At 39.6% G+C, this 144179-nt stretch overlaps 6 protein-coding genes across 11 annotated transcripts; 4 read left to right on the top strand and 2 right to left on the bottom strand.

Moving 5' to 3' along the window:
- Positions 1–41424: 41424 nt before the first annotated feature.
- LOC109991791 (potassium voltage-gated channel subfamily H member 7) lies at positions 41425–83174 on the top strand. Its single transcript, XM_065962391.1, has 15 exons — positions 41425–41839; positions 42159–42389; positions 53913–54068; positions 58699–59139; positions 61148–61359; positions 63863–64288; positions 67764–68163; positions 68372–68572; positions 70024–70278; positions 72949–73154; positions 73245–73332; positions 73479–73640; positions 74897–75053; positions 77617–77797; positions 80622–83174. Exons 1-15 carry the CDS (start codon positions 41764–41766, stop codon positions 80931–80933), a joined length of 3504 nt encoding a protein of 1167 aa, XP_065818463.1. The 5' UTR covers positions 41425–41763; the 3' UTR covers positions 80934–83174.
- A 707-nt stretch (positions 83175–83881) lies between these two features.
- ifih1 (interferon induced with helicase C domain 1) lies at positions 83882–96336 on the top strand. 3 transcript variants are annotated; one of them, XM_020644152.3, is made up of 16 exons: positions 83882–84384; positions 84608–84779; positions 84896–85036; positions 85998–86063; positions 87971–88197; positions 88883–89093; positions 90028–90245; positions 91241–91342; positions 91467–91590; positions 91707–91925; positions 93131–93387; positions 93494–93643; positions 93738–93899; positions 93999–94189; positions 94294–94387; positions 95446–96336. In XM_020644152.3, exons 1-16 carry the CDS (start codon positions 83953–83955, stop codon positions 95638–95640), a joined length of 2961 nt encoding a protein of 986 aa, XP_020499808.1. In that variant the 5' UTR covers positions 83882–83952; the 3' UTR covers positions 95641–96336. The 3 variants fall into 3 exon arrangements, with proteins under 3 accessions (XP_020499808.1, XP_020499807.1, XP_020499810.1); XM_020644151.3 differs by having other exon boundaries at positions 84608–84791; XM_020644154.3 differs by lacking the exon at positions 84608–84779 and having other exon boundaries at positions 84247–84384.
- Positions 96337–96490: 154 nt separating this feature from the next.
- On the top strand, positions 96491–105662 carry fap (fibroblast activation protein, alpha). Of its 2 annotated transcripts, none has more exons than XM_065962130.1 (26): positions 96491–96794; positions 96989–97070; positions 97443–97568; positions 97676–97770; positions 97869–97943; positions 98088–98140; positions 98336–98408; positions 98672–98792; positions 98885–99039; positions 99760–99857; positions 99970–100099; positions 100189–100227; positions 100323–100421; positions 100520–100590; positions 100695–100748; positions 100873–100997; positions 101145–101195; positions 101632–101730; positions 102254–102323; positions 102412–102606; positions 102758–102812; positions 102909–103008; positions 104613–104671; positions 104769–104841; positions 105015–105088; positions 105295–105662. In XM_065962130.1, the coding sequence occupies exons 1-26, from the start codon at positions 96792–96794 to the stop codon at positions 105394–105396; spliced, it is 2277 nt and encodes a 758-aa protein (XP_065818202.1). In that variant the 5' UTR covers positions 96491–96791; the 3' UTR covers positions 105397–105662. The 2 variants fall into 2 exon arrangements, with proteins under 2 accessions (XP_065818202.1, XP_020499832.1); XM_020644176.3 differs by having other exon boundaries at positions 96492–96794; positions 97479–97568.
- A 139-nt stretch (positions 105663–105801) lies between these two features.
- gcgb (glucagon b) lies at positions 105802–107620 on the top strand. Its single transcript, XM_020644181.3, has 4 exons — positions 105802–106201; positions 106302–106407; positions 107005–107160; positions 107381–107620. The coding sequence occupies exons 2-4, from the start codon at positions 106313–106315 to the stop codon at positions 107499–107501; spliced, it is 372 nt and encodes a 123-aa protein (XP_020499837.1). The 5' UTR covers positions 105802–106201; positions 106302–106312; the 3' UTR covers positions 107502–107620.
- Positions 107621–111560: 3940 nt separating this feature from the next.
- On the bottom strand, positions 111561–137474 carry slc4a10b (solute carrier family 4 member 10b). 3 transcript variants are annotated; one of them, XM_020644150.3, is made up of 26 exons: positions 137073–137474; positions 136021–136062; positions 128803–128884; positions 126622–126774; positions 126353–126491; positions 125717–125877; positions 124363–124548; positions 123149–123228; positions 121158–121315; positions 120971–121058; positions 120224–120370; positions 120011–120114; positions 118920–119094; positions 118630–118763; positions 118108–118353; positions 117852–117957; positions 117241–117402; positions 116877–116990; positions 116621–116782; positions 116260–116511; positions 115239–115307; positions 113858–114031; positions 113602–113721; positions 113447–113511; positions 113237–113337; positions 111561–112798 (listed from the first exon to the last, which is right to left on the bottom strand). In XM_020644150.3, exons 1-25 carry the CDS (start codon positions 137160–137162, stop codon positions 113262–113264), a joined length of 3285 nt encoding a protein of 1094 aa, XP_020499806.1. In that variant the 5' UTR covers positions 137163–137474; the 3' UTR covers positions 111561–112798; positions 113237–113261. The 3 variants fall into 3 exon arrangements, with proteins under 3 accessions (XP_020499806.1, XP_020499805.1, XP_065818363.1); XM_020644149.3 differs by having other exon boundaries at positions 137112–137474; XM_065962291.1 differs by lacking the exons at positions 136021–136062; positions 137073–137474 and adding an exon at positions 135488–135624.
- Positions 137475–139513: 2039 nt separating this feature from the next.
- Positions 139514–143845, bottom strand: tbr1b (T-box brain transcription factor 1b). The gene is made up of 6 exons (XM_020644160.3): positions 143047–143845; positions 142751–142905; positions 142430–142551; positions 141953–142111; positions 141598–141659; positions 139514–141013 (listed from the first exon to the last, which is right to left on the bottom strand). The coding sequence occupies exons 1-6, from the start codon at positions 143730–143732 to the stop codon at positions 140170–140172; spliced, it is 2028 nt and encodes a 675-aa protein (XP_020499816.1). The 5' UTR covers positions 143733–143845; the 3' UTR covers positions 139514–140169.
- Between the last annotated feature and the right edge of the window lie 334 nt (positions 143846–144179).

Raw genomic sequence — 144179 nt, 5'->3', positions numbered from 1 at the left:
ACTAAACACTAAAGTTAAGTACACATACCTCAATGATGTAATGTATTTGAACTTCTAGACGTTCCACCATCGTGTAATTTGACTGGTGGGCTTAAAAGGTTCTCCTGCTGTTCTTCTGATAAATGTTCATCCCCTGCTCTTAAAGGTTTTACATTTATTTTAAGTTTATTTTCACATTGGTAGAACTAACTGTGGACTCCAGTGAATTCTTTACTGCCCATGCTATTTGAAAGCGGACCCACACGGGGTACTGAGTTCAATTTTTTCACATTCAACGGCCTGAAATGAGCAAATAAGGAAGAAAAGTCAGCCTGAATCACCTGGGGTTTACAGCCGGGTGTATAAGTGTTGGTGCAACAGCAAGTGAGATGTCTCTCTCTGTTTCTCTCTCTATCTCTCTCACACACACACACACACACACACACACACACACACACACACACACACACACACACACACACACACACACACACACACACACACACACACACACACACACACACACACACACACACACACACACACACACACACACACACACACAGAGCTGGATAACAAGCTGGCCTCCTGCACTGGTGTGATCACATCTAAATGTCCTCAGGTCAGCCCAGTCAACCGTCCACTTCCTATGTTTAGAACTAATTCTGGGTTGTTGCACTGTAATACCACTTTACACATGTAGCACGCTCCTGTGTGTGTGTGTGTGTGTGTGTGCGTGCGTGCGATCTGCCACCATTCAGATAATTCCATTTCGTAGATTACCAAAGTGGCCAAAGTAGCATGTAGTTACTATCACTGTGTGGTCTTCTTTGGAAATGTAATGATGGGATTAGCATTCCTGTAACATGAGGCCAGTGCTGCAGTGTAAAGTCAATCGAAAAAAGAGCCGGTATGGAGGCAGGTTTTCTTTTTCTTTTTCCCTTTGTTTTATCTGAAACAGTATTAACATCCAATTCTGATCGTCTCTGTCTCTTGAGCTGCAAATCACTGAATAATTAATGTGTGAAAAATAAGACATAACGCCAAAAAATTGACCTAAAAGACTAAAAATTGGGTCTTAATTACCATGAAATCCCTAATTAAATGTAATGTTTAGAGCCTTTTGGACTGTATGTCATGCATAAATTAAAAAGTTTTGCACACATATGGTGGCACTAAAATGCTTTGTAACTGTTTAACTGTCTTGAACTAAATATATAAACTGTTAAAATATCACGCTGACACACAGAGGCTTTGACTGGTGCCACTGGTGGATCTCTTTAGTCTGTCTTAACCCCTGCCTGGGAACAAGTGGAGCTAATGGGGAGCAAAGACAGGGGAGTGCATGTCCGATAGCCACACGTCCCCTAGTCAAGGCAATCATGGGAAACACAGAACGTCACTCTTTCAATTTCATCCCTTTCCCACTCGGCAAGCCGCCCTCCATAACGTCATTATCTCCAGCAGATCTGCAGGGTCCTCTGACAGGGCCGTGTTATCCAGGCACCGGGGGAAATGCAAATTGATTTCATATCAGCCGTGGCATTTTTAAGGCCTCCACATGTTACATAGACTGTCATTTTCAGGCAGAGATATGAAAATCAGAGGGAAATGTCAAACTGTGGAGGACTACATTATACACAGCGTGTTGTTTACTCTGATCACCGGCTCAGGGAACACGATACTTCTTAATGCCACGTTGTCAGTAGGCTGTTTGAGAGGTCTCTATTATGCTTTTGACCTGTGTTGGTATTTCTCTCACACGTGAATAACACCACTGAGACTGACAAAGATACACATCATTATTGTATTGAAACAGGTGCTAAAAAGAGGGCAGATGAGGAAAAGTGATTTGTCTGATGGACAGCATTAAAGTGGACCTACCAGGGAAGCTGCTGTAAGTTGACCTTTTTTAAAGCGGTTTCTCATTGTGACAAAACCACAAGCATTTATAACCTGAACTTATTGTTTTGCACAGCTCTTTATAGCTCTTAAATGTCTTCTTAGTCATTGTTTTGATTCTGGCCCACAACTCCCCTGTTTTTCTTTTGTTGGTTCTGGCACTCAAATAGTGGCAATATTGGCCACAAAAAATCAGTAGGAGAATTTAGCTAATGGTCCTTTTTAATTCTCTCGGGGGTTGACTTAGACAAAAACAGACATGAGAGAAATGGGAAATTACTGCAAAGGGTTGTTTCTTGCCACTCCGGACATTTCATTTAGCTGTCTGGTGAACAATGTATTATAAAGAGCAAGAAAAGTCTGCTCCCAGTGGTTGAATGAGGGACCTTCACCCAGGAGACAGGGGTTTGTAACAGAACATCGACGTCTAGAAGTTGTCTTCTACTTATGTTAAAAACAAGCAGCGACCTCAGGTGTTGAAAAAGGAAGCCAAAGTGGAGGTGGAAAAAAGCTGCAGTTCCACTTAAGGCATGCTTCAAAAAAGCCAAATAATCTCCATCAGACTCCATGTTAAAATGGACATTTCTACATCAGAAATAGACATGTTTATATCCTGTTTATAAAAACTATAATGCTCACAAAAGGTAATTATTTTATCTCTACTTGGGGTGCAGATGGTCTAGAGGTTAGGTCTTGCCCAATGTATGGAGGTCCTCCAAGCGGGCAGCCCAGGTTCAAGTCCGTCTGTGTCTCCTTTCCCGAATGTCATTCCTGATTGTCTCTCCCAGATTTCCTACTCTTTTCACTGTCCTATCAAATACAAGCATAAAGGCATAAAACTTTCCGATATGTGAATAATTGGGAATTAGACAGTGTTTAAACTTCACTCAAAATGTTTTATTTGAAGCTTGTTTTTGCTGCCCTCTATAATTCTGCATTGCTAATAGCCTTAAAAACTATAAATCTGTGAGGTAACTAATAATTTGTTTACGTGTCTCCAAGTATTGGAAGTATATGAGTATAGTGAGGTGAAAACTTAGACTGAAGGGGAGATAAGAAAGAGAAAGCAGATGGCTAAATATGAAGGTCACAACGGATTGAGAAGTTTGTCAAAATTTGATGACATAAGCAATCTGTAAGCAGTTATTGCACCCAAGCTTGAGGTACAGAGAAACATATTGAAATTCCAAAAAAAACACTGCAGCTGCCAGCACACTGCCAGGAATGATTGCCCCCAGTGCTTTTTCTTGCTTTGCTCTCTCTCTCTCTCTCTCTCTCTCTTTCCACCCCCCCCCTTTCACACGCATGGCTGCCTGCCAGATGTGAAGAGAGGCATATTTGGATTTAATGATATTACAAATGCCTTTCTCTATACTCAATAATAACTCAGTTGTGATTGATACACAGCTCTCAGCGCCGTATCTTGATACAAATAGAGTTGTCTGTCATCCTGCATTGAGTCATCAATTTGCGGCGCTGATGAGGCTCGTTTGCCATACCTAATCATGTGTCTCGTCGGGAAGCCTCTGAGGCCCATCAGATAGCACTTGTAAATACTCACAGCAACACAAGCTCTCGGGGAGTGGGTCTCATTATTGCCAGCACCCTTTCGCAATGTCCAACTTTTCTTTGTACATAAAGGCGAAAGCCTGGAATAAATCATGCAGTACACCCACATTTCTATTGATTAAAGCCATTCCCATGCCTGCTCCCGCTGAATTGTCCGCAGAATAAAGAGCAGCTTTATATTTTTTTTCCCTGTCAAAATGTTAGGTCATTCTATCAAGGCCAGCAGGCTCCATACAATTGCATAGTAAGTCTTCTGTTGAAAATGGACCAAAAGGCAGACAATAAAGTCTTGTATTTCCACCAATAGGAACCTGCAAAGAAAAAAGTGTCTTTTATGTTGTCCACTAGATATTATGGCTTAATACATGAAGGTAATACAACTTCTCTTTTCCCATAAACTGGGGCAAGTACAGAATATTTGTTTTCAGGCAACACTGTCAGGCTGTCTAGCATATATCTGATGTATATTATTTTATTTATACAATACACTATCATTTAGTCTAAGATTGCAGATATAAAACAACCAGAATGAAACGTGAAATGCTGTTTTTTCTTCATAGATAAAGTGGTAGTAGTTTATATTATGGCACGATAACAATGTGACAATAAAGAGGAAATACAATGTAATAATATGTAACAACATGTAATAACCAAAGTAATAACTACGTGATAACTAGATAATGGCTGATTGATAACTGTGTATATCTCTACCCTGTTACATCATCATTTTTAGTGTATTATTACCGCGCTCTACACATTATCAAGTCATTACCTAGTTATTACTTAGTGTATTATCTCATTATTACCTCACTGTTACCATCTTATTACTGTGTTGTGAAATAAAGTGCTACTGAAAAAGCCATTCCTACTCACTCATATTTTACACTTTGTATCAGTACATACATACATTTACATAATGCTCATTAACCATTCATCATGTTTATACGCTTCTTTAAAATTAGAAGTTTAATACAATGTCACTTCTGTTTGGAACATTTTGAAGTGATTTTCTTTCATCCCTCCATACACAATAATTATCTGGATTCACATAGTACGTGGTATTACTTCATTTCACTATAAAAAGTGTATATGTTATCACAATAATGAACATATCTTAATGAGACCAGGCTCCTCTAAAACACTGTCTCCCATCTTTCTGCATCCTATACAATTATCCTGATGAGAACTTGAAAGAGCTGTGTTAATGTGGGAGTGTGAGAAGGCCCGTAGCCTATAGACCCTGCTTTCATTCATCTCACTAACATCAGGGAGCTCAAGCTTGGCGTCACTCAAAGCTTTTCTCCTTTGAAATTCCCCAGGCAGACCCACAAATTAAGCTCACTTCTGTTTGACCAAAGATGAGACCAGCCCTGAAGTAAGGCAGCTTTTCGCTCCCTCTTTCTCACCACAGTTTGCAATCTATCCCTCAGAACTCCACAGACATATAAATCTCAGCAAAATCTCTCTATTCACTGTCAGCTTGCTATACAGAGGCACATGGAGAATTCTCTCAGTGCGTTTTTTTCCCCCTCATGATCAAATACAGTTTTCTTGTGAATGTCAAGAGTGCAGCAGCTAGAATATTGTGTGCAAACGTTAAAGGAGCTGTAAACAAATCTCAATGCTGAATGCGACCAAAAAGTAAATAAATAATGTGGACAAGTTTTTCGACAAGAAGAATCTCTCGCCTTTAAGATGTAAACATGTACATGTAGGTCTACTAGCTTGTGTTTGGTATTGAAAAAGTGGCATTTAAATCCATAAATGTAAATTACCTGCTGCCTCGTTTGTAATGATAATATATTGTTTGGATGAAGCCTGATTTCCAAGGAGGAAAAAAACAGTTTTTTATAAGCTGGTGGGTAGAAATTATTGATTGAGGATTCATGCATCTGGTGAATAAATATTCATTATAAAGTATGATTTTGAAATCGAAAAAACTTGAACCTATTCATTTATTCAGGGAAACATCCATACAGCAGTTTGTGTTATGGGTTATGTCTGGAGATGGCAGCATATGTATGTGTGTAGGTGTGTGTGTGTGTGTGTGTGTGTGTGTGTGTGTGTGTGTGTGTGTGTGTGTGTGTGTGTGTGTGTGAGTAACTACAAGTTTAACCTCCCTATCTTAGTTGACATCTCATGACAAGCCATCACTCCTAATAGGATTCTTCTCCTGCAGACAGATTCACAAGGAAAGATTATCAGAGTCTATTCTGAGCACATTCAAAGGCAAGGGACCATGCAACTCCCCCTTGCGAGTTCATTATCATTCTCAGGTTATCCCGGGCCCACTGAATCTGGAACACAAATGAATTAGTGAGAATTAAGAAGTCTCTGTGGTCTGAAACCTCTCCAAATCTCCTCCAAGATGAAAGGTACACAGCCACAACTTATGCACCGTCGCTCTCCTTCACCTGAGCCCCCCCCCCAACCCCAAACACACACATACACACACACATCCTCGACTCCCAAAATGAACAAAAAAAAAATGCTACGAGCACTTAATGTTGCCTAACATCTCCTGACCGCAGGTTTTGTCGTGAGGGAGACCAAGTTGCAGGACCGCAGCGGCCATCGCTGGCGATTAATTACAACACTGTGGTGCTGGCACTCACGACACTGGTTGATCCCTCTGCAGGCAGGGGCTCCCTCTCATCTCAGCCTCTCTGTAGCCTTCAAAGGGCTCTCCACTGCCTGTAAGACTGAACCCAGGCCAGGTAAGAAAGATGCCATGGCTCCATTGTGACTGCACTTCACAGATTTCAATGAGACTTCAGTTGTAGAAGGTGTCGTTATCACTCCGACATTCTCCAGTATGAAGGACAGAAAGCTGACGAAAAAGATACATCTCCTAGGGAAAAATAACATCTATAAGAGGAGTGATTTTAGTGATTAATTTAATATACAGTAATATTTTAGATTTGTCTTCTGCTTTAAGAAAAAACAAAAATCTCCTTATTGCCCCACACCAAATTCCTACATGTGCTTCCCCCACCGTTTTCCCTCTGACAAAAGAGATGAAATACAGTAATGGTCTGTCTGTGCTCAGTATTTTTCCCTTCCTTCCCTCCCCGTCATGTAGGCCCGGGGTCTTTGTAACAGACTGCAGAGGCTGCCTCTCTCCCTCAGCTCATTCAGCATCACACCCTGCCCTTGTGCTGGACATCAAATGACCAGCTCGCCCCCCGAGGAGCTCTCAAGTTTCTTCATTTTCAGCAGCCGCCTGGCTCTCCCCTGGTCAGCAGCCGGCCACGCAGGGAAAGATGGGGGGGGGACATCTGCCTGTCTGAGGATAAGGGACAGGCTGGCTCACTATCCGTCTGTCAGCCCCCCTCAGACTGGACCCCGCACGTCACTGCTCTGCCTCCCTCCTTGTTATTCTGGAGAGGAGGCAGGGATCTGATATGTGGCATTGTTTGTGCTAGGGATGGTCAGAGACACAGAGGAGGCTAATGCTCATGCACAAAAAAGAACGCTGCAAGCACATTTAACAGCAAAATCATCATTCATTATATGTGTCAAGAGTACTAAATCTATCTGCAAATGTGTAGTTACTGTTGAGATGATTGTCTTCTCTCCGCTAATGTAAACATCTTCCTTTAACGATTATTCTCTAATGATTATCTCTATCTAATTACATGCGGTTTACTCCATCCTGCTCCATCAAAGAAAGCTGCAGCGATCAATGGAGACATATTTGCATAAAAATCTATTTCAGCAGTAAGTGAAGGATCAGGCCTGAGCTCGCTGGATAAAGATGCCCTCTTGCAAATATAACCTGTAAAGTAATTGTTTGCTTCCTCAACTTCATATTTGTTCTCTTCCTCCACTGATGCAGAAATGGGGTTAGAGTGCAGAAAGCATGTGGATACAGGAAGTGAGGAAACATATACAGATGTTAATTAGCACTCAAGCTGGCAACCTGCTGCTCGAGATTCCCTTTAATTGGATTGTATGGGAACTGTTTTAACACATTTATATAGTATTCTCGCACGTTTTTGTATTCGCAAGGAAAATGGTTGTGCTCCGGCTCCATCAGACTCATTTGTGTCCTGGCAAAACAGAACAATGGGCCGAATCTGACACCCCGGTGCACAGAGAGAAGCAGCGTACTGTAAATGATCCTGAGCGGTCGACTGCTGGCCGGCAGCCACATCTATATGAGCAGAGGAGGAGCACGCTCTGAAGAGCCCGGCACCTCCTGGACCGAGCCGGAGGTGAAGGAGAGAGTATCACACTCTCCTTGTCAGCTGCAAGGGTAATTACTGCTGGCTGAAATTACTCAACATTTGTTTATTAGCTCCCCAGAGCACACTGTAAATAGATTGTCTGTTATAGTCCGATCACATTAAACCCCCCCCACACCCCCCCCCCCCACCCCTCCAGCCCCTGCCTCCTGTTTGCTGTGAGCCAGCCTGCTGCTCACTTATTGAACAGCTCGAACCAAGGAGCCATGTTAAATGTGATTGTTTTCCATTAGCTACATCCTGTCTAATACCTCACTTGTTCAGTGCAATTACTGAATTCTGCCATGCAACATAACCTTCATTAGCTGACTGTAGAGTCCTGCAGCTCCAAAACCCCCCCTGCACCATTTTTCATTTTTTTTTTTATTCATGAATGGGGAGTGTTTTAATTCAATATTGATCTCTTCATAGACACCCTGTGCCTGCGCTTTGTGTGCTGCACAGTTACCAAGCTTTAAGTGTATGCAGTGATCGAACAAAATATATTTTTTTTTTTAAACTCAACAGGCCGCTTCTTTCCCTGTGTTCATGGTGCTGGTTTGGTTCCTGCCAAAGATGACATTCTGAAACATTTGACCTGCTAAAAATGAATTCTTGGCCAGAGCCCGGTGACAGTGGAGAGCAATTCATTCCCCCGAAAATGTGAGCAGATAAAAAGCAGAGGCAAGCAATAGTGCTGTCAAAAGAATAGAGGGAAAGAGCATGCACGAGATGGGGGGGGGGGGGAATTGAGTATATTAATGTGAATAAAAATGTGAATGAGATTTGTATTCACTGCCACAGGAATCCTTTCACACAGTTTGAAACATTACACCAAATAACTCACCCGCAGAATCCACTGCAACACCGTGGTGATAATAGCCCAAATGTTGTTCCACAGACAGAGACATTTGTAGCGGAGATATTTAGCTGTAAAATGGACTAAAGCAGCATGCTTTGTGTCCCTGTGACAGGTAGAGCACGGCTCCCTGGGAACCAGAGTAATAAAACCCCTATTTTTCTGTGGCATCTTCCCTTTTCCTCTAATGTCGCCCTAATAAAAGAAACCGCTGAGGTGACTGTGCGCAAATAAGGGCCTAAAGCTGCTGGACATCTATCCCAGCCCCCTGGAGCCACATTACACACACCTAATGGCCACTCCAAGCTTCATTAGGATATTAATTCTCCCCTTTTCTGAAGTGATTCCATCCGTAATGTGACAGTATCTGGCTGCTTGCGAGACAACTTGTTGTTATTGTTTTTACCACTCTCTCTGTTCCACTCATTTTATCCTCTGCCCCCTCTCCACCCCCTTCCTTTCTAAGCATATTGTTATTCTTATAGCGCCACAGTATCAGTTTTTCTAGCTGAGAGAAATCTGATGATGCTGGGTGTCCTTTGAGATGGAGGCCAATGGAACGGCTCTGAGTGCTGCCAAAAAGCAGAGCTCCATCTGACCAGGGGAGCAGATGGTCAGGTCCAGCCCAGGTCTAGGAAACTATGCTAAACATTAGATGTCAGTTTTGCATTTTTAAATACGCATTAACTCCTTCTACCTGCAGGATGTCAGACTGCAGGATTTACAGCCAGCAGTCATGCAGAGGGAATGAGACAACAATGGAATTGTTTTCACCCTAAAATCTTTTGGAGAAATTTATCAAAAAGGTACAGTGAGGACAGGAAGGAGTCAAAGCAACTTTAGAGACTTCATATTCACTGTTAAGTTAAGCATTGATCAAAATATATAGATGCACAAAAATAAAGGTTGATATGTTTGGTTACACACTGTGTTGTTATAGTGTACAGTAAAGCAAATAAAGAGTATGTCAAGACTTTTTTAAGAAACAATTTAACCCCTACCCCTATAAATTGGGGCGCTGGTTTAGCTCAGTTGGTAGAACAGGCGCTGCATGAACCGAGGATACAGTGCATATATATATATGTAAGTCAATATATGTCCAAAAAAATAGATGATCCAGTAACGGATCGGTCATAAAAGGAGTGAATTACTGACCAAAAAATGCAAATACTAAATGAAACCTTTGTATCTGTTCAAAATCAATACAGAGCAGAGACGAGAGGATGATAGTAGCTTTGGAGGATGTCAAACAAATAGAAAGTAGAATAAAGTTTATAAATCAAAACTAACAAAATGTGTAGTTGCTGTGTTTTGCAGTTAGCCTGTAGCACAGTAGAGCTAGTGTAGGGATGTGTTCTGACCCATGTATTAATGGATTATTAAACTGCTTATCAATGCTTTTAGTCTAGACTAAACAAAGTGCTACTTTCTTGTCATTGTTGTACATCATGTGGGTCATATTAAATAAAAATAAATAACCTTGAATACATTTCTATTCATTATAGTATTAACATAACTTTCTTTCTATAAGGAATTGTGTTCTTATTTGTGATGGATTTTGTGATGACGGCTTCATCTATCAATCAACTGATTGGCGGGAAATTATTAATCAACAACTAGTGGAGTTAAATTCCTCAAAGAAAGATACTGGAGCATTAAATGCCTCTCTCCATTTGTAGGCTCTGTATTAAATATCTAAAACAAGACAAACCTCTTGTGAACATGTGTTTTGACAATTTTCTGACATCTTTGACTAAATTGTTAAACAGTTGGCAATAAAAAAAACACAAAAAACACATTAAGAAAGGTTGCTTTCTTTGTGCTTTTGTAAGTCCATTTTATACTATGCACTCAAACACAGTTGAGCTAACTCAAAGACCAAATAAATTCTATACCATAGATTTTTTTTTCCCATCACTGCCTTCACACCAATTAAACCTGAAACCTAAAACCTCTACAGCAGTGTGAACCTATCCCTTCAATTCTCACATCCTCTATCTCGAAATAACACAGCTGTTTCTCTGAGAATATCAAAGTAGGAGGAAATGAATTAGGAATATTTAAAATGCAAAGAAATTCTTCTCTTGTTTAAAAGGCAGAGATATCAGAGGGTTTCGGGGGCGTGTGGTGGGGGGAGGTGGGGGGGGGGGACACACTCATCTCTGTCGGTGAAGAATTCCATTCATCCCAACATCGCTGTTTGAGATACAAGTGAAGTGTAGGATACTGACATTTGTGAAGTGAAATGATAATTGCCTTTAAAGACCAAGGAGGGAAAAGCGAGAGGAGATGAAAGATAAAAGGTTGGAACTAAAGAGAACATTAGGGTGGTGAGAGCGAACGCAAGCCGCAGAGAGCAGCCACATAAATAGTCATGAAATGAGAACTTTCTGCTTTGTATTGAAGTTAAGAAAGAAACATTCAGCGAGAGGCCAGCAGGCCAGACTAAATAATCCTTGACTGAGTCTCCCATTTGGAATCCCTTATTAGCTGCCCAGATTTTAATGTAAATATGCCATTACGCTGTCATTACAGTGATCAGACTGCATGGCTTACAGGTCAGCCCAGCCACTGTTAATTTTGCAGGCAAAAGCTTTTTTTTTTCTGTCTTTTGAAATGTTAATAACTTTCTATTAGTTAATGTAGCGTGACTAAAATTTAAATTAGACATAATTTATTTTAATATCTGTGACTAGCTGTCTGACCGTTCAGCAATGGTCTCCCGCTGAATACAACACTCTAAATTGTGCTCATTTGCATCGGATGGTGGAGGTGCACCATGTCTCACTGTTGCTGTGCCGTTGTGAAGTCAAGGATGAGTCAGTTTTGATCCCTGAGGTGCAAGTTTCCAGAATTTTGAAAAAGCCATCCGTCACAGTCAATGCATGGGCTTTAAGCAAATGTTTCTGCAATTGTTTGAAGAAATGGGACCTAATTAAGGCTCATTTTATGTTTCAGAGCCGCTGTTTATTGAATGTAAGAGGAATAGTTGTCTATATTTGGTACAACTTTGATGCAGCATGGCTGTATTAACCTTTTAGACGGCCCAGGGGCAAAAAGTCAGCATGAGGCCTGCCCCCCCCCCCCCCCCCCCCGTATTAACACCTTCTGCATTAAGTCTGCACCCTGTACTTCCTCATCCCCGTTAAGAATACAGCCGCTTTCTTTACATGCCACTAAATCAAAAAAAGACCCAAACCAGTTGCAGATTTTTAATTGTTTTTTTAGTCCTCCTGCAATCACCTGTGGGACATTTATTTTGGAATATGCACCGGCCAAATGAGGACAGGCCAGTGACTTTAGGCAACGGATTTCACCCAAGCTTCTGATCAGAGCTGTATTGACAACAAACATTTCAATGAGTCAAATATAACTAGCTTGTTGATACAGCTGGTACAAAAAAAGTCAACATAAAAACTGCTTTTTCAGAGGATTTGTAACAGATTGATGACATTCTAACTACAATACTTCCCACTCAACTCCATGTAATTTATCAAAAATGTTTCCATGTTACATTAAGGTGTAGTTAAGTGCACAATGAAAGCTTTTAAAATCTATATATTGTGTATTATTGTTACTGATTACATATGTTTAACAAAGAGGGTACAATCTCACTAAAGTACGCACATCATTTGCTTTTAAATGGAAGTTCATCTGTTGTTTATATTCAGGGCCCCAGGTAGCTATCGTAATGTACAAGGTAGAAGTCAATCTAATGTTTGGAAGAAATGAAAGAGCCCCATGACACCTTTAGTAAACCAACCCTGTTGCACAATTCATGGTCTTCTTCTCAGCATAAAGTATGTTGTAAAGACGTAAAACAGTAATTATTCCTACAGTAAGGTTGATTTGATCTTGCAAAGTGAAGTAATGTAGTTTCTTGACAAAAAAAAGTAATATTTAAATCTGGACATATGTCTTCTTCTTGCAAATGTTACAAACAACTCCAAACTCTTGAGTATTCATTTCAACCACAATATATTTATATATGGGATTAATGAAACACATCACTTTTCAACTTGTGAAAAAAAGACAAGTGGAGGTAGTAGATGTTATATATATATATATATATATATATATATACTTGTATATATATATATCTTATGGGTGAGGAGGTAAGGTGAAGAAATGAATGGGGGAAATGTAAATTATCATTAAAAATGTCAACACAGGTTTGTCTGAATCTGATTTCCTCATCCACTTTCATCAAATGTTGCCAGTGTTTTATGGTGGCTCTCCAGATTCACACAGTGCCGAGAGTGTTCGAGGAGGAGAGGAGAAGCCCAGCTGATTGGAAACATCTGGGTGATTGTAGGGAGCACTCCCACATCATCCAGCGCTGGCTGAGATTTGACAGTGCCCTCTGAAGTGACAGCTTTGACCTCGGCCAGTGTGTATGCGTGCAGCTGCCAGAGACCGGTCTGGCCTGAAAAAGAGGACAGAGCCTGGCGCTCTAGGCGCTGGATGGTACTGCTGCTTTTGATGGGAGCTCTGTTGACAGCCAACATATCAGTGGGGGTAAAATACAACCAGCTTGTTGATTCATTTGGTACCAAAAAAAGTGACCATGCAACAGCTTTTCAGAATATTTAGGGCACATTGTTGAGATATGTGCCGTGACGTGTTGTTTGTACGAGGAAGTTCCTTTTTCAATTGAAATGTGAAGTTTGACCATGGCGTGCAGATTCCTTTTCTAAAAAGTAGTTCCATGAGAAAAATATTTTTTTAATGTAACTCCACAAATTAAGCTGCATTTTGTTTGGTCATAGACTTTTTCTGTGCAGAGAAAAAAAAAAAGCATCTGCCTTTAATCCAGTGATTTGTAGCAGCTGAACATAATCATTCAAACAGATGTTTCTGATAAAGAAATGTTTTTACAACAGACCTGCCTGCAAATCAATGACACTTTTTATGCATATGTGTTAACTGTTGTTTCATGTATTGCATTAAAATTAAGAATTGCAAAGAATATTTTCATTTTCAAGTGTTTCCATTTTCTTTTTGCAAACACTTGCAGTCATTCGTCATCAGATATTTAAGCTCAGCATTGCCACATAATGACATTAATATTAATGTTTATGGTAATGGACCTTTTTCTGAAGAGGACCACTTATTCATATTCGATTCATTAATATAATGAATGCAAGGAATGATCAGATAATATGTTCTTGTGTCCTTGATATGCAATGAGGAGTATTAGACAGACTTAAATTCCAGATAGGTGTGCCTAAGCTGTATTAATCTACGCTGGAATATAGAAGCTATAAACTCTGGGAGAAAAAAAGACCGCAGAAAACCTACAATGTTATAGATTAAACAAAACAGAGTGAAATGGAGTTCATTTGCATCGGCCACCTCTTTTCAGAGGAGCTAAACTGCTTACCATTATTCAGAGATATCTTTTAAATAAGGCCCAAATATGCGGGTGAAACCAATTTAACGAGCGGCCACCAAAGACGTTTGTCGAATGATCTATATTGAGATTTTGACTGTGTAAGCCTCTTATCATAACTGCTATAAAACACACATCATTCTGTTTCAGCACTGAATTTCAGAGATATGAAAATACAATAAATGTGACATTTTAAAGCTTGGCTTACTTGTTAATTACAAAAAACCATTTCAAATTGAACTTGGGGAACTTAATAAGTGCATATTTGTGTTGAGGAATGAATTCACTCTGAAAAGGGGAGACAGTCCTGGCTGGTTTGTACCACAGGAGATCAACCAGAGGTCTGCTATTGCAGGTCATTTGATTTAACTGCTAATCAAGTTGTATTGCAGGTGCTTTCCTTATTTAAGTGACTTCCCACCTCTGTGCTCCTAAAGAAATTTCATCTAAGAGTGGGAAAGAAAACAATTTCACTTTGGGTTGTGTGTGTATTCTCTCTGCATTTAAAGGAATGTGCTTGATAGGCGCATGAGGAAACGCAACAAAAGGATTGAAAGAAAATCACATCGCATGAAGCAGGGGACAATAAGGACAACATCGCTCATGTGGAAGAACTTAATTACCTCAAAGGGAAACAAATTAATGCATCCTCTTTAATTGTCTGCTGATAGCGGAGGGAGGGGGATCAGTGTACATCTTGTTCGACAGCAACAGCATGATACAGCATGTGTAGGAGGACTGAGACATTATGCACAGAGCACACAGTGCTGTGTATCTTTAGCGTGCTTTCATTAAAAGCTCAACATCCCACCTATGAGCAGACATATTCTGACATTCACTCACAATGCAGGCACCTTCACCTATAAAAGCTGCTGCAGCTAGCTTTTGTGCCCTTATTATATATTTAACATCACCAGTTATTCTAGTGTCAAGTGAAGATCTTTCAGTAGAAGCATCCTCATCAGCTGGGGCATTATGTGCAGTATTCTCTGGGGGGAGGGGCAAATTCTCATAGATGGACCAGGATGTACATCTTCCTTCACTTTGTTAGCTTGATGCTAATGTATAATGGTAATTGCCTTTAACCGGTCAAACAGAATTGGCATTATGATTGCGTTAACTTTAACTTGAGAAGCTCTGCCTTACTAAAGTAAAATAGTTTCTTAGCATCTTTAAACGGTCTATAACGCTACATTTGTGTCATTTCTCATTCAGTTGGCTAAACGGCGGGAGTGTTGTGCATCTGTAGTCATGGTAACGGCAGTGTTAATAGAGTTAAAAGTTTATTGGAAAAAAAAATGTGAATATGACAGACAGCCTCAGTTGTCCAATCACATTAGAGGAAAAAACAAAAAACATAAGAATGCCAATTCGCTGCCAATGAACGCGAGAGTGTCAGGGGCGCCCTTTGAGAGATTTGAGACTAACCAATAAGAGAGCAGCCTCAGGTCACCTGCTTGGTAAAAGTTGAAGTATACCTACGCCTCTATTTGGCCAGTGACTCTTAACCAGGAAGTAAATATTCACACAGAGATTAACCAGTATGATTTCTAACCTATTTTATTAATGAATGCTGACAGGAGCCGACAGACTACCAGGTGCAGGTACGCATTACATATTTTATTTATTTTGAAGATGTTTAGGTAGATGTTTGGAGGGGGGCGGGCCCCCTTATTAACAACAAACCACCCCTCATTTACTGCCTGGTATAGATTGTGATACCTAACCTTCAGCTGACCGAGTACCTCTAGATACAAGAAAAAAGAAAAACAAATATTGTTGGAGGAAAAAATATTGATTCCGAACATGTTATGTTTGATCCAACTCTAAAAGTAACTACATGATACTATGAGGTTTTTTATTATTAAAAGTTTAATCAAGTATAAATAAAAATATGTCACCGACAGTAAGAAACAAAGATGTTTTCTTAAACAATTAGGGGAAGAGCCAGCTGTCATTGAATCTAATACATGACGTTACATTATCCTCTGTGTGTCTTTACACTGACTGTGTGGCTTATTAGGCTCTCTAGTTCAGCAAACAGTGCACACTCCGCACAGCAGCGTGGCGAAGATGGATGAGCAACACTCCTCGGTTACTACAGACACATTTATTTAGAAAACAGTGGGGAGAGTTTTTGGAGGTGAGGAATAATTCCAGCCAGCGGTTGGTGCCCAGTTTGAGAAAGAGGAGGAGGACCACCACGGGGCACCTGACAGTGATGAAGAGCACGGGCACATGCTGGCAGATTCATCTTGAGCCACAGAGAGAGAGAGAGAGAGAGAGAGAGAGAGGGAGAGAGAGAGAGAGAGAGAGACAGCTCAGGAGGAGGGAGGGCAGACAATGGCAGAACACAGGTTTAACAATAAAAACAGCACAGTGTTGTTTTTATGGTTTTTCCTGCTGCAGCAACTCTTTTTTCAAAACTGAAAAAAAAAGTAGAAAAAAATAAAAAGATTTAATGTGACTTTAAAATTACACAGCGTATTCAGAACATTACCTGCGACTTTGGCTTGCTGTTGTCAATTACCTGTCACTCCAGTATTCTTTTATTCCCCATACTTCCTGCACCGTGCCCCCTGGGTTTTATTGTGAAAGGGATGATGTTGATCACACACAGTCCCTGGCTCTCTGTGGTCCAGCCGGCTGTCAGACAGGATCTGAGTGCTGAGCCGGGTGGGAGACACGGAGATGTAAAACGAGTGGCGGGGCCTTTGATGACAGAGAAATGCAAACCCCGTCTGGTTTGTATTTATGCATTCAAGCTGCCCTCTGCTGTTCGCACTCCCAATGACAGGACACTCAAGTTTAACATCAAATCAAAACCACTGCACCCCAAAGTCCAATTTATTCATTCATGTTCGTTTTTCTTTAGAAATCCTTGTTGGAATCCAATTCTGCTGTTAAGCTTCTTTCTTTATGTTTTCATGGTAACCTGGGTATTTATCGAGCCATCAAAGAACACAAGTGAAAGGTTATTATCACTTCTTTTTCTTACACACAAGCGACACCAAGGATGAAGATACAGTAGGAGTAATAATGGGGGTGGGCGGAGAGTTGAAGATAGTAGTATATATTCAGATTGATTAGAAACATGTGGATAAAGCAGATGGATGTGTAACTAGATACTAGCTTCTTCTTTGACACATGCAGAGGTGTTTAAAAACATAAAGACTTTGATGCGTTTATTGCACATTCAAGCAAAATATGATTCAGAAGTTTGTATTTCAAGTCTGTCTTTTTCTCCTCATTCACATGTTTTCAATGTACAAATAATTCCATCTTCCATTATTTCTTTTTTGACCAAATTGTCTTTGACCTCAATCTCTATAAATGTGTTTTTTTTAACCAATTTGAGAATTAGATTATCACTGTAATTTTCATAAACGTGCAGGATGAGTGATAATGCAGTGGGAAATGCAAGTGGCCCATATGCTAACTAGGGCAACATATTTCCCCTCCACATTAACATATCATCTGAATTCAGTTACCTGACACAATTGCAAAGATCAACGTAGTTGATGTGTCAGCTGCATGTATGTGTTGGCTTGTAAAATCAGGCTGCACTCAAAGTCAAGTGGATGTTAATGCCCCACGGACCCGTCTGCCTGATTTCCCTCATAAAGCTGCAGCGCATTTGTGCAATAGCTCTCCTTACATCTTTTAAGAGAAAATTGTGGAGTTTAACCTCCCAATATTATCTCTCCTTTTCTCTTTGTGCAGGGAACAGGCGGATATCCACAAGGAATTTGGCACAGTCCACACAGTCAAGACGCTGATAATCCCAAGTCTTTGACTGCTGATAAGACGGCCAATTTAACATAATTATAAACCAGTAGTATGAATAGTGACGATTCATTAATTCAGCACATAGAGGGAGATGATAATTCCAAATCGAGCATTTACTCACAATTATCACACATAATAATGATTTCATTAAATCCTGCTCGGTTTTCTGACATTATAAACATAATTGTCACACAGTAAAAAACAGTTTAACATAATAAAATTGTGGTGTGTAAATTCAAGGATGTGTGTGCTGTATTAGAGGGGTGAGCCTGACAACCCCCCCTCTCTCAAATCAAACGCTGTTGACCAACACTATTATTACCTCCACACTTAATTACTTTTTGCTTTTTGGTTTAATTGCCTCAATAAAAATAATCTATAACGCTTTTTTAATTACACTTTCCAAGTGACCTATGTAAAGAGAATTTTATTATGTTTGTGCAGTAATTACCCTGTCACAGTCCAGTTAGGGGCTATTGTCTGACTCTCCTTTGCTTTGTTGCTACTGGCATGACCAGCATGCCTAACTACCTCTTCACTGAGAACACAACTTTTCTAAACAATATGAACAATGTGCAATACAACTAACACAGCCAAAGACATGTATGAATGGATTATAAGAATAAAACCAATAATGTGATTGTATATGTTAGTGTGGGGGAGGTGTATCTGAAATATAAAGCTGCTTTAATTAAAAGGCAGAGACTATTGTGCAAACGTATGTTGCTAATGAGTTGCTAACACATACACAATCATTGAGATGCTTCGTCAATCTAAGAAATGGCATGCTTACCTAAATGTTATTGTGGTTCATAATTGCTTTTAGTTCCATGTGGTTGATCATGCAGCGAGAAAGCAGCACACACGCTGGAACAGATCTCCAACATCTTTTGACTACTGCCTCGTCAGGTTCAGCGCCACACAATGCTCAGCTCCGTGGTGAAAATATTAATACATAATGTATTTAGTGCATGATGCACTAAGATGAACACCTCATGAGAACCTGCATAGATCATGTTAAATTAAAAGTAACAAGGTCACATACATTTAGATAATATAAAAGGAAACATATTGACAGAATTAAAAAAACAAGCGGCGAGTATTAAGTGTTATTATTGTTTTGGCTGTACTTGTTCAATTGCCTTCCCTCCCCCCATTGATGCTCACCCTTTCTTTGTATGGGTGGCCTTGTCAGTCCTCATCCAGCTCCCAGCAGCCAAGGCCTCACTAATATACCTCAAGCTCTCGCTCAACAGCCACTCCTCTTGAAAATAATTCCAACAAGTAACTAAAAGACATTTATGAAATATTCACTGTCTGTCTTTTCCACTTCTGTGCATCGTTTAAAGAAGGATTGCTAACTAATATGATGCAACAACAAGACAACTTATAGATTCATCATCTTCTGAACAAGGATCTGTCTCCTGCCTGTTACACTGTACACTTAGAGGCCACTATGGGAAAATGTCTTATACTACAATCCAGGTCAGCCGTAGTTTCATCCTTGATTAGTTGGTTGTAATTTGTTAAAGATCAGTTGTGTCTTACTCATCTTGTGACACATCTTTTTTCTGCTCTTTAATGATGATTTATTTATTGGAAATCAAAGATCACACAGGCTAAAATATCTTTGTGAAACAATTAAAATAGACATCTATTTGTATCTGTTAAAAAAAACAAGATTAGTATCAGGTTGACTTATCTTTTAAACCATAATGTACATTTAGCTGAGGCCTGTGAACCCACAGGTTAACAGCAAGAGGTATAATACTGTTAAACTGGAGGCAGAAAGACTGAACTAAACTCAGAACACATTCAACCTTTTATCATATGAGCAGTTCAGAGTATGACCCTGCAACACAAGCACTGACCATGTTGAAAGGAATTTTTTATTTCCAGCTTCACTATAGAATACGTGGAGCCTCAAAGCAGATATATATCGTCCTCAGTATCTGTGAGTGAGGGGCTGAGTGGGGAGCAGTGGGACAGCAGCCTTGGGACCGGGGGCCTTCTTCATGCTGGCTTGCCAGAGAGCCGCCCAAAGCATGGACAATTAGAGGGGGTCCCTGGTGCCTCTTTGCTCTCTGTGCGCCTGGTGGGCTGCTCTGTAAGGCACCGGGGGGGGCTTGAGGAGAAACTGACTGGGCCGGCCTGAGCTGCCTGGGCCAGAGGCATAGAGCTGGGGGAGGCCTGATCTCAATAATCCCTTTGCCCCCAAGAGGCTGTCACAGCACTCACACTGCTGGAAGCTAGAATGGAAATGGACCGAGGGCTTTCTGAAGCTTTTACCTGCTGGAGGAGCTCATCATTGAGAGACAGAGACAGACTGGGGTCTCACTGGGGTTCAAACACAGAGACAAGTTCTCTTTATACAACTGAACTTCAGACTTTGATCTGACAGACACTATAAAAACACTAGTTTCTTTGTATGTTATGTAAATAGATTTCCTGCTTAAGTAGTAGTAACTGAATACCAAAGGAGAATAAGACATCAGTAGTATATTACACTCTCATAAATCTTCACCTCTCATGAGATCTGAGGCTTTTTTAGTTAAAAGGCGAAAAAGGAAAAGAGCAATAACCCTGTCGCATTTCTCCTCCGCAGCCATTCTCTGTTTTTTATTAATGCACAATTTTGTGTAGAAATTCCCCAGACTGTGGCATAATCTATTGGCCTGGTGGAGTATATAGGATGTAGAATCACCCTGTTGTACGACTTAAAGTGAGCCGTCCCATATGAATACGGCCACAGTCAAAACCATTGGCCCTAATTAGACCGACATGCCTCCGAATGTGAGGGGAAACTTAGCGCAAATGGATAAAGGTCTTCCAGCAGTCTGTCTCAGTCCCTTAATGTATTACCACCTGCACCCAGCAAATCAGCGCAGGAACATTTAAATGACCGCGATTCAGAGGAGACCGAGCAGCAAACTGGCAGCAAAACGCATGAGAGGTGATTTAAGATATTGGCTGTAATGAAGCTGACCGTTGGCAGGTCTGCTCTGAATGTGATGGTGGAAATTAGGGGCGGGGAACAGGTCAGAGACGGACGTATACCGGGGGGGGGGGGGGGGACGGGCGGGCGAAATGAAATGCAGAGTAGAAGTCTTCAGACGGAAAACACTGTTGACTTTGGTGTCAGGTAAACATGAAACGGCGGTGAGCTTTGGGTTGTCTGAAAAGATGATATAATCAATGTTTTGTGTTTGTTTTCCAGATGCTAGAGTATATTGCGGTGCTCTTTCCTTCACCTCCGACTGCGCACTTCCACGACATCAGCCTTCTTTTTCTACAGACAATCAGACACAAACAGCCTCCCTTGAGGTAAAAAAAACAAACACATTTTCTTTAAAGTTTTTGGAGCTGAGGGAATATATCTTAAAGCATTTAATTAGGAGAGAATAAAACAATAAAAAGCTTGTGAACTTTGGAGTGTAAAAAGGTAGAAATCGCCGACACAAAGTGATAGATAGAAAGAAAAAAAAAAGGTAGCCTATGGGGGTAAAAGATGAGGATTGGAAGACAGGCAACATCTGGGTATGGCTCCTCCGACTGATGGCTGCTAACTGATCCTTGTGATTGTGATTGACAGGTGCTGACCACCACTCCACTGGCCCCGGCTTCTCCACACTGCTGAGCACAGCAGGTAGTGTGAAGGCTCGCTGAGATTCCCAATAAAATGGACATTACAGGGAAAAACAACAGCCGGCTTTCTCTGAGGTGAATGTTGGGCACGTAGCACTCCTCCATCACACAATGTACCAGGGTTCACTGCCTCTGCACCGTTTCCACAATTGCAGATATATAGAGGTACACTCAGGCAAACATCTTATTGAAAAAGCTCAAATAACCGGCAGTTTCTCGAGATGTACTCTCAGGTCGAACAAGAGGAGTTTGACTAAGAGACTGCAGCAGAAGTGGTTAATAATGCTAAAGATGATGGAGAAATAAGGCTAAATAAAGCAGAGAAGGCCTACCTGTTTCTCTTTTTTTGACAGAATCAGCCATTAAAAGCACACTTTAAATAAGTCTTTAGTGTTTGTCCTTGAAAATACTCGAGCATTATTCATGCTAAAATGAAAGTGTACATATAATGTAGGTTACATAAGTGTCATCTTTATCCACTAAATATTCCCACGAGCAATGAAAATAACGGCTCAAATCCATTTACATTCCTAATTTTCACATCCATTAAAGAGATGGATGCTTTGATAACGCTGCAGTGTTTATCTGCGCTCTCTGGGGATTCATTAAAGTGAACACTCCTTTTCAAAATATAATCTATTGCTTAATTAAACTTCCCAAATATGAGATTTGAACCCACATATCAGCAGTGAGAAGTTACTGCTTTTGTTGTGTCCCTCATTTACTCTGTATTTTAATGAACAAGTTGCTAAGATGTATCGCCATTTGCATGTAAATAAAGCTTTTTTTTCTCAAGCACTTAACAGCTTTGATTTGTGTAATATGTGTGCGGTGTATTTTTTTTATTTTTGCGCTCCCAAGAATAAGGATTCAAGCCTGCTCACTGCTTAGTAAATTTCACAGCTTCTGACTCTGAAGCACATCATTACAATGTGTGAAATTTTAATCAGAGATGTTGTGAAGAAACAGCGATCGGCCGACGAACATAATTAATGTCCTCTGTCATAGAGATTATGATGGCAAATTTGAATGTGCAAGTGTTTTAAAGAGCAAGAGGGAAATGCATTAACCAAATTACATAGCATGACGTGAATGAGCCATCATTGCCTTTCTGTCACTTGATGTATGCACAGATCTCCTTTTATTATATAGGATGCCATTACTTCCCTCTTAATTGAACAGCGTTTTGTTTAGCACGGGCCTACTGAACTTTGCATCAGCCATGCATAAATTTCATGCATGACTTCCTCATATGTGTCAGAATCAAAGCAGATTTGTAAAGTGTGGGATGCGACACATGACTTGGCATGTATTGAATACACAGTAAACAAGATGAAACAGCCCCCTTTTTATCCACTATCTAGAATCATTTTAAATAAACCTTAAATGCATCCTTAGTGTTAACAATGGAGTTGTTATGATAACTACGCTACAAATGTGTTTATTCAATATTTAATTGCTGTATCCAACCCGCAGCTTTATTTTTAAAGAGGCTAGTTTTGCCGGGACAATTTGTTTTATAACACTCACTCGCTCATTAAAATGCAAATTGTGCATATGCTTTCATTTTCCACTACAGTAATCCACACTCTCAGACTGTTTATCCAATCATCAACTTCACTATAAAGACAAGCCGAGGGTTTACAGGGTGCTGCTGCTGCTGAGACCAGGCGTATGCACGGACACATGCACCCACTTACCCTTACACACACGCACAAACTCAGTCAATATAACCATGCTCACACATATAGAGAGATTAATATGGTTTGAACATTGAGGCCAAAAGAACTCAAAGTACTTCAGAACTATGCTTGACTGAAGTGTAATTCACGCCTCATTGTCAAGGACCAAGTTTAATGCAAATCAAGGAATATTTCAGCAACATCTAAAAAATAAAGGTTTTTAGACTTTTTTAAATAAAGGTTTTAGATTTGGAGAACCCTGGTTAGAGGATTCTAAAGGAAAGCAGGAAAGCTGGTTCAATCACATGCAGAGAGATAACGCTGCTAAGTTATCCCAGTGGTCACACTGTGGGTGTCGTTAATGTGTCGCTAATGTGTGTATGAGACAGAGAAAAGAGAGAGAGAGAGAGAGAGAGAAAGATGCTGCAGGGAAAGACTGTACACCTGGCAGTGTGCCAGCAGTTCCCAGGGCCGCACTCGTTTCTGTCACCAGAGTTTGTTTCACAAGCCTCCTAATCAATTGGAATGCGTCCCCCCTGAAATAGAAACTTGGCACCGTGCTAGACTCCTTCTATTGTGCCTGCTGGTCAACGCTCGGAGAATACCGCCCGTCACTCATGTCACTTTCCAAGTTTCCCCTGTTAACAGGATAAGCAGGGCGGACATTAAACAAATCCTACATTAGTGGCCTGCCAGCTTGTAAGAGGGCTGATTCCTACTGTACAATAATTTACTCAGGAGTTTGTCTGCCAGGTGTGTGTTCTCCTTTGTGTGCCGTTTGACAAGCGATCCTAATGAAATCAGAGCCGATGGCAGAGAGACTAAAGAGCGTTTACATTCATTCTAATTTACTTAAGACAGCACCGAGTGGGATCAGCGGTCATTAGTTCATTTGCTACACTGTCAGGTATTGACTTCTCCAACAAACAGCTGATAAACAACGCCCCCAGCAGGAAACCTGAAAGACAAATAGCCACTGCCTCTGTGACATGCCATCGCATCAGCCTCTGCATGTCGCCGTGTGTTCCCCGACTAATCAAGGGAGGCTCGCTTTCTCTCCATCTCCCTCTCGGCCTGCCAACAGATTCATCACCAGCTGGGTTAAACTGGAATAAAAACACATTAGTGTCATGGTGGACTGATAGAGAGAAGTGCCTGTTCCAGTGCTCCACAATAGTATAAGTCGGACTGTGTATTGATTTGTGCTACATAAATCTTGTTTTCTGTCTGCGCTGTAGTGAATCAGTCGTGACCCCTGAGGTTAACAAACATTGTCGAGGCTTTTCAGCTGCCGCGTGAGCCAACAACGCCCATGCATCGCAATAGCTGTGCCCCATCTTGTCATTTCTCAGCCTTCCCTGGCTTTTTTACTAATTGCTGGCAATCAACAAACAATATGACGGGGCTGGAAGAGGTGGTGGGTTTCTTGCGGGGGTTTTTGGCTCTAACAAGGAGGGGTTTCCGAGGCTCCTGCAGCCAAAAGCAATCAACAATGGATGTGATTCGGTCAGCAGGAGTCTGTGAGTTACAACCTGGATTAATTGGCATAAGGGGATCCAGCATGGCCAGCGCCAGATCACATTAAGCTGATGAGATTTGACTCAGTAAACTTTCACAAAGGCAAATCCCTCGTTACAGGGGATGAATGACACTATAGCATACTTCATCTGTAAATCCAACAGTGAAAAGGCTTTTAAATACAAATGTTATTGCTTCTAAACTGTTTACATCTCTGAAAACTTGGACAAAACAGTTGCCACCATTAGCCGTAGCTGTGGAGAATATATGAAGGCAACAAGTACACAATATGTAGGTTGAACAAGATAATGACCGCAATATTTTTGCAGCTCCCCGATGGCCACTTTTTGTTTTGTTTTAATAAGTCATGGAGACATCAGGTGTTAAATTGTTTAATGTTTCAGTAGTATATGAAATCCATTTGTTTGTGGGCTTCTAGGACGATTACCATCGCCAAAGTAATTACATTATTACAGGTGCCATCATCATCATTTATCTTTGTGACATTTAAAGACGCACTAAATGCCAAACTGATCCTCAGAGACGGAGGCTTGATCCGGTGTGATGATCAAACACTTTTAATTGCAGGATCTTTAAATTCTAATAGTGTCCATCTGCAAATTTCCAGTCAGACCAGAGTATTGTGAAATCACATGTGAATAGTCTTGCGCACATATTTAATATGCTGCAAATCAGAAAAGTGTTTGTCTGAAGAAGTGATCAAGTTTATTCTGTGATTCTGGACACAAATGGGTCCTTTTGCAAGTGCTTATAAAGCCATGAATGTTCATGAGTGTGACTGGCTAACATGTATCAGAGCGCCTGCTGAGAGGGGTCTGTGTGTGTGTGTGTGTGTGTGTGTGTGTGTGTGTGTGTGTGTGTGTGTGTGTGTGTGTGTGTGTGTGTGATTGTGTGTCAGTGAAAGACGAGGGAGAATAGAGTAAGTTAAAGAAAGAGAGAGAGAGAGAGAGGATAACAGAATTAAGCAGCTAGATATAGAAAAAGGGGAGGAGGGGGTTGTCTCTGGAGGCCTCCACACCAATGCTCACCCTGCTGCCAGGCACGCTACGCACACCAGAGACCTTATTTACCCAGCAGCCCCCGAAGAGGCCTGGGCCCCCAGATCTTATTTACTCTGAGCCTAGGCAACCATCAGGTGCTGAGGGGGATCTGGCCAGCAGCAAAAGCAAATACCCCAGATCAAAACCAAGCATGGAGGAAGAAAGGGGCGCTCAGCCAAAGTCCTGGTCAAGCGCTAATGTTTACTCTTTGGTTTGAAGGGCTGTGGATGGAGTCCATTTGAAGAAATTGACACCCCCACCCTACATCCTTATAAAGAGGGGAAAAAAAAGAAGAAAATGCATCTGATGGCTACCAATGTCTCATATCCATATGTCTGGAGTACCTGCGGTAATGTGGACTTCTTCTTCTCTCTCCGTCTTTTAAAACAGCACTGCCACCGGTCTTCAGGATCAGACACGGTGTCGGGGGGAAAGAGAGATGAAGACAGGAAAAAAAAAAAGCCCAGCTAATGACTAGCTCTTATGCATCAGTGCACTTACTAATGAGCTTCCAGGGAGAGGCTGGCAAGAGCCGGAGCGAAGGCTGAGCCGGGGATGTGAGAGGCCTGGGCCATCACTTCCCCGCTGTGATCCCTGCCTTCCCACTCACAAGGAGCCCCGGCTCCCAGCCACTAATGAGTGTTAGAGGGAGAGTCCAAGCTCGCGTCCACCTGCCAGCCTTCAGAGCCCAGCCTGCTGCAAGACAGTAGGGGTCAGACGCATTCCTGAGCTCTTAATAATTTACATCATATTGATTTCCTCACTGTTAGACACTCTCACCTGCACGGGGCTCCTGCTCGCTCTCCCCTCTCTGTGAAATAAGCACATTCCACCAGAGAGAGGAGAAAGAATGATACAAAAGAGTGTAACTTTGCCCTGGCTCCAAACCAGTTAAATACAACATTCAATTTAATAGACCATGGACAAATGTCTGTGTCAGTGGGGACAGTAGAGGCACTCTGAGGATGTCAACCTGCTGCAGAAAATGGAAGACTAATATTTCTTAAAAAATAAAACAAAATAAAAAAGATCTGCTGCACGTAAAACATTCTGCACAAAGAAATTACATCTTTAACTTTCTTCTGCAAGCTTAAAACAAATGACACCAATTATTCCTCATTTGCATGCCGCAACTACCTTACCATCTTTCAGTTTTAAAAAAGGGAAAAGACCTTCGCACAAAGAAGTTATCCAAAAAAAAAAGAAGTGGAGTAAAATCAAAAGGTACAAAAATGCAAGAATGGAAATAAATTATGCAGTTTGCATTCTGCTTAACCTCTAATCAGACTCAGAGAAGAGGACATTAGTATTCTCCCTTTGTCAATATGATGATCTGTATACTCAACGCCTTAAATATTCATCAGCTCTGAACATAGACTTCTCCTTACTCTGATTCATAATTCAAATGATATGAATGTTACATAGGTATGGCACCGTTTCCCCCCGTCGCTAGAACAACTTTCTATCATCAGAGCGGCACTTAAGAATGACTTTTAACACCGTCCACCTTTCTTCATTGGAGAGGCAACTTCAAAGTATACTTAGTCTGTGCTTGAATAAAGATTTCCTACCAAGAATTCACCCAACTATGAAGGTTTTACATGACATTAACACATTTATTCACAAGGTTTTGCACAGGAAGACGCATATTCAGAGTTTCTCCTTTTGGTATGTATCTATCCATTTATCCATCTATATGCACCTATTTAACATCTGATGTCTCTTGCCATCTCTGTACTTCTCACCCTCCCTCTGGCATGCCCAGACAGCCGTATAACCTGCCTTTGTTGATTCCCAGTGTTGAAATCCAGCTCATACTGTGCTATGTGTTTGGTCCTTCCAGTCAGGTCAGTCTGAGAACATCGGTCCAAGGCTTTAACAACCTAAAGTTATAGAAGACTGCATACCTGTGTGATGATCTACTGCCTATTTTTATGAGTGAGTTATGTGGACAACAATAAAGAACCATATACATCTTTGTAAGAAATCACACGTCTAAAATATTATCTCCAGCTTTTCCAAAACAGATCAATTTAGAATGTCCAACAATCAAGCATTTAATCTACAATAAAACAAAAAGTGTTTGACAAGTTGAAGTCATTTTCTTTGACTTATTCTACCTTGATCAACACTGCCCTCTACTGTTCACAATGAGATGGTACTATTTGTATGTAACAGACATGCTGTTCTTTTTAAAGCAACCAAAATTTCCTCCAGATGAGTTTTTTGCAGTGACATGCAAATCCAGATATTATAGTTGACTACCACAAAAAGATTCAACAACAACACAACTCAATACAGCAGAAAGAATTGTTCTTTAGTTAAATGTACTTTTTTTTTTCTAAACAAGTAACAGAGTTGTATGTTTATTGACTTATTTGTCTACTTTGCTTCCTCAAAGCAGGGGTTCTAAAAGTTTGCCATGCCAAGGTTGTTTTGTTAAAATAAAACGCTCATTTCAATTAATTTCTACATTCTGATACATCAGTGTCAATCATCCCTGCTTCTTGATTCTGATTGGCTCGAGTGGTGTGTGGTTTTTATTTTTTATGAATCTGAAACAAACACAGAATACTTGTGCCCTAATGAAATGATGAACACTAAATAAAGACAACACCTCCACCCAAAAATGCCCCTATGCCCTACTAATAAATTACATAACAACCCAAACAGAAATGCCACCTTCACCAGATCCATGCTCCGTATGCCGATAACTACAAATGTCACGGGTCATCCACAAAGTCGGTACCACCCCAAGGACGGCGGCCTTGTTACAGTCAGTGGTACAGTTGTGCACGCTCCTAGAAGCTTAAACTGCCACACCTCACTCATGTTAAATATTAGAGTTAATAGGCTATATATTTGCTGATTGAACTGGTAAAATAAAGTTCAATGGTGTGGCATGTTGACAGCCAAAATACTGTCTCTAGCTGCACATTAAGATTTGTGGGTGTGCACAGTATGCAGACACAGGTAGTTATGATTGAGGATACTTACAAATATATCTTTGAATTGTGCGTTCATGTGTGTTTTTTATGTGAATAAGAGGGAAAATTCATGTCACATAGAGCTTGTAGTTTTTCTGGCTCTTGCAGGGCTGTAGCACTGTAGCAGGAATACACCGAAAGAGGTAAGGATGAGCAAGCATGTCCTGTTTTTCACCCAACCAGAGCGTCACACAATTCTGAAAGTATTACAATATTCAGAAGAAGAGCAAGGATAAGCTAGGTGTCATCAAGAATACCTCCATTTAACTACATCTGAACAAATGCCCTCCAAACAGCACCATTGACTTTAACACCAGGCCTTATAGTACGGAGAATGGTCCATAAGATAGAAAGGTGCCAACACTGTGCTCAACCAAATCTCTTTGTAGGACATTGCACAAATGGGCTCAAAGTATGGAAACCATGCAAAACCGACCCCCATAGCCATAAACGTCATCAATAGTAACCCTATAGGCTACATAATTTAAGAAGGACATTGAATATGTTACAGCAAGCTATGTTTAAAAAACAGCATCAGCTTAATGCACTGAATATTTAACACAAAGCTGAAGTTTACTAGGCTATACTAAAAATAATTATTTTGGAATAGTGACGGCATTGGAATCCCGATCCTCAAAGATGTGCAACATAACAGGTGAAGACATATCTACATTAATGCAGCTGACACAGGAGAATAGTTGACAGTGCACCTTGACACTAAAGAAAACCCCACCTTGACCAGTCTGAAAACAGCTTATTGATAAAAGCACACAATGTTTGACAATGACCAAACATTATCGGTGACGGCGCTCCCGCACATTAACAACACGTTTAGTCTGCGCATGTCAGAGACTTTTATAAACACAAAAGGCGAAGTGTGTACATGTTGGCATATTGGTCCAAAAGATAATTAATACAATACAACTCACATGGCAGGCGCACTTTTCGGGCTTTTCGCTGAGAATGAATCTTCTTTTGCTCCTTGAACCAGCGTGTTTGTATGTTGTAGTCCAGTCACTGTTTACAAACTCCACCAGCTAGGCCTCGTTCATTCTCCCGCGTGGATTTTGCGTCATAGTAGTAGGCCTACGCATGTCCGAAAAAATGGAGCCCCTTTTTTCTACTTCTTTGGTGTGTTTACTTATGGAGCTACACTAGCTAAATAAGTAGAGAATCACCTCATATTGTCACATATTTGGGGTAAGTTGTATGAATTGTTCTTTTGAGCAAATGGCTGTCTTGATTCGTGATTTTTAACTATTTGAAACCGGGGTAGCCTATAGGTAACTTTGGAGACAGAACAACAAAGCAGGATTAATTATGCTAGTTACTCAATTTAGTCTGTTTAGCCTAAAGCCAGGGTTTACACTGAACACTGAAGTGTCAGGGAGCTGGCTATCTTCTAACCTGGTTGGAAAAATGTTGTTTATTAACTTTCCTTGAAAATGTGTTGTGCAAAGGTTAAAGTAGGCTACAGGCTAAAGGGACTGTTGATGAAATACAGGGATAGTGTATCATCATGTAGCTTTGATGCTTTATGGATTTGCCTGATGCTGACAATAAGCATTTCTTAAAGATAAATTGTTTGGGCTTTTTGGGCCTCTAATGTAGAGATAGGACAGTGGACAGAGCCGGAAATCAGGGAGAGAGAGTAGGGAACGACATGCGGGAAAGGAGCCACAGGTCGGACTCAACTGAAGTTAACAATTTGATAACACAGGGTGCAGATGAAGAGGAACAAGAGGTTTGCAAACCCAAAGTTATCAGTGCAGTCTACCCACGTATAGTTCATTACCTGAGGAATGAGCTCGTTGATCATCATATTTCCCACAGTGTCTATCTGTGGTGACTGTATTATTTTAGGGTGGCTTCAGCTCAGTGGTAAAATGACAGGTCTCTCAGTCTCAATCCAAAGGTTGGCAGTTTGATCTGGGCCTCCTGTTGTGTTGATGTCCTTGGACATTGCCAAATAGCCTCCTGCATAGCCATCAGTGTATGAATATATGTTATCGTGATTTATTAATACTGATTGGGACTTTGCAAATCAGCCTATACCATCAGTGTTTGAGTGTGAATGAAAGGGTAAAAGTAACATGCAGAGTTAAAGTGCTTTGATCTAAGTGCAGCCCATACATTTATCAGACCAGAGAAGCTAAGAGAGTTTGGAAAACAGAGCAGATTCCTCACTCAGATGGCCGGTGGGAGAATGAGCAGCAATTAAAAAACTCAACACAGCAAATGTGTCCTCACTGGATATTGCCATCTTAGTCAATGGAGCTGATTTAAAAAGTTAAACCCTTTTTGTCTAAATGACTTGGCTTCCGATATGTACTTTAATTAACACACATGTGGTGAGTCTTTTACTTTCAGTGTTACTAATGGCAGTGATTTTCTCCTCTCAACACAAATGCATGCCCTCTGATTGCTTTTCACTACTAAGTATGCCTCACAAAAAAAATGACAGAGTATGCATTACATAATTTTAGATAATTTTAAAATCAGTCTCTCTAATGTGTATTCGTCCACCTTTTACACTTCAATGCAGAGATCACAGATGGTTGTGTCTCGTGTTTTTGATTGTTTTGGGGGGGGTTAAGGTTAAAACAGATCAATGTAAGAGAAGTAAGATTTCAAACATCAGATGTAACTTGCAGAAGCAACCACATGATGTCAGCACATTTCCATTTATTCATCTTACACAAGCTTTGAGTTTTATAGTTATTCATTTATTTTCAAATATTTATTTAGAATGAAAGCACAAATTTAACTTTGATTTCCATTTGACAAAAACATCAAATGTCACAGGTGTATTACTGTATGGGGAACTAAGAATGTGATTGACAGTATTATAATATTGACAATAACTCCAGTAATCTCCTAATCCAAAGGTCTTACTCAAGGGAGACCTGATCAAGACAACGACAACAAAATAAGACAGACTGAGACTGCACCTTCATTGACAAAAATCATTTTTAGTCCTCAGTTGTATTCAACTCATTCCTTCTTTAAGTAAAACTGCAAGTAAAAGGTTCCACAGCAATTTATTTGTTGTTATTCCTTGTGATAATGTGCATTCATGGAATGAAGAAAGCCCCTAGCATATTAAACTTTCAGCCTTTATGTTAACAGTATGTCAACTTGATACCTCTGTGACAGTTGTGATTAGATTTCAACTATAACTACTATTATATTTAAACTTGTGCCATTCAAATCCTGCAGTTTAAAACCTGCTTCACAGCTGAATCCTCTGATTTACTATTGTAATTTGGAATACAAGGCCAAATGAAAAGAACTATTATTTGGATTTGCTGCTAATTGTCCTCTTCAGGCTGCAATTGAAGATAGAGAATTTACAGGCAAGACGGAAGATATAACAAAAGAAGAAGACAAATCTGGATCAGTAGATGGTCCATTATGTGGAATTCAGCAGAATTGAAAGGAATCATTTTTCCCAAGAACACTTCTCTTCATTGCATCGTACTGAACACATGCTCTTTTAATCATTAAAAGATATTGTGCTGTACAACTAATGCAATGAGAACAATAAAAAAACATGTGCACCATGCCTCTTCTAAGGCATTTATGCTGAGGTCGACATAAGCGTGACTTCATATTTTCTTTCGCCATCAAAAATAACAAAACTCTGTTTTATTTGAAGTCTTTACAGATAATTGCATGTGCATCATGGATACCACCGTGGATGGTAGTGAAGATCAAAGAGAGGTACAGTATAACACATGGGAGTACTCATTAAAAAAAAAAAAAAATAGGCTGTTATGCTATTTAAAAACAAACCTTTTTCCTTTGAGGAAATAAAAAAAAAAAGCTTTAAAGACACATGCCCCCATTTTTCATCCTCAATGGGTTTTGACTGTATCATGTGAAACGTATTTCTAGTGTGGTAGCTGTATGTAACTGTAGCGAAAAAGCAGGATCTGTATGCAGCTGTGGATTTTAATTATTTATATATAGTTTAAAATTCACTTAAAGTATCTCTGAAATGTTTAGATGGTTGCACAGTGGTGTAGAAGTTGTTGTTACAGCACTGTGCCTCACAGCATGAAGGTTCAAATCTCAAGTTGGACAGAAGCCTTTCTTTGTAATCTTGGTGCTTTTAATGACTTTATGTAGAGATGTAGGGGATAGTCAGAAATAGGGGAGAGAGAGAGTAGGGACTGATATATGGGAAATGAGCCACAGGTTGGATTTAAACCTGGGCCACCCACCTGGAGGCCTCAAGCCTAAATACATGGGAAGCACAAACTAACCACTAGGCTATGGCGCCCCCTGCATGAAGTGGGTATGTTATCCTTGTGTATGCATGGTGTTTTCTGGGTACTCCGGCTTCATCCCTCAGTCCATGCATATTTTGTTGATTTGTGACTTGGTGTGGGTGTATCCTGCAACCTGCCTCTCAATGACAGTGCACATTGCCTCCAAATTGTTTGCATGTGTAATATTCATCTTTTACCATGATGTCTATGGTCAGAGGCCAAATGGAGAGGATAATTTATTACCTGCTCATTGAGATAGGCGTCTAAATATTCCAAACTTGTTAAGCTCATTTGAAGAGACAACTTTTAGCATAAGATGGATTTATTTATATTTTTGTATGCAGACCTGAGACATACAGTAACTTGCATAAGATTACTTTTTACTCCCAGTAAAGCTGTTAACCATGAGATATCTCTCATGAACAACATCTGCAGGGATTTACACCCTGCCGTCAGATTGTTGCTTTCCCATTTTTGCCGTAAGCGAGATCATAATAGCTGTTTGCTGGTCAACAGTGTCACCTGTTTGCAAAGGTAAGAAGGACACATAGCCAGCTTGGCGTCTGCTTGCAGCCTACTGTTTCACAAAGCTCTTACTGACATGTAAAAGCCTGTGCAGTATTTACCCTGGTCCGGCTCTTTGCTCGGTCACTATCTTTTTCTTCTCTTCTTAGCTTCCTCCTTCACCATCCTCCTCCGTCTCAGTCATTGTTGTATTGGCTGCTTTTTAGCTTAAGGCTGCTGTGTGAACTTGTGTAATCTAGTCCCGTTGCGTAAATTACGGGGCGCTCTGTGGATATGGGAGAGGCGCCATTCTCCCTGATGAAAGTTATTGTACCATTAATTCAACCTTTGAAACTGATGTATTCAGGTGGAAAGGTTACAGTTGTTTTTTTAATAATATGGAGCAGATTAATGCTGCCACATTACATCCAAAATTTGCTGTTGGAATGAATTTTATGCATTCTCAGAACCAATCGGGAATCATCATCTTGACTGATCCACGATATACAGATGTGCGTTTCTCAGGAATTCTGGTGAATCCAGCAGTTAGTGTTAAACGACTTCCCGGCAAGTCTTGGCCCATAACATCCCGGAGTAATACCCGTTCATCTGTTGAGTTTCAGTGCAACAATAGACTACAAGTTACCCAGCAGCTTCACTCGGGCTCACCTCAGCAGTATAAGCCCCAAAAAGAAACCACATTACTTTTGATTTACTGTCAATTAACTGGAAATACATTTGTCTAAATGATAACATCATTATGCAGTTTTGGGAACAGTCAAATGTAAAGCGTTCTGTCCCCAAGAGGAGAAGAACACTGTTTAATGAGCTTGTTTGTTGAATAGAAGTTATAATCGATAACTTCTGATGCATTTCAGTCAGGGAATCTGCCCTTTTTTTTCTTTTGCTGTCCACCTGAGCCTTTATTTCCTGCATTTACCAAAGCTTGCCAATATGTAATTGGTCAATACAGCTTGGACTACACAGATACAGATTGTACATGTCTACTTAAGTAAATTATTATTTAAGTCTCTGCTCTTTTACTTGAGTAGAATGTTTGTGTACTCTTTCCACCCCTGGAGTAAAACTGAACATTTAAAGCTCTGAAGCAGCTCAACCTGTTGCTGAAAAAGACAAAGGCCTTGTGCATATTAACTTTATTCACCAACAGGGCTCAGTTAGGAAGAGGTGATTAATATCGTATAAAAAGAAGACTAGGCTGCTGGGGGGCAAATGGGCACATGCAACTCTACAGGGGCACATCCGTTTCTATGGAAACCTGTGATCGCAGAAGGGGGGTGAGTGAAGTGAGGTAATCACTCCATTGAGCCCTGACAGCAGTTTGACAACAGTGTTAAGACGCCTCCACCTGAAACCTTCCAAGAGGAAAGCAACAGCTTTGTTTACAATAGTCTCATTAAATCACAACACAGTCACTTTGTCCTCTAGTGATTTAGTACATGTAAGAATGTATGAAGTTTTAATGAACACATTGCAGGAAACAAATGAGAGGAGACATGCACTTTTTTTTCAACAAGCTGCTGAGTTGGTGTAGTTGCTGTATCTTCTGCCAAGACAAGTGCCATTAATATCAGCGTATCTGTGCAGCTAGATTTTCTGAAATATTGACGGTTGTAGACTCTTCATGTTTGCTCTGAAGGAGCTGTTTCTGTAGCTGTGCTGCTGTAGCAGAAGTATTGTAACAGTTGCTGGTGCTTTCCTCTATCTGCAGTGGGATCAGCAGGTCATCAAAGGAATCTTCGATAATAATCTTTCAGCCAGCGCCTGATTTTAAATGGGAGCATTTTAATCATCCATAAAGGTAAATTGATACTTGGTGAGTTCAGTGATGGTGCCCTTGACATGCAATCAGCTATTACACTGCCCCTGAATAAATGATGTTTAATGATGTTTCGCTGTTGTGTTGAAGAAACTTTTCCCCTAGAGAAAAAGGGATGCTGATGATCTCAGTGGGAAAATCCTATACCGTTAGGTCATTGACAGAATGACTGCTACCTCTGTTGTTTACATGCAATCTAATCACTCCAAAGTGTGAGAAATGAGTATTGATTCAATCTGAGAGACATTATCCAACTAATTCCTTTTTGTTTATTGACTTTTCACTCCAATCCCAAATCTATATAATCTGTAAGTATACGTTTCCTTTAGCAGGATTTGTGAAAGCTTAATGTATCAGGACTAATTCTCCATGCTCTGACAGTCTGATAAACAACAATGGATGGCTGACCTGCAGAAGACTCCAGGCTTTGTGATGAATCAGCAGTAGTCAAAGCCTGGACAAATGGCAAAGTGAGCTAACACAGACGGGGCCGTTTCACCGTCAGATGACTCTGTAGCCTATTTGTGGGTGGCAACATATGGTGCCTGTGCTCGGAGTCTGCAGCTGCATTCACACAGGGCCTTGCACTAGCTCCAGTCACGATGGTGACACAGGGGACAGATGCTGCAGTGTCTCTGACCCTTTCTGCAAAACTCATGGAAACGTGATACGGGCTGGTTCTGAATAATCTCTCAGCCCCCCCCCCCAAGGCATCACGAGGGAATGACCTTAAATGCTTTAATTTAACATTTTCTTTTCCATATTTACATGTGATTTTTGAGTAAGCCTCTCTCAGAGCCCACCCTGTGTGATAGGTCTAACATTTTCAATAGGGCCTAAAGGCACAAAGCACTGACCTCTGGCAGATTAAATGATATTGTGAAGTCACTTGCTCCATTTTTTTTCCCCCCATTCAGGGCAGATGGCTGAGAATGTGTGCAGTGGCATATGGGGTAAGGCACAGCAGCAAAAGCAGCAATAGCACTCTGGTGTTTTGCTCTAGTGGATTATTATCTCAGAGACAGAGACATAATGGTTTATATGGACAATGAATAAACCCTGCATGGCTGTATGTGTATGAAGGGAGAGAGAGAGAGACAGAGAGAGGGCTGTACTGCCGTGAGACCTGGATTAGGCCCTGGACGGTGAATGCTGCCGAGGGTTGCAGCTGTTTTTCAAATTGCTCTAAACTCTCAGAGATTATGCCGAATGAATGAATGACCAAATAAATGAATGGCCGCGTGATTTATAAAATCACCACAAAGTGTCCCGAAGGCTTTAGTGCTGGAATCCTTTGAAGCTTTACATCTTACTGTAGAAAAAAACAACAACAACAACAGATATCCCATGTAGTGTAATGGAGCCAAATGTATTTCTAACACTTTGGCAATCAGACTTCATTCACTACTAGAACGGCCCTTATAGTCATTCTGACTACTTATAACTTATTTTTAACATCATTTCAGTGACCAACATAAACTCTCAGAATACCTAAATGGACGTGTTAAATTAGGATTGCATTACTTTGAGGATATATAAGGAATGCCCTTTCAGTGTAAAAGCCTCTGAAAAGCATTTTACAAACACAAACAATATTATTAAATCAGAAACCATGAAAAAAGATGCTAAACTTAAGAAAAACTAACTGATTAAGACATAAATATTTGTTTTTGTAAGCATAATCATACTTAACAAACATTGTGAAAATATCGTACTGATATGTTACATAACAGTTACTGTATTATTCTCAAAGTGGGCTTTCTTGAAAAGGCATCAGGTTTCACAAATAAAAACAGATGTTTTCAGCTCTGCACATGCATTAAAAAAATCTTCTTTAAAAAAAAGCTCTGTCTTTCTTCTTGTTTGGAATCACATACAGCTGAAACTATTATTACTGGGCAGACCGATCTTCAGTCCTGCAGGGATATGAATGACTTCATCTTATTCAGTTACAGACAATACATTTGTGGATTTTCTTTGACATGGACCATTTGATGATAAAAGAGCCGGTACCACAGCATTAGAGTTAATGCTCTTTTTTTTTTTTTACATGTAACCTGTGAGATAAGGCTTTGAGGTTTTGCTCACTTGATTTCATTACTTATAGTTGAGTGGAGTCTGTTTCCATATCAGACTGCTATCTTTTTGTATGTCCATTTCACAACTTCCTGTTTAAATGTAGCATTTATATGTGTCTCAATGGAGGACTAATCAAATTATGTAGAATACTACTCGTAAATTCAGCACTTTGAATGCTTACTTTAAAGGAACAGCTTACTTCAAGTAGTTAAGGAATTAAGTCAAGCCAATACTCTTTGTAAACCTTTCTGGCAGAATCAGAATCGTTTTTATTGCCTAGTACATTTACACATACAAAAAGAATCTGTCTTGGTTTATTGGTGCAAAAAACAGTTAACAAAGGAAATAAAGCAAAGTATCAAGAACTTAAATAAAATAAAATATAAGAAGTAATTACAAATATATAAAATAGAGTATAAGATATATAAAAACACAAAACATGACACAAATGTCAAGTGTAATCCTCGTGGTGCAGATGCATTGTGAGATAATTATGCATGCACTACAGTTTGCCTTTACCCAGAGGCACACAGCTCTCTGTGGGATACTGTTTCCCCATGTGTGCAGCTCTCACTCTGCATCCTCCCTCACCGACCCCCTCATATACCCTTTGCTTTTACCAGTCAGCGTATATGCTCGTATTAATTAAGTGTGTTGACCAGAAGTGAGGTGCATACAAAAATGATATTTCTCACATTAGTTATTATCTAACTGTAAGAAAATTAAACGCTAAACAAACAACAGACAAAACAATTTGTGGTTTTCTAACTTCATTTTCGGTGAGTAATGGCTGTCCTCTGAATGGTTCGACTGTACTGTATACTAGCTGTGTTGTGAGTAATGGATATGCTCTGCAAATTGGTCTAATGCTGCAGTGATCTGATCAAATACAGCACACAAAGCACTGTGGCCTGGGGAGTTCTGTGTTTATGGATGCACAGGTACAGGAAGAACAACTCTCCAAGTTTGTATTGACTTTCAGTTTGAAAATTCAGAAACGCTGACTACAGAAAACACTTTACCAAGAGCTGTGCAAAACAAGAACAACTTACACTACAAGTTACACGTTTTTTTTTTTTTGTGCCCTGGTCCATATGTAGGCAGATAAAACTAAAGAAATACACGGGGAACCGCCAACATATTTATTTTTATCCCAAGACACAAACCTGAGCGTGGTTCTGATTAAGTACAAGTTTTATATTTTCCACCAAAAGAGCTTATTATTGCAGCCTTCTAAGCTGTGTCTGTCTTTTTTTGCAACCAAATAAAAAAAAATCAAATAACAGTATAAAAATATTTGAAAAGAAAGCTTGGTGTGTTTCTCTAAGCAGGGAATTGAATATCAGCTTTTTCCCAGATCTCGTAGGAATCAGTGGTACTGAATATGCAGGACCATGGACAGCGCCCAATTCAACTTACTTCATGCTGACTTCAGAGGAAAATTGTTCAAAACCTTTACACCAACAGATTGGATTCCCAAGGTAAAAAAAAAAACTGTCAAAGTAATACGATTAACGTCATGTAGAAGTGTGAATACATCTATCTATTAATGATAGAGACATTTTACCCAGGAACAAATCCTTAGTGTCTCCTGAGTGGATGCTTTTTATATGTTCAAATGCAGTGTGCTTGAGTTGTGGAAAACTTGAATGATATTTCACATTTAAAATATTCTGTTACTTTATTATTTACACACCCTATTCACAGGGAATAAACAGAGATCCCAAAACTTGGTTTCCTGCACAGTGTGCTGCTTACAGCTGAGCAAATCATCCAGTAAAATGACTAATGTCTAAAAACCAGTGTTACAATAAAACTGTCAGTGTCCTACACTTATAATTGTTACAAAGCACCTACAAAACAATCAGTTTAAAAAAAATGTATCTAGCACCGATGATAAGATGTAGTTTATCAGTTCTGCTAGCCCTAATGCTGTCACTGTCTTGAGAAAAGTCTGCCTAGACTCATCATCCCCTTCAGCACCATGGACAGCTACTTTAAGGAGCCTTCTGCTGTCACTTGTCTGAACAGAGGCTCTGACTGAAACAAGTTATATTGGCAGTATGAACTTCTGCTTGGGGGACAGCTGGGTTAAACTATGCTTAGAACAATATGAGATCATCAGATAGTTTGATTGTCAAGGTGTGATTTTGTGATTTCTGAGCCACCTCACAGGTGTGACAAAAATGTTGGAAGGGTCAATGAGATGACAATCAAGTACAGTCAGCATGCATCCACACAGTCCTGATAAAAGGCTCTCTGTTAAATCAGTAGTTACACTGGCTGAATGTATATATCATATATCGGTTGTATAAGTACATGTTGGGTTTTCAATTGAGTTGCTTTATTTTTTGTAACAAATGGAATCAGAATCAGCTTTATTGGCCATATATGCTTACACACACGAGAAATTTGACTTCCAGAAACTGTGCTCTCTTCTGTCTGTACTGGAAGTATGACATTAAATATTAACAATAAACCCAAAAGAAGCAAAGACTAATATGTACAAGACTGAATAAGACAATAGTGCAGTGGTGAGTAGTGCAAACATGCTGAGATAACATGATATTACAATATGTAATTATGTAACAGATGGGTTAATATATGTACTGATGTAGAGAGGGTTTTTTTACAGTATACCTTAAGAGTGCATATATTGATATCAGAGGAGGATTATAATAATACAGTATTTACATGATTAAGTTATTGACCCTAAAATGAGTTTAAATAATCATATGTACATTCACAGTGTGTGTGTGTGTGTGTGTGTGTGTGTGTGTGTGTGTGTGTGTGTGTGTGTGTGTGTGTGATTCAGGGTTATCTGTATTTCACAGTGGTTACAGTTCTGACTTTCTGTGACTGTTTAGCGTTCATCAGAGTGACAGCCTGGGGGGGGAGAAACTGCTCTTGTGTCTGGAAAACAGATGTTTTCTTCACCACCATTAAATGTTAATTTACGAAACTTAAACTGATAGTTTACATCAACCAACAAACTGAAGGAATGTTTAAAATAATGATTAAATCTTTGATGATCAAATGATTAATGCACGAGTTCAACCTGATGGTAGAGTCATTATTTCAACAGTGGAAGTCTGACACAAGCATCAAGGGGCGATAGTCTTTGCATTTGGATAACCTACTAGTGCCTTCAAAATAAAATACAATATTGCTATTTCCCATCACTAAAGCTCTATCAATATCATATGTATAACATGAATATATAACTTGATGGATATTGTGTCTTTATTAAATGAGGTTATTGCTTGGACGTTGTTGGGAATATTGTTTGAGCTTTTGTTGAGAGCTGATGCAAAGCTAACACAAAAGATAGCTTGGCTTAGCATAAGAGATAAGAAGCCAGCCGTGCTCTGCCTATGTGAAACAACATCTGCATGCCAACCCCTCTACAGCAGTTATAACAGTGAAAAGAAATCCCCAAACCCGTCCAAGAAATAGCCCACATAAACAATAGAGATACTGTACATAACTGCCACTTACGTTTTGAATAAGAGGTGAAGTCAATGAATGAGCAAGAGAACAAATAAGCATATCACCTCTAACTGTAGCGCGATTACTTAACGAATAACCTGCTTGTTAATTTATTGTTTACTAAGAGGCATAGGAATATTCTTAGGTTTATCAGTGTAGTGCTTGAGCACATACTTCTCAAAGCACTAACTATGCTAAATATAGAAATTAGACAGCAGAACAAGTCACTGCATACTTCCAGTGATATAGTATAGCTATTTATAGACGCAAGTTAAAATGCGTGAAAATATCAGGTACAAACTGGTGATACATGAAATTACTGTCTTTTTTTATTCAAATGCAAAAATCAGTTTTATGATAGGCTATAAAATGTCGATCATTTGCAACTTGACATTATCAGTGAGCTTACTCTAGTCTAGCCTTTTTTATCACTCCTCACTTACTGGCTGACAACAGCGGAGAATTAAAAAAAATGTTCTTTAAAACAATCCAGCATATTTTTGTGCTTACAATTCAAAATGAGAGAATATTCCGGTAATGTCCGTCTCTGTGTGCATGAGGCTTGGACTGATCCTTACCGGAGGTGGAGGGAGCTAAGCCCCCTGGGAGCAACGTCACTCCCCTTGGCATATCAACCACTGCCCGCTGCACGCTCCCCACACAGCGCCACAGAGGACGTCAGGATCGAGCCCATCATCAACGCGAAATGCTTTGCGAACTGAACCTATCTCAAGCAATCCTCCCCGATTCCCTGCGTTTCGGCGAGGAGGCATTCACACGTTCAGGCATACAAGCGGGCTAAAAGAAGTGGGAAGTGGGGAAGGTCATCGAAAGTGGAAAGACTGCTCGCGTCGTCGACTATGGTCTGTGGTACAGGAACCAGCACAACGAGCCAACATCTGTAACTTCGGGATTTACTTGTTAAAGGAGCTTTCCGTGGAGATCGTGGGGATAGTCCGTGTCCAAACATGCCTGTCAGAAGAGGTCACGTTGCGCCACAAAACACATTCCTTGGAATTATCATACGGAAATTCGAGGGTCAGAGTAAGTATGTTCTTGATGTACTCTGTAGCTTCTAACAGACAGAGAAGAGTGCAGAGTGAACGTGGTGACACATTTACTTTAAAATAGAATTTATACATTTTCAAGTTGAGAAAAATGTTTGTTTCCATGAAAATACTTTCTTTGATTAAAAAGTCTGATAGGGTGATATTTTCTTGAAATGACAATAACATTGTAAGTTTTGTCACAGTTTTGCTTTTTTTCCTGATTGTTTTTATTGGATGTTTTTGTGGTGAAAGCTCTGAGGTCAGATGTACCACAGTATGCAGTACACAGTTCATACTCTTACTTTTCTTTACAGATCGGAAATTTGTCATAGCAAATGCCAGGGTAGAGAACTGTGCAATCATATATTGCAACGACGGCTTCTGTGAGATGACCGGTTTCTCCAGACCGGACATCATGCAGAAGCCGTGCACCTGCGACTTCCTCTACGGCGAGCTGACGGACAAAGAGGCCATCAGCCAGGTGTCCCAGGCCGTGCTCGGTTCTGAGGAGCGCAAGGTGGAGATCACCTACCACCGCAAGGATGGTAAGTCAGTGACCTGGCATGAGAGTGAGGCTGTCATGGTATGCCTGTAAGCTGAGAGGGCTCTTTTTGTGACGCGATGCTTCTTGAGAAAGCACCTACTGAAAGTCCTTATACTGTGTCCACTCTGTGATGTGTGGCCTGTCAGTCTGTTTCTACCCACCCGGCATCAGTTGCAGGATACACAGTCAGGGGGAAAACAATAAGGGCAGTCAGCTCTGAAACAACTCCTTTGTGTAAGTTTATGCTTGAAATATTTCAGCATCTAGTAAGAGTGAGGTAGAAGCAGATAACCTTGATCATATTCATTCCTCGGGGCTAAGGGAGAGAAATCTCAATATAGTCCTTGAACGACACATACTATATATTCAATAAAGCCTTTTAATGTTATCCTTGTAAATAATGTTTTTCAAAATAAACCCTTACAGGAAAAAAAAAGTGAATTGCCGGTAAGATTTCAACATGTTATCTCATGTGCAAAACATGAAGAAAATAGAAATTCAAACTGGCAACAGACATACTGAAAATGTCAACAAACGACATTGTTTGTGTGCAAAGTGCATGTATCACATTTGAGAACAGGTGTTCCACATTACTACAGTACATGTGGACGTGCGTGAACACTTTTGAGGTTTTCCATGTCTCACAATAACACTTTAAGATGATTCATGGTGGTGTGAATTGAAAAAGTATTACATTGGTGTTATTGTTATTATTGTAACATTCAGTGTGCAAAGAACGGTCAAAAGCTCTGTGTGAGAACATATTTTTCCACACATTCCTCAATTCAAAGAATTGTGTCCTGGGTGACAAAGATGTGTATTAAAAGAAGCTTAATAAATAGATCTAATGAGGAAATAGAAACTGCTTGTTAAAGTAGGGGCTAAATGGTAGCATGATAAATGCTGTGTGTGTTTTCATATGCTTTTACACTTCAAATATTTCCCACAATGTGTATTTGTAGATCTGGGAATGATCTTTGCCAAGGTCCAGTAAAGGTGTACAGCAGATTTGATAATCAGTGGATCAATTTAGTTTTCTGTATACAGAAAATCTCCATTGCTGCGCCCACCCTCTGGAACTCATCCGAGACTCCCCCACACTCACCTCCTTCAAGAAATCCCTCAAAACTCACCTCTTCATCACTGCCTACAAACACTAACTCCCCCCCTCCCCCCCTACATTACTTCTTCGTAGTACTGTCCTTGTCGTTTTTTTATTTTTTCAAAGCGTCTTTGAGTTTTCAGAAAAGCGCGATATAAAACTAATGCATTATTATTATTATAACATTTCTGTACATGCTGAAGGCTCTCCACCAACATGCTCTCCTTTTAATGCTACACTTTGGTTTGTCATTCATTTTTTGTCTGCTCCCAGTCCTGGTATGAATGATTCACTGCAGGGACAGCAATCCTGAGTCAGAGGGAATTAATATGATGTTACCGCTCAGTGGTATAAATCCCCCAGATTGACGGACTCTTGCCATGCTCTCACATGAGCTTTTTTATGGTCAACATGACATAGCTGTACAGGATCAGACCAAAAGTGCTTCTCTTATAGCGCATGCTTTTATTTTGTGAAAGAGATTGCTCAAACGAGGCCAACACTTTGTGATGTTGTTGCGTTGATCTCATTCTATACTCTCAGATAACTTCAGATTCCGTGCAAACAGCAGCATATGATGAGGAGGGAACGCTCGGCTATATGAAATCTAATATTTTATTTAATGATAGGGAGCCGCAGCTTTAATTTTTAACCGTGAGTTTGATTAGATTCTAGGTCATGGATACATTTTTAATCTTCCATCAGCAACCATCAGAGACAGCTTCATGTTTTGTTTTGTTTTTTTTAACTAATCAAGAAGAAATCAAGAGGCAGCTGCTACAGCACTTAAACAGATTGCTGCAGAAATTCAAAGACAATTACACAAAACACTCTAGGGTCTTTTTCTGTGGGAGTGAGTGCAGCTTGGTTTTTTTTTTTGACATGTGAGATTTACAAAGCAACTTCTTTCAGCTCGTCATCCTCCTAGTTATGCACGCGTGTGCCTGTAATTTTTTTTTTTTAAAGAAGCCTTCCAACCATCATCAAGGCTCTCAGTCTCTTCACAATCCTCCCCTGGTGTGAATCGCGGCTCCAAGACACAACTCCTAATACTTCTCAGAGGAATTTTACAGTGAGCGTGTGTGCTCATGAATAAAGATGTCAAGGCTGACAGTGCAGTGACTGGGAATGAGCAGCTTACAGAGTAAATGCATTAAACTAGTATGGTAGACACTATCTCCACACATTCCCTCTCTCCTATAGGGGGGGATGAAAGATTCATGGCATCCTTGAGAGTGATGACTGTATTGATTTGAGTTGCTCTGCAAATTGAAGCTGATGGGTGGAACGTGAATGTATTCCATGTGTCCTCTGCTAACTGTATTTCAAGTTATCAGCCCTCATGCAAATCAGTTAATCCTTTGTATTACACCCCCCCCCTTCTGATTATCCTAACCCCTTTTGATTTCTCCTTGTTTTTCCGCACAAGAGATGCAGTCAATCAAACTTGAGCTTGACTCATGATCTTGAGTAATTGCAGCATGACATAATGTAGTTTGTATTTCTTTTCTCATCTTCAGTATAACATCTTTTAAAAAAAAGGAATGTCAGGATTTGAGGAAGCCGTTGTGACATCGGGAGCAACAAAGCTAGGGCTCTTTTCACTGCAAAGGCAGAAAGTTAAGCAGCTTACGAGTGTGCTTAGATATTAAAAGTGGTGGAACAATGACGACCGTGGGAGCACAGCAAAAAAGACCTTAACCACCACAGGGCATTATTCAGTTAAATTTTTGTGAACAAGACTGGTTTGTGAGAGACGATACCACACGCGCAGTCCTCCTCTGGCAGTGATACATAACCAATGAGGTAAATGCTTTCCCTTGAAGGCTTTGTAGAGCTATCCTATTCCACGGGGTGTAATAATACTTTGTACCTGAATGAGTCTCAACAAAAGGAAGCTGACACCGTGCCAAGAGAAGTTAAATGGATAATGCCTACATAACAGCAAGCAGCTTAGCTAACCGTGCTGAATGAGCCGGGGAGACATGTGGAATATGCGTGGGTGCAGGGTTTCATGGGTGACTCCCCACAGAGGGGACTGACAGGCCGTGCACCCACCCCCCCTCCCCCAGCTGTGGGGTTTTTGTGGCGGGGAGGAAGGGAGTCGACACAGGGGGGGCTGCAGTGCACAAGTTGTGCACTTGGGATGACCACCCTGCAAAAGAGCACATCCATTTTTCATAACGCTCGGGTCTCTTTGGTGTCTCGCAGTACGAGATGGAACACAAACAGAGCCTTCCATCATCAGGTTTCATATGTTTGATACCAATCAGCTGGTCCAAGTAGAGGTTACAAATGAAAAGCAGCATAGCGCCGGCTGCATGCTTCAAGAAGAATTTGCATTTTTATTTAGGTAATGGATGATTTGCTATAACTTCTTCCCAAAACAGCCACCTGAGACTGTTCCACACGATTACTGTGTTGAAACCTGAAATTCCAAACAGTAATATATCGATGTTTTTATTGTAGGTGTAACAGTCAGTGTGCAAAGAACAGTCAGAGATCTTTTAGATGCACTAGACAACGTGCGGATAAATTAAAGTTAGATGAGATAAGGGGCAATTAGAGAGCTGACAATAACAAGTAAAAAACAATAATCAAGTGATAAAAACAGAAAAAAAACATGAGGTGATTTAAACAATTATCTATTGAATCTGCATTATGTAAATCATGATGATCGCATGTTGTTGAGGCAAAACAAAGACAACAAACCAAATGTACAGTTATGGCAGGGGACAGAGCGAGACTAAAGCCAGCTTTAATAGCCCAGAGTCTGACCTACCCAGGTGCAAGACATCAAATTAATTGGTTCCGCCCCTCTCCACCTAAAGGCACCCTCGATGGTTAGAAAGACTGGACAGCAGGAGGAGCCCTGACACAGTCAGGGGTTGTCACATATTTCACAGGATACCAAGATAATCTATTGCAGGGTGATGTTGCACTGTATGGAAGAAATGGTTGCACTGCTTGTGCAGCTTTATTGTGTGAATATACAAATATGAAGACTTAAGATTATTAAAAAAATATAGAGGGTCAAGTGCAGTAAGCAGAAAGCAGTAATTGGGTTTCCACAGCAAAACTCTCAAAGCTTCTCATATTCTAATTATTTTGAATACGATGTAACATGTCCCCCATCCTCCTTCAAATTATAGCCTTGTTTTGTTTGAGCATTATAAACACATTCAAATCCTTTTTAAACATGCAGTTGTAGATGGTAACATATGGAGTAGGTCAAGCCTTGTGCAAGGAACAGTAAGTAAAACTTGATATAAGATAATTAATTGGAGCTTTGAACACCACAACAACACTCTTCTCACTTTGCGTTGGATATGAGTGCTCATCCAACGGCTATTTTTATCCCACAGGATACTTGTACTGGAGGTGGTGATCTAAAATTCCTCTCCATACCATCTGTGTCTTTCCTCTTAATCACTCACTGTATTCTAACTTACATTGTTCACCATCCATTGCATCCGTTCTGCTGACATTTGTGCAAACTAAACGGAATAAAAGATCACACAGAGCAGAAATATCATGAATTGATAAACATAAACACAAATGAGATGTAGTGGTGGAGCCGGAGCTGGCTAGTTATCCCTGATGGCTCCGAAGACGCTGATTGAAGATGAAATTAGGCCAGGCTGCGTGGCCTCACAGCAGCCGCACTTAGGCGAGATACTGCCACAAGGGCCAAGGACTGGAAACAAAGGGTTAGCTTTGCATGGCCTTTCCATACATGCCCTAGTCCCGATTGGCTACGCCCCAGTAACGTTGCGTATTGACTTTAGCAGAATAGCCCTGAACGAAAAACATGTCAGATTCCATTATACAAGACTTATTACCAGGCAGCAGTCTGGGGCTGTGCTGTTTAAAGCTTGGGTTGTGTGATAGCCCCGCTGCTAGGAATATATAAAAATAAAAATCAGTGCTCAACAATATTACTCATGTTTCCCCCCTAAAAGTAGATCAGCTTATGCAGATTAATACGAGGCTTCAATACATCAAAATCGAACAGCAGGGTTGAAATGAGGAATAGCTTCTCTTTTTGAAATAAGATTAAAAATAAAAATTTAGCCTCGCATTGCGACAAAAAAATAAGCAGAAGCTACTCTAATATTGATTTATCTTTAGAACATCTTACAGTTTCAGCACAACTCTGTTTGACCCGTACAGTAAGCCATCTATGTGAGAGTGTCCAAAGCAGCACTTGATTAAGCAGTAATCTTTTAATTATTGATGATGGAAATAGAATCTGCAGTTAATGAAATTTCCATCATGAAAAGGGAGCTAGTCTTAATACACTGTCCATTCATTCAGGTAGGTGTAAATAACATTTCTTGGCTCACAGGGAAACACTCTATGTTAAGGACACTCGGTGCTACAAACTGCTCAGCTGTCAATAATTCTCACTATGTTGAGCAGCATGATTGGACAGTAATATGCTGTGACGAGATGGTTTTTGCAGAAGAATAGGGAAGTGTAAAACCCAATGATCAGCCGTCTTTAACGGCACTGATACTGTATGCTAATTTCCTTATTTATATTCATATTTCAGAAAGCAATAAAATAAAGCATTAAAAGTGTGAAGGAGAGAAAAGAATCATAGCATCTTTCTAGATGTAAAATTAGATTTTAAGCACAAAGTTTTAAGTCAGCACATACAAATAGATAAAACATGAAAAAAAGATTAACTAACCCGTTGAAAACAAATGTCATTAAATTAAAGGCTTTATATGCAATTTTTTGATCCAGCAGATGTCGCCCTTGAGCACCAGCATGAAACCAAAACAACTTGCGCTGCATTGTTGTGTTAGCATGCTAATGCTAGTGATCTTTATTATATGCTATTATCTTCACACTGCATGTAAATTTACCTGAAATGAGCGTGATCTAGAAACACAGTTAAGCAGTGAGTACAGTATGTTATTCTTCTTTTCTCTAGTCCCTCAATTAAACAACTTTTATACACGAGGGGAGGAGACAGCTGCCTTCCTGGCAATGTAAACAAAGTGAAGATAGGACTCTGAAAACTCTGAAAACATCACAGACAGTGGGACTCGGGTGTTACACCCATTGTAGACAGTCATGACTCACAGAGTTATTTTCAGAGGATATACTTGATTTCTATTATATCTAAGTGTTGCATATTAAGCCTTTAAAGCAATTGAAGACATTTCCCACTTTAAAAATATAGAGCACTGATTAAACAGACAGGCAGAATTGCAGCAAAGTGACAACATGAAATCCTTATTTATTATCAGATTGTGAGTCAACATTTTGATGATTTCCATATCACTGTTGAAATTGGGCCATGGTCATCAGTGGTGTCCTTTAGTGTTATAAGTCACTTTGTATTGTTATTTGACTCAACCCAGGCTTTCCCAAACTTGGGGTCCGGGACCCTATGTGGGGTTGCATGGAATTCAAATAGGGTCATCATTAATGTTTATTTATTGATTAATAAAAAATATATTGTACATTTACATATATTGACCACAGGCTAGTGTTGGCCATTATCAATGCCAAAACAGTATCATCCAGTGTGCCGAAATGTCATCCAGCCTTTGTTCCTCTGTGCACAATAATTTACATGAAAAGCCTAAATTTAGTCTAATATGAATGTTTACTTCAAAACAATAGAAAAACAATAACATGATTGAAAACAAATTATTTGAGCATAAAGCTGTACAGGTTTGTGTTTTGGATGTCTGGGGTCACCAGTCAAAGCAGGGTCAAAAGCCAAAAAAGTTTGGGAACCACTGACTTAACCTCTGCAACCATGCATTTGAATTGTTTGTGTATTTGCAGTGTATTAACTGGTATTTAAATTGTTAGACATTATGCATGTTTTTTATTTTTGCAGTCTTTTTTGGTCCATTGCCACAGTTTTGGACATTTGTACATTTTATAATTTGCAGCCTCTTTCTCCCACCTTTTCTGCACATTTGCACTATTTGGCCACTGTAGTTTTCTGTTCATGATAAAGTTCTAAAGTTTTCATTTTTAAATTTGGGGCAAAAAGCCTGCCATCATAGTAGGAGGCAAGATATATTAAATCATTCTACTGGAGCTGACACAAACCTCTAGACAGTGTTACCTTCAGAGGTGCTGTTTAGCACCCTTTTCTGAAGCATACTTTATTATGTAAACTATGTTTAAATAAACCTTTAGATGGGTACAGAGCAGCAGGATGCACTTTTATATGAAAGTCAAGTTTTTATATTGGAGATATTGGTAGAGAGAGAGAAAAAAAAAGATGTAATATCAGCGTTCATGACATTTGATTTGACACTATTTATATGCCAGTTTTTATTTTAAACAATAAATTCTCATGTATTTTCCTTTGTGAAGTTATTACCCTCACTGTGTGTTGCACTGTGATACCAACACAACTTGTAAAAAGGTCCTGTGACAAATCCAATATTATTTCCCAGTGGATCCGAAAAAGATCCTAGCCTTTACTCGACCGGTCTTACAGTTTTTATCAGGATAAAACTTGAGCTGAGACGTCCTTTCTGCTAAGGCAGTATGTCAGTCTACAGGAGCTGATCATCACAGCTTGAGAAAATTGGATATTTCCATCATCCTTCAATTGGTATGACTTTTTGAGTTTAAAACTCCAAAGCTTTGTTATTTTTGGATGAGGTTCATTATAAACCTTAGCAAACATGTCAGGAACTCTTTTTGAATATGCTGAACTCTTCAGGCTTTTTAATAGATCTAAGACCCCTGATGTGATCAAAGTGTAGTTACAGAGGTATCAAGAAATGCTGTGGATCTTAACTAGTATTCATTATGGCTAAAACAAATTAGGTTTAGAAAACATATAAAAAAAGGGCAAGAAATTCAAGGGTTCACTGTTTGGGTCTCTTGGTCTTACAAAAAGCAAAATGAATATCAGTAATGTTTACAAATGTCTTCCTTCAGATCATACACAACTATTCTCATCACTACATCCACTGTTTTAAAGTATAGGGGGAAAAGGCGCTCCCTGTTAAGTTCTTATGTACTTTGTTCTTTAAATGTGTTTTAATGTAAGTTGTGCTTATGGTTTGAATTTCTGTCACTGTTGGGACAAACAAAGTTTATCTGTGGTTCTAGGAGCTTTGCGGGCACATACAGAAGTTAACAAAGTAATGAAGGAAAGCGTGATACAAACATTTTATCAGATCGAGTTTAAACCAGCACAGTATGTGCTATTCTAACAAAGCCGTTTGTGAAGAAGCCTCCCTTTCATCCTTTTCAGTAGAGGTGACATTCAGCAGGAGACTGGATGAGAGGGGACCCCCATGGTTTAGCCTTTAAGCATGACTATTGTTTCCCCATCTGCTGAGGAAAACTCCAGCCCAGAAATGGATCTGCTGAATTGGCTGTACACTGAAAAAAAAGAACTAAATAATTTACCCTAGATCTCTTTTGTTTGAACTAATAGGACTATTCAGTATTTAATTCCTATTTGTCCTTTTTCAGATGGTTCTCCTTAGAGCTTATAACATGTATATTTCATAGCTTTTCTGCTGCTTACATTGTCTGAATGCTATGTACAGAAATGAACATGCAAGCTTGAAACCATGTTCAATGCTGATGGCAAAAACATGTTGTTTTTTATCTATAGGCTGGAGGATGCATTTAGTGAAAAAAGGCAATACATATTTAATGCACTAGTTATGCTATACTCAGAAATATTAAGAAACTCCCTGAGAAATGGGATCTTTGTATCTGTTTCTCTTTATGTTCAGAAGAAATGCTGAAACTTTAAACTCTCTTTCTTGACGAGAATATAGAAGGCTAAACATTTCTTCAAACAGCATGGCATTTGCAGATCTATAATAATAAATACTACAGCATATTTAAAAGGGGTAACTTGTTCAGGTCCTTATTGGAGTGGATCAGTAGAAATGATGAGATAGGTCTATATTAAATAGATGAATTCATATTCAGAATAAATCAACAAGAATTGTTGGGAAAAAAGTTGTCCGCCTAGTTACAAAAATGAGGTAAGAAATCTTTGGGGGCCCTAAGTGCACATGCATCCATGCATTTCATTTTCTTTATTTTCCTGTGATAGCGAGTCATTTCCAGATGTTTTCTTGAGATCTTCACTTATTTATCTCGCATCCTCAGAGTTAAAAAAGCTTATCACAGTGACCAGCCTGTTGTTTTGTTTTTGAGATCGCCAGATAATAATCCCGTTATCATGTGAAAACCAGCTTAGTTATCTTGAGATAATTAAATTAATTGATCCATCATAATGGGAAAACCTGCTTATTACGGTGGAAAAACCTTAAATTAACTTGGTGTCGCAAATAAACTGTTATTATCTAAAGGTAGCGAGAAAAATAAACCAACATCTAAATAAAACAACCAGAGATAACATGTTATCATGGGAAAATGGAGTAAATAAAAATACATGGATGCATGTCCTTTTAGGACTTAAGTGAAAATCAAAACACATTAGACATGTGTATTTAGTCAAAGTGTAATCAAAAATGTAATTCCAGAGGGCTCCGGTAGCCTAGTGGTTAGTGTGCGCACCCCGTGTACGAAGGCTGTAGTCCTTCGAGCAGGCGGCCTGGGTTTGAATTCGACCTGTGGCTCCTTTCCTGCATGTCATTCCCCACTCTCTCTCTGTCCTTTATCCACTGTCCTATCTCTAAAATAAAGTCATAAAAAGCCCAAAATGAACCTTAAAAAAAGTTTGATTCCAGTTAGGGAACTTTGTTGGAAATCATTCCACAATTATCACTTCTCCAGTGTCCACTGTTAAACAAGGCAAAAATATCCTTAAATAAATGGGACACATTTTGGAGATCGATTTATTTTAATCACTAGTCAAAAACTAGACTAATTCCTGCAGGATTTGACAGATAATTAAAAAGTCGACACTAAATTAAATTTTGGTCCACTCTGAAAAATTGAGCAAACAGTTAAATCAAACAGATCAAAGACAGAACACAAACGGTTTCCTTTCAGAGAAAGGACAATGTCGAATTAAGTGAAGGATTTCTGGGAAATGCACGAAAGTGCTTTTTATGAAAAGGGGATTTTCTGTGTAAGGAAGCACTCAAAGTCCCATCGCTCTCCAAGCACAGCTCTCTTCCTCTCAACACAACATTTCCAGGCACCAATGACACCAGAAAAGATGAGTGTGGAATCGTGTTATTATCCACAAACAGCAGCACATACACAAGCGTATATTCTGCAGCTCATTTCCAGTTAATTTTAGCGTCACTCTCCAATGCTGTACATTTTTTAAGTCACCTCTCAGATTAAAAGCACATTATCATATTCCCAGTGGTGACAATGCTGCAATCCTTCTGGGAGATTTTATGCAGAAATCATTCCAACAGAACTCTGGCATGTTGAGGCAGAGCGAGTTTGTTATATTTAGTCAGACAGCAAGTCTACTGCTAATGAATGCTGCTGGCAGGGTGTCTGTGAGCCCTGCAGAGATTACAGCCACGCTGGTAATATGTGTCCTCTGTGAGGAGGAGCAGCACAGCGAGCCAGACAGAAAGACAGACAGGCCTGAGAGTGACAAAGGGACAGCCCCATTTGCATATTTGCATATTTGCATTTTGATTCAGCCTGATGACAAATTAAACTTCATCTAGTATATCCTATAAGTAACTTCATTTTAAATATGCTGCGTTATATCGGATTATGTGCGGATAATTGGAATCATTTCCTAGTTATATCACCCCATGCTGTATACAGTAGAGAACCTAATTGTTGTTAGGGGGAAGTGAGTACAAACTTTTATTGCTGGGTACTTGTGCCTCCAGGCATCAATAATAGCTTTCACTAACACAGCTATAACCAGCGAGGGCAGTTGAGAAATCAGGATACTCGGGGGCTCCGGACTAAGTTTAGATCAAGGATTGTTTCCCGCTCCACTGCCTCACTGGGTTCTCAGCTCCAGTAATTATTCCTATGAGCGCGTTGCAATCCTCTAAATTGGCTGTAATCTGCCCTGCCTGTTTGATCTGTTCTGCTAAACCCTGCTGTCTGCACCATACTGAGGCTCTTGCATCACATTTTTCCAACCTCTGCAAGCACACTCGTTTTAATGCTATGTATTGCTCATTAAATCGCATGTGGTATATGTATATAGGCGCATACGCATATTTAACCCCTGGGCTTACTTATTTTTATCTCAACCACCTCATTTGTACTGACATGCAGGCGTTGACCTTTAAATCGGATCAACTTCTCTGCATTTTCCCGATATTCATGAGAAAACCAGAGGTAGATGTTTTTGTTGGATAAATGTTTAAATGACTTTTCCGATTGTTGTTAGATATACTCTCTCCCCCCCCCCCCCCCCCCCCCCAACAGGTTTAGGACAAAGGACGTGAGAGAAGGCTGATGGCATCATTTATAATGTAGGTTTTTGGCATTGACACTTTGTCTGTCTTTCAGGTTCTGACTTTCAGTGCAACACCCACGTCATCCCGGTGAAAAACGAGGAGGGAATGGTGATGATGTTTATCTTGAATTTCGATTACGTTGTGGATGAGGAGAGTGACAACTCCACCGAGAAGATAAGCCCCACATCCCCGACAAAGTCAGATCAAAGTGAGTGTTTGACATAGAGGTCTCCGCGCACTATGTTTTAAAAAAAAGGAGATTTAACAGTATGTCAGTGGAGTAGAAATACAAAATGTACATCTTATAAATCACTTACCGTACACCAGCATTTATTAGTACAAAGAATGATGCATGATGTTGTCTTTGAAATGCATTTATAATTAATTAGAAATCAAATGTCCATGCTGATTTAGATGGCACTGTTTCCTAAAACAACATATTTTACCCTCTTTTTAACAAAGGGCAGTTGAATGAAGTGGACATCTGAAATTGAGATAATTCATTAAATTAGCCCTCTACATCTGTTAGTCACTAATTAAGCACTAGAGATAATGATTCACTTCCCTGGCCTTCTTTGTGTAGCATCCAATCATGTTGCAAGCCATTAATCCCTCCCCTCCACCAACACACAAAAAATACAGCATTGTTTAGTTTTTTTTACATGTACATGGTGATGCATGCTGGGAGTGAGTGTTTAGATAACCCGTAGATATAGATTAGTTCCTGTTTTTTTATGTGTTTACCTCACTTTTTTTATTTGGATGTGTGTCAGTAGGTGTAAATGTCAATCAGGCTCCTCCCTCATTGGAGGCTCTCAGCGCCTCTTCTATGACCGGAACTCAGCTATCCACTTCACTCAGCATGAATCCCTCCAAGGCACTGGCATTCAGCTTGTGCTCTACTGTGTGTGTGTGTGTGTGTGTGTGTGTGTGTGTGTGTGTGTGTGTGTGTGTGTGTGTGTGTGTGTGTGTGTGTGTGTGTGTGTGTGTGTGTGTGTGTGTGTGTGTGTGTGTGTGTGTGTATCCGCCCGCTCATGTGCGAGCGAGCGCCTGTGTCCGTTGCTTACATCGCTAATCAGAATTGATTGCTTGTGACAGTGCTTCAGAGGGGGGGACCTGTGGGTAGATGGGGGAGTTAAACATATGATGTGACTTTAGATTAAAAACGGTCTTGACTACTTGCACACATCACACTTAAAACATGACCTTTCCATTGTCTTTGTCTTCCACAGCCCTCAGATAACACCGGGGCATACGAGTCATTTAATGCTTTGACATGCTTTGACTTAAAGTGGACTTTAGAAAGTGTTGCAAATGATTTGTGAGAATCACTGCTTTCAAAACATTACTTTCTTTTTCTAGCAATGTACCTGAAATGTACTTAGAGAACAATTTTCTCAACCATACGTACCAGTGTAGAAGCATGGGAAAAGTGATTTTTGGACATTGGGGGGGGGGCTAATTATGATCCACTGTTGACAGCAGACAATAAACCTGCAGGTGTCAGCGAGCACAATATTGAGCATGGAAGAGAGTAATCCCTCATTCCCTGAGCTGCCATCTAAAACACACCATTCAGCACCTTCCACCTGCCTTAAAGGCCCCAAACCAGAAACAGTAGGTACAAATTACTCAGCAGAAGGGAACACTATTTGTTCCTTAGAGGTGTATTTGTTTTACTGTTAGGACCACAACAGTATGGATATCGTACATTCTCTTACAGAATCACAACTTCCACTGAGAACCTCAATTTAATTGAATGTCTCCATCTCTATTAAGTCGTTCCCTTTCAAACCTTACTGCTTGCTTTCTTACCAACCTTCTTTGTTTCCACCAAAAGAAAACATAACTTTTAGTCACACAAGGTACTATTCACATGAATACAGTTTCTTGCAGCCTGTTGTTGCTGTGCTTCCTTCTCAGTCCGGACCCCCTTCAAGATTACACAAAATAGTCTGCTGACATGTTCAAGAGTCTCCCTAAAGAATGCCCCACCAGGAATTTATTTTTGAAAGCACGGTGAATAGAAAATGCACCAAGTACTCCTCGGCCTTCTCGTCCCTGGTGAAAGTTCTTGCAATATTAATGCAACTAATGATATTATCAACCAGCTAGATTCTGATACGATAGAAACATATTTAAGTATAGAAATCTGACATTTACAATTTTGTCAGAGGTTTCTGGAAACTCCACATTTAAATGGAGATAGCTACTGGCTTCAATATAAAGGATAGGCAGGCAGACTCCCAACTCTTTGTACCTGCTTAAGCTCCTGATCCAAACTTTCAGGGTGAGTCCAAATACCCTTAAAGGAAAGTCATGTTGATCGCTTGCTTTCGCATATCTGCGCTTTGGTCCATACTTAAAACGACAAATGTCCCTGACAGACTGCGTAACTATCTGCCCCCCTATTCTGAAAAGAACTATCCTTTCCTTTCAAACTTTCATTCCCCAACCAAAGGGGAAGGTAGGCTGCAACACCACACACCAACGCCCCATCTTGAAGTTCCTTGCTGCTGTACACTGACTCACTGTAACTATAACATTCCCACATGACTGTCATGTGACCCTCCACACTCTTTTGTGACTGGGAGGTGTGAAAACCATGAATCGATAGAGCTGAAGAAGGGACATATCTTTAAGACTAAGACGGGTTGCCGGGTCAATAAGTTCAAATTCCCAACGACTTTAAGCTTCTGCCTTCAAACACATCAAGACATGCTCCTACAAAGACATTTTCCTCCATCACTACGGCTGGAAAATCGATTTAAACTGCAATTGAAACGGCACACCTTGTCATATAAATTTAAACCTGGAAGCTAGACCTTATACAATCCCTTGAAATTGCTTGAAATTGCTCCTTCAAACAAGGGACTCTGATAACATGGGAAAGACCCCCATCCCAATTACGGCTCAGCTTTGTCCGATTTTTGTAGCTATTTTGTCATTTAACTACGAATCTGAATTATTTGAATTTAATACACTTCTTAATATAAAACCAGTTCATGACTATATGTCCAAATTTCAAAGGTAATTTTTTCAAAGACTTTCTGAGTCATCTTACTCCGTCACTACCTACATGCAAACTAACTGACTGCTGTTGCCACCATTTGTGCCATAAATGTAAAAAAAAAAAAAAAAAACGATTTTGGGAAACACATGCATTCTAAAATGTGATGTTAAGTAAAAAAGTGAAATAAAAAATGAAAGCAATGGTGTGAAAAAGTCAGGGATTAATGCGCAAATGTATCCAGTAATATTTGTAAGACTTGCTCTACATGCTTATCATCTACCTTTCCATACCAAATTATGCTAAACAGGTGTTATATAAGCATTCAGCTTGTGCAGTGATGACAGAGTCCGCCTGCAGAGCAGAGACAGGAAGGTTATCCATATCTCCTGCCTGCTAAGGATGTCATTAGGTTCCTCTCCAGGAAACTTGTTGAGTGTCACAGCTCTATTGTAAGCTGCTATAGTTGTAACATCAGCACATTTGGACAGGGGATGGAAACAGATGGCAATGGTGTTATGTAAGGAGGGTGCTGAGGGATGGGTGCCCCATGAGTGAGGCAGGGTTCACTTTCACCCTCTTTCTATTCTTAATGAGGCAGAACTGTCCCAAGAGGTCATCGACATTTTGTACTGTGTCTACGAGGAAAACGTGGCTTATGTGCATATGTTGTGTTCTTTTTGCAAATCAATGAGGCTTAAGGATTCAGCTGTGCAACCTGCTCTGTCTCATGCGCAGCACTGAAACAGGATACTTTGTTGTAATCTGGCTAAGGCTGTGTATTGGCACTATGTATCACAGTACAGTGGGTAAATATAACAAATGTTATGCAAGGTATCATGTAATTGCAGAAATATTGCAGACATTATGACTGTGCCTGTAGGCCTGTATTCATTTGTTTTCATGCTTTCAAAAAAACTCCTTCCCATGCTAAATAAACGTTGCTGTGTCAGAGTTGAAGAGTCAAATATCTGCAGATAGATTCAACACTGCTACCTCGCTGTGACATCTTTCAGGATTCCATGCATGTGAAGCATTAACACAAATAATATAAAATTATACATTTGTTGAGACTTTAATGTTGCAAATCATAAAAAAGTGATACCTTAGTGCATCAACCCTACCCTTAAATCTGGCATAACCAAATCTCTTCTGATATGACCACACGTTTTGATAGTTAAGAGAACTAATTTTCCCAAATTAAAAATGTTTTACAATACAGACTGTTTCGCTGACCTGTATTTTTTACACTAAAAGATTTTAAGCTTCAGAAGTAAAAATTCTGTGCTTCTTTACGTTCATCTGGAGAAAAGCACTGTATTGAATCTTTTAAATGATTAAACTTAAAAAAAAAAAAAAAAAAAAGGGTGCAGTAACCTACACACTTGAGAGATATGAGCTAAAATATGTCCACTTTGGATTCATTATTTTAATTATTTTAATTATCAGCCAGGGCCATTAGTAACATTCTGCCTCAGTGTCCTTTTTAGTCAAGTTAGTATTGTATTAGTATTGATAGTATTGTTTCTGAAAGGGAAACTCTACTCAAATAACTTCAACAAAACAGACATTAAAAACTGATATATCATGATAAAGTGTCGTTTCAACTTGTTCAGTGATCATGTCATACAGAATTGCTTCAAAGTGGTCTCTGATTTTCAGAGTATTATGGGTTCTCTCTTACAGACCTTTTGTTTCTAGACATGTTTATTTCATTTTCCCTCATTTGTTTTAGGAACATAAATCCTCTTATCCATGAATTTCACTGTAGAAAAAAATAAATTGATCTGCTAACAAGCATTTCTCCTGTTTTTCTCTAAATTGTTAGGGAGGAGTCGATTCTTCCGCTTCCGTCAGGCAGCTTTTAGCCTAATGAATACCAACAAGCAATCTCTTCCACAAGAGGACCCTGATGCTGTGATGGTGGACTCGCCTAAAGACAACGAGGACTCAGTGGCCCTGCAGAACTTCCCCTCACCCACAAAGAGCATTTTTAGTCCCATTGAGACCAATGACACACATGGCCTCATAGGCTCCAGCCACCACTCATCCCAGGCCAGCATCGGTCCTGAACCACTTGACCATTCGTCCCCTAAACCCCCCTGGGAGAAGCTGTACCAGACAGAGCCCCACCAGTCCTCTACCACCCTGTCCAACACCTTCCCCAGAGGCAGCATCAACAGCATGAGGCGGGCCTCATCTGTCCATGAAATTGAAGCCTACAGCTCCAATTCCAAAAGTATATTCAGGGATCGTCATACAAGTGAAGGTATTTATGGATTCTTACAGCTTCATTACTGAGTGTGATTAAGAATGCATCATGGACACTGTATAAAAGAAGTGGGCAATGTAATATCACCCTTTTTTTGTGAATCCCCTTTTGAAGCCTTATGCACTCCATTTTGGTGTTTGCCATTGTCTTTTATTTATCAATGACAGGTTACCATGCCCAAAAGTATAACCTCCTTTTTCCTCAAACTAACTCTAAATAGGACCATAGCTTACACAATGGACATCATGCTGGATTAAAAAGACTGTAAATTTTCAATTGAGACCATGAATTCATAAAAAGTAGTTACCTGATGGAATAATTCAACTGTAAAGCAGAGTCATTCTTCTATCATGTCTGATGCTATCAAACTTCTTCTTAACTTATAGTCCCCCCACCCCTGGCTATTAGAATGAATTCAGGTTTAAGGCGTTACCACTGCCATGTCCACTTAGTGTTTTTTTTTCAATTGTTTTCAATGGGGAGAAAGTGTTTGCAGCAGCAACAACACCCATAGTAAACGTCCAGCGGCCATTTTTTTTGACCGCTTCGCCTTTTTTGTGAAACCAGTCGAAGCGCTAGTAAAAAGAAAAAAAAACAGTAAAAAGCAAGGGAGCGGTGTTGGTCATAGTGGCCATTTTTAAAAGACTTGTCATGGAGACAACACGCACATGCAGCGCTTTTATTTTCAGTGCACAAGCGATTCATCCAGCGCTTTTCTGCCCGAAAAAAACACTAAGTGGCCTAACTAGGGCCTACAGCCATCTCTTATATACAGTCCATGATGCATACTAATTTTATCTCAACCTTCAGAGAGCAAATCTTTTTTCTAATTTGCGTTATGTGTCGAGTCTTTTTTCAAAATGTGTTTCCTGATTTTCTGTCTTTAATGCTGTCTGTAGACAGTGGTAGCCGTGTCAGAGGTAATCATGTATTTCATTGCTCAGTGCTGTTTTCCAGCATGATTTTCAACCAAGGCAATCAGCAAAAATGCACTTCACAGATCCACGTTTGAATGACAGCTTGAGTGTGCTTACTGCACCTACTCATGAGAAAAACATGACATGCTTGTGTTTATTAGACAGATGTAGAGATTTTTTTCCATTGCAGCAGTCTATACAATCATATCATGTTATTATATAAATTTAATTTCTGCTCTCGTTTAAATCATAGCATTTATTTTTAATTGACCTGCATGATCAATGCTTGTATCTCATTATATTGTAGTAGCTCTGCAAACAAGCTGTTCATGCTATTCTAGCCATCAAGCATGCAGTATATGTGTGAAAATCCTTCATTGTTGCAAAGCTTGCCAATTATATAATCTATGAAAAAAATGGAGGACCCCATTTTTGCATTGGCACCCATGGTCTACAATTAAAGTTGAACAAATAAAACCATGCAGTATGTAAGTTAGTAGGTATATATTGTTGATAAAAACAATCTCAGAGTAGATCAAAACTTGCTTTAGGAATCTCTTAAATTTAACAGATTATTTTTTCAAATGAAACATAATTTAGGAAATAAAAAAATGAACTGTAGGGTCTCGTTTTCAAAAGGATTACCTAATCATTTCCTTAAGCTCCTTAGTATTCACTGTACTTTAAGTATTATAGGCTCCCACTATACTATTGGAAACATTGATTGCTACATATACAAAGTCCTATGTATCATAGAAATGAGGGTTGAAGGTAGTGAGGCATTCCTTCAATTCATTAGTCCATGTACGAAAATGGAAAAAAACGTGATTGTTTCTTTGTAAAACTAGTTGAAATTACAGTGAAATCCGCAAATGAAGTGAGCTGACAGACAGACTTTTCATTGTAAAGCTATCAGACAGTGCCTTCTTGGTGGTCTATGATATCAAATCATTAACATGAATTTGAATGCAGATATATATTTGAAATATTGCGCTTCATCAGCAATCTTACAGACTGTTTTTAAGTCAACCATGATAATAGAGGGTATCATGGGTGCTAATATGACTTATCATTGTCTCAATCACCAGGCCCTTTTAATCACATGAAGTCCAGCCTGCTCGGCTCTACCTCTGACTCCAACATCAACAGGTACAGCACCCTCAACAAGATCCCTCTGATAGCGCTCCACTTCTCTGAGGCGACTGACAAGAAGCCCCATTCCCCGCCTACATCTGAGACGGCGATCATCGCGCCGAAAGTCAAAGACAGAACTCACAATGTCACAGAAAAAGTCACGCAGGTGAGTCTGGAAGATGTACTGAATTTTTTGCAACCTTATTTTTGTTTGTAGCCCATTGTTCTTTAATGTCGCAATGTGCAATTTGTGCACACCATCAGCTAATTTGTGGATGGGAAGCTGGCAGATGCACTAATTTGTCACTGCAGTGGTGATTCCTACTGAAGTCACTGGTACGTTCTATCAGGACCTCACAGCAGGGATAGCTCAGAGTTTTTACAGGATTACAGCAGCTAGAGATAATGGCTCTTTGTCAGAAATCATAATTTATTGAATGCTGCGGGCATGTAAAGATCGTTTTAGCGAATATATCAAATATTGTATCCTGGATTAAATGACCAACCCTACCTTTAAGCAGGGTTGTTGGTTAGAGTGAAACATGTTCATGTTGTCAGAGATAACAAACAACTGGTGATGCGAGGTCTACACATCAATCTCTGATGCAGTACGGACAAGTGTGACGGGTTACCAAGCAGATTTTAGATGCAGAGAAAGTGAGGATGATAACTTCATTCTCATCAGCATTCATTGAGGGCAGTTGTTTTGAAAAGGGAGAGAAAGGACATTCCACTGATCCCTCATGAAAGTCACTTTTTTTTTTACTTGCACGCCCTAATACAGGTTGATGACACCTCTGCAGAACTTCAGTAGGGATTCAATTTCTTGTTCAAGGACAACCCACAGGATCGAAACTTCTTTATATAAGGCTGGAAAAAAAGCTATTTGTGGAGGCAGGAGTCCCTGTTGACGGGACCAGAAAGCCAACTTCTCCAAGGACAATAGGGCAAGCATCATTACAAAATTGAAAGAAAGAAAACCTGCTTCAATTCATTATATTTAACTTAAAGTCAAAATACATTGGCCTTTATATTTGGTCTAACTTGAATCATTCTGACAAATACATTTTGAATTCTCTGGGTGGAAAACGCCATGCACAGCTAATATAAAAACTTCAAGTTGTTCACGCTGCAGAATTAAAAAACAACAGTCCGAGTTCTTGTGTGTAGCGTTTTTCAACAACCGAGTACGACAGAGACTCAGAAACCTTATATCCTAACGCCTGTCAACAAAGCTTTCTCATTCATAAATGAACACGAACCATCATCAGGATTAAATGCTCTCCCTCCCTGCTGGCTTTAGCTGGGGGTTTTAGAAAACACGGCAGAGATGTGACAACTGCATCCCCTTCCTGACTGCTAGGACATCTATAATTCATGTGTTGGAGATATGGGGATGTGCTGAAATGAACAGCGAGACCTGCTGCCCTTTTCCTTACTCCTGCACTGTTTTCTGCCATAAGCAAAGCCCCTTTCCTTTGTGTACCAATGCTTATAGAGCCCAGAACAATAGGCGATCTGCCCTTACCTGGCCCTCTTTATAATTTATTACCCAGTCAGGGTTTATTGATATGGGGAAGCTAAAAATAACTGTTTGCTCACAATAATATGTGTGTGAAAATATGTCAGCACTTTTCTTTAACAGATTTTTCTCCATTTTATCATCTGTACAGTGAAGTGTCTACAGTTTTTGCCAAGAGTACAAAATGTACCTCTGGTAAATGCGGAACAAGTGAGAGGCAGGTCACATTTTACACGCTGCTAGGACATTGGCAATCCAGCTGTCACACTAGAGTGGATGTCTTTGCCTAATACTATTTGACTGCAGAGCACTTATGCAGGTGTGTCTCAGTTGCTGTCAGCTCAGTCTTCCAAGTCTGTGAGCTGGTTGGATTACCTGGTGAGCCTCAGCAATCATTTCCATGAGAGTGAAGTAGGTGAAGCTTTCCCTGATTAAACTGTCAAAAGGAAGATCAACAAACAAAGATTGTTCTATTATTATCAATTTTGATTTTAAGTTTGAACCCCCCCCCCGGCATCAGCTGTTTTTTGGGTTTTTTTTGCAGGGCTCAAATCACTCTCAGTGGAAAACTTATGGAACATCCCTTGCCCGTCAATGTCACTCGCCAACTAATCAAAATCAAGAATGGGTGGGACTTGTGATATCAGCTTTGTCAACAATGGTTGAGGAGAACTAATTACCAGTTCTAGAGCTGCTGTGAGATAATGACATAATGCTGTGTAGACCAAAGTATTAGAGAAGAAGAAGCATGTGTTTGTATTGTTTTTTTGATGTGAAGCGGTTTACATTTTTGGACGATTAAATGTGGTTAGTTTAAAAAAGAATACTGTAATTGAATATGTAAATATGAAAATATTGCTTGCTCACTTTTTGGATGCTAGCAAGTTTGGCAACATCACATGATCATTTTCAGCAAACCAGTTCTTCTTTGCCGCTATCAAATACAAAGTAGTGAAATAGTTTGTAGTGGAAGCCATAATATAAAATCATTATGTAGGCTGATGTCGAGGAGGAGAAGAAACAAGTATTCAAAAAGTTTGTATTGAATTTGTTTTGTGATTTGCAAACTCTGTCTGATATCTGATACGATCTGCATCGAAACCACTCTGTCCCCGACTGTTCTGAACCTCTCTTACCACTCCCCCAGGTCCTGTCCCTCGGAGCTGATGTGCTGCCAGAGTATAAACTCCAGACAACTCGCATTGACAAGTTCACCATCCTCCACTACAGCCCCTTCAAAGCTGTTTGGGACTGGCTAATCCTGCTGCTGGTCATCTACACGGCAATCCTCACTCCTTACTCAGCTGCTTTTCTTCTCAACGACCAGGGAGAGCAGAAGAGGCGGGAATGTGGATACTCTTGCAGCCCGCTTAACGTGGTGGATTTAATGGTGGACATCATGTTCATCATTGACATCCTCATAAACTTCAGGACCACTTACGTAAACCAGAACGAGGAGGTGGTCAGCGATCCGGCCAAGATAGCAATCCATTACTTTAAAGGCTGGTTCCTTATAGACATGGTGGCTGCAATCCCCTTTGACCTTCTTATCTTTGGCTCAGGATCAGATGAGGTACGTTATCTCTATAATGCATATATTTTTTCATACCTGTTTTTTCTTCCATGGAGCTTTACTGAACATTAAACCCTCCCCATGACCAGACTTGTGCCCCTGGGTCACTGCTTAAAGCCTGAATGTTTCTGTCTCGTATCTGAAAGGATTACTTTAAATTGTGTGTGTGTGTTTTTCTTTCTTTCTTTTTTTTCCTCTCTTTTTTTTTTTGAATGGTCCTCATTCTAGAATCCATTTACACGGATTAATGGCTTACCAAATGGCAATCAATGATGCATTTATGTGAGGAGCAGGGCAACAGGGCTGTGTGCAAGAGCTTACATGCAGCTGTGAGAGGCCATTGGTAGGCTGGCTGCCAGGGCCTGTCGGCTTGTTTGTTGGTAGGATATGTCCCCTCAGGCTCTGGATCCACTTCAGTGCTTTATCGTGCTTTGTAGGCACTCCATTACACCAGAAAAGCTCCTGATTATAAACCATAATCATCTTTTCCACTGCTGCTGCTTCTGCTGAGTCAGATCAGTGAATGACAGCAAATCAAAAAGAAAATGGATGTTACAGTGTGAGGAAAGCAACGCAAACAATGACCATTTGATGATTTTTTTCTGCTTTTCATTTAAAAACAACTGAAGGGAAAACTTAAATGTGACCTTTTCAGACCCCCTACACTATGGCAGCACGTTTTATACCTTGATAACTCAGACAGAGCACACTAAGTCCTCCTCAGCTGAATATTAATTCGGAAAATAAAAGCACTTGAGGCATGGGCAGATGGTTTTCAGAAGGCTCATTTATTTCAGCAGCTAAATAAAATGGTTTTGACTTCCTATTAGTGCTTAAGTGAATCTTTTGATCTGATCAGAAAACAACAATTAAATGAAAACAGATTTTCTTGCTGCTTCCTAAACAAATTAGTCTCGCAGAAGACTGAACAAATTGTGAGAGGCATTATAGGCACAGTGCAAAGTTTTGTTAATAATAATAATAATTATTACAGCAATAGAACATGAAAAGATTCATTTCAAGCTGTTTCTCTGAAAAAGCAATGGGAAAGAAACCTGAGTGCTGTGTCCCAATTTGAACCACCTAAATGTTGTTCCCATTAGAGCAGAACAGACAGAGAAGGGGAGGAAGAGGGAGGGGGGGAGGGGGTGTAGTGCTGTGTGCAGCTGTGTTACATAATTGCCTGTGCAGGTACACTGTAAGACTTTAATGAACTAGCACTAGATTGCAGAGTTCAGGTTTCATATAATGCTTTTTTAATTAGTTTTTATTTTATTGTTGTAAGAAGACTGATATGGCAAACCAGGAACACAAGAGGAAGATATAATTAAAAGATACATGAATATATGAAATGTAAACCAAACATATGTTGTTTACTTGAAATTGAAAGAAAAGGCTAAATTACCAACAGGCAGAGGTACTCACACTGATGAGCATGTAGGGTTTACCAATATGCTAATTCCACAGAAAGTCTCATGTGTGGTTACGGATTATAAAGGAAAGACTTTTGACCACATAGTGACGTCATTGTGTAAAAAACAACAAGAGATCTGACTCGTGACCATCTCCTAGAGGTATAGTAAAACCAATGGCAAAGTGAATAAAGCGGGGCAGGAAAACTCGAAATTACATAAAACCCACCTTAAAGATTAATAAAGAAACAGTTGAAGTACAGACGCTTTGTAAAAAATGTTTTTGTTTTTTATAGTTAATATACATAAGACAGGAATATTGAATATTGAATACTTACATCTGTAAGTGCCAATCTAGTCAGTTTTGAGTTTTGTAAGTCATGTTTATTTTTATTTTTTTATTAGCCAATACTGACAATACATGTAAATAAATAGTGTTCAAACCCAAGGCGGCCAGCTCATAGTAGATACAGGCCTATAGATCAAAGCAATAGGAAGTTTTTTCAGACTGTTTACTGACAATAGCAGCTGAAGGGGGAAACTGTTCTGAAACAGCGTAATATATTTCAGAGAAAAACTTACATTCAGTACATCTGCACATAGCTGAAGCTTAACTGTTAACTGTTAGGGAGAAAGAAAGTGCTGGAAGTTGTGGGGATTTAAAACACATGCTTAAGGAAATAGTTTGTGATCATGGTTTAAATAACATCAAATCCTCATATATTAAGAATGCAAGATCGGTCTCAAATGCTTGACTTGACATGGCAAAGATGATCCAACATCTGGTCTTAGGTTAGAGCCATTCAAAGTGTCAGAGGGCTTGTTGTTCAGTCAGATATGTTTAATGTTATAGTGTTATTCTAAAAGTACTTCAGAGTGGTCTGCCTGTGTTTATTGACTCTGTTTAGCGATATATCAGACGTTGTGTTATTAGTGCAATGCAAAAAAAAAAAGTCTTGATTCAGATAAAAGAAACGATCATTAAAACAGATGTAACTCAATTCCTCTGAGGAACGGGACAAGAAAATGACGCATCTGTTTGTTTTTCAGAAAATCCAGATCGAACACTATTCTGAGTGTTTAGGAATGAGAGTCATTTACTTCCACTGTCAAAGGTCATTCAGTAATTGTCAGGTAGATTAATGACAATGCTAATGGAAATGGTTGTTTGTGTTGCTAAATCCTTTTTTGATGACATGGAGGCAGCGAGAAACTCCCCGAGAGGGACCTGCAGAGACTGAGAGACTCACGGCCTGTTCAGGGCTGAACAAATGAGGATTTATGTGCGGGCTGCTGCTGTCTTCACTTCTGTGTTTGTTTGCTTTTGACCCAAGTGCTGTGCAGAGCGGCCGCAAGAGAAAACTCATTGTCTCGGTTTGTGAAGTGACTATTGTTATTTGTTACAACTTTAGAGTTGTTGTAAAGAAAGAGAACACGTAAGGTAATGTTAACAGAGTTTCTTTATTTGATTTTGATTTTAATTTAATTTATTTTCGTGTCATGCACACAAAGTGCCCAACACTCATGGGCTTGTAAGACACCAAAGAATTCAGTTGCAGTGGTTCACATTTACATATCATAGCATTACAAAGTTGCGAGCTTCGTCTTAAACAATGTGTTGTGTCTTTTTTCCCAGTCTATACATACAAAATCTGCTATAACAAAGGTTCCTTTTTTAAAAACACAACTCAAGTTTTTCATTCTTTTAAAAAGAACATCCCTGATGTCAGCATACATCAGGCAGTATTATATATTATATTATATTATTCTTTATGTCCTAAATATCACAAGTTAACTTATTTAGAAAAATAAAAGACATATTATTCACATGGATTACAGATTTCATCTCCTTTGCCCATGGGTGACAGTGGCAGCTTTCCCAAATACAAATATTTTTAGTGAGTCTCTGATCCGACATCTTTACAAGTCTATTCCAAATAGAATTACATGACACATGAAATGATGAATTTACATAAATAAAAATTGTCACAGTTTGGTTAATCTGATTAATTCACTTTTGAACCATTGCTGCTATAATTGCCCTTACTTTACATTTCGTTTAGACCACCACTCTGATTGGCCTGTTGAAGACAGCTCGGCTTTTGCGATTGGTCCGTGTAGCCAGGAAGTTGGACCGCTACTCGGAGTACGGCGCCGCAGTCCTCATGCTGCTCATGTGCATCTTTGCCCTCATCGCCCACTGGCTGGCCTGCATTTGGTACGCCATTGGCAACGTGGAGAAGCCCTACTTGGAGCACAAGATTGGCTGGCTGGACAATCTGGGCGTGTCCATTGGAAAGAGATACAACTACAGCGATCCTAGCTCTGGTCCCTCCATCAAGGACAAGTACGTCACAGCACTGTACTTCACCTTCAGCAGTCTGACCAGCGTGGGCTTTGGAAATGTTTCCCCAAACACCAACTCAGAGAAGATCTTTTCCATCTGTGTCATGCTGATTGGCTGTGAGTATATTATGTTTTTCTTTTCTTTTACTTTATTCTGGCACAGTCTTTGAAATGATGTACTTATTTTTTTCAGATCCTAGACAACAGATTGTTTGTGTTGATAGCAGCATTTATTCTGCCTTGTTGAGGTTAGCAGTGACTCTCTGAGGATGATATCATGACAATCATTCTGTGTTTGTCTGCTTCATCATCGTCTGCGTTTCAGCCCTCATGTACGCCAGTATTTTTGGAAACGTCTCGGCCATCATCCAAAGGCTGTACTCAGGTACGGCCCGCTACCATGCTCAGATGTTACGGGTCAAGGAGTTTATACGCTTCCACCAGATCCCAAACCCACTGAGGCAGAGGCTGGAGGAGTACTTCCAACACTCTTGGACCTACACCAACGGCATCGACATGAACACGGTAAATAAAAACACACATGGGATACACATCACTACTGCCTGACAGCTGAAATGCTCATAGGAATACTGTGTATGCAACATTCTAAAAAGAGCTTTCTCTTTCTTGTCTGCTTTCATCTGGATTAATTCTCCACACTGGTAAGAGCAGGAGGTACATATTTTTATCTCTCGTATGATGTCAGTATTAGAAACTGTCCTGCACGTCGGCATGATGTCTGTATGGATTAGTGTTGTTGTTTCAGCAAAGTTTTACACTTTAAAGTAAAGAAGGACGTGGATGTTAAACTACAACCATTGCATGCACTGATACTGCTAAGTTTTGTCTTGGGTTTTAACACATTTTAAATTTGATTAAAAATGATCATTTCATCAGTAACTTCCTCTTGCAGTCAGCAAACTTTTATTTCTTGTTAAAAATGGTTTAGTTCAAGTTCAAGATGCTTCACTGGCAAGAATGGAAGAAACAGTTGTTGCCAAAGCAAAATGATCAAAACAAGCAACAAAAATGTAACATACAAAACATTTAACAATGATGTTGTATCTTAATAAATATATAGATAATACATCAATACATAGACAAAGATACCTAAAATTCAATTCAATTCAATTCAATTCAATTATTACAGGAATAACAAAATTAAGCACAAACAAATGAAGGTGGCAGTCAGTTACAGATCGTGCGGCTGAGTGTATAAATTCTACTAGACATAGTCTCATTAGTTCCTCGTGTGTATTAACATTCTCCCTTTTTTTAAGGTAATGAATTGTAATGACACATTTTCCGTCAAACAAAGGTGTAAGCATTTGACTCCTTATCCATTGTTGAGATTTTTGGGTCCACCTACTTGACTAAAGTAGTGGGACAAAGCATACAAATATGATTATCTAATATGGCAATGTGTCTATTATTGAACTCATACAATGGCTGATAGAGTCAGAGAACATTAAAGGCTGCATTATATTACTGGCTCCCACAAATGAATGGACTTTGGATATTTAAAAGAAATCACACAATACACTTTGTCTCCCCTTTAATATTATTTTTAACCAGTTCAGAAAAGAAAGAGACTGAGCCAAATGAATAATCAATCTTCTTTTGTGTATTTAGCTCAGAGAGTGGTGACATAAAGCTAGGAGGCAGTTAGTTTTACATTCAGTCGTTGTTTCGATATCAAACCAATTCAGCCATTATTTAAATGTAATTGTTTAAATAAGAAACATCATAGTGCCACATTACATGTTAACTCATTTGACTATCATTAATGTGTGAATATACGTCTGCTCTTCCTTACCTCACTGCTTAATTACAACTTCTCCTAATAAAAAAAGTACATAGTACACATATTCTGCTCACATCCTCCACTGGGGTCGCACAGCGGTAAGCTTATGCATATCTTCTGAGGATATAAAAGCAGCATTTTGTGCATTCCCTCATGGATTTTGTCTGCATCGCAGGTGTTAAAAGGTTTTCCTGAGTGCCTGCAGGCGGATATCTGCCTTCACCTCAACAAAAGTCTTCTTGAAGACTGCAAAGCGTTCCAAGGAGCCACCAAAGGCTGCCTGCGGGCATTAGCCATGCACTTCAAAACCACTCACGCCCCTCCTGGAGACACTCTGGTCCACAGCGGGGATGTGCTCACTGCTCTCTACTTCCTGTCCCGTGGCTCTATTGAGATCCTGAAAGACGACATTGTGGTGGCCATTCTTGGTAAATACAATGTCTTTTGAGTTCAAACGGATTGTTCTTTCTCTTTGACCTTTTGCCAGTGTCCATCATCAGTATTATGGATGTCTTGACAGTCTCTAGTTTTGAAATATCTCCATCCTCCATATAAAGGTGTGAAAAACATTAAAAGTCACCTCCCTGTTGTATAGAGGAGCTGAGTGTGTGTTAAATGTCAGCGTCAAATCTGTTGAGAGAGAAAACTTATTCTGCTTCTTCTGGAGAAATCTGATCCTAAAAAGACGAAAGGTTTGTTAAAAGTGAAGTTACTCTGACATCAGTGTTAGTTTGAGTTCAAATGTATCGTTAGTCCTGTAGGTTTTGCTTTTTTTTAGTGGTCCGAGTGGAATAACTCACATTAAGGTCAACGGCATTGAAGGCATATGATGAGTTGTCCAATTTGCAGATCTCCATTTACATGTTTTTGCATAAAGATGTGCACGCTAAGCTTGTTTTCTGCTAACAAAATGAGGGTGTTCCTTCAAACTGGTTTTCAAGTGTTGACTGTTTGAGAAGGTTTTTAATAATGTAGTTTGCTCTGATTTATTGTGATATTTGAATTATTGATTGAGCTAACCTCCTTATCTGCTAAGGATACTTGATTTTTTCATTTTAAATAAGAGGAAAAATTGGTGTCAGGAGCTTAGTAAAGGGTAGACATTGCCATTTCCCATTGGACACATTACTTTAACATGTAAAAACAGACAAAGAGACTCAGCATGACTTGTGTGCACATCAAAGTAGTAACTGTTATAATGTGAGTACAATTTTCAAGTCATTACAGCAGCTAAACCACATCATGTTCACACATTTTGACAAGAACGGCGAGGTGTGCCTGCCTTCTCCCAGTCCTGTCCTCTGGGCAAGTGCGCTGTTCATGTGGCAGGTTTGAGACGATGACATTTCTATTAAGTGGCTCCATGAAATGTTGTTTGGCAATTTCAAAGAGCAAGGTGAAATAGCTGCCACTTTTTTGACAGCACAGGGAAATTAGTGAACACTGCAAAATAAGCCTTATGAAAAAGGAGAGTATAAGACTAAAACAATTACCACAGCTACACAAGATATCATATTTTGCCATCATAGCGTAGCAATACTGAATATCTCACAAATGTTACGCTTAATATAATTTTCTTCATGGGTGAACCACAACCAGGTGCTACAGACCAAGCCTGGATTAAACTTGCCATGAGATGAATGTTCTCCAAAGCTGCACCTGACAGAATGGGGTTTAAGCTTAGCAAAAGCTGCTGCATCACACAAAACCCATTATTAACAAACATACTAGAAAGTCACACATCATATATATAAGCTTATTTTTGAATGCAGTACCAGCGAAATGCTCAGTCAGCACCATTTCTTCAATTTGTGTGTGAAACTAGCATGTTGATTTAGTGTGTTACCATTTTAGCACACTGCGTAGCCTCTAACAAGGAAGCAGTTTGTCAGTGTAGTGATAATGCATTCTGTACTGACGTAATTTGAGGTCTTCATCATAATATCTAAACATATTAAGATTAGTTTCAACCCATATTTAAAGTACCGTCATTATTAGAGAAATTACTACATTTTCGCTAACCAATCTTTGGAATAGTGACTCAGCAGTTTGTCTGTTTACATGGTTAGCCACTTCAGCGAGGACCACAGGGTTATTGGTAGCAGCTGGTGGAGTGTTCACCCCAGTTTGAAATGCAAAATAATACAATTTCAAACATGTGTTTAAAAATGTGATTAAGCCTGATTAAATACGGAATTCCAACGATTGATCAAAATTTTAAAAAAACAAAAAAAACAAGAGCCCTATCATGAACCTTTATTTTGACTTAGATTTTTGTGAATTCCTTATTAGACTCGTGCATTTTTACTAATTTAAGACAGATTTCTATAGGCTTTAAACCACCAACCAGGACACTGAGTATGAAATCCTTATGCTGGAAGCTGTATGTGGGGGGAAAGATTCTCGTCTCTGTGTGAGGCTGTCCTCAGTGGCAGAAAGGTGTCAGGTTCACGCTGTTACAGGCACACTGGCTGCCAGCATATCATACCCCTGTCTCCTGAGCCCTGCTTACAGTGTTGGCATTTATTGAACCCAACAGCCAGCAAAGAGCATTTTTTTCTTCACAGTTTCTAAGCCAGACCTCTAGTCTCTATTCCTGCAGCGGGAACTCCTCAAATCCCCCAGTCTGTAAACCATGCCTGGAGTAGATTTCCCAGATGTCCATTGAAGATCTGGCTTTATTATGTGATAGCAATTATCAACGCAAACTTCTGGCTTTGAAGCATACAACGAGTGGTGTCAATCACAATCAAGCCCTCCTTTCCCCTCCACATCAAAGTCGCTTTGAGTTAGAAGTTACTCCTTGGTGTAAATAATGGATCAAAAAAGGGAAAGACAAACTGATGCACAGGCCTTGGGAAAACATCTACACAGGGAGGAGATGCTGCTTGATTTGAACTCTCCACATAATCAAACACATCTGGGGCCCTTTACTGTGAGCCTGAGGAACAGCAAGTCAGGTCCCCATGGAAAACATGACACACATTCTTCAGTTACACACAGGATTGCTTGTGCAAGTCATGGGAAGAAAAGTCTGAAATGTTTTGTCTATCCCAGTGCATGAAGATGTACTATCCTTTGTGTGTGTTGATAACCAGGAAAGAACGATATCTTTGGAGAGATGATCCATGTGTTGGCCAAGCCAGGAAAGTCCAACGCTGACGTGCGAGCGCTGAGTTACTGCGACCTGAGCACCATTCAGAGAGAAGACCTGCTGGAGGTGCTGGACATGTACCCGGAGTTTGCCGACTGCTTCTTCAACAACCTGGAGCTCACCTTCAACCTCAGAGATGAGTCTGCTAAGGTAGACGAGATTTAATGAATCATCCAGCAACTCAAAATGAAATACATTCGGACCTTTAATTAATACATTCTGTTGCTTTTAATGTTGCAGCCCTCGAGTTCCCAGGACTGTGACTCAGACGATGAGGGCACCAAAAGCATGAAAAGAAGGATCTCCTTTACACCAGATCCAACTAAAGGTGAGAAGAACCCAATCCACACAGCCTCCTTTGCGTGCTTTGTGATTGTAACTGTTTTTGTTTTTTTATCCTTGAGAGAACATCTACTCCCTAAGGCCTACACTACACTGTTATTCTTCTGACTGCTGTTGATTGCCTTCCTGCAGGGGAAAACAAGGAAGTGGTTGAGGACTTGGGAGGGAGGAGGGAGTCTAACTCATGTCTGAAGAGATCTACGGAGGCTTTGGGTTCCTCTTCACCCAGTCCTGTAGTACTGGACTCAAATCTCGTTGTCACAGACGGCTTGGAGAGGAGACCGTCGTTTGAAGGTGATATATATTCTGTACTTTTTCTGTTTGGACAAGGACTCTACAGAGGTGTTGTGAGGGTTTTATTGTTTTATTTGTTTATTTAACTGGGACACATGCAACAAACATTGCTTCATATGTAAATACAAAATAGGTGCCGTGCGTAAAAGTTTTCGAGCCATGGCTAATTTGTAACACTGGCTAGGCTTTTAGCATTAAAACAGAATCATTAGACTTCATGTGTTTCCATAGTTCAGTCAGTTAAGACTTAAAAAAACGCTATACAAGTTCAAGTCCACTTACCATATAACAGCAAGAGCAAGAATCCACTGATCTATTTTATCTACCACAGAGACTACAATTGAAGAATTCATGTACGAGAGAGATGTGTAAAACAGAATACAGACGGAGGAAATTCCACCTTGAAATTCTCCTTTTCTTATTCTCTCAGGATTCTGGCTCGGAGATCTAAAACAGACTACAATAAGTGTCTATGATAATCTCAGATAAAAATCACAGGATTTTGTAAAGGCACATCATGTTCCACTGACAAGACTCTGAGGCCTAGTCATACAAAACAGACAGTTGGGGAAATGATAAAAAAGGATTGACAGACTGAATCAGTTTTTCTCTTGTGCTGAAAGGAAACAGATTTCAACTCTTTAGAATGACAAATATTTAAGAATCTAAATGTATCATTATTATTATTATTATTATTTTTACAATTGATCCAAACCTGAATTACATAAAGCTGGCTCTCATTTGTTTTGTTCGCAATTGGTTTGGGCTTTTAATGTGAAGGCTAGTTTTCAGCTTACCCGGCCGTTAGTGAAAAACAGAAGCTGAGTTAACTTGTAGCCTGAGCATAGAGAACTATGTTCATAGCCTTCAGAATAAAATCAAATATAACATGAAGGAGCACACAACATCCAAAGCGTCCTCACATCTTTACTGCTCATCGTGGTTGCGCAGAGCAATCTGCTTCACCAGATAGTGTAATCACAGAACTACTGACCAGCTCTGTGTTTAAATCACGAGAGGCTCAAAAGGTATCAGAGGAGTGAAAGCAGCACACTAACAGGTGCTCATGAGAGATAACGCCACGGTTAGTTTGCTACTGGGAAACATTGCATTAACAATTCTCCCAGCACAAGGGCTTGATAAATGATAACAAAGGAGCTACACAGTGCTCTCCTGCAGAGATAAATTACATTCTATTTTGCCTGTAAAGTGATGACGTTGTTCTGACCCACATGCATGTCGTTTTGGCCTTCCAGATCTTTGCTGTGATAAATGGGCCTGTAAGAAACCTGCGGACTTCTTGGATGAGTCAGCACACTTTCAGGACCTGAGAGAGGACGATAACTCTGCCAGCGAGTTCATGTATGGAGAGGTGGAACAACGCTTAGGTCAGCTTCAGGAGCACCTCAACAGGTACGTATCTTAACTGTGGGCTTACAGACAGCAGGTGATTCTCATTCACTTTAAGTAGAATGTGAATTCTACAGGATGCCTCTCCTAATTCTCCATGGTTTCTTTGTGTTTTATTTATTGTATCTCTGCAGTATCGTTTGAGCCTCATAACTCATGACAGGCACATCAGTTGATTTTGCAGCAAATACCAGGATGTTCTAAGATGCCCACTCACAACACTTTCTGTTAGGACACAGTGTTAAGGTTTAGCAGACCTAGATATCACCTGCCCACTGCTGACACATAAATACATTTATCATAATAAAAATAGAATAAAATTATCAGCATTTCAAATCAAGGGTAATTTTTTTGCAAGTACTTCTACCTTGGAAATTTAAATACGTTTCCAAAATAAAATTACAGCATAAAAAAGAGTTTCATCATTGCAGTTTGGGTAAATTTTAGTATTATTTTTTCTAGTTTATCAATATATTAACTTAATATGGGGCGCCCTATGGTCTAGCATTCGATTCCAACCTCGGCCCTTTGCTGCATGTCATTCCCTGCATGTCTCCCTCCTGACATTTCCTGTCTCTTCTCAGCTGCCCTATCCAGTAAAGGCAAAAAATAACAATAATATAACTTAAAAAAAATTATGTAAACTTTTCCTCCACAGCACAATTTAGCATACTGGCATGAAATCTCTGGGGAAAAAATTGTAAATGTACAGTCCAGTCTTTAAACTCTGCTCATAACAATCATTGTCTGCACTTAAAATAAAGATGGAAGATTGATGAACCGTAAAAGTGGTAGAAAAAAATGTGTACAAAGCCGATGTGAGGCTGAATCTTGGCTATACATATAAAGAAAAGATGATAGAAATATAATCCTGGCAGGCAATATTTCTAGCCTCCATGCTACCTAAGAGGGTAATAAACAAAGTTGAACTGCATGTAAAGGGTTAATATAGTGACATAGTGCCTCCATTACTCACTAACTTTCTCCAAAATGGCAATCACAAGTCTACATTAGATGTGACAAGAAAAACACTACTGATGTGAGGCCTGACACAACAGAAGTGTGCAGTAGATACATTTTTTGTATATGACTCACAGCAGCCCAGTGAGACTCCCTTTGATGTTTATGTTTTTGTTAAACTGGATTGAAGATTAGCATTTTTTTGGACACATAAAGAAGTTGTAGGGGCCGTGTTTATGACTTTTTAGTGAAAGTAACAAAAAATATTACACAGAAACAGAAGCACACATTTTGGCCATTCTAGCTTATCATTATAAAATACTAAAGCTCATTAAAAGTAAGGGAATGGCATTTTTATAGTTTAGCCACATTCTAAAGAAGTACCCAATTAGGTTCATTATTTTAAAATATGATCCTAAATTGCTTCTTAGATGCCATCATTATTGAGTGCTTCATTTTTTTAAGTTGTCACCTCCCACACTGCTTAAAGTAAGCTACAGTCCCACAGCTATCACTGGAAATATGTATTTCAGTTGCCAACATAATGAGTGGGTGGAGGAAGGAACTATCTGGCAGAAGCGTTTGTTGGAATCAGTGTGGAAACAAAAGCAGCTCTCCAGTGAAACACACTGTAATTTAAACAATGTAAAGGGACATGGATCAAAATGATCCTCTCGCTCTCATTATTTTCCTGAGCGGAGATCCGTATTTGCCATTTTTAACGACACACCTGCGGCCATTAGGCCACCTGAAATAGACCCACAAATGAACAGCAGGTGGTATTTTTAGCTGGAATTATCACAGAGGAGGACAGAGAGCATCAGTGTGTCTGAAATACTGGGCTAGCTTCTTTTTTTACACAAATAATATATTTTATCCTCTGCACTCTACCTGACCTTGCTTTTCCCCCCTTATGCTAGCTGGCTGCAGAATGAGCAGCACTTCTCTGGTTTTATTTTTTTCCCTTTTTGTGGATTTGACAAATTTGGCAGGATATGATGGGGAAACAAGCTGGTGTAGGATTCTTGCAATATCTCCAATATCTGTATATATATAGCCAAGAGAAAAATCTGTGTGCTGAAACTGGAATGATGTCGACTGACTGGCTGCTTTTCAGCATCAATCATCAGTCACACCCTGGTAAACACATGCAGCCTCATTACAATAGAGCATCTCAGTAAACTGGTGGCATAATAATTCTGACAGGATAATAGGACTTCAGGTAATTAAAAGGTTACTCAGCATCACCCCATTTCGCCTAAAAATAGAGCTTTGATGAAATCCAGTCATTATTAGATTGACCAAACGAGTGTGATATAGTCATTTCCACAGTAAATGCTGATTTCACACCTCCCATACAAAGCTCATTATCACTCCCTGCCAGGGATGTATCTTCCGTCTACTACTCAGGCAAAATGTGTTTCCATGTCTTTGCTGCCTCTTAATTTATCCACTGAGGAACACAAGCTCCATCTAGTGCTCAGTGAAGTGTTTTTTTTCTTTCTTTCGTTCAGAAATCACATGATTGAATGATGCATTCATTGTCTCTCCTCTGTGTTCATCCCCCTGTCTGTCTTTCTTACTCTGATATTTTTTATGTTTTGAGGCTGGAGTCTCAACTGGTGTCAGACATGCAGACCATCCTGCAGCTGCTGCAAAGACAGCCCACGCTGGGACCTCCAGCGTACAGCACTGTGACAGCCAGTCCGGACTATCACAAACCTGCAGTGAAGGTTCAGCCAGTTGCACTGACTGCAAGCCATTTCTTCAGCCATACAGGAGCTCAAGTAAGGAGGTGTAGTTTGTGTTTTCCCTCACAAAACATGTCATTTCTGCACATACTGTATGTAAATGAAGCATTGCATATTTTTTTTTTTTCTGCCTGAGCACTGCAGTTGTGCATCAGCTGGGTTTTACAACAACCAATCAAATTCTCATCAAGTCATCAGTGATGCTCAAAGGAGCAGTGGGGCAGTCTCTATAATTTAACCTGCACTCACTGTTTAACTATGCCTCACTCCCACCTGCTCACACCGCTCCAGCTGGATGTTTTGATGGATTTGTTTATCTACCACATAGGTAGGCAGAGGGTCTGGACAATCACAGACACATGTCACATGTTTTAAAGTGACTGACATCTCACCTGTCAAAAATAAGGTGGTTTTGCTTGACATTATCCTGCTTTGCATCTAGTGGTAAAACTAAATTTTCAAGGTTTAAAGATGGGTTTTCTTTTTGCTTTTATAACTATCATGTTATAAATATTATTGGAGTATAATCATCATGCTTTCTCGCTATTTTGATGTGGTCATATAAAGCTACCCTCAGATTGATTGGTGCTTCTTCAGTGATGGAAAAAAAAGATTTATTTTGGGACATAAAAGACACACACTGAACGTTAGCTGTGACATTATGTGTTCAGGTTGTCTTTCATGTTACTATTTTTATGAACATAGTCCTGGAATGTCTTCAAATTAAGCACAAATGGTCCCCTCCCTCAACATAGATAAAGAGTTCAATTTCCTATAGTATAATAATATGAAGAGTTACTGCCATAGTTCAGTACCACAACAGAAGAGGAGATTGTTACCACAATAAGCATTCGGTTGGATATTGAATTGGTGACATTCAAGTTCACATACCATCCTCCATTTCAACCAGTTTAAATAAGCTCCCCAAAACATTTCTGTGAAATTGTTTGCCAGAGATCCACTCTGAGCCTGTATTTTATCATGCCTATAAACCCCTCAGGCTACACCGTGGAGTTTACATGTTCGTCCTGTGCATGTGTGGGTTCTTTTCTGGTACTCCCACAGTCCAAAGACATGCTTGTTAGGTTAACTGGTGACTCTAAATTTGACCGTAGGTGTTAATGTGAGCGTGGCTGGTTATCTGTCCCAATAGTCAGCGCTGTGATTGACTACCGAACAGTCCAGGGTGTCGCCAAAAGACAGTTGGGATCGGCTCCAATGGCCTCTTTGAGCACACATTTTCTGAAAGGTAGCGCAAAACACAGAGAGGCTGGACTGTTCTCATATTTAGGGGGTTTGTAGACAGACTAGGGACACATACTAGTGTTAGAACCACATGGAGAAGTGTATTTTGAATAATATGTGAACTTTAATCTTTTGTGCCAAATAAACGTGTGGCTTGCAATTTGTTACTTACATGTCATCAACCATTTTTTAATGATGTTCGAAGTTATCAACTTCAACTTTATTATTATCCTGAAGGACATTAAATCTGCAGCAGGCAACAGGACAGGTACCCAAAAGACAACATCAGAAATACAGACGTACAGAAAATCCACAGCTCAAGTAAAGAACAGGTACTTCAACCACACTGAGCCAGAGGCTGAAACAGTTCAGATACACACACACACAGCACAGAAAAGGTGCCATGCAGTTGGTAAAATAAATACTTTTAATGAATAATAATCTAAAATAGGTAAGAGAAGAATAAAAACAATCAGCCCATGACCAGCCCAGTGATAATAAATTCTAATGAAACAAAAGCGCACCGTCTTGACCCATCGTGACTTACACAACACTTCACTGTGTGCAGCTGCTGAAAGTTAACAAACAGCCGCACATCTGCCACAGCGTTAACGAGCTCATGCCGCTGATAGCGGGGAATACACTCGTTTTAAATCCCCATTGCGTAAATGAGCATCTGCCTCCAGCATCATGACCGGGTGTGTGACAGCAGAAGGGTCTCCTGTGTGTAAAGATTTTTAACATGCAGGGGGGAAACACCGACTCTGCATGCACACTGGTCAGTTCTCTTACCACTTAAGGTGATCTCAGACAGACTTTAACGGAAAGTAGACATGGAAAATAAGATAATTGACAGTTTATGAATGAAACAATGGAAAGGTGGCAGCATGACATGCTTCAGGTCACATGATTGGCATTGAATGTCATGTGATGTGACTATTGTACATGCGCACATCGCAATTGCCATGGTAAAATAATAAGCTGTTCAGCCCTGTTGTCTGCTGTCACGACTACAAGTTTTTGTTTCATCAATATCAGGCAAGCATCATATACAATATATTTGACTTTTTTTTCCCTTTCAATTGACTTACCGTTGGACTACTGGATCTTGCCTGGTTAGCAGGGACATAAAACTGCAGCCATGGTTATTACTGTTACTAGACATTGGTAAAGAAATGTAAATTAAATATTGGATTAATACAAAATATTGGATGGATAAAGCTGATGAAATTTTCAAGTACAGACTACAGTACATACAGGTCCCATTTTCCCCCAATATTTCCCAATCTAAGCCACTAACTCTGGCTGCTGTGGCTCAGTTGGTAGAGTCAGTCGTTTCTGAACCTGGAGGTCGGGGGTTCTTTCCCCAGCTCCTGCAGCCACATTTTCGATGTTTCCTTGGGCAAGACGCTTAACCCCAAGCTGCTTTGTTGGTGGCGTATGAATGAGTGTGGATTAGTTACTTCTGATGATCACTTTGCATAGCAGCCTCTGCCATCAGGGTAGGTGTGATCTGCGGGGTAAAAAGGGCTTGGAGTAGTCAGAAGACTAGAAAAGCATTATATAAGTCCATTTACCATCTAACTTGAACATATTCTGTAACTCTTCCCCTCAGGGCCCCAACCTCAGTCTGGAGAGAGCCGTTCAGGAATCCAAAGACTCTGTGTCGAGCTTGGCCAACGTGAATGCACCCATGGAGGACAGCCTTACAGCATTGCTTGTACAAAGACATACAGAGCCACAGCAGCTGCAGCAGCAGCAGCAGCAGCAGTCGGTCACAGGACATCAATCGTCTGCGCTGCTCCTTCTTCCAACCGACTCCTCCTCCAACTCCTCCTTCTCTTCCACTCTCTCTCCTTCTGACTCCCACCTCAACGCATCTGGACTCTGTAGGCCGGTCTTAGACCCAGAGTGTCCGAGGCCATAGACCTTCCAGCAGCACATTGTTCTAATATCTGGTTTGTAATGCTGTAATTACTTAGTAGCAGCTTTTTTTATCAGCATGCTGGCACAGACACCTGTATTGTTTATTTGCATTGTCTTTGCAATAGAAGTAAGATGTTTTTTTTTTTTTTCATTATGCATGTGGATAAAATACTGTTCGCTGCAGTTAACAGTGTGCTAACAGACTGTTTTCTGCAGTTACCAGTGTAATGACAATGGTTACATATTGTAACAGTAGTTCAACTCAGAAGCTGTCTGGTGGACTAAATCGCCTCTTTAACTGAATTCTACCCTGTCTGTAGGGATGCTGGGTTAAGAGATCCATCTGGTTGGGATAGAATTAGCACAACGACACCTAAATAAGACGCTGTTTCACCCGGGTTTCGGACTCTGATGGGCTCCAATGGAGCTTGGCATCTTTTCTTGTGAACCTGTTGCAACAATGTCCCAGAAGGCCTGACAAATATCATCAATCCATCATATTTCATTTAATTAGCAAAAAAAAAGCATCACAATAAAAGTTACCTTCAGACACTTAACATAAAGAGAAGTCTTGCCTGAGCAGTTTTTTTTATATTGACCGAAAATAATTCCCCATTAGTGAACAGATGCCGACAGTGGCAAGGAAAACACATTTTAACAGGCAGAAAACCTCGAGCAAAACCAGACTCATTGATATGAAGCCATCTGCTCCAACCTTGCCTAGCAAAGAGATGTGCCCCCCTCCGTCCCTCAATTATTATTTGCTTAGCAAGAGGATCTGGCCAACCGACCTCACTCTGGACAGGTTCCAATGTCCAGTGCTAAGGGAATAAGTAAACACATCAGCTGCAGAGATATGAGAACACTTGCTTGACAGAGGATGTTAATTCAAACTTTGAGTATCAAAACAGGCAGGAGAATAAAAACTGTAAAATGCCTTTTTCATATTGAACAGCAGTCATTACTTACACACTGTACAGAAACCCTGTCAAGAAGGGGTTGCTCAAAATGCAATACCAGTATGGGAAATGTCTCTTATTATGGCCTTAAATGCAACACCTGGTAGCAGCAAGTACATCGTAAATACACCTGATTCAAACATTTATTTGCATCCCCAAAAATTCTTCTTCTCCCAAACCCTACATAGAAATGATAGATATATATACTAGTCTACTCGATCAATCCTTTTTCCCCACCCATGTACTGTAGTAACAAAGGAGGAAAGAATAATGATGACACAGCCATTCTTCCTCCAGTTGCTGAAATATTTGAATAGCTCCTGACTCTGAGACACTGCCTCGAATACGGGTCGAAACACATTCACCGAACCTCCTCCAGTTTTCTCTGTAAGAGCCTGTTAGAGTCCAAAGCCTGAGCAATAAATACACAGACTCTACCACTATTAGAGGCCTGAATATGAACACAATGTACTACTTTTTTTTCTGCAGCTGTTATTGGAATACAGCATTATTACGAAGGTGTGAGAACAGTTTTCTTATCCTTAATTGTATGCCTGTCTTCTCTGATGTGTAACTCAGGGGTTATGGACAATTGCACTGCAATATATAGTACAGTATTATGTATACTGTTTTTATTTTTTATTTTTTTTTGTTTTTTAACAATGTGCATTATTACTGCGGTCACTGATGTGCACCTACTGTACTAAGTTAGGCCAACAGAACACACCATACATGCTTGTCCGGGCAGATAGCAAATCCCTGAGCTACATCTCTGACAAACAAGTATGATGTAGGTATTTCTAAACAGCAGTGCATGTGTTTTATATCTATATATTTACTGTTTTGCACTGCTTATGAGCCCAAAGTAGCACACAACAAAATAAAATGATGTCAGCAAACTTGTCTCTGTTTTAGGATGCACTTAGAGATTGTGTTGGGGGGGGGGAGTTAGTACTCGTGCATAAACAGGCCACCAAGGGGGTGTCGTGCCTATACAAACAATCCAAATGCTAAGTCAGCATCTTCATGTAATACTAACCATATCATAAAGAAATTCTATTGTTTCCCTGTACTCTTTTTGTTGGCAAAGTACATTAAAAATAAAGTGTTGTTAGACAGTTGTTAGAAAATAAATACTGTACATGGTAACGCCAGATGTAAAAAAAAAAAAAAAAATGTATTTTTTTTAACTGAGTAAATTATATGAGGAACTCTTTAGCAACAGTAGTATATATGTTTGTTTTAAAGCTGTGGGAGCAATAAATGAAACAAAAACACTTGAAGTTGCTTAATTAATCTTTCCCTTTTTTTTTAAATCATCATTATGATTATTCTGCACTTTGTACACAGTAAGAGAAGAAGATGTTATTGGATTGCACTGATTTATTATGCTGGTTTTATAGTTGCTATCAAATGGATTGAGATTGGAAAGCAAGCCTATGGAGAATGATTGAATTGACAGAATCATGAGGAAAGGTCATTATTCTCATGAAGGAAAGGGAATATACATTTAGCTATGTGAAGTATCAGTAAGAAGCCCATGATTGTTTTGTGCTTTTGAAATTGTGGGGATGCAAGATAAATAAGTCAAGTTTTAAAAATAGTAGAGGAATTACTCGTTCTAATGGGAAAACTGAGTTGATAACATTTTTGGAGGCTGGTCTGCTTCAGGCTTATTAAATATCAATGATGAAGGTCTAAATTATCGTTCTTGCCCCCCTTACTGTGTGGTGTTTAATGCCTCAAACTTAATATACTTATTATACAGTAACTTTGAAATAAAGTCCCAAAAGGAATGTTATATTTATATTAAGAGCTGGGTACTAACAAAGTCCTGATAGTTCACAGTATGAATGTGAAAGGGTCCTGGATGTGCATAAAGTATTTTCTACTTTGGTCCTATACTGACACCTAGTGGCCACTTCAATATTTGTGAATTCTAGAGAAACGAAACTGAAAGAGTTTCTCTTTCCCGAATACAATGAATCATCATTTTCTCTCTCCCTCGGAGCCAGCCTACTGTGCACAGCATTGTGAACTGTGCTCTCGGTCTGGGTGGTTATGATGGCATCTGATCCGGATTATGAGGTGGGTCTCATTGAACAATTAATGCCGAGGTTGCGTGACCTGATTGAGGTGGAGAGAGTCCTGGATCATGTACATTTAATCGAATCCGACGAAAAGGAACGGATCAGGCAGAAGGCGAAAAACGAGGGTAACTCAGCGGCTGTGGATCTCCTCATGAAGGCTATCACTAAGGAACCTCACAGCCCCGGATGGTTCAGGGCGTTTGTTGACGCGCTGGAAAATTCGGGGTTAAACTACGCGGCTGAATTCATACAGGAGAAAACAAAACCTCAAGACGAGGCAGGGAATGATTACTGTGTCAAGCTGATTCAAATATTGTCCCCAAGTCTGGTGGAGATGAAGACTGACGATGTGTGCATGCATTGCTTCTCAAGTGGACTGCTGAGCCAAGACGACAAGGAGCAGGTGAGTAGGCTACTCGTCACAATAATGCACAAATAGACTTTACACTTCCACGACTGTGCAGGGTGTTTACTATTTCCTGGTACAACTTTTGTATTTGTATTGTACAACAGTTGTACTTGCAGACATTGACCACAAGATGGCAGACAAATGCACACAAGTGTTATTGCAGCGCGCTGTACTTCACTCTGATTGCATCACTCAAAATCATTTTTATTTTTAATAGATTGAAGCTACAATAAGGAATCAAGGTCTCAGGGGTGGAGCCCGAGACCTCCTTAAAGCAATCGTGAGAAGTCAACCGAATTGGTATTGTACATTTCTCAATGTTCTGCGTCAAACTGGACACCATAACCTGTATGAGCTGACTGGAGGATCACCTGACTGTGACAAACTAGGTGACAAGCTAGGTGACTAACTTTATTAGAGCACACACCCATAACAGGGAATGTTGTTGGCTGCAGCTGTAGAGTGCTTACAGTTACAGTGTGTGATTTCTTTTATTTCTCACCAGGCTCGATGGACAACCTGTGCTCATTTAAAGATGAACCTGCAGGATGTGACGTCTCTATGGAGGACAGTCAGACAGCAGCTGGAGCAGACGACAGCATAGAGTTTATGGAATTCAGCGTAGCAGGGGACCCTCAGGATGGAGGTCGAACAGAGCTTGTTTTTTTTCTTCTTTTTTTTTAACTTCCGATAGAAGAATATATATTTATTCTGTGTCACATGCAGAGGTTTCATAGGGATAAAGTTATGTCAATGGAAGGTGGATAAAAGAAGCCCATGACTCACATCACTGAAACATGCGTGTGGGTAATCATGAGTAACCGGGACAATGCTTTTATAAATGTAATTTGTCGTTAAGATAGATTCTATCTTTGAAGTTATTTTCTGCTGCTGGAGGGTAGGTGTCAAACAAAGTGAGTTATAGCACCCAGCAGAAAAAAGCCTTTAAATTTGAGCCTATGGCTGTCAAAAGAAACCAAGGAGAGGTTTTGTGTTTCTTTTAAAAAAACACTTCTTACAAATGTACCAAACACTATCAGCAAAGAAATGAGAGGCGGTGCTCCGTCCACAGGGGGGCGCCAAAATTGACACACACTGAAAGTTCACCACATGAGCTTCAAAGATGACATATAACAAAAACACATCTTCAACTTTCTGTTTCCTGGAGAGGCAGAGTCAGATATAGGAAAGCCTGAGAAAGTCTTTCTAAAAGAATCTGCATGAAAATACCAAAAAGGATGAGTTGTGAATTTAGCTGGTTGGTCATTTGGGTAAACTGACCCTTTTTCAGCTGATACTCCAAATAGAGTGCACGAGGTTAAAGCTCCTCTGAGGAGTTTTAAACTGGTTTTCAAAATAAAATAAATACTGATGCCCCTTTACTTGTTTCAAAAACGAAACCATGCCATCAGTGAGAATACTGACTTTTTCTGTTTAGTAATTTTTAATGCAGTAATTCTTATGCATGTCCAGGAGAGGATCAGCAATGAGACAGCATGTACCGTTTGCCCACAGTGGTTGCCAAGACCATCAAAAAGGACATTTTCAAGTTTTATCGCCTGTCTTTCTTTACTGTGATTCTTATACTTGGGTTCATATCTTTTCAGACTTGTGCCAAGGAGCAAGCGTTGATTCCAGACCACAGCCAAACAGCATGGAGCTCTCACAAACAGGTGGGACGAATATGTCCATGATACGTTTGAATAACATTTAAATTATGTCTGTAATCTAGAAAACCCGATTCTTGTCCTAATTTCAGTAGACCACCCACCAAAAAAGCAAACTCGAGTCATAGCAAGAAAAAAAATGATGCCCTGTAGCGTCATGAAGGCGGAAAGAGCATATTTGGAACAAATGGAACATTTCTCCTGCCAAAAGAACTTGTTCCATGTGTGTGTATCATGATGAACCACAAAGAGGTCAAAGTGGAGAGAGAGCCTATCCAGAGATTTAAATGTAAAACACATGTTGGCTCTTTTCAACATATTGTAACAGAATGAAAAGTTTAGCTCCAGTTGCTTTATGTGAAGTTTCTGAATCAGCTTCATCTATGTGGATGTTTGAAAATGTGTTCATATAATGATCAATTACTTTAGGGAGAATAAACCCAGAGTACAGGGCAGTTTGCACGTTCCACTGTAAGTAATGCTGTGGTATTATAAGTTTGAAATAGAATGGATGACATGGCAGATTATTCCACCGGCATGTGAAAATGTGTTGCATGTGCAGAATTTCACTGTGCTGAATCAAAATAACCCCACTCGTTTCCCTTTGCTTACTGGAATGATGTTTGTGTTTGTTGACTTTCCTTTTCTAATAACTTCAGCAGCTAGGAATCCAGGGGGCCATACAAGCCAGCGTGTCCCTCTACTTGTTGTTAAAGCTCTACCTCCAGACGTTTATTTACGACTGTAAAGTTGCTTAGAAAGAGCACTTTAACCTCTGACATACAAAGTCTGAGAAGCAAAATTAAAAGCTATCTGCGCAAGGGAAAGAGTAACTTTTGGGGGTGGGTTGTAGAAGTTAAAGTTGAGGGAATGAGGCAGAGAGAGGGAGAAGAGGAGGTTCACATTATGATTGTTGACTAAGTCATGTTTTATCCCCAGCCCAGACAGAGCGCTGCCTTTTAGCCTTCTAGCGTCATTAAGTCTGTCTGAAGTAGAGCACAGTAAATCTGCTGAATTTGCAAAACAGGAAAATAAGACAGAATGCTGCAACAAAAGAATGGATTGGCATGTGATGAAATGATTTAATTCTCCTAAGTGATTAAGAAGTACAAGCACATGTTAGCTTGTGGATGGAAATATGAGGCCTAATGTTTGTACTTTGTTTTTTTACTGTCTGTTTGGAAGCTTGAGGCTCATTTTAAATGTTATTTTCTGTTTAAAGCTACCATGAGGAGATTTAAGTTGGTCATGAAACAGACCGAGATGAATTCTGATGTCTGTATAGGACCAACAGAATCAAAGGAGACCATAAAAGACATTCATTATTTATACATGGTTATGTTTAATGATTAATCATTTTTTAAGTAAAGTCTCACAGTTGAGTGACATGTTTGACATTAAAAAAAAGTTTTTGTGTGTGTTAAAACACATTAACACAAAAATTAAATGTAGCACTTTATCTACAGGGTACAAAAATCAACACAAACAAACAGTTCTCCACAGGTGCTTTAAGATCGAGTTAATAGAAAAACTTGAACACTTAAATCTAGTGCATATATTGGCCCGTTGTTGTGCAGGTTTAAAACCCTTTAGCTGTATTGATTAAGCTAATATGGTACAGTATTACCTCTCAGTGATTCATAGTGCACGGGGCTCATGGTGGTTTATGTGCTTCTGTTTGTGTTGTAAAATGAAAGATTGAATATTTAAGTTTCGATGTTTTCAGTATAAAACCCTGTACATGTGCAGGCAGTATGTTTTCATCCCTTTTAATAGCAGCATTAAAAATAAACAGACCACAACAGAACCAAAACAAAAATGACGAGCCCAGTGCTTTCCTGCTGGAGATGCCTGTAATTGTGGTTTTGCTGACATATACAGAAGTCCGTCTGAACCTCTGCTCTGCTTTATAGACGGGACTGACTTACAGGCAGCACCCAGAGGCCCAGAGAGAGCGCATATTGTTCTTCGAGATTATCAGATGGACGTCGCCAAACCCGCCCTGGAGGGGAAAAACATCATCATATGTCTCCCGACAGGAAGTGGTAAAACCAGAGTTGCAGTTTATATTACCAAAACACATCTGGACAGCAAGAGGGCCGAAGGGCAAGCGGGGAAAGTTGTCGTACTGGTGAACAAGGTACAGCAACCCCTGGTCTGATACATTCCTCAATTGCCATATGGCTTTGTGCTATTATGGTAACCTACTTATATCCCATTCAAACCCAAAGAAAACATTTTATCTTCCAGTCAATTTGCACATGTGGGTCAGCTCGCCACAAATGACATGCCATGAGGTTTAGATATTCCCCTGTAGTTTGTTACCATTTGGCCCTGCACTGATGAGCTCTGCATTGGAAATAATCACTCCTTACTTCATTTTGGATTAAAGGTTTTCCATCCACAAAAACTATTTAGTTGAGTTTAAAAAAAAAAAACTTAGTGATGAAATAGTGATGGTATGTCCCTGAAAGAGAGCCCAGTGCTGAGTTTTTTTGTTTTTTTTTCCAAAACTGAAAAGAGCATTCATTTGGTTGGTTGGTGTTTCTGCAGAAGAAGGAGTGTCTCATCCGTTAACCCTTAAATAATGAACAGCAGAGTCTTCTAAATCATTGCACAAGTCTTTTTAAACTTGGATATGTTATATTGATATGTGTCGACACTGTAGTCATTGGGATCATAAACAGTTAATCAGGAGCTCTGTAGTAATGGAAACAATGAAGGCTTTTCTTTATTTGTAATGAAAGGTTTTTCTGTCTGTTGAATTGCTTGACTTTGAAGCAACAACATTAAAAAAAACTTGTTATATTCTGGTGTCCCTGCAGGTTCCCCTGGTGGAGCAGCATTATTCGGCAGAGTTCTTGCCTTTTCTGAAGCACACATACAAAGTGGAGAGAGTCAGCGGAGACAGCCAGCAAAAGATCTCCTTCACACAGATCGTGAAGAGGAATGACGTCATCATCTGCACAGCCCAGATTCTTGAGAATTACTTGGAGAGGTCCATCAGTGGGGAGGACGAAGGGGTGAACTTAAGCGGTATAAACACACAACCTTTATTCATTACTTTTTTTAAAAATCATTTGGTTTTAGCGAAATTGAAAATGTGATTGTCACAATGTCTCAACCAATAAAATGCTTCATATAACCTCGAGTTAAAGTCTGTCCAGGCTCAGACACTGACAGCTATTGGAGTAGAAAAGCAACCCGGAGGACTCATAACATCTCCCCTGATAATACCTGACAGGATCTTGTCAAAGTCTTCCGGCTCTGCTGTTACTTGTTGTTGGCACTCACCAGTCCAAGGTGGAATAGCCATCTCAGTGGAACATATGCTGTTTGTTGAAACGCCTGAAAGCGTTTTTTTTTTTTTCCAATCTCCTGCTTTCCAGGCCACACGTCTGTTCAAGCCATCAGCGTGTGGCTGATCAAATTCACATGAGAGCTTCTATCAGCCACTGTACATCAAGCTGCCACTCTCCATACTCCCCTCCTCCGGGGATTAAGTCCTTCCACTCTGGTTTAACTTGTTAATATTGTAATGAATCGTTGTATTTCACCTCCTATTCACTTTTGTAAAGAACAAAATGTAGCTCAGTTTCCACTGTATGTCATTGTGTGGGCTGAAACTGCTGCGTCAGGTTCCTAGAAAAGACCTGTTTTTGTGCGGGAGGATCTCTCCCTTACTGAAAGATGTTTTAAACTGAGACACAAAACCACCAATATTTATTTAAGTTACGTAAATAATCGAGACAAAATGAGGCGCTGCCTGGTTGAGAAGATTGTGAAGTTGCCTAAAATGTATGCAATTCAGACGATAATGTCATAGAGAGAAATGTAAATGTTATTGTTTCAACAAAGGAAGCTGTTATCTTACTTGTCAAAACTCTACATTTATATTTCTTGTTCTGTAATTAACTGCATTGTTTCGTTTCTCCATGCTGCTGTTCTGTCCTCTGCTTTTGTGCAATAGATCTGACATTGATGGTAATTGATGAGTGTCACCACACTCAAAAAGGAGGGGTCTACAACCACATCATGATGCGCTACCTGAAGCAGAAGCACAAGAACCTAAGGCTGAAGAAGGAGCAGAAGCAGCTGGTGCCCCTCCCTCAGGTTCTGGGCCTGACTGCCTCGCCAGGAGTCGGGGAAGCCACAAGAATGAAGCAAGCAGAGGAGCACATACTACGAGTAAAAACAAATCATCTTTCTATGTAGGACCTGGTAGACTAAAGGGTTGGAACATATTAGCCTATTTGCACAATATACTGTACTAGGTCCAAACATTCTGCGCAATACACATCCATTGTAAAAACTTAAAGCATCTACATTTTAACAACGTTTAAATGGTTATTAAACGGACTGAAATTTAAAATGAAGGCTCTATATGACCTACGCTGGCATATGACACCATCAGGAACAACATTGTAATCGTTTATGCCTCTAACAGTCTCTATTGGATTAGTGTCCGACAACGCTAATTACAGTAATTGATGTATGGGTCCAAGCTCTGTTTTGTTGATCCCCCGTTCACTCCTACGAGGAGATTTGTTTTCCAATTTAATGAAAACCAAGAGGTGAAAGTCAAAGCATCCCATTCCTTATCGATACACAATGTGTTTTCCACATATGCTAGCGCAATGCAAAATTCAATACTCAAAAAGAAGAAGAGATATGGCGGGACATAAACAGGTTGTCTGCCTTGATTTTCAAACTAGTCACTGTAGGAGAGAGACTAGAGACTCGAAGGCCTTTAGAATCCCTGAAGAGATCAACTTCTTTCATTTCAAGACCAGCATTACAAAAGTAAAAGTTATTCCATTTGATGCATTACATTTTACAACTGTGGATTTTACAAAGTTGTCCACAAATAAACCAACAATTCATCAATGAAACGTCAAAGTGCTCTTCAACTTTTCTTTTTTGTAACTTAACTTAAACCTCCCTCGTTTCTCTGCCTCACTTTGGTGGAGGATCATGTTTTAATCTTGCAAAGCTGTTTCCACTGCTGGTGCACTCAGGGCGGCCATAAAGTTTCCCACTGCTACAGTTGTTCATAAATTGAAAACATTCTCTTGGCTTCAACTCTGTGTCAAAGATACAGATATTCAGTCTAGACAGTGTGTGAATCACTGAGCTGGATACATATTTGAAGTTCTTACACTGCTAATCTGTGTCTGTCATAGATTTGTGCAAACTTGGACGCCTCCAGGATCATGACTAGTAGCCTCGCTAATTACAGAAAAGACCCAAGGACAAAACTTGTAACAATTGAAGACAGAAAACAGGTAAATGTTTAACAAGAGATGGTTTCACAATTGTTTTTTTAATTCATTTTATTAAGTCACTCTTTTTTTTCTTCATTATACAGCTTGAAGTTTCATTCACATTATTTGATGTTATTCATTTCAGGACCCTTTTGGTGACGTAATCAAGAAAATCATGAATGCCATTCATAACCATGCTGAGCTCAGTCCTAACTGTGAACTTGGCTCTCAGAATTATGAACAGTGGGTTGTTCAAAAAGAGCGAACAGGTGAGCCCAACTCTTGATGCTTTACTCCTGACACTTACCTTTGGTCCAGTGTTTGTTTTCTTTTTTTTTAGCTACCTGGCTTGTTGGGATCTAAAAAGTGTCCTTATTTATTTTAGCGACAACAGAGGAAGATCATAAAGTCCGGGTTTGTGCAGAGCACCTTCGACGGTACAACGAGGGCCTTAACCTCAGTAACACTATCCGCATGCGGGATTCCTTCACCTTCCTGAACAAAAACCACGAGGAGGATTTGAAGAAGAAGTCTCCACCGGAGGAGGAGGAGCATGTTATACAAATGACAGAGACTGAGAGGTTCCTCTTCTGGTTGTTTGATGGTACTGCAAAGTAGTTTGTCACTGTGTAAAATCAAGAAAACTAGTTAGCTTAGTTTAGATTAGGAACGCATGATGTGAAATGCTTGTATTGATTAGAGTTGTACTGTAGGAAAATATCTACAACACTGTCAATATCTGTTTGTTAAATGTTTGGCTAGCTGCTGGTTAGCTTAGCTAAGCACAAAGACAGGAAAAAGAGAAAAAAAGTGCTTTTGGTTATCTGCCAGAATGTTTCTTGGTTAAGTGAAAAAAGAAGTTAGAGCGAATCATTTAAATGTTGTGGCCGCAAGGAATTGTGGGACGGCATTATCTCATCTCCTTTGGTAAAGGATGGTCCAGTGTATCCTATGCTAAAGGAGGTTATAAAGGGAGCATTGACCCACCTTTCCTTAGATTTTAGAGAATTCAAACGGCTCTTATCATGGCCGCCACTTAAATGGCAGTCTGAATAGGGTTTAAGGGCGTGGTCACACTGGCCATCTGTACCGTGCCCAAGCACGCTTCAACCCTAAAGTCCAGTTTGTTTGGCCAGTGTGACCGCGTTCAGGCACGGTACACTTCCTTGGCTTTGGCACACTTCGGAGAGGTGTGCTTCAGCACGGTACACTTCATGCACGAGCTCGAGCACGCAGGTACACAACACTGACAGCCTTCATTAAGGAGAAATCCAGAGTTTCATGTCTGTATCTGACTGAAATGACTCAAAATAATACACAAAGTAGCTGTCATGTTCTCTGTGTTGTTCTCCGATGTGCAGCCGCGGACTTGACTGCGCTGCCCTTTCTCTCTCTCTGTCTCTCTCTGTCTCTGTCTCTCTCTCTCTCTGTCTCTGTCTCTCTCTCTCTCTGTCTCTGTCTCTCTCTCTCTCTCTCTGTCTCTCTCTCTCTGTCTCTCTCTCTCTCTCTCGCTCTCTCTGTCTCTCTCTCTGTCTCTCTCTCTCTCTCGCTCTCTCTCTCTCTCTCTCTCTCTCTCTCTCTCTCTCTCTCTCTCTCTCTCTCTCTCTCTCTCTCTAGTCCGCCTGTTTGTAAACTGAGCAGGCTTCATAATTAGAGTAGATTAGAATTCTCTTTAGAGAAATATAGAACATCGAAAAATAATCCTTGGCAAGATATCTAATATGTGAATCTCCAAAAAAGTTCAAATGATTTCTGAAACCTTCATAATGAAAGAGACTTTATCTCTGTGTTTTCCCATCTGTCTTACAGAGAACAAGCAAGAGTTGCAGAGGCTCTCAGATATGCCAGAGTATGAAAATGACAGCCTGACAAAACTAAGAATTAATATTCTGCAAGAGTTCAGCAGACGCGACAAGGCTAGAGGGATCATTTTCACCAAAACACGTCTGAGCGCAATTGCTCTCACTCAGTGGACCCAGGAAAACCCTAAATTCGCTGACATTGGGGTGAAAGCCTCGTATGTCATTGGAGGAGGAGACCAGAGTGTTGTCAAACCAATGACCGCTGTGAGTGCATGTTTTCGTTCTTACTAAAGTATGTTAGCCTATAGAATTCCGGGATCTTAAATGAGTATATAACTTAACCTTCTTAATGTTACAATATGTTATTCAGGCAGAGCAAAAGGACGTGTTGAAAAAGTTTGGCAGCGGCAACGTCAACTTGCTGATCGCTACCTCAGTGGCTGAAGAAGGTTTGGACATTCCAGCATGCAATATTGTGATCCAATATGGCCACCTGACCAATGAGATTGGTATGATTCAGGTAGGTGGAGTCCATCACGTGTTTGTGCAGTGTAAAAATTGTATTTTTATTTTATTTTGGTAATTTGCAAATGACTCCTTCATTCCCTTTCCAGGCTAGAGGCAGAGGAAGAGCTGAGGACAGCAGTTTCATTTTGATCGAGGTAAAGAACGCCTGGGTGGCTGAAAAGGAGTGCGTCAATGACTACCGCATTGACATGATGAACAAAGCCATTGACAAAATCAGAACCTTATCTCAAGCAGACTATGACAGAAAGGTATGGTCACTTCAAACTTTTTTTTTTTGCTTAATTAAACTGAAACCCACACCACTGTAAGACCATATATGGTCAGTAACATTTATTTCTTCCTATTAGATGGAGGAGTTACAGTATCAGTCTATCATGGAGGAGAGGGTGAGAATGTCAAAGAAGAAGAAGAAAGACATAAAGGATGCCGACCCTTCTGATGTCAAGTTCACCTGCCGTAGCTGCAGCAAGCCGGTCTGCACCGGTGAAGACATCCAGGTCATCGATGTACACAGAGTCAATGTAACGCCGGAGTTTAGGTATGAATCACAACTCAAAGATGTGTTAATGCTACAACTGCAATTACAATCTAACGGTGAATTTATGCACAGCAAAGATCAATGAAATATGTTTTTTCTTTTAGTGAACTTTACAACCTGAAAGAAAACACCAGCCTTCGAGAGCGATGTCTGGATTATGAGACCAATGGCTTCATTTCATGCAAACAGTGCGGCCAGGTAAACATATTTTTGTTTTTTTCAGTTATGATTTCTCCTTCTGGTTGCTTAGTGGTTAGTGCGTGCGCCCCATGTAGGGAGGCTGTAGTCCTCCAAGCTGGCCGCCCAGGTTGGATCTGATCTGTGGCTCCTTTCCCGCATGTCGTTCCCCACTCTCTCTCTCTCTCTCTCTCACTCTCTCTCTCTCTCTCTCTCTCTCTCTCTCTCTCTGTCTCTCTCCCCGATCTCTAAAATAAAGTCACATAAAGCCCAACAAAATGTTTTTCTCCTGCTTGGATTGTAAATAGAAAAAATTGATCCCAGACTCAATCCCAGAACCCTTCGGCTATAGTCTGCAACGCCTGTGGGAGCGATGGCCAACTGTTGTGTGTTTTCAGTGTAGTCATGCTATTAGCTTTAAATGACTTCCAGGCACATTGAGGTGTTTATGAGAGGTTTACATGTGAATCAAAAATAACCATAGACTTAGTGATCATTCTGTTAAGACAGAGCAGCAGAGAGACAAACAGAACATTTCAATCTCGTGAGAAAAGTATCTAGAGAAAAGTACACTTAATGGAATGGTTAGACTTTATGGTTTATTTTCTTTCTGGTGGGAAATTAGATGAAAGGATGGATACGGCTTTTATGTAGGGTGCTGTTATGTTCAAAGTGAGTCAAGACCTGCCATCAGCACTAAAATAAATAGTTCCAAATGCGAGAAACAATGTGTCAAAGAATCACACGAGATACCAGATGATTCCATTTAATATTTCTTTGAAACAATGACTCATCCTTACTTCATGGTAGCCATGTTGTTAACTGTATTGTAGCTGAGGGAATCTTAAGGGTGTCAACATTTTAGTTACTTTACTTTTCCATTCCACGTTTTAAAATGATACAGTCTTGTTATTTAAATGACCCGTAGTATCAAAAAAGTATAGATTTTATTTCCATGAATATCATATCAGAGTCTCAAAATCTAGTATCTTAATAACCCTGGTGCACATAAAGCATAAATTGAGTTATTCTTACTGTACATACTTGTATGTCTTCAATCTTTTTTTTTTACATTGCAGCGATGGGGTTCCATGATGTATTTCAAAGGGATCAATTGCCCCTCTCTCCACGTGAAATACTTCATTGTGACTGTCAGCGGGAAAAAGATCAGCAAATGCGACAAGTGGAAGGACCTCTCCGTCAAGTTTTCTCCCTTTGACTATGCTGAACATGCGAGGCGCGTGGTAGACATCTCAGACGACGACGATATCTAAATAAAAACAGCCACGTGCAGTAGACTGACATTGAATCATGTTGTATTCTCCACTGGGAGGCTTACACATCAAAAGTCACTGTAACCAGTACACTGAGACATGCAATGCTTAGTGGAATGAACACTGGAGTCAGATATGGTGGTGGGTTTAAGCATGCACTGCAAATAACTACAGTATTTCTGAAAAAATGTTGTGAACGAGCTTACAGTATGCCATAAATATCCAGCAAATTTTGAGGTTGCGGTGTAGCTTTTGTGGTGATAAAAGTTGAATTCACAGCTGATGTACATTTACATACATTTACAAAAAATGAACTGGAAAAACAATAATTACAATAAAATAATGAGAATGAAAATCCTCTAGAAGCCCTGAGGTCTCATGGGATGGGAGCCACTGAGCATGTTACGGCCCCTCAGAGCCTACCTGTCAACTCAAAAGCAGATAAGCAGGTGCTGGTTATTTTCCATTAAATCCAACTGTTAGTGAGTCACTCCTGTTGAGCTAGTCAGAGATGTTATCTTTAGATCTACTTTTTAAAGAATCAAAAAGACCTCAAAAAGACAAGTCACCTGTGTCATCTGACTATCTTTTGACATGAACAAACATGCAAGTTGTACGGATGCTGGAGCCATAAAAGTGTGTCCATGATCTGTGTTTACATGAATCAATGACATAATAAAATGTATTTGTTATGAATTCCCTGACTTTGTAGTATTTCTTTCTTTTATTATTTCACGGGTGGGAAAAGGGGAACGTTGCGGTTGTTCGAGCAGGGGGGTAGAGAGCTGATGAGAAAAATGTGCACCCTCGGTTAAAAAAAGAAAAAGCCACTTCCTAAAATACCAGCAAGCAAGTTGTGCGCTCTTGGAAAAGTTGTGCAAGCTGCTGACTTCAGGGAGGCATGTCTGTCTGGTCTGGTGTCGGACTTCTTTTCAGGAATGCAGTGGGAAGTGTGAGAAGCTAAAGTAGGAAAGAGCTCCGTTTTTATTTATTTATGGTATAGTTTATAGTTTACAGCCATTGTTATGGAGTTTATTGTTGAGAGAGTATGTTAACCTGGCTGCGTCTCCAAGAAGTGACTTTGAGCGCCTCACCACAGACTTTGGAGGATTTTTGAGACTGACAAGAAGCTTCACGGCGACTTCTGCATCATGGTCAGTAATCGATTTACCATCAGTTTTAGTATTAGGGAAAAACATACAGTAAAAGCAGAGATATCTTTCTTTTGGTACAGACTGGAGAGCACAGTGGTATGATAAACACAATGAATGACAACCTAAACGCAGCGTGTTCTTGTGTTGTGTGATTCAGACTTGTTTTTTTGCAACTTTTGTGTCACCTTTCGCAGGGCTGCAACAAGGTGCTGTGGGGGGTGGTGGGGGCGGCTGTCGTCATCACGTTGATAACGATCACATCCGTTTATTTAAGCAGTAAGTTACAGCTGCTTATGTGTGTGTGTGTGTGTGTGTGTGTGTGTGTGTGTGTGTGTGTGTGTGTGTGTGTGTGTGTTTGTGTGTGTGTGCGTGCGCGCGCGCGTGTGTGTCAAGTTAATCAAAAACACCTCCTTTGAAACTAAAGCTGAAACAAGGAAAACAAAGGAAATCTGCCCCTTGTTTTGTGAGCATGTTGAGTTATGTGTTTGAACTGTTGCTGTGACAAAGAAAGACAATGACGATATGATTGGGAAAAGTTGCCCTTTCTGCATGCAATGTTATAGCATGCTGCCTGAAATAGCGCCACCCTGTGTGCATGTTTAGTTAGCAGCAATATTTTAACTCTACAAAAAGCTCTTCTGCTTCCAGAAAAAACAACAAAACACCAAATGTGCATCATTTCAGAACCTAATGGGACCAAAAGGCCTTTCACCCTTCAAGATTACTTCAATGACACCATCAGGTGGAGATCCTACAACTTGTACTGGATATCAGGTACAGCTCTCTTATACAGGTTGCTCTTTTTTTGTGCAAGATAATACAAGTTTTCATTTTGCATTATAGAAGATCTCTTATTTGTATACTGTTATCCGTTTCATCAGACAAGGAGTATCTGCATAAAACAAGAGATGGAAATGTCTTCCTCCACAACGCTGAAACAAAAGAGGAGTCACTTTATTTGAGCAACTCAACCTTTGTAATATTCTTCTATTTCCATTTGTAGATATTTTTACAACAGTGAATATATTTCTCTTTCTCTATGCTGAAGTCAAATTCATTTTTTCCCTCCTGCAGGATCAAGTGGATGCGACACATTACTTATTGTCAGGAGATTACAAATTCATTGCTTTTGAGAGCAATTTCACAAAGGTGAGAGACTGCTCTACAGATAGGTTTGTGTATCTGTTTGTATGCTATATTTACTGTCAAATGTAATGGGTGCTTTAAGCTTGGTTATAAAACACATTTTAATCAAAAGTATAGTAAAAGAGTTTGGTTTTTGTAATCCAACAGAAATGGAGACATTCATTCACAGCCTCGTACTCCATCTATGACAGAAATAGTTCGTAAGTTGCCATCTTTTATTGCTGACAACATGCATGATTTCATAGAACATAAGAAAACAGGCATAGCTTTGTAAAGTGATTATCTATTAAATCAAGTGATAAAGTACAAAATTGAGTGTTACATGGACTGACACATCAGACTGAAGCACCCTGATTTACACGGGATCACACTAATTCTTTTCATTTTCTTTCCAGAACATTTGTTATGACTGGGAGTCTTCCAACTATAGTGCAGTACTTTGCGTGGGCCCCGACAGGAAACAAATATGTAAGTATACACCATGAGAACATGCAGCTTTGTCTTCACATAAAGTAAATGTTACAAGAATTATTTCTACTTCCAACAGCACTGACTTTTACGTACTGCCTTGGTCCCTAAAGGAAACATGACATTTGCAATACAGTATCACGTCCTGTGTGATAAGACTAGTGTATAAAATGTTTTTTTATAAAGCAAAGTTAAGAATCTGACGTCTAGATTTGTATTTATCATTAAAACACCAAAAACAGTATCAACATTTTGTTTTGCAGGCATATGTGGTAGACTACAACATTTTTGTCAGATCTGACATCACTGCTGAAGCTGTGCAAGTGACCCACAACGGCAAAGAGAATGAGATCCTTAATGGTATCCCTGACTGGGTATATGAGGGTAAGGAAGGTTCTAAATTTCAGAAAATGTGTGACTCTTTCTCTACGCAGAGGATGGTAACATGTTTTTTTTTTTACATTCCGCTTTTTCAGAGGAAGTGTTTGCATCAAACGGGGCAATATGGTGGTCCACAACCGGCAATCTTTTGGCTTACGCAGAGTTTAACAATACAGACGTTCACAAAGTGGAGTTCACCTGGTATGGATCGGAGCAATATCCAGAAACAGTGGCTGTCCCATACCCAAAGGTAAAATGTGGAGATTACATGAAACATCCAGGGTCCAGTTCAAAGTCATCTGAATGGATTTAAAATCCCAAATCTGGAGAATGGGTCATTTAAACGAATATAAAGTATTTGAAATCGGTTGTCCAATCACGTTACTAATCTTGTTTTTAATCTAGTCATTAGAACCTCCAGTTTGTGATGTCAAAACGTTTGAGTAAGATTGGAATCTTTTTTATGGAGCAATCTGGATCATTTTCGGGAATAGAGGGATGGATTCAAGTTAGGTTTGAGGAACATATTTAAGAAATGCTGTATTGGTAAAGTGACATAGTACACAAAGTAAACATAACAGTTGTAAATATATATATGAAAAAAATCGGAAGTAATTGTGAATATCTAACATTAAATATTTACTTCACAACATCTGTAAGAAACGTATTGGTTGTTGTGGATTTGGCACCCCCTGTGGACAAAGTAGGCAATATGAATGTCCTTTAAAAGTACTCAAATTTAGATTTAATAACCATAAAAAGTAAAAAATAAATAAAAATAAAGTAAAATGGATTAATTGATCGTATTCAGATGAAACATTTTAACAACCGGGGCCGTGCATTTCTAATGAATTATGATTTATAAGCGCACATTATATGAACAGTTCTCTGATCAGTACTTTATGATCTGCCGTCCTCGCTATCTTATGATGTATAATTAGTTTTAGGAATGTTTTTGTGTTTTTTGTAGGCCGGGTCGACCCTCACCAAGGTGAAACTGTTTGTGGTTGATATCACCAATCCATCCCGTCCCACACGGGTGACCCCCCCTGCTTCTGTTGCTTCTGGGTCTGTATACTCTTTAGTTAAAATCATCCCTTTTCAACTAGAGGCAAAATAAAACATCCCTGTGTTCTGTCTGATGTTAAAAATCTTGTCACCTTCTGTCGCCTTTGCTCAGTGATCACATTTTGTGCTCAGTGAACTGGATTACAGATGAACGGGTCGCTGTGCAGTGGCTCTCAAGAAAACAGAATTACGTGGTTGTACAGATCTATGACTTTGATGGAGCCAACTGGAGGGAAAAACAGGTAGCTGTCTGGTCAGAACATCACAAGTGGTTTCAGAATAGATCATCCAAAGGATTTCTAACTGAAATACATGTCTCTACTTTCTTTAGAATTTTGAACAAACAAGCAAGACAGGCTGGGTCGGCCATGTAAGTGACCAAAGAGTTACCACACACTGACTCTTATTTTTCATTTTATTTGTGATTTAGAGAACAGCTGTTAAAAATATCTTATTTTTTCTCAGTACGTTCCATTGCCTCTGTTCTTCGCTGAAGATAAACTCAGTTTCTACAAAGTCATGAGTGACACTCAAGGCTACAAACACATTCATTATGTGAAAGATGTAAGTATTATTTTTTATGACACAGTTGCAAAACAAACTGCCCTGCTGTACCTACCTTTGGTGTTGAGCATTATATTTAATCTGGGCCTTCCATTTAGGGCAAAGCAACACCTATCACCTCAGGGAAGTGGGAAGTCATCTACATATCCAAATTAACAAAAGATGCCATGTGAGTGATGATAAAACACATTTCTTGGAAAAAAAATATGAATGTTTAAGATACATTTGAAGTACAAATCTGTCAATCTGATCAATTTATATTGTCTTGAACAGATATTTTGTGAGTAACGAGTACAAAGGAATACCCGTAAAGAGAAATCTTTACAAGTAAGGACTTCTTGTTTCTTTGCATATTTGCATTTCTCATATGGTTTTGTTTTTCCTTCGGTACAATGAACTCGCTGACCTCAGTGCCATAACTGACGCAGGTTGTTGCTTGTTTTCTTGTCAGGGTTATGATTGGAAGCAGCCCCTTGGCTCCTCAGTGCCTCACCTGTGGCCTGTATGAGGACAGGTGTCAGTCCAACTCTGCTTACTTCAGCTATGATGCCTCCTACTACCGAATGGACTGCTACGGTCAGTTAGCCTTACACATTTCTTGTTGAGCAATAAATCATCCATGGGGATGTGTTGGAGAACATCTGTGAACAATACTCACTTCTGAATACAGAGGACCTGATGTGTAAACATCTCTGTGTGCACTTTCTATTTGTGTCTTATTAGGACCTGGATTTCCCCTCTACACACTCATGGACAACACAGGGCCAGGAGAAGGTCTGTACTAATTTATGAAATCAAGTTTTATGTTCAAACTTCAACCAACCTAAAGGCCCACTGATGAATATCAAGAACAGTTTTGATCATTTTACAAAGAAAAAATCAAGATATTTGGTTTATTCTTGTCTTTTACAAACCCCCTTTATCTGTTTTCCTGTGCATTGTTATTTAGATTGACTTAATATTAAGCCCAAAACAAAAGTAGGCCAAAGGAGACAAAAAAAGGCCTGGCTCAAATAGGTCCCAAGGGAAGCAGATTACCCAAGCTGTTAACTTTCTTGTCTTTGCCACAGGCCTACTGGTGAAAATGATGCTAGAGTAGTAAATTCTTATTGGTTTTAATGGAAAGAAATGTTTCAGCAGTATTTATTATGTTTAGTTCATCATTTCTAGTTTCACATTATTTTTATTCTATTGTCTTTTTTTTAATCAGAGCTCTCCGTTCTTGAAGACAACAAGGAACTGGAAAATGTTCTGTCTGAATTCCAAATACCAACAATGCAGTATGGCACATTTAAGATCGCAGGATTTGGTAAGACTTTTCATGTCGTGTGTTGTTTTTGTTGCACAGGAAAAAAAAAACTTTCATGGTTACTTAGTTGATGAATAAGCAAATACAGGTACTTTTTAAACATTGTGTTACCTGAACAGAAGATGTCTTTCACTTCACTGAAAAGTCCATTCTCAGTGTGTGTCTTTAAAACCAGCTGTGATGTCACAAAACCCTGTTTGCCATACACATGTTGAAGTTGAGCATGGAAACATATTCTTCCATTCACAGATAAATGAGTAAACATACATTTAGTTTAATTAAATAGTTCAGAGTTTATGTGAAGGTAAACTTTAAAATGAGATTCAGATAGAAAGCTTTTAATAAGGTAGAGGTCAGAGGTCAATGGTGTGATTATGTTTAGACTTTATTTGTCAGAAATCTCAGAAACAAACACAATAATAGTCATATTTAACGCATAAATGTGATTACAATAGAGAATTTAATCTTCATGAACAAACTTTAATTGTGTCGCTTTTCTGTTGTTGTTTTTTACCTCCAACAGATCTCTGGTATCAAATGATGCTACCACCAAATTTCAAGAAGTCTAAAAAATACCCACTTCTTATCGATGTGTGAGTAAACAAAGCTTCTTAGTGCTACATACTGACACAATTCAAAGGATAGGCGTAAACATTTGATGATTTTTACTGACCTGTGCAGGTATGGTGGCCCCTGCAGTCAAAAGGTGGACTATAGGTTCAAACTGAACTGGGGAACGTACCTTTCCAGTACACATGGGATCATCTTCGCCAGCTTCGATGGAAGGGGGAGCGGTTACCAAGGTGATGAAATATTGCACTCAATCTACAAGCGCCTTGGGACGTTTGAAGTTGAAGACCAGATAACAGCTGTGAGGTAAAATGTTTTTTTTTAATCATCTCTGTGACCTCACTTGCACCCTTTCTCAATGAAAAGTGGAGTTAATGTCATTGTCTTGATAAAGCAGTCATACTAAAGTACAAATACTTTTGGATTGTTCTGAGTAAAAAGGGTTTCTGTGTTGCAGGAAATTCATTGACATGGGTTTTATCGACAAAGACAGAATAGCTATATGGGGCTGGGTATGTTTTTTTTTACCAACTTGATGCTCTTTGTATTTGTACAACAAGTTGTTTACACTCTCTAAACACTCTACACTCTCTATTTCTGATCCCAAGTCATATGGCGGTTACGTTACCTCGATGGCCCTCGGTGCTGGAACTGGACTCTTCAAGTGTGGGATCGCAGTTGCCCCAGTAGCAAAGTGGGATTATTATGGTTAGTGAAAACACAGCATCTCTATATAACTTTTCTGAGAGCTCTTATTCATTGGTTACTAAAGCTTTGAACATTTTAAAATATTGCCCAACTGCTATAGTCTGTTCAACTTAAAAGCTCACGTGAGGAGGTCTGAGCTGGTTATGAAATCTTAAGTTGGAACTCATGCCTCTGTATGACTAATGAAAGCAAACCAGACCATCAGTGAATAAAACGATACGTTATAGTCATTTTCAATGTCTATATTCACTGCTATGGGGTGGGTGTCAAGACAAACTGAATTCAAGCAGATAAACAGCCTTTGTTGACATTTTCCACAGCTAAGATTCACATGAGTCATGTTTTGGGCTTTTGATGTCTATAGTAGATATTCAGATAACACAGATCTCATTTAAGAATTCCTCTTTCTGCACTGGACATTGTTCACTGTTGCTGCAAACTGGAAAATGAAGCCAGTGTGGAAGTACCAAAAAAGTGCAGTACCTTGAGGCTGCAGAAGCCCCGAAGGTCAAATTCACACCCATGTTGAAAGGCCCATTTTTATAGCAGAAATAAACATGTTTACAGCCTGCTTCAAACATCTATTTTGGTCTGAATAGTTCAAGTCTTTATCGGCCCACAGGGGATGAAGTTCTTAATATCTCATTCGCTTCGATTCAACAAATGATAAGAGTTATGCATAATAAGGAGTGTGACTGATATGACTGCATGTGGGTGCATTGTAGCTGGAGGCTTAAGACTCATCCTGTTGGGGTGCTGGTGGCGCAGTGGTTAGTGCGCGCGTCCCGTGTATGGAGGCTGTAGTCCTCAAAGCGGGCGGCCCAGGTTCAAATCCAGCCTGTTGCTCCTTTCTCGCATCCCACTCTCTCTCCCTGATTTTCTGGCTCTATCCACTGTCCTATCTCTCCATTAAAGGTACAAAAAGCCCAACAATAAATCTTGGTTGTGTCTGCATTTTCAATATGGCGACCTCCATTATTTGGCTTCAGAACTCCTATTATTAACCAATGGTTGACATCACTATGACTATGTCCATATTTTATACAGTCTGTGTGTGAGATGCATAAATGGAGGTGGAGTTAGGGGTTTCATCTTCTATTAAAAGATTTCTTCATTGAGATTTTAAAAAATTGTGTTTGAAAGCAACATTTCCTTCAGACAATGAACAAAAGAAAATGGAAAAATAAATAGGAAAGGTTAATATTAGATTATGCTTAAGGTGACTCATGTAATAAAGCGGTATGTCTTAAAAGGTTATACATATATATATATATATAATTTTTTTTTACATTTCTAAATGAAGAATTCCAGGTTTATTTATTTTTTTAAACTTGAATTCTTCAACCATCTGTAGACAATTCAACTTTGTGCAGCTTCTTCTTTAACCAAAAAATGTTTTTATTTAAACTTTACATGCAGTAATCGCCAGGACCTTGACACAGACCACCATGTGTTAAACCGAAGAGGTCCCCAATAAAGATACTCATCTCTATCTAAACATGATTAACTCTCCTAAAAATCTTTTCTTTCTTCTAACAATCTATTTCAGTTTTTGCATTGTATCTTCTGTAATATCATGTTATTCACCAGCTTTTCTATTGCAGACGCAGTGTACACTGAACGCTACATGGGCAAGCCGTCGGAGAACGCAGACTCTTACAAAGTACATTTTTCACAAGTCCACTAAAACTGACTGCACACTTACGACATTAGAAATGCAGTATGTTTAGTAAAGTGGAAATCTCTGTTTTATTTAACAGAATTCTACAGTGACGGCCAGAGCAAAGAACTTCAAGACAGTCGACTATCTGTTGGTTCATGGCACAGCAGATGGTACGTTCAGTTATATGTTATTCCTTTCACTTTTTGAGCATGTATTTCTGAGCCTTGTTTCTCAACAGTGTATCAGCTAACACAACCATGCACCAATGCACTCCATTTGCCTTAATGGAAACTGGAGCTTTAATGTTTAGTCACGTTGTGAAAACGCCGTCTTTCCTGTGCAGACAACGTCCACTTCCAGCAGGCAGCACAGATCTCCAAAGCTCTGGTGGACATGCAAGTTGACTTTGAGGCGATGGTAAATATTGGCTCAGAGAAGTGGGGCTAATATTGGCCTTGAACATGTGGACTGAATGAAAGTATTACATGGAAAAAAACTGGCATGTATTATCTATCTAAGTCCAAAATATCTTTGATTTGAAATGTGACTGATTTGGTAAATATTTCTTGATGTTAAGCCTGTTAGACTTGCTCACTTATATTATTTGATGTGTTTTATTTCAGTGGTACACAGACAGGGACCACGCACTCAGAGGAACAGCCTACCATCACGTATACACCCTCATGAGCCACTTCCTGCAGAAATGCCTCGTTAATCCCCAATAGATGTGAAAACTGTGACAGCATTTCTTATGGAAAAATATCCACAGGTTTTTGTTTTTTTAATGTGTGTATTTTTGTGTCAATTGTTTTTAAGTGCAATGATTGCTTGTACAAATGAGCATTTATCTGACATTTTAAACATACTAAAAGCCACTGCATGCATTTAGGATTTTTAGCAAGCTGCATTGAACTGCACTGATTTGTTGTGGACTGTTATAATACTTGTCTCAGTCATGTCCTTAAGTGGAAATAAACTTTATTTAAAAAGATATATGTCATTTGGTTTACTAAATTATTAAGTTGTAGTTATCAAGTCAGGGCGAACCTTTGGAGAAAGAAATTCCATATTTTCCAAGTTTAACTTCACATGCACAAAAGTATAAAGAACACTTTTAAATCTATTTTAGGAATATAGATTATACAAAAATAGATAATAAAATGATGATTGTTGATCTTTGTTAAATGACACAAAACTGTTTTATTTCTATTCGTCAGGAAAGTGGTCATGTTAAATTCTAGCAGCTTTCACTTGTAGCTTCTTTCCTCCTTTTTAAAAAAAACAAAGTCAAACACATTCAGTGGACTGTGACGGAAGCTGACTAATGGGTTGAGAGTAACAGAGGATACGCTGAGGTGTCAGTGACGGGGGAGTCACCTGGGAGAATGCTCTACGCGGCTCCACCTTATAAGAGTGATTTGATGAAGAAGGGGAACTTGAAACGGCTTCAGAAGCCAAGAGAGAGAAGACGGTCACCTATCAGCCCAATTTCTTATCACTCTCTTTGAAGCTCAACAGACCGCAGTACAGGTGAGACATTTCAGATTTTTTAACATTCCAAACATCCACAATGTGTACCGAACATTTGATTGATTTATAATCTCACCATCCCACTTTGCTCCTCTTTCAGAAGCTCCAACAATGACGGGCGCTCACTCTTTGGCTGGACTCCTGCTCCTCATCATCGTCCAAAGCAGCTGGCAGGCGCCTGATCAGGTCACAGATCGAAACTCTATGTAAGACCAACTCTCAGCTTTTACACTAGCCAAAAGGCTCCATAAAGATAAATTCTTTGAGTATTTGGTGTCAACATCTTGATGTGCACTTCATTTCTGTTTTCTGTTGATTTTGTGTTTTTTGAAAGAAATGACAAGGCTGCAACAAGGTGTTTCAAATATTCTCCTGAGTTTTTAACCTAAAAGCAACTTACTTGTTTTGAAATGTATTTTTTTTTATCTTATCTCTGTGTGGTTTTGGTTGAGAGGGATACATTTGTCAAACATGAAAGAAGAGAGAGGAAAAGAGCATGGTAACTTACAGACTGCACAGTAAATGACAGGTTACAGAGTTGTGCTCAAAAGAGCAGCTGTTTCTAATCACATTAAATGATTCTCTTATTTAAATGATATGTTTTTAAAGGGTGTTATATCTAATGTAATTTTACAACTTCCTTATATTGTCTGTTTTATGTGTTGGCCTTTTAAATGTCTTACTTTTTAGTGATATTGTGCTGTCATCTGCCGCCTGTCAGGACCTGCTGTTGAAATCTTGATGAAAAACTTTAGCATCACATTTTTGTAACTTTTAACCTAAACATCTTAATATTTTTTTAGGCTCATGTCTGACAGCTCTGTGCTGAATGAACCCATCGAGCTCCGAAACATGAAGAGACATTCAGAGGGAACTTTTTCCAACGATTACAGCAAATACCTGGAAACAAGGAGAGCACAAGACTTTGTCCAGTGGCTAAAGAACTCAAAAAGGAACGGGTGAGTTTTGTCTTGTTCTTACTGAATCAACCAAGTATCATTCTGTGAGTTACATCATAATTAAGGGCAGTTTACTTCAATTGTAGTTTAAAGATTTCAAGATCATGCTTTATTAAATATTGTGTTGTATAATAAGTGCTGCAAAATAACGTGTGTGTGTGTGTGTGTGTGTGTGTGTGTGTGTGTGTGTGTGTGTGTGTGTGTGTGTGTGTTTCTACAGGAGTCTATTCAGACGCCATGCAGACGGCACCTACACCAGTGACGTGAGCTCCTACCTGCAGGACAAGGCAGCCAAAGAGTTTGTGACCTGGCTGAAGACTGGCAGAGGCAGAAGAGACTAAACTCAACCAGAGCTCTCCCTCAAGAAAACTCAACAATTCACACCAACTCTGTGCTGTTCTGTTTCACAATCTGTACTAGCCCTTTTCTTGCTCATGCTATTAAACACCCCTCATAAGAAGCTCTGTCGGCCTTCAGTGGTTGAAGGAAAAAGTTACACCATGTTTGAAATGTGTCTCAATCCAAAATGCTGTGCACATTTTTGTCAGGCATTTTTCATCATTCCTCATGTTTTCAAACTCCATACATTTCCATTAGTCTTTTCAAATGAATTTGTAAGACACTGTTATAATCATATTATTGAAATGATTGAAACTTGGATTATTACAAATCTTAGGCTTAATTTTCTGATTTTTTTAGATAAAAGTCATATTTAGTTTTCAATAAAGAAATGTGTAAAAACTACGAGTTCACTTTTTAAAAATCAATCATTTTGAAATATTGGTTAGACAATCATCAATCTTGGAAAGGATCTACATACATAAACCTTTATTTCAGAGAATACACACAATTCATTTCCAAAAGGATAGAAATGAACATGATGGTCATTTTAATCAGGAGCTGTTTTAAAGAGAAGTTGAGTTGTATGTGAAGATTCAAAAGTTGAAGTTAATCTTTATCCAGTATCAATGTTAGCATTAGTGTTACAACATACATTTTGGCAAAGAGCACAGTGTGCAACTTATGTCATGTTCCCTTCTGTTTATGCAGGCAGAAAAAAATATCAATAAACACTTATCTCTCCTGGGAAAAATGTTCATTGGGATTTAACCAGGTAACAGGATATTGTGTGGCACCTGTCAGCTGTTCAATGCAGAGGGATTCCCTAGTGATGTTCAGGGATGGCTGCGCAAAATGAAAGAGAAGGAAATCATGTCAATCAAGTCAGACTCGTCTGAAATAATGACTGGGTCGCCACTCTTGGGTTCCTGCTGGCAATGAGACAAAACTGTAATTCACATGAGCCAACAGCCTGACATGCTTTGGGATGTGGAAACCTCTCTAAGCTGTCATCTGTCACAACATCTGTGGATTAGAGAAAACCACTGCCCACTGTAGTCTGATGAAGGCCATATTTAAAATGGCTAGACGTTGTTTTTTTTTTCATGTATTCACTGTCGTCCTGCATTTTGACATAGAATGTAATTTGTGATTAGAGCCTAAATACTCTTTTTTCAGTCTAATACGTTGGAAGAATGTGTTTGTTTTTTTTATCAAGCACATTCAACATCTTTAGAAACACTTCATGTAGAAACAAACATTTCCTGCTGAAAATGCATGTTACTGATAAAAGCTAAATACGTTGTACATAACATGTGGAGATGCAGAGATAGGAAATGGCCTGCCTGAAAATCCTACAGCTGTAACGATTGCACTGCACTACAGAAACCCTTGGACGTTGAATTGGTATGTCTTACGTTTCAGAGATGGCTAGGGGATGAGGGGATTAACAATGAAAATTGAAAGCCAGGAATTAAGAAAAAATACAGGGAATTTTTATTACATTTAAACACTAAAACAAAATCACAATTAACAAAAAAAACTATGGCACCACGTCAGCAAATACTCTCCAGCCACTGGAGTGAGCACTGCTCTTGCTTCCACACATGATAGCCAATGACCCACTGGCAACTGCTCTCTCCTCCCTCCTGCAGTGCATGGAGAGTATAGAGAATGTTCCACCCACAGCTCAAGTCATGAGTCACTGACATTGGAATATGTGATATGAAGCCTAGTGGCTGTGTGTTTGTGTGTGTGTGTATTTGTGTTTTGGGGGGCTGGGTGGCTGGATGATAGTCTCGGACACACACCATAAGCACTGGTTGCTTTCCGCAGGGTGCAGCCTCTGAAGCTCTGACCTTCACATCATCTACTGTGAAGAGCAGGGGAGGGGTCCCAGGTGTGGGGAAGTTGCAGCTGAAGTGTGAGGAGTGCAGCTGTGTGGAGGAGATGAGGGAGGTATTCTGCAACTAAAATGGTAGCAGAGAGAATGGGTGAGGCTATACCAGCTGGGACTGGACAGACACTAGCCGGCATCAAACCTGTTGAAACAATGGTTGAGACATTGGCCTTGTCAATATGATCATCATTAGTGATCATCTGGCATGGTCCTCGTTCCCCTCCACACCTCATTGATTTTGTTATGCTGCAGCTTCCTCTCTACCTTCTTTTTGAAGTCTTTTCTTGCCTGCTTTAATGCCCTCTTCAGCTCATGTTGCACACTCTTGAGCTTCACCCTGTCTCCATCCCTGAGGTCCTCCTTTTTCTTGCTGAAGCATGTCTTAATGTCACTGGTGATCCAGGGTTTGTAATTGGGAAAGCCATTTCCCAGCAAAAGTTAAAATAGTCTGTGTAACAATAGGAACTATTGTTCTGATGTAAGAAGCAACACAGACATTTTAGGGTGTAACACAGAGGGAGAGCTGCATGTCACAGCCTATGGTCACAGCCCGGTTGAATGTACCTGTGTGAAGAGTTTCATTAAACTTGCATAAATGTGTTTTGTGTTAATAAAGTTTTGTTTTTTTTACGTTCGGAAACAAAAATGGCGGCAATTTGAAAGAACCGGGCCCTTTCCGAATTGTCACAGTTCAGTATGCAGTACGTACTATTCAGTATGGAGTTTCAGTATACTGAACTTCCGTGGTCATTCAGTATGCATTTTTTGGGTCTGCACAGTATACTGAACATTTCAGTATGGATACTAACTTCCGGGTTTTATGCAGTATGGATCAGATGCGTGCTTTCAGGAAATGAATTGTGTTTTCCCACCCACAATGCAGTGCGAAATTAAATGTAAATCGTCACTTCATGTCCGCCTCCAAATCAAAACAAACGAGCGTGGATTAATTGAATCAATTTTTAATCTAGAGTTAAAGTCCCGACTGAAATCACTACTTAATTAACAACAGAAAAAATAACAAATATCTGCATTATTATAAAAGCTTTCCCCCTCTATTTAAATAATGATTTCACTATTTAAATGTGTCTTTATTGGTTTATTTTACTTTATATTCTGTAAATTACTGTCTTTCATTTGTATTTTTCTTTATGTACTGTATGTTATTTAGTTATTCAATCTGCCATTTACTTGATTTACATTGTGATATTGTTTTTTGTTTACTTGACTGTATATGCGCATTACTCTTCTTGAATAAAGCTAAACAAAAAAAAACAAAAGAAAACGGGTGGATGCGGCCGGTTCGGGAAACGTAAATGACGTCACTTCCATACTGACTGAATCAGACGAAGTAGGCATAAATATCTGCCTACTGTGCACGCCTACTGAATAGTAGGTACTAACAGTATGCAGCACGAATAGTACGTACTGCATACTGAAAGATTGAGTAGGTACTTGGCAATTCGGATACGGCCCCGGTAGTCGGTAGGCTACACACATAGGCCCTTTTTCAAACCAAACCCTACACCCTACACCCTCCCCCTCCGTGACGGAGTGCTAAATTAGATACTTCTATTATGTATGCGGCTAACATAGCCAACAGGTGGGTGATAGCTAACATGAGTTAGGTGTCGATATTCTTTGAAATTGATGAGGAATCTGTGCTTTAGGAGGGCTTAAGTGTCTTTGCTGTGACTATGATATTAATGCTAATTGTTAGTGGTTTCTATATCTTTTTTAAATATTTCTGCATCCCTGCTAGAAAGAATTACCCCACATTGGTCACTTCATCATAATTCGTCCATCCCGTCACTAAGCATTAGTTAATGCAATGAATACAAAACTGGTTAACTACGAGGGCAGCACATGCAGGAGAGCTTTTCCATGAACCTGGCACAGCTCACCAAAATGAACCCACTGTTTCTCCAAATCCACCACGAGACGAACCGCCATCCTCACCAGTTGATGTGCAGACTGGGAGGACACACAGGCATGATGGCTGAGCACTGGGTGAAGAATAGTTTTGTTGCACTCAATTGGGCAGTACATATGTGTATGTTTTTATTATTGGTTTGAAATGTATTAAGTAATAAATCTCAGAGCAAACAACGCCCACTTAACACCCAACGGCTGAAATGCATGCATGACAAAACCTCAGAAATATTTGGGAGGTAACTTTTTATTCTAGAGAGTTGATATTATGAACACAAAATCATAAATTACACAGTTAGAAACTTTTCCTGCATATGGGCGTCCAGGGGCTTACAGATGGACCCTTTGTTTTCTTGATACTTTGTCTACTATTAGAATTGTGTTGTGACAATAACAACATTTACTTATAAATGTATCCAGTTCAAATAACATTGACAAGCTATAAATGTTGAATTAGTCTCTTTAAAAATACAACCATCACCAGGCCTTTCTAAACTCGTGCAAAAGGGATTTTTCTTGTAAAATGCCCTCATGAATAAGCTTTTTAAAAACATGATTCACCTAACCTACATAAACATAAAACATTTATATTCTTTATATTTCAATGAACAATATGATACATATACTGACATCAGGAGACAACATTCTTAAAGTGTCTGTATTTCATAGCAAACATGTTCTTTACAAAATAAATAGCTGAACAATGTTTCTTATAGAGTATTTACATTATGGCTAAAAGTGCTATTGCATTTTGTTCGTAGGATATCTACATTTATTGCCACTTTTTAGTCTTAAAGCCCCTTTACCATCAGTCAAAATCAGAATATTAGTCTCATCAAAATCATCCTGTAAGGTTTGTATTTTAGGACTTTTACACTTTAAAGAAGTGTTGACATGTTTGTGTATGGCTATGTGTATCTCCAAGAAGGCTTTCTTAATCTTAACCAGATGTTCATAAAACATTTCACATTAATCTAGTCTATAAATAAGTTACACAATCGAGAGCTATAAGGAATCAGTGAATACATAGACATGAATCCAGGGATGTGATTTTCAGGTATTTCAGAATAAAAATATTATAACAAAATAAATACAAATAGACCCTAAACAAAAAACTTTGAAAACAATCTCTCAGTAAGTACGACCTTACATTATTGTCGTTTACAGTCATTGAATATATAAAGTTTAGATATTATGAAGTACAAATTGACATTAACAACACGAGAAAAAAAAGTGGGTTCACTGGTTCATGAAGAGACAAGAGAATATTTGTGACACATTAGATAACATATTAGTTATTAGAAAAGCCAGAGAAGCTTAAATTACTGAAGGGGAAGGATGAGATCAATTTATGACCACACAGAAGGGACAGTGACAAAGACGCACAACACTGTCCTCAGTCCTCTTCATCACACATTTCTCATCTTCAACACCAGTGTTGTGAAATACTGGGAACTTGGTGGCAAACTGTCAGCATCAAGAAAAGAAAACGTATTATATAACACACATATACAAACACAGAGGAAAACTCAGATTTTCTTGATTTAAAAAAAAGTGTATTTTTTTGTCAAGTGTGTTGACTTCTTCGATTTGCAAATTCCCTTTCTCATGTTTAGATTTAGATAGTCGACATTTTCGAGGGGTTAAAAAAGTTGGGACATTTTGTCAAATCATCTCACTTTGAAGTTAATCATAACCCATGTGATGTTTTAAAGCCTTACTGAAAGCGACAGGCAGCTTAGCTTAGCTTAGCACTACCAAAGGATGTAGTAGGACAGAGTAAGATCTTTTTGAGTTACTGTTCTTGGTATTATAGTGGACAATGTGCTGCTGGGAGCTTCTTTTGTTTAGTTTTAATCTCTGTTAACACACAACTGGCCATACATGCTTTGCAAATATTCTTACCGTAATTTTTTGGGACTCACATGTCCTAGCTGTTTTCATTCCACGTATTTCCAAAAGAACCTTTTGACATTTCATCAGTTATATTGATGACGGGTATTCCTCTGTGGAAAGACAAGCCAGGTTACATTTTATTCTCGCATCTGTATGCAAAATCAAAATATGCAGCTACTAATTTCACTTCTACAACTTTGCAAGAAAAATGTGACTTACTTGTACCCTTCTAATGGCACTTGCACTACTGCTTCATCCTCCGCCAGTATACTCTGCTCCTCTTCCTGAAAGTGAAATAAAGTTAAGTGTGAAATGCATTAGAATTTGAATAAAATGAAGCTGAGGCAACATAAATGTTGTAACAGCAACAGCACCTCATCGGCATCCTCAAGCTTCTTCTTCTTGCTCTCTGGCATGAGGTCGTCCAGCCAGCTTAACTCTCTCTTTGTGAAGAAACAGTCCATCAGCTTCCTGATAAACACCAGAGCCAACACCTGCAAACGAGATCAAAACATTCAAGTCCAAAACATTCTCTCCTAATTAATCAGAATACTGTGCAGGTTAAAAGTGAAAGTTTACTGGATTCATATAAGCAAACAGTAAGCAAGTCAGTTTAAATGAAATGTTTACCATCATTGGGAAGACAATGGCTGCCTTTGAGGTCTTGATGACCCAGAGCAGGATCAAGCAGGTGAGCTGGATGATGGTGAAGAGGTGCACCTTCCTCAGGGGAACGTGTCGCAGGTAGACGAAGTCTGGCTGGTGCTTACCAGGCATCCCGAACAGAGTTAGACGGTCAAAGAACTGGTGAAGACAAGAGACATCTCACAACAACTGATTTCATTTTGGCCACTTGGTGGCAGCAGAGACAAATTGTGAACATTTCAATGACAAGGATCATTGGTAAGCAAGACATTTTATGTTTACACATCCAGCAATTACAGGGCAAAATTATCATTCATTATAATTTTTTTAAGGAAATTTAAGTCTTTTTAGCAGCAACATACTCCACTATACTCACCAGCCAGATGCTAACTGTGGAGTCCTGCTTTTTGGTGATGAACAGTTTTTATACAGTACTGTCTTTCACTAAACATTAGCTTTAAACTTGAAACTGTAGCTAAAAACAAAGGTATGAATAATCATAGCAGTCACTGACACATATTTATCAGAGTGCACCAAAACAGTAAACCTGCCACCTTAATATTATCCTGTTAACTCTGCAGCATGTATATTGAAGCTTTTTTCCCTTTTTTATTTTTACAAAAAAAGCTTTATTATCCAATGATCTATACCTTAAGTTAGACAGGAAAACAGACCCATCTGCTGATTGGCTGGTTGACAAACTCCAACATCTATGCAGCTAACAATTGCTCCATGTTTGTTGGATGTGAAACTACAACAGACTAACCCAGACTATTATTTTCTCTCCAAAAAGCATGTATCTTTATTTCAACCATTTTCAAACCCAATAATAGTCAGTACTTCAAAGTGAAGAAGATAAGACGTAAACAGGGCAATTAAATAATAGTCAGGTGTTCTGTAAATGCAGGGAACACACTAGAGGCCAATTAACACTTTATATCTGGGCAGCCAGACAATATGGAGGCGAGCCCCCATCATGGTTTGGTGAGAATTAGCTGTCTACACAGATTATCCCATAGCAGATTTACAAACTGAGCCCAACCACGCTGAAGATCAGTCTGTTATATCTCAGTCATGCAGGTTTAAAATGTACACCACTGTTAAAGAGTCTTTTACGGTTTACTCAGGGTTCACCTCAGTTGGTAGAGCAGGCGCCTCGTGCAGAGACTAGAGTCCTCATCTCACTAGTCCCAGGTTTAAAGAAGACCTGGGACTAGTAAGGATGAAGATCTGAGACAGTGGTGCAATTGTAGTTAGTCATACCAATGCTCAAGACAAGTTTCCAATCCTTTTTGATTCACTTAGTGATACACAATAATTTAAGTAAAAACATGCATTGAATACAGTCAATTTTGAAGATTTTTACCTGAATGCCTCTGAGAGAAGATGCTCCCATGTAAAGGAATACTCCATACAACACAGGCATAGGAATAAACTGAGGAAATATAACAAAAGGATGTCAGGACATAGAAAGTAAGCTGAAGCAACACAATACAGCATTTATAGCATTAGATCATTTGCAACTGCTATCCTTTGATGGGCATTTTTTATTCATACAAAATCAAAGACCAATACCCAAGACACAGTGGGAAAACAGTGTACAAAATGAGAACAATAACATCGTTCAATATGAGGAGGAGAAGAAGATATGAAGTGAGTTAAATAAACAAATAGGAGTGCATATTAGATATAACACACATTTTTTTCATGTTTATCTGCTGTTCTTCGTGTTTTTACAAAATACATTGTTTGCAACATTTTTCTCATGAATCCAAAATAAATCCAAAAGTATTTTTGCTTTGCACTTAATTGGAACCAATTCATGTTTAATCTGAAGGCAGCTCATGGCTAACTTTGGCTATTGGCTTTATCTGACTGCATCCAAATTGGAGTTCAAAGCATGGCCATTATTCTCATGCGTCCATCAAACAGATAAGAAAGGTAATGCATGCTGAGTGAGAAAGGATTGCTTGTTTACAAATGTTCTGACTTTTTTGCAAATGCTTTCATTATGAATGATAATTTCTGCATTAGCAATGAAATTGGGATTAATTGTGTCGCCCTACAACCGACTCAACAACACAAACAGAACACTAAAAGATAAAAGCTACCATACATAAAACATAGAAATACAGAACAGATCATGCAAGACTAACTGACTGAGTCCTCTTTAAATAACTGTTTGAGTTTGAATCTATTCCACACAGAGATCCCCTGAACAATCAATATGTGTGTCCGACCAAAGAATATGAAACAGCTTCAGACAGAAACACTGATAGATCTAGAGAGGTATCTATCGATGAATCTATGAATGAGGTATAATTGAGATAACACTCTATAATACCAGGAGCAATCTGCCCACAAATAACAAAGAGACAGAGTCTGACCTTAAGCACGGATGTCATGAAGACAGAGCAGCCCATCAGCATGAAGATCATGAGGCCGGTGAAGCGTTGCTCCCTGATGCCGAGGAACTTGGGCTGCTCCCCGGGAGCCGAGCACTCGGATTCAAGCTTCAGACTGTTGACGTGTGAGATGGAGAGGACAGTGGCCGCTACGAACCACGGCAAGCCCATCAAGGAACACACACCAAGCATCAACCCCACCATGAACAGATCCAGGTGGTACCCACAGCCTTTCTGAAGATGGGAAAGCACCCGTGAACAACCCAAATTTGAAGAACTTTCAAGAGTGCACACAATATCTTGCTGATATAGTATGTTCAAGCCGGCTAGGATGTGAGGGCACCTTCAGTTTGTGCTCCTTCCTGTTGATGATGACCGCTGTGATCTGCTGGTCCATGAAGATGAGGATGGTGCAAAGCAGAGCAGGGAACACCGTAATGACTGCAGTCCACCAGGGGTTAGGCCCCAGTGGGTTAATGAACCAACCTCGATCATCTCTGGTTGGCTGATTAAAAACAGTTCGTGTGTAGTTAGATGACAGTTACTTGTTAAAAAAAAGTCATCATATTGCTGAGATATGCGTTTATAGACCAGCTTACTTTAAACACACTGGGAACCTGGAGTTTTGGAGAAGGAATCCCTAAGGCATAGTCGACTAAGACCATGGTGAGGATGGTGAAGAAAACAGCAAAGTCGCTAATGATGGACCTCACCTGATGGAGAGGAAGAATGTCAAAACTATTTAAATGTGTATTAGCTGTTTGAACTCATTCAATTTTACTGAGTTACAGAAAAAAAGAGCTATGATTTGATATATTTCAGTTATGCAGTATCTGTACTTGACCACAAGAGTGCACCACTGCATTGTGCCATATAACCAAGAGACAATGTTAAGACTATTTTGACTTTGGCAAAGTGATAGGAATGAACTCAGATGTTATCATGATGTATAAAGATGAATACCTTTGTGGGGAAGTAGTTGCTGAACTTAAACTCCTTGAGGAAGGCGGACATGAAGACGGTGGAAAAGAAAAGAATGACACACCAGAAAAGGACATCAGGAACGTAGGGTCCATGTGGGCCGCAGGCACTGCCCACAAACTCCCCTCGCTTTTCAATACAATCCTACAACAACAACAACAACAACAACAACAACCACAACAAAAAGAAGAAGAGCGCAGAGTTATCGAAAACATGTCACGCTATGAGGAGGACAAACAGGGTCAGCAGGCTCTAGGTTTCCTATAATAGGGTTTATGAGAACAAAAAAAAAACTTAAGTGAGTACAACAAAATGTGCTTTTATAGTGATTTGCAACAAGTAATCCAATATAATCCCGCCTACATGCCCTTAATCTCTGATGTTCAGTTTCCTCCATCTGGGAGAGCATGCCACTTTAAGGTGGAAATCCAAATGTATTCTTTTCAATCTCTCTTTGTCTGACACTACAATTCCTGCTGTTGTTTAGGTATATAAACATATATAATTGGCAGATCAATTCTGGGTTTCCTTTGGGGTGTTTTTTCTTACTTTTTTTGCCCTTTTTTTATTTATCAAATCGACTATAGTAGTACCTTGACCTCCAGGGCTTCCCAGTAGATTTCTGATGCAGTGACGTTATTGATTTCCCAATACTTCAGGGTACCATTGCCAGGATCAGAGGGCTCAACACATGAACATCTGTGGAAGCACATGAACATCTGGGTCACTTAATAATCCTCATTTGTCGGGGATTTACTGTAGCTCAAAGAAATTTATGTAGCAATTATTCTTTTCCCACAACTTTAAAAACACAGCATATTGTGCGAGAACAAGAGTGTCCATATATACGAGTAGGTGGTGAGCTTGTCAAGGTTGTTGTTCTTGTTGAAGGGATAGTGCTCGCCCAGGTGCATAAGTTTCTCCAAGGCCTCGTAGATGAAGATGATGCAGATTAGTGAGGCGAACGCTTCCTCTGTGAAACGTGTGATGTAGCAAACAAGGGAACTCGCGTCCGTAGCCACCAGTAGGATACAGAGGAAAGCTGTCCACAGACCAATACAGGTTCTCAGGGACAAATAGGACAAGCCATACTCCCTGTGTAGAGAAACAGTGAGGGTTAAAGGGATTTGTGGAGATGAAAACCACAACATTTATTGATTATTGGCTGTAATATTTTAAATCGCACAACATAATCCAGTCAAATGAAATGCTCTTTTGTACATTTATCCAGAACATATAATGGTCTATAGGAGGCCAGATGTTTGAGAGAAAGGTTAACAGAACTTATATCCAGGCAAGCCGATACAGAGGACAATATAATGAGAAAACGATGCAACGTGTAGATTAAATGAACCAGAAAAGGAAACCTACTTGCAGAATTTGAACAATATCTTTTCAAACACGAGCACCGGCCCCGTGCTGCCCAGAATGGTGAGGGGCTGCCCGGCAAACAGAGAGTAGGCGATTCCAGTCAGCGAGGCTCCAAACAGCGACTCAATTGCACTCTAGGGAGTGGAAAAAAAGAGATTATTGAGGGATTGTAACCTTATCAGACCCAGCTACAGCAGTTGTCTGGTTTAATGTACTGAGCGGCATGGACAGTGTACAGCGAGTCTTGGCAGAACATTGTGAACATATAGAAGGAGGAGTGTGTGATTTACTATGCGTCCTTCTGTTGCCTCGCCCAGTAGTCCTCCAAAGGTGATGACAGGGGACATGCAGGCACAGTAGAGGAACAGGAAAGAGGCCACACACTGTAAACTAAAAGCATCAGTGTAGTCAGACAGGTAGTGGGGTGCCTTGCGCTTGATATCCAGGAAAAGGCCACCAAACCACCTGCAAAATATAAAAAAAAGAATTCACATGTGACATTTTGATTTTCATTCTGACAGCTTTATAATATGCTAGATATGTTTGTTCTGTTGCCCTCCCAGTATTGGTTTCTATCAGGAGTGAAACTCTGGAGCACGGATGAGTGTGATATGATCCGATGATAGAAAAGTCTGGTTGTTAACAGATATCTCAAGGCAGGATGTTTCTATGGAAACCACTCTATCACTATAACTATAGAGCAACTTTACCCAGATATAGCCCAATGTCACAATGTTCATATTTCTGTCTGTGTAAATTTCAGAAAACAATATCAATCTGAATATACTGTAATCTGTTCTGCTCATGCTACTTGTAAAATTGACACACTATCCTTACATTTAAGTTAACGACATTTTCTGACTGCTTATCATTATAGTGAATAGTTTCAACTGATAACGTATCTACACTCCTGCACTTTAACGCATAGCCACGAATTTGCTCGTTATTGCACATTTACCTCTGTCATCACTGTTTTTGGCAAACGTACATCTCTTACCTCCAGCAAGTATTTTTAAATTCAGTTGACAAGCCTGAATAAATGTTGTATTTCATTTTTCATTTTATTTAAACCAGTAGGAATGTTAAGTTAAATCCTTGATGTATAAATCTCTTCCTATTCTTATTTTTTATATTTTAAGTGCTTATTTATGTATATATTCTTATATTGTTTTATTTGCTTTGACAACATGCTGCTGTAACACCACAATTTACCAGTTTGGGATCAATAAAGTAATTCTATTATATTATATTCTATATCAACCGTCTGAGGTCAAAAAAGAAATCTCAATTAATACTAGCTTGAGGTCAGCCTCAGTATACTTTCCCTTAGTTACAAGAAATATAAGGAATGTAGTGACACTCTTTATCTTTGATTTCCTACCTTCCAGTACGCTGCAGTTCTGGACCCCCATGGCCACTGTCCTCATCTTCCTCTTCACCCTCTACCATTCCGTTTGGTAAGATGTTACTTTTCTTCCTCTTCTCCTGTTTACCAACCAATACAAAGCAGCCAAGTTCTTTCTAGGGTAGAGATTCTCACCGAGATCTAAAAGAGAAGTAAACCAGCCACTTGGCCAACGACATTTCTACAGACCTGAGAAGGTACATTTTTCGGGGGCTCTATCCGTATGGATGGATCCCACTCTCCTGGAGGCAGGACTGTGACCTGGTCGAGGAATTCGTCAATCCCAGCGATTAGATCATTACGGTCTTTAGCTTTATAGGCGACATCATGGAAAACCTGCATACAAATATATTTCTAAAGTTGAGTACAGCTGTAGAGCAATGCTCATGCTGTACTCTGTGAGCAAGCCTCACCAACACAGGCACACACATGTCGTTTGACTTACTTAAGCCATGATAAACGTGCTGACAACCTACCATACAAACACATTAAATAATGAAGGCTAGGATATTCAAAGAAACTATATGAAACAACTGCTGACTCACAAATTCACTTGTTGAATATCCAGTTTTATGAAATTAATCATTCTAAAAAAGAGTAAAACAAAGTTTGGACTCTGTCAAAGCACATTTTTTTCCCACAGTGATGGTGGTTGGCAGCCTAAATCCAAAACAAAAAAGAGGACATGAGGGATGACTAATCGCCAAAAGCATGATTTTCGTTGAAAAGCTCTGTGCTGTGTTTCATGCTGAGAAATGTTCCATCACTTCAGGAATTTGTTGAGTTCTGCTGGACTGTGAATTTATGCATAGTGCCTGCAGAAAATCTGAATATGACATCTGGTTGACTTTCAAAAAGAATCCAAATGAATGAATGAATAAATGAACCCTATCAGATAGCATCACTTTTACACACATTTCTGGGGTGACTCTTTACCTCATCAGTCATAAGGGTTGCAATGGATCTTCCAATCTCATGATACTGAAGCCCTCTACCTAATGGCCCTAAGAGAATGAACAGAAACCTAAAGGAAAAACAGATGTTTATTAAATGGATCATAGCTTTTTCAGCAGCATAAATATTGTCAAATCAAAATGGCTTAGTTGAATCAGCGTGCAGTAACCTTGTGGTGATGGGGACTTCAGCCACCCCACTGAGCAAGACGGCAGGTGAAAGACGGACAAAAGCCACCACCGGCTTGGTAAGAAACTCCAGCTCTCCCACTAACACATTACACGCCTCAGCCCCTGGTGGGATCTTCTTCATGAAGTGAAGGTCTATCTGAGTAAACACAGAAATTACAGTGTATAATACATAGAATTATCATCACATGCAGTTGACACTCAATCCTGTAAGATGGTCTAAGCTGCTTTTGTTTGACATTCGTGTTTGAAAGTGCATTCTATTTATATATATACATGTCATTATTTCCAGCGTTCTGTCTTCCATTAAGTTTCAGATGACATGATTTTATTGGATGTGAGCTCAGCTGTCCAAGCTTTGTCTTTAGTTATCATAACAATTCAATAAGTCACAGATGTGTTTCTATACGCATATTTAAAAGATTATTGAAATAGAGTTGTTGAGTTGTTGGAAGGCTGTGTTGCATAATAATGAGTATATGATGTGGTATCTTTAATATACCACATGTAGGATGAAAAGGATCCTCTTACTGTAAAGCTCTGTCTCATTGAAGAGAAAAAAATGCAATATTGAAGGTGTTGATTTTTCAGTGATAATTATGTGGAGTTGACAAGTGTTGACTGGAGTGTTGTTTTTTCCGTCATAGGGTTCATATGGCTCTGGATCGGCTGATCACAAGTATCCAAAAGAATATTTTGATGTATTGATGCCTTATGTATGTTCATGAATTATAATGAGAAAAAATTAGAGGCAGATTTTTTTTTATAACATACATGTTCTGCAGTGGTATTCATTATGTTATGTCAAAAATATTTTGTTGTATGTCTAAGAAATGGCCACTGTGGATGATTTGGTCGATTCAATTCAACGACTCTAAAAATAAAGCCCATAAAACAGAGCGTATTTGTTTTTATTAATGATTCCATGAAAAGTACAAAGCACATTAAAATAAAAAAAAGGTTCAACATTGACCTGTACAAAAGGTTCCAGACATCATGCAATGTTTTTTTTCCAACAAGGATTTTTTTTTTCTTTATCCCTGTCTTTCGAGCATGTGGTTATCATCAATGCTGAACGGTTTTTATAATACTTAACATGGCTATAATCCTAATCTCTTACTAGTTGACCTTTCCATTGAAGAGACCAACAATAACCTTCTGTTCAGTGTTCACAAATAACTCTTCTCATATCAAACAAGTCATGACCTTACTGAGAATCAGATTTGGATTCCGTTATGTACAAGTACAGTACCATATCAGGACAGTGCCCCACTATCTAAAGCCACTCGGATAAAAATGTAACAACACCTGTTGATATTAAAGCCAGCTTCTTTACATCAACATAGTGAAAAATACTTTTTTAAAAATAGCATTATTCAGTGCACTTTAGCTATATCATGGTCAGCTAATAATACTTAATAACTTGAACCCTTACCATCATTGCATTTGACTTTCTACTTCTTAGTTTAGAACTTAATATTGAGTTGAGAATACTGGCCTTAACAATCATTACATTTTCTTTGAACTTTAAGACCTATTTTGCTTAATAATGACTAAATATGGCAAAAGTACAATATTTCCTTCTGAATGTGGTGAGTTTATTGTGGCTCGGTTGGTAGAGTCGGATCATCTCTCAATCAAAAGGTTGGGGGTTCAATCCCCTGCTTCAGCAGCAACATGTCCGATGTGTCCTTGGACACTTAACCCAAGTTGCTCCTGTTGCTTTGTCGGCGTGTGAATGTGTATGAATCTGATTAGTTACTTCTGATGGTCACTTTACATAGCAGCTTCTACCATCAGTGTGTGAATGGGTAGGTGTGACATGCGGTGTAAAAGCGCTATAAAACTCCAACTCCATTTACCATCAGAGTGCTATAAAATGGTTTTACCCAAGTAAAGTACATGACTTCTGATATAATAAAAATACATAGAGAAATACAGTCCTGTATGTTTTGCAGTGTTTGTACCATACCTTACTGAAGTCAACAGAGCTGTTCTCTCTACTGATGTCCCCTTTCCCATCTAAGTGAGACTGGGAGGATGTCAGCTGACCTGGATCAGGAGAACGAACAATCAATAAAAAGCATTTCTCAACATTTCAGAATCTCAATAACTTATAATTTCATAATGAGAATGATCAAAAAAGCAGAAATACTTAAAATGTGGAGAAAAACAAGAACTCAAAACGTATGTTTACATGATAACTGCCAAGCCGTCTGCAAACTAATTGCAGATTTGAATATTCTCACAAAGCATGACAAGAGAGGTTGTCAGAGATTGCCGCTTTGAAATCAGCAATCAAATGAAGCACGAGTGAAATTCAATAGTTTATGATGAGCCTCAAAGACTTCTGGTAAACTATCAGATTATTTAAAGTGTCTGATGTGTTGTACGTAACTCATTTTGTCATGAGGACTGTTGGCCAACTTGAGGCTAAATCGTATTTTAATTATACTGGATAATATAGTTGGCAATAACTCAAGAAAGTAATGCTCCAATTACAAGCCAATCGGCAGCTAAATTTAGCCCAGAAATTCAACCAAGTAGTTAAAGTCATGTGAAATCAACAGCAGAAAAGAAATAGTATATTCATAGAATGAACTATTGAGTATCAGTATTCATTATACTAAACAACTTCTAACCAACAAAAGCTGCCAGCTTTAACACAAATCATGTGAATAATTCCCTCAGCAATATGTTATTTAAGTAAAAGCTGGTAAAGGGGTATGGGTGTGCTGCATAAAGCAGCACCTGTTGACTTCAGAGGGGCTGTGGCAGGTGGGTGGGCAGATGGTTGGTGGTGACTGGAATCAGGATGAAGAAAAGATGGGAATATACTTAACTTAAGACCATATGCTTATAAGACAAACACACATATTGCATATTAACGGAGTATCCACACTAAAATAAATTGCTGTATATTCATCACAGCCGTGGTTTTCAACCTTTTTGACTTGCTAGTTACAAAACCTTTCGACCCCACTTTGACCTTTCGTTAACATATTATGACCAGTTCACAGGAGGACCAATCCATGCTTCTCAGATTGTTAAACTATAAATGCCTTGAGGGGAAAAAATTCCCAAAATATCACAAATAAAATCAGTCATCATTTAATGACCCTTCAGATTGACCTTGCAATTCTTACAGCAGTTAAAGACAGGATCATAGCTTTCGGGTTTTCTCACCATTCTTGTCGAGGTGGAGGTCGGATGACCGTCGACCCATGTCAGCGAAGGAGCGTACAATCGGTAGGCGATTGGCCAGCTTCTTCTGGTTCTGGTGATGGTGCCGCTTCAGCAGTGTTTCACGAACTTTCTTTCTGAGCTCCTCTCCCAGCGGTGAGTACAACTCCTGCTGGTCCAAAACCATGTCTGAGGCAAAAAGACACAAGCTAGTTCTTTTTTCAGGATTGGACTCTGGTTCAGTGAAACATGTAAGAAATAGCTTTTGCTTCAATACCTATAATACCATTACATATACCAGTGCTATGCAAATCTGAAACCTTCTCTATTCTTCATTCGATGACCATAATGTAAAAGTAAGCAACCAGTTGAGACAAATGCAACCAACACATCTTCACACATTACGACATGAATACAGTTTGAGTGTTTTAAATTCAACTGAAAACGTGAAATTACAATTATTTTTTAACCATACAAAACTGTACCCTAAAAGTTTTTTGCCAGGTTTAAAAAAAGAAATCACAAATCTGCCTGCTCCTACTTGCAAAAACATTTTGTGGACACTTCTCCAATTCTTTATTTCAACATCATGGTGAAAATGTCTATTTTTACTTTTAATGTTGCACATAAGCATGTTGCACAACTTTTAACTTTTTACACTTTTAGTGTTTGGATATAATTTACTTGCTAGTGTCATTAACTGACCGTTCTCTTGGCAACGTAATTAACCAAAATGAATGCCCTCCTGTTTACATTGGAACAGTTCATGATTCGGATTTTAAAAGAATTGGATGCGGGGCACTGGTGGCGCAGTGGTTAGTGCACGCGCTCTATGTATGGAGGCTGTGGTTCCTACAAGTGGGTGGCCCAGGTTCAAATCCCACCTGTGACTCCTTACCCCCATGTCATTTCCCACTCTCTCTCTTCCGGATTTCTGACTCTATCCACTGTCCTATCTCTCCAATAAAGGGCACAAAAAAGCCCCAAAAATAAAAGGATTGAATGCAGATCCTCTTCTCTGAAGCAATTTAAATCCTTCTTGGTATTGTCTTTTGGGTATTAGTCCTCAACACTGCACCGTTTCCTAATGCATCTTCAATTAACATACATACATGTACATAATAAGCAGGCTGTTAATCCTAGTAAACACCAAATCAAATAAATGTAAGGAGCACAAAGTCACAATGTTCAGAATGGAGCTTCTGAGGTGAGAAAAAAAGCATTCAAACTAATTCAATGAGTGAGGAGCCTTGCTAAATATAGCTGTCTTGACACACTATTTTCTGAGTTTGGTGGACAGATCCAGTCCTTTTCACACTTCCTGCAGTAGTTTTTGTTATGTACGGGCAGTGGTTACCTGCGATCTCTTCAATGCAATTAGCCCTCATGTCGAGCAGCACAGTGCTGTTGATGATGCAGCTTCGCAGCTCAAACAGGCTGTGTAGAGACAGAGTGGCTACGTAGGGTTTACTCCATCGCTCTCCCCCGTCCTCCACATCCTCCTCAAACTTCAGCCACCTGTAACAGGAGTGCCGTGAATACCACTCAGAAGAGACCAGCAGACGGCAAACTGTACCAGCCATCTGTTCTAGCTGCAATAAAAAGCATTCATTCATCCTCATTTAGCTCTAATATCTGTCGGTGGTTGTTCCTGTCTACTCTAACTCACTGCCTCTCACCAGGGTATCACTATAAGTAATACATGCTATTACATGTACTGTTTTTACAGACAAAAAAATCATATCAAATAAATAAAATAAAACATCTTGATCAAAGAGGGAAAGTCACAGAAGTTAATTCCCTTCGAGCAGTTACAACGATGACAAGCAATTACCTAATGCGATGGAAATGCAAACATCAGACACACAGCTACATCTCTCATCAGTGTAAGTGGGATCATGGGCGCAGTCGGTCCATTCAATCAGAGCTTTCAGTTACAACATGTAGGTCATGTGTAGATGCTAATGTTAATGACTTTGAAGGCTAACAGTACCGGGCGCTTTCCCTCCACTCGGAGTCCTCTCCATCCCTCGCACAGATCTCGTCCATCTCTGTGAAGAGGTCATGAGGAATGTGCTCCATGTCGTCATCCTCAGTGCCCAGAAGGAACTGCACTCTCTGGGAAGGAGTGTCTGTAAACACAAGGAGTAAGACTGTGTTGTAAAAGAATATCATCATTTAGTGACATATGACAATCAGTTAGCATAAATAAAAACAATTTTAAGCTGTAATGCATTAAAAGTCTGTGATTGTGGCCGCTACCATAAACAGGGGACTCTCTGCCCTCCACTAAGGTGAGGGCCCGGTCCCTGCTCCTCTTCTTGAGTTTGTTTCCATGGTGACGATGCCTGCGATGGCTGCGGTGCCTGGTACTGCCCAAGGGGACGTGGACCCCTATGTAGAGAGTCCGGTGGCCTGGGGACACAACGTGACAATGTGTTTGTATCTGTGTCCGAAGCTTAACAGATCATCATTATGACTTCACTGGTCATGGATAAGCACTACTTCTTTGTGTTGCTCTCAAGCTTTATATTATTTATTGATGGTTTGAGCTCCATCCTGAGTGTTGCATCACAGATAATATGTGAGGTATAGTAATGCATAATGATGCTATCGTGAATAATGTACAATACCAGCACATATATATCATCAAGATAATACCACCTGTTAATGCTGTACAGTGATACATTATCAGATTTATAACCAATGTAAGAATAATGTTAATGAAGGGTTTCCTGCTGATCTTTTAAAGAGGATACAACAATAACTGATGATGCCATGAGGGCGGAACGCATTGTTTGTTTGAATATTTAAAAAAATAAAAGATCAAAGTAATTCTGCCTTCTTGTGTACGGTGAATCTTCTCATTTGCTGTCAAGTTTATGTTTCCTGTCATCACCTACAGCAAGATATAAGGGTCGACAGTGCTGTGCACAGGGCATCCATGTTTGTATTTAAGAATAATGTAACTCAGGGGTTTCCTGGTGATCTTTGGTCATGTTAAAGAGGAAATAACAATAGCTGTTTTTGGGAAAGGTTGCTCTTGGGGCACAGTACAGCATCGCTGTGTGTGGCTTTTTACTTTCTTTTACTGGTAATACTTTAAGCCCTAAGAATCTACCATACAACCAAACAAAACGTACAATTCTTTTTGTAATAATAGAGAAATATCATCTCTCTCTTTATGATCTATTTCAGGTCAATGCATGTTACTAGTATGTTTTTGTATGAACTTATTTTCTATAAACCAAACTTGAAGAGACAGTTATGTGTTGAACAGAGCACTAATCTAAACTTCTGGAAAAGAAGTTATCTGTTATACAAATAATTACATCTTTAGAGATTTAGTCAACATATCAGAATATCCTCTATTCATTATAATATATTATCTCTAGAAAATCCAATGATATGAGTGCATGTGGTTTTAGCAATAACAAGGAAAGTGTGAAGCATTAAAAAAAAAGGTGTAGAATGATGCAATACTAAAATCGTGACTTGACTTGTATTTATTTTTGTATATACTGTTACTTTAGTGTTGTAACTTGCTATGCATGCACTCGAGGCTTGTGGCTGTGTAAATTTAACTAGTACAACACGTGGATCAATGTTTGTTGTGTTTATGCAGGTATGAGACAGCATGAGCGAGGGATAGAGAGAGAGAGAGAGAGAGAGAGAGAGAGCATGGCTGTGTTTGCACTCGTAAGTCAGCCCACTCAGCTCACTGCAGTATTAAATAAATGTTCAGACATCTAGATACAGTACATACAGTGCTCTGCAGACAGTTACTTCCTCAATGCAGGGTATATACATAACAGAAGTGTACAATGATGTTATTCTAAATATACTGTATATATCAGTTATAAAGAAAGATATTGCCTTTTAATTGCATTTAAAGTTAAGTGCAAGGTGAATAAAACTTGGTTTTAAAATAGTTCAATTCAAGACAGTCACCTCAAAAGAGGTTTTTTTGTTGATGTTGCTGTTATGCTTTATTTGCCTGTGAGCTCTGGAAAGACTGATGAGTACTTTAAAGAGCCATGAAACCTTTTAGTGAACAAATACTCTAAGTAAAGCTCAGGTCCTTACATGTACTTGAAAAAGCTAATGCCCTTTAATTCCCTTTAAAAAATTCTGTGTTGCTGCCTGTGTCTGCATTATACAGATCTGAAAAGCTGCTGGCCTTTGTAAACCTATAATTTAGTAAATTGTGCTGTTTGTGTCCATGTTTTGATTGTCCAATGTTTTTCAGTGACTGTGAACTCACAGATGCAAACTCAGCTCACCCACTGTCCTCCCACTCTGCTCTCGTCGTTTTCACTTGCTGTCAAGAGCAAAGCAGCAGTTGTAGGGACAGAGTAGGCGGACTCAGCTGCAACAGCTATTCACTGCTGGGAGCTGTTTTGTGTTGCAGATGCAATCAGTGTCTTCAGTGTTCAGCGTTACCTTCTACATCTTCCTGCTCCAGGTTGGTTCCCTGTTGGGATCGTGTTCCTCCTCGGTCCACCACTGCCTCGTCATCATTCCTCTGTCGGACACAAACAGACACACAACCACAGAACATTTTAAAATCATGCAATTTCTCATCAATAACACAGCTACAGCATGATGCAACACATATTCCCTCTAACCAATGTTTCCTAAACATAGCAAGAAATATGCTTGTTGACTCGGGGATGCCTCACAGTTGAGGGCGTTATGAACAAACACATTATCAAACCAAATGCAACGGTTGCCTTGGAGACTAATTGCATGTCTCATCTTGAATAGGAAAGACTATCATCTTATTCCAAACAAAAAGCAGGAACAATAAATTATCCACCTACAATCAAAACTTCACCTCTGTTTAGAGTGCTTTCCCTGCAATGACGCATGTCGTTTTGATAATGGAATCTGAGTTCAAAAGGTGAATCACTGTTTGAATTAATGTACTGAAAGTAAGGTATTCTCCTTGACTAATTGTTGTTTTTTAAAGCGTGTATTCATTCAGCTTATTCTATCACTTAAAAGTATCCAGTTATATCATCACACATGCATCACACTAGCTCTTAATTGGAAGAGAGCGAAACAACATTTCAACATGCTTAATTTAAAATAAATGATAAATTTCCCCAACTGAGCTTTGATATGATGTTACCAATCAGCACACACCAGGCATTTAAGACCGGTCAACCTGGAGGTTATCCAAACTGGATTTCTCCGGCCACACAGACAAACACATAGTGACAGAAAACAGGCACTGCAAAAAAAACAACAACATAATCCTCTGTTCAGAGCTTTTGTCAGATTACATGAGAGAATGCTGAATGGCCCAAACAAATGCAGAGACACCGGCAGATAGATTTACTGAGCAACTGTTCCACATATGACAGAAGTGAATAGACAGATAATTACAAACGGTTATATTTGTTTCTAAAAAAAAAAGAAGCCGCCTCAGGACATGCTGCCATTACACGAGTCGGCTTAGGCGCATGGATCTACTTGGTAAGAGTGTGATCACTGAGAGAAGTCTGTAGTGTGTGAATGTTAGCCTGCTTATGTAACACTTGTGGAACGAGATGAAAGAGAGTAGGTGGCAGAGTGAAACCAAAGGAAATCATTACGTTCCATTTAATACACAACACACTGTTTTCCTGTCATATAAAAATCTCTTTGGGATTCATCGAAGTTGCAGCTTTTCAACATTACTCAGACGAACTCTGACACCAACACAATGTCACAAGTTGGCATGAATATTCACAGCTCAAATGTACAACTTCAAGCGGGGTCTGATGAAGGACGCTAACAAAGGTACCAGACATTGCAAAGGTGTAATAATGAGTGTGGAGATGAACATAAAGGGGCAGCGGGTGGTCAGGGAGAGGTCACTGGTCACCACCTACTTCCTCAGTCTGCACTGGAACAGAACAAACAGCCCACTCACAACCTGTGAACGGCGCATCACAGTGCAGACGGGGAGAGGCAGCAAATTCTCAAGAAAAGCTGGGAAGATGTGCCATTCTTTTGCCCTTATATTTTTGAACATAACTAGATATTTTATCCCAAAAACATTGCAAGGTTGAACATCATTATAACCCAGGTTAGACGCTGTGCAACATATCCATTATTTGTCCAATGTAAGTCATTTATACTGCCTCCTTTAAAGGCTTTATATTTATATTTTTTGATCCAGCAGATGTTGCCCTTGAGCACCAGCATGAAACCAAAACAAGTCGCGGTGCATTGTTGTGTTAGCATGCTAATGCTAGCGATCTTTAGTATGCTCGTATCTTCACACTGCATGTAAATTTACCTGAAATGAGCGTGATCTAGAAACACAGTTAAGCAGTGAGTACAGTATGTTATTCTTCTTTTCTCTAGTCCCTCAATTAAACAACTTTTATACACAAGGGGAGGAGTCAGCCGGCCGGCCGTCCCGGCGATGTAAACAAACTGAAGATAGGACTCTGAAAACTCTGAAAACATCACAGACAGTGGGACTCGGGTGTTACACCCATTGTAGACAGTCATGACTCACAGAGTTATTTTCAGAGGATATACTTGATTTATATTACATTTAAGTGTGAAAAATCACATATAAAGCCTTAAAGCTCTGTTTTGATCTCTACCAACTCTTTATAAAAATGTCTGGTTCTTTAGCAAGGTACAAAATAGTCTCAGTTTGTTCTTCTCTTGAATTAACATACATTAATATTACAGTTCTAAATTAACACTAGGCTTCACCAACAGATAATTTCTGACTCATTTAGACGGTTAACTTCTTGCCTTTGTTTGTTTCCCACATGTGTAATTATCTGCTCTGACATGTTGATTTCACCTATATCTTAAGAGTGTCACCTGCCTTGTGTGTTTGGTAGGGATGCAACCAATGCATCGGTTCAACATCGGTTTTGGCCGGTATCGGCCCTGTTGACAAACATCGGCACATCAGCAAATAATGTGGAATGAACCGATGTCATTAGCTGATATTTATTGGTTGTACCAAATCAATTTAATGCTGATATCAAGTACACCTAACGACTGATTTAGAGAAGAGGTTTTTTATTGGGCAGATAAAGTCAACCTGTTGAACAATCTCTGACTTGTACCCGAAGTTATCTCACCAGTTCCTCTCTACACAAGAGTAGTCTTCAGTTGTCAGTATTACAAGGTGCAGTGTTAAGCCTAAGGTGACGTTTGTTCCTGCACAATCCTGCAAACTTTAAGCAAAACGTTTGCAACAGTTTTAACTCTCATCCCTCCTCTTTCTGCTGCCTTTAGATTTCAGCTTCTCTTTAGACAAGTGAGCCAGACACCAGCTCCCTGGTGTTCCAAGCCTAGCCCTACTACATCTACAGACTCCTCAGCGCCCTCTAGTTTCCTGAAGAAACCCATGCAGCTGGGAAGAAGGCTGTCTACAGAAGGGTGGGTGTTTTTTTTATTTTACCCCAAGTCTAGTTGTTTCTTGTCTTTATGCTGAGTAAAAGACAAGGCTGGTGAACTATGCTACGTCCTATTTTCCTATTTATCATGTTTTGGTGGACTCAATGAGTTTTGCTAAGGGACTAAGACTAGAGCTGTTTGTGGCCAAAGCCTAAGGCCGGAGATATGCTTGGCTTTAACTGCAATGTACACTTGAGCATGGAGGCTGCGACCCATCCCCTGCATCTGTTTGGCTCGTCAGCCGTGCATGTTGGGGTGTGACGAAATCAACAACACCAGCAGGGACAATAACGGTAACGTTTTGGAGACAAGCAGAAAAACCAAGTCTGAAATGATCCACGTCTGTATAATGTGTACACTGCACAGCTGCAAACATGCCTGTCAATATAGCTGGCATCCATTATTTGTCTCCTGGATCCCCAGCAGTTGTTCAGTTTGAAGGTGGATGGTTTGGGCTGTGGGCATCTGGGCTGTCGTCTCCCCAAAATGTTCTGGCTCCTTGTATGAGTGGAGGCGTCGGTTGGAGCGAGCATAGAAACTAATTTTGGTTCGGATCAGCCTCAAGGACTTCAAGAGAAAGCAGCTCAACACAGGACAAGCCAACCGGGGCCTTGTCTTCTGTTGTTCCCATATTTGATTCAGGCTTAGCTCCTCTTGTGAACTAGGAGGGGTACAGTTCCAAGGAGTGATCAAAGGTCTTAATCAACAACATTGTTGACCCTGATCTCATCTAGGATTTTCATCTTCATCATCTTGACCAGCCTTGGACAGCAGTTTTCCTATTTTATATTGTGTTACTTACTACTCCTACCTGTCTAGCACCGTTTCTGCCTTACTTTGTTTCCCTGCCTGTCGTATTGTCTGCCTTACCTTGGTGGGTTACAGCGACCTCAGATTAGCTTCACATGGCCCAGTTTGTCATTGTTCTTTGATCAAGACTTCCAGCACTTATCTAGTGTTTGTAATACCACTTTTTCTAACTTTTACTTTTTGCCTGCTTCTTTTTGATGTGTTTGCCGTTACCTGGTCGATTCTGTAAAGGCTGTTTTCTGCACTAAGGCCATCTTATATTGGAGTGGTACACAGGTGAGAGTACCCTTAACCTGAAGTGTTGCTAAGGGAAACGTTTCAGTTTCTCATTTGACAGTCATAAAATACTGTACAATAAAAACAAATGCCTTCTGCTGGGAAATTTGAGATATGATGGTAGTACAAGGATGATTGGTCATCTAGTGATGATGACCAATTTGAAATTATTTGTTGTATACGTTTTTCTCTTAATCCAAGCATCAACTGCTGGGATTTAAAAGCAACACAGACATAATGCTGTCTTTTGTGGAGAATGCTTCTGGATTAACCCTTTATCCTGGAAATTGCTGTCTGATTCAAAGCTTTTATTGAAGTAGGTGTTTTAATCCAGAGGGCTTGCTTGGTATCAGCTTTACCCTTTGCCTTTCTGACCGTCGGTTGACTATCGAGGCATTTTGATAATTAAGGGCACCGCTGTTCACAGCTGCAGTGCCACATGGACTATCCAGGTCATGAGGCTGATGTTGATAATCTGTGACAAATACACAGGGCATGGATAGGGCTCAGATTAAACCAGTGGTAACTGAAACACAACCACATTAGTCCATATTAAATGTGTATTGTGCTTACACACCATGGTGACTTGATTTGCACATATTCAAATAAACATGAGGAAAATACCGTTAAGGACATACAACACAAAACCAATAGATGCTGCCATGACACCTTTGAAAGACGTTTGTAAAGTTGCAAAGAAAAGGGTAAGTGATGCTAGATCCTAAAGGTTAAGTGATGTCATGGGACTAAGTTTCACACTTCTTTTCATGTCGATATTCTTACAGCCCAACTAAGGACAGTGTCAGATTTTCCTCCAATCTACCCTTCCTTTTACAATCCAAAAGGGAAGAGGGAGAAAGTTGATTTGCACAATCCAAATGATCTGATTTTGGATGCAATGAAGGCTGTATGTCTATAGACACATCTGAAGAATTTCAGGGGTGGAATAAGCACACAAAATAGTGCTTTCACTGGGGAATTTCTAGAGAATATGTAAGCTGTGATGGGCGCTTAAACTTATGGCCAAAGGCAGAAGAAAAGGTTCACTTCCACATGCTTAGATGTTTACATATAACTGATAACAGATCAATCTACTTATTGAGCTTATTGATTGGACCAAGATAAAATAATAAGTGTGATGCTCAATTAAAGTAGGTTGAGAAGAAAACAGAAACAGTATGATGGTTCAGCTCATCCCCAAATCAGACAACACACCAGCTACTGCTTTTAGACATTAATAATCTACTTACCAGGAAAAAAAAATTAAACTAGCAAACTGCACAGTTGAAGTGATATCACAGGATGTGGCACATATTTGGATCTGATCCCTACAGATGGCTGTGGCAGTTTTGGAACCATCAGTGGCAGCAATATCATTAACTGCACAGGCTTTCATGTGGCACAAAATGTAATCCTAAAATGTTGATGCTATAAACTTCAACATCCTGTAAAAGGACACATTAGTAAAAAAAAAAAAAAAAAATTCAGAGGTGTTTTTATAGCTTTGAGAGCTCATTTTGGTAAATGTAAGAGGCATCTACCTTCCATCTGCAAAAGGGATCAGTGATGTTCAGCAGGAAAGAGCGCCTTTCCAATGTTGCTGTTATCCCAGAATTGGAGATTTGTTTAGTCACTTAGAGAAAAGGGTCCATGTCAATCAAACATTTAAAAGATGTCTATGAAAAACACTTAGATCTCTTTGAACCACTTGTCAGTTTCATAAAGGTCAAGCCTGCATACAGCAGGGAGTCAACGTTCTGGCCCTGTTGGGCAGTCAGAACATCTTGAGCTTCAGTTAGATAAGTTTAGTTTGTTGTTCAGTTTTTTCAGTGACCATGTAGAAAATACACGTTAATCTCAATTGAGAGGGCATGCATTACACCAGAATTAGCTGATTAGCTACATTCCATCTGCAGTCCCTGGGCACACACAAACAATACAAAATACAATGCACAATTCATTATTTAAAAATATGATTAAGAGCTAATCCAATCAGATAACATAATAGCCACACTCCCTAACCTAAAACATACCGTCCTGTGAAGCCTTCCTCCACATCCACAAAGAGCATACTACCATATGTACCCGCACACCCACGCGCACACACCCGAAAATTGTCTTAAGAAGTCATGACAATGAGAGGATACCAAAACAAGTACCAATCAAGATTAATACACACATGATTGTTTTTTTTCAGGATCCATTTTTTCACTCAAAGGAAAAGCTCAGCTTGTTTCACTCCTTAATGGTAGATAAAGCAGATTGTGCAAATGCAGTACCTTGTTTTGGAATGCAGCTCTTACTTCAAACCCACTAATGACTGAATAAATGACATTGAACTGAAGAAAACACCCTTCACCATTGTCACCAGGCAAACCATGCCAAATCACAATACGGGTGTCTATAGTGGACCGAAAGGATTCATCCAACATAGAGTTCATCAAAACAGCTCTGCACTTCCAACTATCAGCACAGGAATTTCAACCTACCTTAGAAGGTACTGACCTAGTTCTACTTAGCAATAAACCAGAGGGGTTCTCTGTCTCAAACATGTCCTGTCAAAGTCAGGAAACATCTGCATGTATTTTCCAACAGTCAAGCTGAAGACAAAGTCTTGTCCTACCTTATATCTGGAGATCCAGGGCGCCTCCATGTTATCAGAATGCATGAGCTTAACCTCTGTGTCCTCCGCTAAAATAATCACTTCAAACTGACTGAGCCTCACTGTGAAAGCTGAGCTCTGTGAACTCCAGCTTCACCGCTTCACATCATGCCCGACAGAGGCTCATCTCCTTCTGTCGTGTCAAACAACTGTAATTTGTGATCGAGCATCTATCGGCAGAGCCACCAGTCACTCATCACCAGATTAAAGCTGTGACATCACTGTTGAGCCTATGCAGCCGCATTAAAGACAATGCTTCATTTATACTGTGCCTCCTCTCTTATTCTACTTTATGTGTAAAGTTCAGCTATCGATCAGTTCATCATGTCGCATCAACATGGTCCCTCCCGAAACTCTTCTAAGTCTTTAGCTTGGATTATTTAGCAAACGTTATACATGACTGAAACAAAATGAATTTACAATAACACATTTGACATAGTTTTTAATTTCCTCCTCAGTGATTGAAGTCATAAAATCATTGTCATGTTACTCACCAAACTTCCACGCCCAGAAGATGAGCCAAAGGGGGAGTTGACCTGAAACAAAATATCCTCACTTTAACTTAAAAGTGTAAAGTTTCTCATGTATGTATTTTGCTCCAAATCAGATTAAAATCCACCCTGATGTGTTATTTTTAGAGTCTTAAATGCTCAGAGACCCCTAAGGTCAGGTTGTGACCTTACATTTTGAAACCAAAGCCATGTGGCTCTAAAACAAGCACTAGAGCAGCAAAGACACTCTCAAGCCAAAAGCTTGTCAGTCTAAAACCTTTGGCTAAATGGAAAAATCTTTTTTTTGTGTGTGTGTGAGTGTGTGTGTGTGTGTGAGTGTGTGTGTGTGTGTGTGTGTGAGTGTGTGTGTGTGTGTGTGTGTGTGTAAACAGCAAATGGATAATAACAAATCTCCTCCCAAATGATCAGCAATGACCAGCAGGGACTACCCACGTGTGTCTGAAAATGTTGCCTGGGGGACTTACTTTTGCTTTTTCATCCCCAGGAATAAAGTCTCCCAAAACACTTGTAGACATTTGCAGCTTTTGTCATGTGTGTGGGAGCTAGCTGCCTGAGCATCTTTTTGTACAGCCTGTAGCTAAAGTATGTAGCATGTGTCACCAATCTTGTCTGATTACACAAAGGTCACCTTTGACTGATTTCACTGTAAGGAGGACCTCTGTCAAAGCTTTAACACAAAGCAGTGGGACATCATTTAATCAGTCCTATTTACAGCCTTTAAAACAGTATGATAATGAAACATAGAAGAAGAACCTGTGGCTGTGCCTGTTTCAATTAAAATGAATACAATTATCTCAAGTGTTGTCACTGCTAAAGTAGTGATGCCTCTATAGACACGGTTCCTGTAAGTGAGTGAAGTTCTACAGGTTGTACATTTACTCCCCTGGGGACTTAGTGACTTTAGCATTTATGTATTTAAAAAATGATGCATGCATTTTAAAACCTTTTTTTTAGAATGTAACCAACAGCTTTAAGATAGACTTTAGATAAAGAATGGCAGCCCGTGTAAAAATGCGTTTTAAAAAAACATCTACTTGAATAAATCTTTGTCCCTGGAGAGCAGGACTCGTTACCGTTGGCAGCAGCAGCGGCTCTATCTGAGCACTTTGGTCCGTGGTGTCCATCCTCCTCTCCCGGCAGCAGCTCCTCACCGTCACATAAAGATATGAGGAGAGACCTCCGCTGTGTGTGAATCCCGGCAGGTGTAGTAGCTGAATGTGAGCGACAGCACAGCGGTCACATGTTTATATCATCGGTCGGTCAGGAGCTCGGTGCTGATTTGCGCCCCGCATGCTGTTCCTCTGCGTTCATCCAAAACGTGTATCCCTCAGCGAGCTGACGTGGACGTTTTTTTAAATAGCTTTTGATTCAGACTCAGATGTGAGGAGGCTGACATCTGCATAAGCAACAACTGCTGCAGCGACCATGTTTTCAGAGTGGCCCATCAGGTGTAATATTGCAAGTTATATAACAATTTCTTTAGAGTTTTTTTTTTTGGGGGGGGGCTCAGTGGGCTGAGCAAAAATGCTGCATTCAAGCTCTTCTGTGCAATGTTTACGTTTTAGACTTCGCATATCCTTTGCAATACCTCACACCCATTATTAATATGCATGATGCATCGACAAACATCATTGTGAAAAATGAAGTTAAGGCCTAAATTGAAATTCTAATTTACAGCTATTTCTCTGTGAATAATGGTTTAGTGTTTTTCTTTGGATAGCCTATCTGTTACCTTTAAATGAATGGAGCATTTCAAGTTTTTACAAAAGTACAGCTGGTTCAAGCTATAGCCCACAAACTGTGGATAAAGTTTAGAAAAAAATGAATGTTAGAGATCAACCTCACATGTTCAGATGAGTGATTAAATGGAATATATAAAGCCAGAGAGAAAATTCGATCAGATTTATTGTTTTGTGACGTCATTGCGGAGCACTAAAAGATATGATGCACAACAAAGCCATAGCCTACTAAAAGATTGCTTTAAATCTCCTTTCAGGCGACGTTGCTGCTCCAAGTTGAACCCCCTATTAACACCTGTATCCATACTGTCACTGTGGTCTTGCAGCTTATTGACAACATGATAATGATAATGAAGCAATTTAACAGCAACGGGTTTTTTGGTCTTTCGAAAGTAGTTCTCTTAACCATAAGAGGCTAAAATACAGTGTGGCCATATGGGCCTACATCTGAATCAAAGTGCAGTTGAATCCAGAGTCAAACTGAGGAAGTCAATCTAAAATCCTTTATTAAAGGCTTAATAGTCATTTTGAAACATCCATGCGTTTCAAATTTGTACCTCTGGACAGGAACGACCTCCAGAGAGCGCTTTAAAAACACGACCTGCATTCAGTTATCGCCATCTGCTGTTTGTCAGTGAGAAAGCCTGACTGCCACAGTGAGCACACACACACACACACACACACACACACACACACACACACACACACACACACACACACACAGACACACACACACACACACACACACACGGCTAAATCCCATACGTTATTGACAGCTGTGAGCTTCCAATTAAGTGCGAGTTTATTACGCATCTGTTTATAGAAGATTTGTATAACTTAATTATTCTCTAATAGTGTTTAGGCCTAATCATGTTTTTAAATATCCAATTAAAGATCTGATGATTAAGGCAGAGTCTAGATTTGATATGTCTGAATCATCTAAAAAACAATCAACCAATCAACTCTGAAATAAAAGATTCATTTTCACCACATTGGCCTACACTTAAAAAAAATGCGTGCTGTGAGATTTATCCTTACCCACGGCCACGTCGTCTTGTTTTTTTTTCTTTGAGCAGTCTCACACTGACAATACTTTTTTTTTTTAATGTGTCACTTTCCTTTGGTTGCCCAACAGAAAACTTGTCAGCTTCACAGTTTTGTTTTATCGTAGTCTAACTATGACAAAGAAAAAAAACACCCTCTAAAATTGGCTGCAAACTAATTTTTGAGAAACGTGAAATTTCTGATGTTAATTCCAATAAGTAAGATAGCCTTCTTTTTTTTTTATAATTGTCAATAAGCAGATGGATCGATTTTAGTTTTGGCGTGGGCTATATTATTTGAAGAGGAGACTTTAACTCGGTTCATAGAATTCCATATGTTCGGGCCCCAATTTATTGTGCCGTTTTTCCACGTCATTAAACCGTATTTTGATTTTTTTTTCCTTTTTTTTGTATCTTCCCTCTTCTTCTTTATCCCGCTCCAGAGTCTTGACCAATCAGCAGGCACACGAAGGCCCGGCCTTTCTGTAGTTTTTAATTTGTCTACGCAGTCGCGCAACAGGAGTGTCTCTTTTTCTCGTCATTGAACTGGAATAATGATTCAGTCTATTCATCGAGATTGAAGTATTCTTCTTTTTGTTCATCTCCTTATGATGCGTTCATGACAGTCAGACAAATCAACACTATTAATCAGGAGCATTATACTAGCCTACCTGATTCTAAGAAAGTACAAAGTTTCTTTTCCTGACGTCATTTATTATGTTTCAGTCACATTACAGCAGATACAGAGATTTTCACAATAGCATATAGCATACAGGCTATAAAAATAACCGGCCAAATGAAAACATAAAAAAGACTCTAAAACTACATTAACCCACATTTAAACAAATTGAACCACAGGTATCATAGCAGTGATCGGTAACGTCATAAACATCTCGTAACCTACAGCTTTGATAAAGTACAAAATACATTAGGTTTTTTTTTCACTGACAGGGAGTATTATGCCAGTTTATGCTACACAAGAAAATGTCCATGTACAGAGTTTTAATATTTTTCTTTACTAACAGCTTTAGGCTACTGAACAGAGGAGGGCTCGCTCTTTGAAACACTAAGAAGTCTTCTAGTATGTGTACATCCATCACTATCACCAAATGTTCAATAGTATTATGTACATTATATTTATATTTTTTACAAGTTTATATTGACTCAACAGCTGGCGCCCAACTCAAGATACAACAGATCAGGAGGAAGTGGAAGAATTTACACTTTGGCCATTAACTTTTCATCTTTTTTATGATAGATAGATTGATAGATTGATAGATAGATAGATAGATAGATAGATTGATAGATAGATAGATTGATAGATAGATAGATAGATAGATAGATAGAGTTTAACTGTGAGGATAGAAACTGTAGTAACCAATGTCCTTCGTGCAGTTCTTCTCGCACTCTCTGGGTGCCAGCAGCTCAGATTTGAGCGGGGACACAGTCTCAGAAACAGGTGTTGCTGAAGGTGAGATTCTCCTCCTTTTGGCCTGTTCAAAGATCCCAGAATCGCTCGAATCAATTGACTTTATTGAGGACGGCGTTTCTATCCAGCTCGACTCTGACGTCATGTCTTTGGGTTTGGTCTCCTCTGAGCCGCCGATCGGTGACCTCTCCGTGGGGATGGACTCTCCCTCCTCCACCAGGTAGTTGGCACCAGCTCTCCCACCGAGAGAATTGGCGGGCCAGCAGGAAAAGACCGAGCTAGACTTGCTGTTGACGCCACAGTACTGCGGCGGCGTGCGTCCTCCCCAGCCCGACGGGTCTGCGTAATAGCCAAGAGGCCGGTTGGAGCAGCCCGCAGTCGGCAGAGGAAGAGCCTTCACTCCGGCCGCCGCATAGGACAGCAAGGTGGCCGCGTTACCGGCGAAATCCGCGGCGTCGTATGCCGAGGCAGCAAAGTCCAGTCGGTTGTTGGCAGGGGTGACAAACCATCGCTGCGGGGGGGTGGCAACAGTGGGCTCCTCGCTCTGCTGCGGGGAGAGCAAGCTGTTGCCGAGTGGGACGCTGCGCTCCGTGCCAGGCCCAGTCCCCACGCCAGGGTGAAAGCGAGATTTGGCATAAGTGGTGACAAATTGGTCCTGCAGGAAAGAGCTAGGCATGGCATATCTCGCACCCGGCACGATCTGTGAACGCGGAGAGTCACCCGGTGATGGAGTTAGGCGGTCAATGTCGCAGCCTGTGTAGACACTGAAAAGATGGAGGGAAAAACAGAGAAACAATTCAGCAACTAGACATGCTGTTTGTCTAAAAATCAAAAGCTTTTAGGTCAATATCCGTTTCACCAAAAACTTCATTTGTAGACCCTCAAATTGCGTAAGTGGGGCGAGTGTTTGAAAACATCGATCTCATCTTTACGCAGGAGAAATGTTTTTAGAAAAGGCCCCTTCCCTCTACAAGGAAAAAGAACTGCCCAGTTGCATTCACAAAAAACTTGTCGCCTTTTCTGTTGTTTTATAAACTGAATTTTACGCAGTAAAATAAAAACACCTAAACATGCGCCTGTGTCAGTGCAAGCCCTCAAATAAATTAGGAATAATGTCGTGTAAAGGATGTAATAAAGATTCTTAAAGAATGAATGTTACACATTAACAGGACTTGTATGCGTCTGGTAAATGGATGAAAATATGGTTCCAAATGCAGTAATTTAAAAAAATACATATTTTTAAGGCCATTATAAATCAACATTTTTTAAATAAACCGTCTACAATAACAATTCACCAGGATTAAACAACAATATTATGTTTCAACAAAACTAAACAAATAATCCTTACGTATCATAGTTGTCCCGGAACCCTTTGGCGAAAGGATTGTGGTCAATTTTGAGTTGCGTAATCTGTAGAAAAATAATGTATTTGATTAAGAAAAATATGTGCACCACATCATTAATCTAAAAAATATTTCTCACATTGAGCTTCAAGATGTGTGAGAACTTAAAGCCTGGGTCTGAATTTGAGTTTTTTTTTAAATCAAAACTGTAAGTTTTACTTTATTTTACAAAAATAAAGTAAAGTAATTCTAAATGTAAAAAACAGACTCTTTTTAATAACTTAAATATTGCTTAATGGATAAGTGGCTTCGTTTGACGCATTTTTTTTCCTCGTTGTGTGAAATGAGAAGCGGCCTTACGTCGGTATTCTGGTAGGCTGTGACTGCGATGAATTGCGTCTCTGTGAAGGTGAAAGTCTGGACTCTTCCTGGTTGGCTCGTGTCCTCTGTCCCATCCTCGTTTACTTCCACCACATGGAGCCTGGGCTGGTACTTGTGGAGAGACTGGAGGACCACCATCTGGAGATGCAATCAGAGACGCGCGTCAGGAATTCGCATTTCAACTTTGCATAGATGGTTAAAGCTGAGTACTCAACAAGAGAGCCTCATTTGAGCATTCTCATTTTGATTAAATCAAATGATTATGTGCATCTGTTGTTGAGCTGTAAACTGTGCAGCCAGCTAGATAGAAAACCAGTACACATTTCCAAATAATATTTAGATGCGCAATAAAGAAGAAAAGGGGAGGATGAACTAAATGTATTTCCTTTGAGGTGTAACATTAATGATCACAAAAATAGAAAATCAAATGAAACATTGGACATGATGTTGCATTACCTGCCCGGTGTTGTTGGAGGCACCTTTGTTGTTTGTGAGCTTTAGCTTTCCAAATGATATTTCCTGACGCATCCAGTGCGCACCAGTATTTGGTGAGTCCGGGTGCATATAAACCCTATTTCCTAGAAATGCAGAAATAAAGAGAAATTAAACATTATATATGGATTGTTGTAAAATAATAAATTCGTTTTCTATAGGTTTAAAAAATGTAATTTAACTACCCTATATAAGATGGTCAAAATAAATTTAAAAAAGTTTTAATGTTGAAAGGAAAATATTATTATTATTATTATTTTTTTTTTTTAAAGAAAATAATAATACCTATCACATTCGTGTCTGCTTTTCCACATGGCACCCACTTGCCTCCTTGAAATCGCCAGTGATTTGGATCAGCGAGTATTACATCCACAAATATATTGTAGTGAGCAGTTGGGTCGAGGCCAGAGATGTTGAAGCTTAAAAATGGAAACATTCGTCTGCGGGGAATAATGCAACACAGATTTAAAAAACTCCAAAAATATCTTGAGTTTTTAGTCTTTTTTTAATTTTGGGGAAATCATGATTGAAAAATCGTTTGAGTGTGAAAGTTTGTAAGCCATATGTGTGCGCTCACTTACCGCCCTTGCTTTGTGATGATCATCTCCGTTTGGTGCCTGTGGAACTTGAGCCACAGGGCCCTGTTGCACAGGTACACCTGCGCTTTCCCCGGAACCAGTCCTGCCTGCGCGGAGGAGAACTGGTAAAAAGCCCCCCCTTGGTACGTGTGTCCATACTGTTGCGCGTAAGGGTAGCCGGTCGCAGCGTAGCCTTGAGGAGAAGTGTTGGTCAGAAGGCTGTTATAAGCTCCATTAGTTATGACCGGATGATGGGCCATGTAGCGACTGGGACTTCCAATAGAGAAAGCCGGGTGCGCGGGTCCATGCTGACTCGGATACGGGAACATGGTGGCTGCTGAGACTGACTGAGGCTGTGCGGATGGAGAAAAGATGCACCTTTCTCCTGCAGATCCATCGAAATTATGACGGATGTCAGAGACTCCGTGAAGATCAGGAGAGAGTTTGCCCCTCTGGACGTCCCCTGATGCGTCCTTGGAGTCGGGAAAATTGTCTGCCTCTGACTGATTCGTCATCTCCCTAGAGTTTTTTTTCAGGGGTGAACTTCTCTCCAGGTTGTCACTCGCAGATATAATAGGATGGTCCTGCAACGAAAGCTCTGATCTATCGGAGCTCGAGAAGCCACTGCCCACATTCATAAATTTCTTGGAGAGTTCACTCGCCGGCGAGATGCAATTCTCGACCTGCATGGCTCAATAGGAAGCCACTGTCAGCTCAACCTATATCACAAGCCTGTGCACACGCCTTTTCCAAATCTAACACGGAGGAAAACGCCTTTTGCGATGACTTGAAGCACCGAAGGCAGAAAATTAGCCAATTGACACCATCCTGCAATCAGGAAGGATTTTCTTTCCATCACTCTGCCTTCTCTGCTAATGAAACAAGTACCGCCATTGGTTAACTCAGGGCTGTAATTTAATTAGACAGCTCTTAATTAGGACAATCTGTGGAGCGCTGTGAGCAAAGTGATTTGTTTGCAGGGTGACATAGGCCTTTATTTGACTTAAACATATAAGACTTAGACAGTTTCTTCTTATATGTGAACAAGAAAAACACAAATATTAAAGATAAGGAAGAAGCACTATGGGAAAAAAAATTGTTTTCTGCTCGCGTCAGCTGCGTTATTTACCTATTTA

This window comes from Labrus bergylta, chromosome 13 (genome assembly GCF_963930695.1).
Source record: "Labrus bergylta chromosome 13, fLabBer1.1, whole genome shotgun sequence".
Lineage (NCBI taxonomy): Eukaryota > Metazoa > Chordata > Actinopteri > Labriformes > Labridae > Labrus > Labrus bergylta.
The sequence above is the reverse complement of the archived record's forward strand: the minus strand, read 5'-3'. Positions and strand labels throughout refer to the sequence as shown.

What these genes read in the sequence shown, in the direction of transcription:
- tbr1b (XM_020644160.3), bottom strand. Translation starts at nt 143,732, where the DNA reads ATGCAGGTCGAGAATTGCATCTCGCCGGCGAGTGAACTCTCCAAGAAA. An exon ending in AGCAGACACGAATGTGATAG is followed by an intron (nt 142,552 to 142,750) that starts GTATTATTATTT and finishes CTGCATTTCTAG; the next exon opens with GAAATAGGGTTTATATGCAC. An exon ending in CCTCCAACAACACCGGGCAG is followed by an intron (nt 142,112 to 142,429) that starts GTAATGCAACAT and finishes TTGCATCTCCAG; the next exon opens with ATGGTGGTCCTCCAGTCTCT.
- gcgb (XM_020644181.3), top strand. Translation starts at nt 106,313, where the DNA reads ATGACGGGCGCTCACTCTTTGGCTGGACTCCTGCTCCTCATCATCGTC. An exon ending in GTCACAGATCGAAACTCTAT is followed by an intron (nt 106,408 to 107,004) that starts GTAAGACCAACT and finishes ATATTTTTTTAG; the next exon opens with GCTCATGTCTGACAGCTCTG. An exon ending in AAGAACTCAAAAAGGAACGG is followed by an intron (nt 107,161 to 107,380) that starts GTGAGTTTTGTC and finishes GTGTTTCTACAG; the next exon opens with GAGTCTATTCAGACGCCATG.
- fap (XM_065962130.1), top strand. An exon ending in TGGCTGTCCCATACCCAAAG is followed by an intron (nt 99,040 to 99,759) that starts GTAAAATGTGGA and finishes TGTTTTTTGTAG; the next exon opens with GCCGGGTCGACCCTCACCAA. An exon ending in ATTTAAGATCGCAGGATTTG is followed by an intron (nt 101,731 to 102,253) that starts GTAAGACTTTTC and finishes TACCTCCAACAG; the next exon opens with ATCTCTGGTATCAAATGATG.
- slc4a10b (XM_020644150.3), bottom strand. Translation starts at nt 137,162, where the DNA reads ATGGACACCACGGACCAAAGTGCTCAGATAGAGCCGCTGCTGCTGCCA. An exon ending in TTGCATTGAAGAGATCGCAG is followed by an intron (nt 124,549 to 125,716) that starts GTAACCACTGCC and finishes TTTTTGCCTCAG; the next exon opens with ACATGGTTTTGGACCAGCAG. An exon ending in CCTCCACCTCGACAAGAATG is followed by an intron (nt 123,229 to 124,362) that starts GTGAGAAAACCC and finishes CTCCTGATCCAG; the next exon opens with GTCAGCTGACATCCTCCCAG.
- ifih1 (XM_020644151.3), top strand. Translation starts at nt 83,953, where the DNA reads ATGATGGCATCTGATCCGGATTATGAGGTGGGTCTCATTGAACAATTA. An exon ending in TTGTCGTACTGGTGAACAAG is followed by an intron (nt 88,198 to 88,882) that starts GTACAGCAACCC and finishes GTGTCCCTGCAG; the next exon opens with GTTCCCCTGGTGGAGCAGCA. An exon ending in TTGTCAAACCAATGACCGCT is followed by an intron (nt 93,388 to 93,493) that starts GTGAGTGCATGT and finishes TATGTTATTCAG; the next exon opens with GCAGAGCAAAAGGACGTGTT.
- LOC109991791 (XM_065962391.1), top strand. Translation starts at nt 41,764, where the DNA reads ATGCCTGTCAGAAGAGGTCACGTTGCGCCACAAAACACATTCCTTGGA. An exon ending in CTTCAGGAGCACCTCAACAG is followed by an intron (nt 75,054 to 77,616) that starts GTACGTATCTTA and finishes TTATGTTTTGAG; the next exon opens with GCTGGAGTCTCAACTGGTGT. An exon ending in TCAGCCATACAGGAGCTCAA is followed by an intron (nt 77,798 to 80,621) that starts GTAAGGAGGTGT and finishes TCTTCCCCTCAG; the next exon opens with GGCCCCAACCTCAGTCTGGA.